The sequence below is a fragment of the Dendrobates tinctorius genome, unplaced genomic scaffold, assembly GCF_039654945.1.
Source record: "Dendrobates tinctorius isolate UK_male_01 unplaced genomic scaffold, ASM3965494v1 ptg000250l, whole genome shotgun sequence".
Classification (NCBI taxonomy): Eukaryota; Metazoa; Chordata; class Amphibia; order Anura; family Dendrobatidae; genus Dendrobates; species Dendrobates tinctorius.
Window position 1 is genome coordinate 19,926,213 of NW_027361917.1, and position 128,255 is coordinate 20,054,467.

The 128,255-nt window shown below is 45.2% G+C and overlaps 1 protein-coding gene across 2 annotated transcripts; it reads left to right on the plus strand.

Annotated features, from left to right (window-relative positions):
• The first annotated feature begins 30,336 nt into the window (after positions 1-30,336).
• FBXO30 (F-box protein 30) lies at positions 30,337-108,647 on the plus strand. 2 transcript variants are annotated; one of them, XM_073557507.1, is made up of 4 exons: positions 30,337-30,595; positions 75,912-76,005; positions 99,315-101,298; positions 105,001-108,647. In XM_073557507.1, exons 3-4 carry the CDS (start codon positions 99,328-99,330, stop codon positions 105,202-105,204), a joined length of 2,175 nt encoding a protein of 724 aa, XP_073413608.1. In that variant the 5' UTR covers positions 30,337-30,595; positions 75,912-76,005; positions 99,315-99,327; the 3' UTR covers positions 105,205-108,647. The 2 variants fall into 2 exon arrangements, with proteins under 2 accessions (XP_073413608.1, XP_073413607.1); XM_073557506.1 differs by lacking the exon at positions 75,912-76,005 and having other exon boundaries at positions 30,338-30,595.
• Positions 108,648-128,255: the final 19,608 nt, after the last annotated feature.

Below are 128,255 nucleotides of genomic sequence, written 5' to 3' on the forward strand. Positions count from 1 at the left end.
AGAAGCTGTGTTTGCCGTGCTGTCATACATATGACAGCGTGTCAATCACTGTATTGTCGGACCCCCCCACTGAAGTGAATGGGGTTCGGGTCCAGTCTGCTGGGTGGCAGGCTGTATGGATGCATCATGCAGCCATGTAGCCTGCCATCTAGATGTAGCGGAGCTGACTGTGAGGTCATATCCTGCTGTCCTTGACTTTTCTGCAGCAAATACGCTGCAAAAAAGTCAACCTGCATATTTGCAGCGTTTTTTCACAATCCATTCAAGTCAGTGGGTGAAAAACGCTGAAAAAACGCTGAAAGAAGTGACATGTTCTATGTAAAAAAAAAATGCTGCAAAGCAAAAACCCCTAATGACAAAAGAAACAATGTGTGTGCATGAGATTTCTGAAATCTCATAGGCTTTGCTGGTACTGTAAAAGGCAGCTGAAAATTAGCATAAAAAAACTCCCAGTGTGAACATACCCTAAGAGAGTCGCTGGCAGGCTCCTCTTGCAGCAGCATATCTCTCTACTTAGCAAATGGAGTAGTAGTTGAAATTGCAAAGGCTGATATTTTGCTACTCTGACATAGTTTGTAGGGCCAGAGTCGTGGGATCCCAGACATATTAGACTGATGACCAATCCCACCAATATCTGCAGGCTTGGCCAACTTTTATCTAATGTGTATAGAGGCTTTTAGATTCAAGCTACAAATGCAGCATTATTAACCCCTTAATGCAAAATGATGTATATGTGCATTGTCATTGTAATCGTAATAGCTCAGGAGCTGTGCCTGTGTGATCTTGATGGAGCCAGGTTGTAACTGATAGTTCGGATAATGCTGCAACAATTAGGAAGGGAGATAACACTTTAGATGCTACAGTCAATAACAAATGCAGCATCTAGGCAGTTAGTCCAAGACCCTCTCTTCAACTCAGTTACTTTTCCTGCTTGATGTAATTGAGGGGTTTCAGTGTGTTGATACTGGAGTTCATTACCTAACAATGGCCACAAAGTCTTCCATCTTAATACATCTAATAAGCTCTGCCTAAGCTTCTTTAGCTAATGAAGCAAGTCAATATCACGTTGTGATGGTCTTCAGTAAGGAAGGGGGGCCTCAAACTGTCACTGGACCTTGGACCCTAACTATCCCTGTCCCGGAGTACTCTTGAAAGTAGAGAGGCCCGAGTCTTCGACCCTACTGTACTCCTATTAAACGCAGATCTGTCTCTGCCCTCACCACATGGGGCATGGGACATAAATGTAAGGTAAACAAGACATCAAGACAAATCAGGGATAAAAGAAAACCTCTATCATAAAAAAGTACTAACCAACAATAGGGAGGAGGATAGGGACAGGGAGAAATAAACTAAATAGGAACAGCAACCAGGAGATAAGCACACATGTACTACAGGAAACCACAGAACACTACTGCAACAACTCTACTCCAACCACTTAGCTTTAGCACACAGCACAGGAAGACAAATCTTTCACCAGCAGGGACAAGAAGGTCTGAGTAGTTTTTATAGGAAGAGGTAATGACCAGATCAGAAGTAGGTGAAAGACCTGCAATTTATTACCCAACGTGACCGTCTAACTCCCGGTCTTCCAGGGGTGCGTGACACCCACGTGACAGCCAGTCAGCCAGGCTTTAACACTTACTGACATACGGAATATGTTATATATAAGATAAGATCAAAGTTGAAGTGGGGAAGCGGAGACAGCAAGAGGGGCAAAGTTCATGCAATAGACCAGAATTTTGAGCTGCTGAACAAACACTTTAAAGGGTCATACTCATTTGTGTATAAATCAGACGAGTACAGTCCAATAAAAAATCGGCTTTCACTCTGACTAATGGTATTCACTGATGTAGTGCTCATCTGTGATTTTTTTTATCAGCTGGAATCTGGATGTGAAAAAAAATCGCAGCATGCTGCAAGTGGCTGCAAATATCGGACAAGACTCACAAATGGGTGTGAGAAAAAAGTCCTGTCCCGATTTTTATGGATGCATTACCATTCTGTAGCATAGTACACTGTAAATTATTGTAGAATAATAGCTGCAGAGTAAAAAAAACGCATTGCATACGCATGTCATACGGATGCTATATGAGAAAAATCACACTGTACTTGCATGACACTCATTCTACTTTTCAGGAACAACATCAGAGCAATTTTTTTGCGCTGATGAGTGTGAGCCCTAACAAAAAGATGCTTGAATGAAAAAAAGGTGTTGAGATCTCTCACCATGATTCCAGTAACAAATCTTTGCTTTTTCCTTACAGCTCGGAGAAAACTCATTCCAGTAGAGACAATGATCCTGGTCTGTGTTCTGACAGTGGTGTTCGTGATCATCGGTGTATTCGGCAAGCTCATAGTCAATTCTCGGAGATCATATCCTGCCATGCAAGCCCAGTTAACTCTTGCCAATATTCTCCATTCAGAGGTGGCATCCTGATGGATATATGTATTTATGTGTATATAGGACGGCGAATACAGTAGTCAGTGACAAAGTCAAGAATAAAGTGGATGGATAATGCCCGAACTGTTGAATGATGTATATTTTTATATTTTTAATACATGAAAGAGCAATACATATTTCTTATATGATGTGATTGTTTACTTACATTTCTTAATATTTTGTGGACCTTCAAATTTAGAAAATTAAAATATGCAAAAGTATATTCTGTGTACCAGTCAACGAATACCAGTGTTTGCTTGATTCAAGAATGTCTCAATGGATAGGTTATAAATCACTGATTAATATTATATCCACACACATGCCTCTTATTTTTTTGGATTGCCGTGATAAGGTCAGAATAGCTATAAGTAATGACGAGGTGGTGCACAGTCACTCATTTTACTAAGAACACCAATACAGAACTGAAGATAATGTAAATAAAAGCATCTGTTAGACCTGATGTGACTGGTATACTTATTTTGCAAGTTCATACCAGAATGTTTTTTTGAAAGTTTAAAAGGAACCTGTCACTTGATTGACGCAGACTGAACTATGGGCTGCATGAATCAGAGCCTGGCTGTACTATTGTCAGCAGGTATGCAGTGTTACAGAGAAAAAATATTTTGGAAAGCCAGCTGGGAACTGTAGAGAGATATCTGAGTAGTCCGACATTGTCACCAGCCAACTTCTGTGGCTCCAGTGGTACACACCTAGGAGACCTGTCAATCTACTGCAGTGTGGCGGGGAGAACCTGGTCTCCTCCTATACTTTAGTCTCCTGCCAGATTTTCACACTATATGTTTGAAATGCTGCAGCGTGTCAGAGAAAGATAAATCTGGCCACAATTACATCGTCCGGGCAGCATGAGTATAGTGACAAGTTCCATTTAAACACAATCTCACCAATCTAGACTGATTGACAAGGTCCTCTGTGTCCTCCCTCTCTTCCGCTGATCATGCTGCTCTAAATACAACCTGAAGTCATGAGCTCTCTAACTCTTTAGCAGGATTCATCAAATGCTCTTTTTATTATAAGGATTATTTAGCCATTTTGACATTTTGGCTACTCAAAGATTTTTGTATGTGATATCTGGTGAAAATCTTTTTAGAAGGGGATTTTTCAAGTTTCTGAAAAAATTCTGCCCAATTGTGTGAAATGTGATGAAATAAAAGAACGTGGAGATGTCCAGTCTCAGGAGAAAAGTGTGTAGTTACTCTGTGTGACTGCAGACAGCCACATCGGGATAGTGTGTGGTCACATGATGCCACTTATAGCATCTTCATGCCAGTTTCTTCCACATCGGTGGAAATGGGCAGAGCTGGAGTGAAACCGGAGCATGGCATGGGAGTACCATTCGCTGGACTGGAGCAGAATTTGTGGTGAGGCGCATACGAAGCTCCAGTGTTTGCTTCTTCATGAATCAGGAGCGTCTGACTACAACACTGGTCTTGATAAATCAGGCCCCATGTCTTTTTTCTATAGTTATTGTAAGTCTTTCAGTAATAACTATACTTTTTTTAATAAATCATCAGTACAATTGAAGAATAAGAAACTTTGTAATATATTAGAGAAAAATGCTTCTTTCCCCATCTATCAAACGCTTTTTTGTCTCTCGCACTAATCAATCACTCAAAAAATGCTCAAATCTGTCTACAAATCTGTCTTCCTTGAGAGATGAAATTACAACTGCAAGTCTGCAGCAATTTACAGTACTAAATTCCGGTCACAGGTTGCGGGAAAAAATCTGCATGATAGTGAAAGCATGGTGTGGATTTGAAATCTGAGTCATTATTATGTGGCTTTTCATTGCAGTTTTCTATTCAATGTTTAGTAAATGACGTAGGGTAAAATCCTCAACGAAATCTGCAATGAAATCCACAAGAAGCACAGGCACATACTGTTTGCGGATCTGTTTTCGATTTATAACCAAATCTGCAGCAGAAATTTTCTGCAACATGTGAACATTGCCTTAAAACTATGGCAAGGGGAGGAGGAAGAAGCTGGAGGGAACCATAAGGAGAAAGGCACAAGCAGAATCTGCAGAGGCTTCTATCGCAAAGGAAAATTGATAAAAATGTGGGATACAAGACTTTTAACCTCTAGCCGACATCTGCCATGTATGGTGGGTATAAGGAGCGAGTTCAGAAGCTGAGCCTGCACCATACCCAGCAAATGTATTATACAGCAGCCATGTCTGTGACTACAAAGATCAGAGCTAAACTCAGATCTCTGTTGTTAACCTCTGTCTGAGAGCAGTTTGTGAATCCGGGGATGTCAAAGCAATCACGGGATGTCAATGGGTCACTGTGTCATTCTGCTGCAGGCCCCGGTACCTGCCATGTTGGTACTCCTGTGAAGCTTAGCCATAAGCAGGTCATCATAAGAGGCGATGAATTTAGTTGTATGCTACAATACTAAGGTATTGCAATATTTAGAACATTTGATTACCAATGCCGCCAAGGCTTTCCAAGGCAAAGTTGCTTTAGGGAAAAACCGGCATTTTTTTCCTGAAGTGCTTGGCTGGCGGCTTTCCTACAGTTTTTTCAGCTGCCAGCACCTGTTCCCTATACTATAGCAATAAAGAGCATGCAGCTTCCAAATCAAGAACCCGGAAGAATGAAGATGTTAATTCTTGTATCCGCTTCACAGTTACCAAACCTTGAAGAAGTTAAAAGAAGTAACATAAGACTGCTATGGGGCTTATTGTGCAATGTGAGTTGGCAGGGAGGGTCAGTAGTGGGATGGATATATAGGGCAGAACTGTGGTGGGATGGTCATTCCTTACCTTGCAGACGTCCGGAATCGTCCCGCCCTCCCGCCCTAATTTTAGGATCTTCTGGAGATCGACATGGTGAAGAGAAGAAGAGATTTGACGTTGTCGCAGCAGTCGGCGGAAAGGAGGGGGGTATTTGAAGTCGGTGGATTGCACAAAGAGCGGGGGGGTGAACCCAGTGCAGGAGCAGGTTACCCCTGGTGGTGCAATGGTATACTTGGTTAAGGTGGGTCCCAGCTGTGCTGGGTCACAGCGGGACATGTTAACGTGGGACCCTGCTGTGCTCGGTCACAGCGGGGCATGTTAACGTGGGTCCCTGCTGGGCTGGGTCCCAGCAGGACATTGGTTGGGCAACACTCGGCTGGGTGTCCTCGAGCCGGTGTGGTGCGGCTGAGGGCACGTGGTGGAGCTGGTGTTGCAATCATGTACAATGGACTCTTCATTTACCCCCCCTCCTTTTGCTGGTGGTTATGTTTATGGAATATTTCTACGTTTATGGATAAAATGTTATTGCTTGTTTGGTGTTAATAAACGGGGCTGCTGTGGCCTTTTACATCCAATGTCACGCAGTCGTGTCTTATTTAAGTTAAGAAGGGGTAAGTGTGGGTTTTGGGAGGTGTCATTACAGTGAAGCCGTCAGTCAGACTTTCCTAAGTCAAGAGCATGCAGCTTCCAAATCAAGAACCCGGAAGAATGAAGATGTTAATTCTTGTATCCGCTTCACAGTTACCAAACCTTGAAGAAGTTAAAAGAAGTAACATAAGACTGAACATTTGAAAAGTAATGTTGTATTTACATTGCTGTGCATCATGTTCATTTTTTGCTTTTTTAGGCTGATTCCATTCGAAATTTGCCTGACAAGAATGTTGTATGCACATGCGCGTCTGCTAAAAAATAGATAAATGCCTGAAAAATCGCTGAAAGAACACTTAGGCCGGCATCACACTAGATAGGAATACGGACGAGTGAGAGGCGTTAAAAAAACGCATTGCATACGGACCAATGATTCTCTATGGGGCAGCTCCCATCAGCCGTATTTTTCTCGCGTATTTTCTACGGTCTGTGCCAATCGCAGCATGCTGCGATTGTCAGCGTATTACGACCGTAGTATGCCAATGCAAGTCAATGGTTGCGCAAAAAAAAAGCATTCCACACGGACCACCCGTGTGACTTGCGAGAAATACGCAAGACTTCTCCTGGTGACAGGAAATGGGCCAATCCATCATCAGGGAGCTTAGACATGCAAATTAGCTTAAAAAGCGCTCCAGACACCCAGGAAGTACGCCTCCACGGAGTACAGCATCATGGCACCCTACCAGAATCTGAATGTGGAGCTGCTAATTGTACTTGTGCAGGATCGCCCGGAATTATGGGACCAACGGGATGCACATTATGCCGACCGGGCAAGAAAGGAGGCTGCATGGAGGTGCATATGTCGCAAAATGTTCCCTGATTTTGGTGATCGGCCACGTGAGGAGCAGCAGCACATAAGTACGTGCACATAAATTATGTATGTCAAATTACCTGCCATCAAATTATTTTACAAGTAGGCCCCCCACATCCTGTGCTTCTGATATTGGGCTCTTGTGGCTTGTAAATTATTTTTGGACCCAATGTTTGACCCTGAGAGAATGTTACCCTGTCCCAAGCTCCTCATAATGCCTAGCAAAAACAGTTTAAAGAGTTGCTAATTGCAACATGAGCTACTGTGACCCTATGCATCTGGCCTGGTAGCACCAATGCTATATGCCACCCTGGGTAGAACTCACACCCTAGTAGGCCACATGACTTTGATACTAGTTCAAAAACTTGTTTTAGGCAAATTGTAATTTTTCATTCTTTTATGTCACATTGCAGTCGAAGATGCGATGAGACGCTGGCGCAGCATCCGTGACCAGTATCGCCGTGAGCGCCAGCAGCGGGCAAGAAGTGGTTCTGTGGCCCACACAAAGCGGAAATATGTTTATTTCGACCGCCTCTAGTTCCTCGCTCCAATTATGGATCTCAGACCGTAAGTCTACCAAAAACACCACATGACACAAATGATTTATAGGGCTCGATCAAAAATTTCCTTTTTCTACATTTTATATTTAATCACAGAACCCAGTTTAACATCACTGAAAGGGAGACAAGGGTCTGATTCAGAGGCCATCATCGATCCTGTAGGTGGAGGGGTTGAGGTGTCTGGCACATCTTGTGACCTTCCAAGGAGCCAGGCCCAAGTGACTTCTCCTGCTCGACCTGATGCTGCCCTAGAACATGGCCCGCCACCAAAAACACCACCACCAGGAACAGAGCCACTATAAGGACCGTCAGCTGCATCACCACCCGACATCCAGGATGAACAGGGCAACAGCAGCAACCCAACTGTTCGGCTAGAGGGCTCCCCCCAGCCTGCTGTGCCATCCAGGCGACATAGACGAAGGCGCCATATCTCTGCCACTGATACCAGGACCAATGTGGATACAGGGGACCAGAATTCTCTTACCAGAGTTGCCACTGATGATGGGGAGGAGGAGTACTCATGCAGCCTTGCCCATTATCTTCGTTCCCTTCCCCGTGAGGTGCGGCTACGTGTGCGAGGATCCATTCAGAACCTAATTGACGCAAGCACACCCCCCAATACCCCATATGAGGTGTTTGAGTTTCTGAAGAGGTGGCAGCTGTCACCCAGGAATCTCATGCGTCTTAACCTACACCTCCAAGAGCTTGCTCAATCAGGCTCTGAGGATCCTCCTACACGTGGGCCTACACCTCACACCCTTCCCCCCCTACCCAACATTGGCAACATCATTCCCAAATGTCAGGGTATAACCCAGCACACCAATATGGCCACTTGTTCCCAGCCAATGTTGGAGGCTGGTCTCAATCTGGTTGGGGACGACATGGCCATTTTGGTGGTTTAGACTCACCGCCCTACCAGCCCCAACAGGAGAGTCGTCTCCAATATCATAGTGCCCAGTATCCACCTCAAGCCCATGAGCCGGCCCACTACCTCCATCATGGGCAAGAGTATGCCCCCACACAGGCCGAGGGCCATGTTGGCCAAACTAGCCATCAGGCAGCACAGGCTGGGCTGCCGCCTTCTCCCCCCCAACATACTACAATTTATAAGTTTGTGTGTTTTTTTGTGGTTAATGCGGTATTGTAACATTTTAACAATTTTGTTTGGTTCTAAGGTCAATTATGGCCATTTTGCTAAATAACATATGGCTTCACAAGGCCTTTTAAAAAAGGATACATAAAAAGTTTTAACTTTCAATTGTTGTTGTCTTTATCAATGATGCACTTACATCACGACATGCTGCCATATGCTTACACATTGATTTAGAAACAGAGAAAAGACATAAGGGGTTGTAATATATATAGTTTCCCAAAGGCCAAAAAGAAAAATTTACAACATAGACACAGCATGCTCTTGCCAAGAAGTTTCCCCCTCAGGTGACATAAAGTAATTTGTGAAAATATCACGCACTTTGAGCCCAGAGAGCGGTCTACGTTGAGGGTTGATAGGTGTTCTCGCCCTACGTACATTGTCTGACCCACGCACAACACCAGCAGAGGAGGAACAATCATGTCTCCTGGTGAAGTTATGGCGAACGCCACATGCTTTATTTACTTGCTAAATGGGAAACTGCTGGGTGTGATGGTTCCCAAGGGTGAACCCACTGGACCGTGGCAAGCGAACCTCCCCTGGGCGAGCGGGCCAGGTGGACCACCCCTATACAGGGAGCGTTAGGGACAGGCCCAGGGGAAACTACTCACCACGGCAGCTGGTACCCGAGGAGGCCGGAGGCACGACAAGAGAACTAGCAGGCAGGCAGGTAGGTGAAGGAGCTGGACCGGCACCGGTAGGACTGGAGCTCAGGAACGGAGGCTGGCGGATACTGGCAGATAAGGCAGGAACGGTGAAACACGGGTCAGACGAAGACACAGGCTGGAAGCGGACACGAGATGGCGGGAACTGGGGAAACACAAGGACCAGGTTAAACAAGGAGCACGGGAAACGACAGGCAGGCTGGGAGCCAGAGTCACAGAGAGACACAAGTGACGATCAGGCAGTGATTCCGAGGAAGAGGCTGCCTCTTATGGAGACCAGAGTTCCGGGTCCGGTCAGCAGGGTCAGGAAGGGGGGTAGAAGGATTGGCTTGGCCTGTACTGAGAACTGAGGCGCAAGGCGCGCATGCGCCGCGGGTAGACCACCGGGACAGAGCGCGGACCCGAAGGCAGGAGTGCAGGCGAGTGCGCGCCCGCTGCAGGGGCGCGCCGAAGGCGGTGGGCGCTCCCGGAGGCCACGGGCGACGCTGAGCCCGACAGGGAGGCGACAGCAGGAGCCGCGCATGAGGCGGGAGCGGCGAGCGTGGAGCCGGCGGGGCCGGGGAAGGCGGTAAACGTGACAGTACCCCCCTTTTTACGCCCCCTCTTCCAAGGCCGGAAATAAACTTAGCTAACATCTGGGGGGCTCGGATGTTCTCCCGGGGTTCCCAGGATCTCTCCTCTGGGCCAAAACCTTTCCAGTCAATTAAAAAAAGGTTTTACCTCTAGATCTCTTCATAGCAAGAATTTCTTTGACCTCAAAGACATCCTGTGCGGACACGGGTGCGGGAGTACTGCCAGTGGAAGCATGGAACTGGTTGAGTATGACCGGTTTCAAGAGGGAAACATGAAATGAATTTGGGATCCGTAGAGAAGCGGGGAGTCTTAGCTTGTAGGCAACGTCATTGATACAAGGTAAGACCTCAAAGGGTCCGATGTAGCGAGGGCCTAGTTTATAGGAGGGAATCTTGAGACGAACAAATTTTGAGGATAGCCAAACTTTATACCCAGGGCGGTACAACGGAGCATCCAGGCTCGCTTAAGTGAGGTTTTGGTCTCCTGCCAGACCCTGGAGAACTCCTCGGTCAGAAGATCGGCCGCCGGCACACCCGAGGTCGGGAGTACCGGCAGAGGTATACCAGGATGTTGACCGTAGACAGTAAAGAAAGGCGACTTAGCGGAGGATTCACTGGTATGGTTATTGTAAGCGAATTCGGCCCAAGGGAGCAAGCTGGACCAGTTGTTCTGGTGGGCGTTGGAAAAATGTCGGAGATATGTTACGAGGATCTGGTTCGTGCGTTCCGCTTGACCGTTGGATTGAGGGTGATAAGCGGAGGAAAAGTCCAATGTTACTTCCATTAGCTTGCATAGGGCCCTCCAGAAACGCGAGGTAAACTGAACCCCTCTGTCCAAGACAATGTGCTTGGGGAAGCCATGAATCCGGAAGACATGAGATATAAAAATTCTCGCTAGGTCAGGAGCGGAAGGTTTGCCGGGCAGAGGGATGAAGTGGGCCATCTTGGAGAAGCGGTCCACGACCACCAGAATGACCGTGTGACCTGAGGACCGAGGTAGATCCGTAATAAAATCCATCGCGATATGCTGCCAGGGAGCCGAGGGAACCGGAAGTGGGTGCAGAAAACCGGAGGGTGGCTGTCGTGGGACCTTGTTCTTGGCACACGAAGGGCAGGAGAGGATGAAACTTCGGACATCCTGAGACAAAGAAGGCCACCAATAAAAGCGAGAGATGAGGAAGAGTGTTTTCTTGAGGCCGGCATGACCTGCTAACTTGGTAGCATGACCTCAATGTAGAACTCGCCTCCTGTCATCATCTGGGACAAAAGTCTTGCCGGGGGGCAGGGAAGTCAGGTTAACCGGTGCGACTACGATGAGCTTGTTTGGCTCCACAATGTGCGAAGGCTCCTCCTCGTTGTCGGTGACTAGGAAGGATCGGGATAGGGCATCCGCTTTGAGATTCTTATCACCTGGACGGAAATGAAGCTCAAAATCGAACCGGTTAAAGAATAATGACCATCGAGCCTGCCGAGGATTAAGCCTTTGTGCTGATTGAATGTAGGCTAGATTCTTGTGGTCGGTGTAGATCTGGAGTGGGTGTACAGCTCCCTCCAGAAGATACCGCCATTCCTCCAAGGCTAGCTTAATGGCAAGCAGCTCTCTGTCCCCGATGGTATAGTTTCTCTCCGAAGGGGAGAAAGTCTTGGAGAAAAAGCCGCAGGTAACCAAGCGACCAGAAGGAGATCTCTGAGAGAGAACCGCACCGGCTCCGGTGGCAGAAGCGTCTACTTCTAGGGTGAATGGTTTGTTAGTCTCTGGACGGTGTAGCACCGGGGCTGTGGCAAAGCCTTGTCTCAAGGTTCGGAAGGCGTTCTCGGCCTCAGGAGGCCAGTGGTGAGGATCGGCTCCCTTTCGGATCAGAGCAGAGATGGGAGCGGTCAGAGAGGAAAAGTGCGGAATAAACTGCCGGTAATAGTTGGCGAATCCCAGGAACCGCTGGATTGCCTTAATTCCTAGAGGACGTGGCCAGTTGAGTACAGCAGACACTTTTCCCGGATCCATGCGCAAGCCGAAATCGGAAATGATGTAACCCAAGAACGGCAGAGACGACTGTTCGAAGGCGCATTTCTCCAGCTTGGCGTAGAGGCGATGTGTTCTCAAAGGGAGTAAAACTTGACGCACGTCTTTTCGGTGTGAGGACAAATCCAGGGAGAACACCAGAATGTCGTCCAAGTACACCAGAGCGGATCCGGACCAGATTGTAGGCCCCTCGGAGGTCTAATTTTGTGAAGATCCGCGCACCCCGTAGACGGTCAAATAGCTCCGGGATGAGGGGAAGAGGGTATTTGTTCTTGATGGTGATATCGTTGAGCCCTCTATAATCAATACAGGGACGCAGGGACCCATCCTTCTTCTTGACAAAAAAGAACCCAGCTCCTGCAGGTGAGGAAGACTTGCGAATAAAGCATTTGGCCAAGTTTTCCTGTACGTATTCGGACATAGCCTGGGTCTCGGAGGGAGACAGCAGGTAGATCCGACCATGGGGCGGCGTAGAACCGGGAAGCAGATCGATGGGGCAGTCATATGGATGATGCAGGGGCAAGGACTCTGCTTCCTTCTTGTCAAAGACGTCCAAAAAGGCCCTGTAGACGGAGGGCAACTCGGTTGATACCAACGTTGAACGTGGGCATTTCGGCGACTGTACAGGAAGTAAACACTTGTCTTGACAACGTTGACCCCACCGTAGAACGTCACCAGAGTGCCAATCCAGGATAGGCTCGTGGATCCTTTGCCAGGGGAGTCCCAGGAGGATGGCATGGGACAAAGAAGGCAGCACGTAGAATACTATCTTCTCCCGGTGTAAAGCTCCGACCTGAAGCTCCACCTCTTCGGTAACCTGAGTAACGGACTCCCGCAGGGGTTGACCGTCGACCGAAGCAATCTGCCGAGGGGTCTCCAGGGATCTGACAGGAATTCCAAGTCTCTTAACCGCCTCAATTTGAACGAAGTTACCAGCCGCCCCAGAATCTATATAGGCCCATTCAGAAAAACGTTTAGGGCCCAGATGCAAAAGGACAGATAGAGTCAAGGGTAGAGAGGAGTCAAAATTACCTAGGAAGACCTCTCTTACCTGTCCTAGGCGGAGGCGTTTCCCGGGCGAGTGGGGCAGGCGCGAAGAAAGTGAGACGCACTCCCACAGTAGAAACAGAGCCCCTGTTCAACCCTCTCTCTCCGACGCTCCTCCACCGGTTTGAGGCGGTCCACCTGCCTGGGTTCCGGTAGCGGGAGCGTGGACGCTGGTGTTGAGCGGACTCGAAGTGGACTCTGAGCGTCCGGAAGAGCGCGAGGGGGTCTCCTGTCCCTAGCGAGCTCTCGGGAACGTTCTTGAAAGCGGAGGTCGATGCGGGTAGCCAAAGAGATTAAATCCTCCAAGGAGGTGGGGGTATCACGACCCGCCAATTCGTCCTTGATTCGCCCCGAAAGACCCCGAACAAAAGGCTCCCACCAAGGCCTCATTGTTCCAACCCAACTCTGAGGACAGGGTGCGAAACCGAATGGCGTACTGACCTACTGAGAGCGAGCCCTGATGGAGATTGAACAACGCTTCGGTGGTGGAGGCAAGGCGGCCGGGTTCATCAAACACCTTACGAAAGGTGTCTAGGAAAAAGGAGAGTTGGGTAACCAGGGGGTCGTCTCGTTCCCAGAGGGGGTTAACCCAGGCTAGGGCCTCTCCTTCTAGGTGGGACACGATAAAGGCCACCTTGGCACGGTCGGTGGGGTATTGTTGCGACAGCAACTCAAAATGTAGCTGGCATTGATTTAAAAACCCTCTACACGTCTTGGGGTCGCCACTATATCGCGGGGGTTTAGCCAAACGCGGGGATGGAGGCGGCACCGCAGGCTGTACCGGAGCTGCAGTCGCGGTCTGGAGGGCCAGCAAGCGGTTGTCCACCGAGGCCATGTAGTTCAGGATATGAGCCTGAGTGTCGCGCTGCTGGGCAAGCTCCTGCTGGAGACCGGCGATCTGGGTGGCATTCACTGGATCCGAGGCCTGTAATGACGAGAGGCGAGACTCCATGGACTTGAGGAATGACATGATCCTCACCTGGTTTTCCCGCAGAAACAGAAGTTCCTTTTGGGTCGGGGTCGGAGTACCAGCGGGGTCCATGGCCTGATCGTTCTGTGATGGTTCCCAAGGGTGAACCCACTGGACCGTGGCAAGCGAACCTCCCCTGGGCGAGCGGGCCAGGTGGACCACCCCCTATACAGGGAGCGTTAGGGACAGGCCCAGGGGAAACTACTCACCACGGCAGCTGGTACCCGAGGAGGCCGGAGGCACGACAAGAGAACTAGCAGGTAGGAGCTGGACCGGCACCGGTAGGACTGGAGCTCAGGAACGGAGGCTGGCGGATACTGGCAGATAAGGCAGGAACGGTGAAACACGGGTCAGACGAAGACACAGGCTGGAAGCGGACACGAGATGGCGGGAACTGGGGAAACACAAGGACCAGGTTAAACAAGGAGCACGGGAAACGACAGGCAGGCTGGGAGCCAGAGTCACAGAGAGACACAAGTGACGATCAGGCAGTGATTCCGAGGAAGAGGCTGCCTCTTATGGAGACCAGAGTTCCGGGTCCGGTCAGCAGGGTCAGGAAGGCGGGTAGAAGGATTGGCTTGGCCTGTACTGAGAACTGAGGCGCAAGGCGCGCATGCGCCGCGGGTAGACCACCGGGACAGAGCGCGGACCCGAAGGCAGGAGTGCAGGCGAGCGCCCGCCCGCTGCAGGGGCGTGCCGAAGGCGGCGGGCGCTCCCGGAGGCCACGGGCGACGCTGAGCCCGACAGGGAGGTGACAGCAGGAGCCGCGCATGAGGCGGGAGCGGCGAGCGTGGAGCCGGCGGGGCCAGGGAAGGCGGTAAGCGTGACACTGGGGAAATCAGACATGGAAAAAGACTTAGGCATCTTAGTCAATAAGAAGCTAAATTGGAGTGCCCAGTGTCAGGCAGCTGCCACCAAAGCAAATAGGGTCATGGGATGCATTACAAGAGGTCTGGGGACACGAGATGAAAACATAATTCTCCCTCTGTACAAATCACTTGTCAGACCACACTTGGAGTATTGTGTGCAATTTTGGATGCCGGTGCTCAAGAAAGACATTACTGAACTTGAAAAGGTTCAAAGGCGGGCTACTAAAATGATAAATGGAGTTGGTTCACTACAATACCCAGAAAGGTTATCAAAATTAGGTCTATTTACTCTAGAAAAGAGAAGACTTAGGGGAGACTTAATATATATGTACAAGTACAGTGGGGAAAAAAAGTATTTAGTCAGTCAGCAATAGTGCAAGTTCCACCACTTAAAAAGATGAGAGGCGTCTGTAATTTACATCATAGGTAGACCTCAACTATGGGAGACAAACTGAGAAAAAAAAATCCAGAAAATCACATTGTCTGTTTTTTTTTCATTTTATTTGCATATTATGGTGGAAAATAAGTATTTGGTCAGAAACAAAATTTCATCTCAATACTTTGTGATATATCCTTTGTTGGCAATGACAGAGGTCAAACGTTTTCTGTAAGTCTTCACAAGGTTGCCACACACTGTTGTTGGTATGTTGGCCCATTCCTCCATGCAGATCTCCTCTAGAGCAGTGATGTTTTTGGCTTTTTGCCTGGCAACACGGACTTTCAACTCCCTCCAAAGGTTTTCTATAGGGTTGAGATCTGGAGACTGGCTAGGCCACTCCAGGACCTTGAAATGCTTCTTACGAAGCCACTCCTTCGTTGCTCTGGCGGTGTGCTTTGGATCATTGTCATGTTGAAAGACCCAGCCACGTTTCATCTTCAATGCCCTTGCTGATGGAAGGAGGTTTGCACTCAAAATCTCACGATACATGGCCCCATTCATTCTTTCATGTACCCGGATCAGTCGTCCTGGCCCCTTTGCAGAGAAACAGCCCCAAAGCATGATGTTTCCACCACCATGCTTTACAGTAGGTATGGTGTTTGATGGATGCAACTCAGTATTCTTTTTCCTCCAAACACGACAAGTTGTGTTTCTACCAAACAGTTCCAGTTTGGTTTCATCAGACCATAGGACTTTCTCCCAAAACTTCTCTGGATCATCCAAATGCTCTCTAGCAAACTTCAGACGGGCCCAGACATGTACAGGCTTAAGCAGTGGGACACGTCTGGCACTGCAGGATCTGAGTCCATGGTGGCGTAGTGTGTTACTTATGGTAGGCCTTGTTACATTGGTCCCAGCTCTCTGCAGTTCATTCACTAGGTCCCCCCGCGTGGTTCTGGGATTTTTGCTCACCGTTCTTGTGATCATTCTGACCCCACGGGGTGGGATTTTGCGTGGAGCACCAGATTGAGGGAGATTATCAGTGGTCTTGTATGTCTTCCATTTTCTAATTATTGCTCCCACAGTTGATTTCTTCACACCAAGCTGGTTGGCTATTGCAGATTCAGTCTTCCCAGCCTGGTGCAGGGCTACAATTTTGTTTCTGGTGTCCTTTGACAGCTCTTTGGTCTTCACCATAGTGGAGTTTGGAGTCAGACTGTTTGAGGGTGTGCACAGGTGTCTTTTTATACTGATAACAAGTTTAAACAGGTGCCACTACTAATGAGTGGAGGAAAGAGGAGACTCTTAAAGAAGAAGTTACAGGTCTGTGAGAGCCAGAAATCTTGATTGCTTGTTTCTGACCAAATACTTATTTTCCACCATAATATGCAAATAAAATGAAAAAAAAACAGACAATGTGATTTTCTGGATTTTTTTTTCTCAGTTTGTCTCCCATAGTTGAGGTCTACCTATGATGTAAATTACAGACGCCTCTCATCTTTTTAAGTGGTGGAACTTGCACTATTGCTGACTGACTAAATACTTTTTTGCCCCACTGTATATCATAGGGCAATACAGAGATCTCTCCAATGAACTGTTTGTACCAAGGACTGTGACAAGAACAAGGGGGCATTCTCTTCGTTTGGAGGAAAGACAATTTCTGCACCAGCATAGAAGAGGGTTCTTCACGGTAAGAGCATTGAGGCTCTGGAATTCTCTTCCTGAGGAAGTGGTGATGGCCAACTCACTGAATGAATTTAAGAAAGGAATGGATGCTTTTCTTGTGAGTAACAGTATAGAAGGTTACGAATAACATAATATTATAGGTAGATGGTTGACCCAGCTTAGGGGAAGGAATTTTTTTCCTTATGGAGAAAATTGGCTTCTACTCTGTGGGTTTTTTGCCTTCCCCAGGATCAACAATGCGGAACAGCTGCACTAAAAATAGGCTGAACTAGATGGACATAAGGTCTTCCTTCAGCCTTCAAAACTATGTTACTGTGTTACTTTATTTACATTTTGTTCACTCAGCTGAATGGCAGACTGTAGGACCCGCCATTTGGCCCAATGAATGCCAAAGGAACATTCCACCAGTCGCCGAGCACGTGATAGGCGCAAGTTACAAATTCAGCGCCGGTGGTCCAGGTTGCGCTGGGGATATGGCCTCATGACATTGCGCGTTAACTGAAACGCCTCATCTGCCACAAGGACATAAGGGACTGATTCTTGAGTGGATCCTGGTAGCTGGCGTGGTGGTGGTAGATCCAACTGGTTGGTGCGTAGCCGCCGACCCATAATGGAAGTATTGAAGACTCTAGAGTCTCCAGTCCTTCCATAGGCCCCAATGTCAACAATTATAAACTTGTATTGAGGGTTGGCCAGAGCCAACAATACAACAGAAAAGTATTGTTTATAATTGAAGAATTGTGAGCCAGAGTTCGGCAGCTTACGCACCCGGATATGTTTGCCATCAAGGGCCCCAATACAATTAGGAAACTGGCATTCCTCCTCAAAGTCCCTTGATATCCTCAACCAGTCTTCCATCCTGGGCTGGGGCATGACGAGTTGATGTAGTCTTGACAATATTTGACTACATGTTGACCTGACTATGCCAGAAATGGTAGATCTTCCAATGAGAAACTCATGGTGGAGGGCGGCATAAGGCAGGCCAGTGGACAGGAAGCTGAAGAACAACAGAAATGGAACATTTTAGAATGCACAAATTAACAAAACACCAGGTACATACATACCAAACTTGTTAGTGATTCATATCTACTAACACACATATATTTGGTCACACAATCACTACGTGATATTCAGTACATATTACACATAACATTCTGGTCTGTAAGTTTATATATATCTGGAATAAGATGAGGGCATTAAACTTAGGACAAAATAAAAAACATACTTTGGGCAACACATCATAAACATAGAGAATGTGGTTGTGTAGTACATACCGTAATGTGAGTAGAAGTCGCTCCTCTGCAGATATAGCTTTGCGCATCCTTGTGTCCTGAAAGGTTATCCCAGGATCCCAGGGCGCACTGTCTCCAAGAGTAGATCAAATGTTGCAAGGCTCATGCGACAGTATTTTTAAAATTTTTCCGGATGATTCCGCAGAGAAGAATAGAGGGGCTGAAAATGACCTCTTGTCAGTCGTTGCCTCAAAAGTGGATGGACCCATATGCGTCTCCTCCTCCTCGGATCCACAATCACTGAGTATGGCTGGCCAAAGCGCCTGGACAAAACCCAGTTGAAGAGAACACGGTCAGTTGGGGTGAGCTGAAGTGTGTCAGACTTGTTTGCTAACAACCAGCAAGACACCAACACAAGCACAGCACCAAAATGGGCAGATTGGAGGCTGCCACCTGATGTTGAGGCAATAAATAGGGTTGGTGCTGAAGATTTAAATTATGTGCAGGCCTCAAAACCGTTAAATGTCCATTTTGCAAGGTTGCGAGAAAAAAACGGTATATGGATCACATACGGATTACATACGGATGCTTACATGAGAAAAATATGCGGCCACACCCTGACAACGGATGACATACGGAGCGCTATTTAGGGACCATTTATGCGTATTACGGACGTAAAATATGGTCCGTATTTTTCCACCTTGTGTGTGACTCCAGCCTTAAAAGATTCCTTTTTTTTTTTTTTAAACAGCGACTTGCTGTTCATACATTCAGTTTTTTGATCATTTTTTATTAGCATCGGATTTTCAAAAATGTTAAGTGTGTAAAAGAAGTTTCCTGACCAGTCTCAAGGCATTATATGCTCCATACTTTCCAATAGAAGACAATGGGAAGGTTACAAAAATATAACAAAGCGTTTTTTCAGAAATGTTTGCCTCATAAAACATGACCCACAAAAAAGAAAATCTCCTACATAAAAAGCGGTTAAGAAATGCTTAAAGGGAACCTGTCACCAGGTTTGGCTGATACGAGTTACGGCCATTACCTTTCAGGGCTTATAAACAGCATTCTATAATTCTATAGATTCTATAATGCTGTAGATAAGCCCCCGGTCCGACCTGAAAGATAAGAAAAATAAGTTTTATTATACTCACCCTGGGGGCGGTCCGGTCCGATGGGTGTCGCAGGTCCAAGTCCGGCGCCTCCCATCTTCTTGCGATGCCGTCCTCCCGCTTGCTTCATAGCTCCCCGGCATCGCGCTCCTGCGCAGGCGTACTTCTCTGCACTGTTGAGGGCAGAGCAAAGTACTGCAGTGCGCAGGCGCCGGGAAAGGTCAGAGAGACCCAGCGCCTGTGCACTGCAGTACTCTGGTCTGCCCTCAACAGGGCAGAGAAGTACGACTGCGCAGGAGCGTGATGCCAGGGAAACATGAAGCAAGCAGGAGGGCGGCGGCGCAAGAAGATGGGAGGTGCCGGACCCGGACCTGCAAAACCCCTTTCCGGGCCACCCTGCAGGTGAGTATAATAAAAGCCATTTTTCAGGTCGTATCGGGGGCTTATCTCCAGCATTATGGAATGCTGCAGATAATCCCTGAAAGGCAATGGCCGCATCTTATATCAGCCAAACCTGGTGACAGGTTCCCTTTAAAAAATGTTCACAGAAAATGCATCAAGAAAATGTTAACAAAAAACAAACATTTCTGTTGAAAAAACAAAAAAAAATATCGACTGTAAAATGCCACACAGAAGAAGCATTTGCTGAAGCATTTTCTGCTTGAAAAATTCATTGTTTTTGACCGCCTCAGAATAACCCCTCTGTGTGCACATACCATAATCTGGCGGCTATGTAAACACCTTGAACTCTTTGTTAGGCCTCATTCACATATCCGTTTTTCCAGTACGTGTGGCATTTGTTTCTTTTCATGGAAACCGCACATACTCGATATATATGGTGCTATCGACTTGTCCATGTTTTAACATAGACCATGGGTCGGCGCAAAACACATAGAGCCATGTCTGTTTTATCCAGCAGCTCGAACGATGAGGGCCAATAAAAGTCTATGGGTCTGTGAAACACACGTAGAGCACACGGATGGCATCTGTGTGCTGTGCGTGTTTAACACTACAAGGTTAGAAGCTTTGTCATTTCTTTCTTTCTGTAACCATATCGGAAAAACTGTGATGACATGCTGGTGGTAAAAGCGGAAGCATGGGTGACACACTGATAGAAAACACTGATGGCACCAGTATTAGTTTTCCACGTACATTTATATACACGGATGGGTGAAGGTGGACTTTGGGAAGGTGCCGAAGGCCGTAGATTTTCTCATCTGAGAGAATAGGCTCGTCTAGGCCACATTCGGTATTTGGTGAGTTTTTTACCTCAGTATTTGTAAGCCAAAACCAGGAGTGGGACAATCAGAGGAAAAGTCTAATACAAACACGTCACCATTTCTGTATTTTTCACCCACTCCTGGTTTTGGCTTACATATACTGAGGTAAAATACTGACCGAATATTGATAGTGTGGCAATATGGCCTTATGAAAATGACACTCTGATCAAGCTCTCATCAGAGTTGGATCACAGTGTGCTCCAATTTTCTTGGCTGAGAAGAAGATGGAGAACAAAATTTCTCCATCTTCTCCATTCTGTCAGTCTGTCAAAATCGGACTACACTCAGATGTCATCCGAGTGCAATCCGATGGTTTCCACAAACTCATTGACTTGCATGGCCAATCTGAACACTTCATCAAACTTGGGCATGAATAACATTGTTCTGGGTGTGACCTGATGTTTTATCAGATTGCACTTGGACCGATAATATGGCCGTCTGCATCGGTCCTTATGTTCAGTCACATAGATGGCTATGCCTGCTTCTTTTTCCTTTTATTCCAATATATGATCTTCAATAACTGGCCATCCACTTGCTACCCTATGTTACCCATCTTTCAACTGGTGTCATTTTCTTGTAAGAAGAAGAGATGGAACCCCTGAAGAGCCCCTGCATTATGTGGCATTAATGAGGAAAGACTACCATCTGCTGGCCGGACGAACCATGCGGAATCAACCGACACCAGAAGAGCTGCAGAGAGAACAAGTTCATGTGCGAGACCTGGTCAGGTGCCTTGTATGATGGAGTTCCCAGATATAAAAGTTCAGCATGTCATACCGCTGAGGGATTTGGTGACAAGCAGAGAGCGATGCAGACATGTGCCAGAGATGACACTGAGCCCAGTGTGACAGGCCTCAGCAGGGAGCGTGAGCCAGCAAGGTGCTGGCCGCCATCAGACGATGTCCAGTGAATTCCAAAGAAGACCCGACTACACCGGTTAAGACCCGAAGACACGACCTGCACCTGTCAACACCAAGAGCCCAGACTACACGGGTCAAGGTCAGAACCTTTGCCTTATGCCGGTCAAGATCTGGAGCCGAGATGATGCCAGTCGAGAGTCGGGACACGACACTGTCTTCCTAGGAGACACCCGCCGTTGGACAAGCACCGACGATCCGCAAGGAGACGTTGATCAGAGGAGGACACCTGCGGTTACAGAAGTACAACACGAGTGAGATGGGCCGTCATTTCCAGCCATAACGTACGTGCTGGTGGGTCGCCCTCCCAGGGCTGTGGGATACTCGGCACCAGGCCGGTATCGGCGGGATGTGTCACAGCAGCGGTGACCCGGTCCATGGCCCTGGGCGCCCAAGTAATAGCGGAATTGCAATGGTGGAATATGATGGATTAAATGAATAGTTCGTGACACCACCTGTGGTGTTCGGCAAGTGAGGTGTTAGGCCAACGCTGCATGCAGATCCTCTGGGACTGATGGTGTGTTGCAGCCAAGATGGTGAAGCTCCCCACAAGTGGAGCTGTAGTCCCAGGGCAGTGTAGATGTAGGGGTAGAGGAGAGACGCAGGCAGTGTAGAAGCTGGTACCCAGATGTAGCGGTGCTGGGTGCGTTGGCGCAAGAATGAATGGAGGACACCAGGGCTTGTAGTTCCAAAGCGTTACTCACAGTCTGTAGTACACACAGGTGCCTGCCTCCATGCTGTGTCCTCCGGGTCAGGGACTCAGTCAACCTCCAGGCAAGATAGGATGCTCCCTTCCATCACTCCGCCAACATGTGCCTTTCTGAACGTCTCCTCTATAGCGCCTTTAAGTGAAGTACTCCTAGTACTGAGTTACACTGGAGTTCCTCCTGACAGATGTTCCCAAGAACTCTACTTGTACGGCAGACAGCTGTAGGCTGCTTCGGGGACTCCTTTCTCCTAAGTCCCAGCTCACTATCAATGTTGCTGTTGCGCCCAAGATGGGAGTAGTGCATTTACAGCCCACTACTCCACCAGTGTGCAGAACCATTAGTGTCCATACAACCTCGAGGACCGGGCCCCGACCTTGCGCTTAGAACTTCTAGGCAGGGTTCTTCCTCTAACCCACGTCCTCTGTTCCCTTTTACTCCTACGTTCCGTACTCATCTTTCCTTCTTATGGAAGATCAGGTTTCTGTTCAATGTCTTTCTCCTTCTTTCCTTTCCCGTGCCAGCAGACCCAGGTCACTGAGATCTGCTGCAGCACCTCCTTCCTCCATCCCTCTCCCAGGGATCTTCTCTCCTCCCAACTCGCTGACTGACTGACTGAAATTCTAAACCTTCCCACTCTTTTATGTACTCTAACTCCACCCGCCTCCCAGCACGTCTCGTGTTCCAAGCAGGGAACCACCAAAGGTGCTCTGCTACACTCCAAGCAGGGAGCCGCAATGTGGCTTTGCTGAACTACTATGTTGTGTGGGATGCGAGTGTTGAAGCGTGGTTAGGAGCCTCCAACCTACCTGGATGGTGGGGCACCACACCTCAGGAGGAGGTGCAGTACCTCTGTGGCGACTGAGCTTCAGGGGCACCACATACCCCCCATTAAACACAGCACGTCCGCGGGCTGCAAGGCAAACAAAGTTGACAACACAGGAACATACAAATTTTTGTAATGCTGAATAAACATTTCTTATACTAAACTTCCCAATGTGGGAGCACTCACTCTTGAACGTTGCAAACAATTCTTAGTTAACTATCTAAAATCTTAAGTCAAAAGTGCAATTTTCAATACAATATGTAATTCAAAGTGCTATTGTCTGTTACTCACTATCACTTCAGTATTCTTCATCAACACATTTCTTTCCATCTTTAGTGCACATTTTCTACTTTCTTTTAACTCTGAGTGACAACCGTGGTGCCTGGTTCATCACCTACATTTCCAATTCTTTATTCTTTATTCAAATCCCTCATCTCTCTGTCAAAACATTCCTAATGCTATATAAAACCCATTTCCTAGTTACCAATACTCTCATAAGACACATCATTATCAAATACTTCACATTAAAACTTTCAACAATTCTTGTAAACGCTGGACACCTCTCCCAGCCGGGATTTCTTGCAGTGTCCTTTGATTGGAATCATACTCCAGATGAGGTAGACCATATCTTCAAAAAGTGTCTTTGTAAAACCAAGAGAGGGCACCTAAAGAGGTGCAACTATTTACAATTGCAGTTCTGGACCATTCGGCGTTCATGATCTCTATAGTTCAAGTATAAAGGTTGCCAACAAAACTGGGCAACTCTGGAAAAACTAAAACTAAAACATAATAGAAAAACAAAGCACAACTGTGCAAATAAACCCTCATGGGTAACGAGATTTACTAATGGTTGTTGTTTCCTCCTGGGGTTTCTGGACTGGAACCGCTACCAGATGAAATGCTCTGGGTGTCTACATCTTGTTGCTGGTTGCTTACAAATTGCAGGTATTCCCTCTCTTCAGGGATGAGATTGACAGCTGCTTGTGCGGATACTGTGGTAGCCGATGAGTCTGCTACTTGGGGTTCTGCAGGGGTTGCAGCCGGTATCTCTGCTGTCAGCAATTCGGCCAGAGCTGTAGCGGGTACCGATAGGTGTTGTTCTGTGATTGCAGGTGGTACCACAGCGAGTGATACTACAGCCGGTTGTTGCGGGTATGAGGCAATTCAGGTGCCACCACATGATGTCGGCGCGATCACTAGACCGTTTCTGTCTGTGGGTGCAACTCCTAATACCAGGATCATGGTAGGGGCGGTTATCATACCTGCTACCTCCCGGTGATGTTCCGGCTCCTGCGGAGGCACTGGAGGGCGAAGTATGGCGGCCGCAACCCCCGGGGTTGTCTGTCGTACGGCCGTTAGCTGCATCCGTCCTGGCTCAGGACCAGGAAAGGCCGGTAGGAGCCTGCGCGGCCACGCCAGCTTCGGGCTGGGACTCCGCTCCTGTCCCACAGTCTCCGGGACTCTCATGTATCTTCTCCTGGCAGGCCGCATCCAGTGACAGCACCGGCCTGAAGACAGCGGCGGGCGCTGTAAAGGGTGTCGAAGCGGCTGTATGCTCCGCGAGCGCTGCCTGGGGGAGAGTTGCTTCTCCCGCCATTTTCTTCTGGCCTCCGCGCTCCTTCCATAATGGCGTTCTGCCATTCTTCTTCCTGTCTCGGCCCCTTTCCCACCACTGGCTTCTGTCCCTCCTTCTTGGGGCGGCGTCTTCTTCCAGCGCCTCCTTACCAAGCCAGTATATGAACCCCTCGGGGGGTGGGCCATGTTGCGGTCACATAGTAATTCAGGCAGGGGAGGCCCAAGACTGTTCGCGGTCTTTTCCTAGGACCTCCCATATCGTAACGCCCTTCTTCTCCGCGCCAGCGGCCATTTTTAATGTTCATTTTACAGTCTATTAAATTGGGTCTTCTGCACATTCTCAAAAGTTTTAAGTCCAACAAATCTTAGGCACACAGATCCCGATGGCATCGGGTCTCGTCATCCTGTTCGTGACGCCAAGTTGTGTCGCCCTCCCAGGGCTGTGGAGTACTCCGTACCGGGCCGGTGTCGGCGGGATGTGTCACAGCAGCGGTGACCCGGTCCGTGGCCCTGGGCGCCCAATTAATGGGAGAAATTGAATGGTAGAATGTAGTGAATGGAATAGTTTGTGACACCACCTGTGGTGTTCGGCAAGTGAGATGTTAGGCAGACACTGCATGCAGATCCTCTGGGGCTGGTGGTGTGTTGCAGCCAAGATCGTGAAGCTCTCCACAGGTGGAGCTGTAGCCCCAGGAAAGTGTAGATGTAGGGGAAGAGAAGAGGCACAAGCAGTGTAGAAGCTGGTACACAGATGTAGCGGTGCTGGGTGCATTGGCGCAAGAATGAATGAAGGACACCAGGGCTTGTAGTTCCGAAGCTTTACTCACAGTCTGTAGTACACACAGGTGCCTGCCTCCGTGCCATGTCCTCCGGGTCAGGGACTCAGTCAACCTCCAGGCAAGATGGAATGCTCCCTTCCAACGCTCTGCCAACATGTACCTTTCTGAACGTCTCTCATGATCACTGTGTGTCTGGTCGCAGATGTTACCGCAAGGCGGAACCATAACACACGTGACCCTGGATACACCGCCTCCAGTGGGGCGCATTTAAATAATAAAACGTGCAGGTGGATACGCCGCCTCCACCTGGCGAATTTAGGTATTACACGTTATACATATACATTTCTGGAAACACCGCCTCCAGTACGGCGAATTTAAATAATAAGGGGGGAACCTGGGAAACTTTAACAATGGTGGGCCCTGCGATAGGGAATGGGGACATGGAGACCTCCTAAGCTCCCCATTCCCTATCGCAGGGCCCACCATTGTTAAAGTTTCCCAGGTTCCCCCCTTATTATTTAAATTCGCCGTACTGGAGGCGGTGTTTCCAGAAATGTATATGTATAACGTGTAACACCTAAATTCGCCAGGTGGAGGCGGCGTATCCACCTGCACGTTTTATTATTTAAATGCGCCCCACTGGAGGCGGTGTATCCAGGGTCACGTGTGTTATGGGTCCGCCTTGCGGTAACATCTGCGACCAGACACACAGTGATCATGACATTATCACCAGCCCACCTTTGAACTTAACCAAAGTAAAAAAAGTTCACTTTGAGCTTTTAATACCGCCAGATCCAACACTGGATCATGACAGTCTCCTCTTATAGCGCCTTTAAGTGTGAAGATCTCCTAGTACTGAGTTACACTGGAGTTCCTCCTGACAGATGTTCCCAAGAACTCTACTTGTACGGCAGACAGCTGTAGCCTGCTTCGGGGACTCCTCACTCCTGAGTCCCGGCTCACTATCCAAGTTGCTGTTGTGCCCCAAGTCTTAGATGGGAGTAGTGCATTTACAGCCCACTACTCCACCGGTGTCTGCTGCCGGACCATTAGCATCCATACAACCTCGGGGACCGGGCCCCGGCCTTGCGCTTAGAACTTCTAGGCAGGGTTCTCTCCTAACCCACGTCCTCTGTTCCCTTTTACTCCTTCATTCCGTACTAATCTCTCTCTCTTATGGAAGATCAGGTTTCAGTTGAATGTCTTTCTCCTTCTTTCCTTTCCCGTGCCAGCAGACCCAGGTCACTGAGGTCTGCTGCAGCACCTCCTTCCTCCATCCCTCTCTCAGGGATCTTCTTTCCTCACTCCTCTCTGAGTGGCTTCCTCTCCCAGACTGACCTACTGACTGACTGAAATTCTAAACCTTCCCGCTCTTTTACGCGTATGTATTCTCAACTCCACCCGCCTCCCAGCACGTTTAGTGTTCCAAGCAGGGAGCCACCAAAGGTGCTCTGCTACACTCCAAGCAGGGAGCCGCAATGTGGCTTTGCTGAACTACTGTGTTGTGTGGGGTGCGAGTGTTGGAGCGTGGTCAGGAACCTCCAACTTACCTGGATGGTGGGGCACCACACCTCAGGAGGAGGTGCAGTACCTCTGTGGTGACTGAGCCTCAGGGGCGCCACACCTGCGCCGGAGCCATTTCAGGACGGGAGAAGAGGACGTCATCGCATGAATAAGGGAGGCGTCGGACCGGACCGCAACACCCATCGGACCGGACCGCCCACCTCGGTGAGTATAATCTAACGTATTTTTCTTCTCTTTCAGGTTACATCGGGGGCTTATCTAGAGCATTACAGAATGCTGTAGATAAGCACCCGATGTCTATGCCGGCAGCTAATAGGGCAAAAAAAGGGTGACAGATTCCCTTTAAAATGTACTTTGTTCCTGGGAAAAACTCTTTAATATCCAGTGTCACTTCATGTGGTAACAACTCTGGAATGCTTCAAAGTATCCCAGTGATTCTGAGACTATTTTTTCTTGACACATTGTACTTTGTGTTAGTGATGAATTTCGGTCGATATACTTTGCGTATATTTGTGAAAACATTCCAATTTTGGTTGAAAATTTTGAAAAATTTGCAATTTTCAAATCTTTATATACTTAAACCAGTTAGTCATGCTGTATAAAGTAATTAAAAAATAACATTTCCCATATTTCTACTTTACATCTGCATCATTTTTCAAATATTTTATTTTGTTAGGATGTTAATGGGGTTAAAACTTTAGCAGCAATTTCTCATTTTTTTCAATAAATTTAAAAACCTGTTTCTTTAGGGACCTATTCAGATTTAAATGGACTTTAAGTGGCCTATATATTGGAAACTCCCAAAAAGTGATGACATTTTAAAAACAGCACCCCTAAAAAACTGCTGTCATAATGCATAGTCGAATGCAAAAAAATATAAACTGCCGTTTTGAAATGGCGATCAGGATTAAGGCCCCTTAATAGCCACCATTTTATTGGCAGTTTTTAAAGGGTTAAAAGAACATCAAACAAAATTTACAGATCAGCAGTTGTTTAATGCCACAAGAAAATAATAATTAAAGAGATTTGCCACTTCTAGGACTACCCCTTCTTGAGCTAAATGATTGGTGCAGATAAAATAATAAAGCTTATACTCAACTTCCTGTGCCAGCGCCATTCCAGCTGTGTCACTAGCCGTGTTCCCAGGGCTCTTGTGTGGCTGTTATGTCATGTCATGTGAGCTCGAGGCCCAATCATTGGTGGTGTCACTGTCTCCGTCTTCGTACGAATTGAACCTGAAGAGGAAGTCCGGGCTGCAGCTGCTCTCTCACTTCCTCTGCATGTTCAATTCTTACGAAGGTGGAGACAGTGACGCCACCAATGATTGGGCGCAGGCGTCACGTCACGTCTGATAACAACTGCGCATGCCTACATCGCTGGAACGGCGCCGGCATGGGAGGCGAGTATAAGCTTTTTATTTTATCGGGGCTAAGTGTGGGATATGTGAAGGAGGCGTTATCCAAGTAGTGGACAACTTCTATGATGCTGGCTCAAATAAAGAGATAACTTGCAAATTAAAGGGAACCTGTCATGTGTGAAAACGGAATTAACCTGCACATATTGAGTTAATATTCAGGTTAATAGCATTCTAAAACTGGGGTCACACTTGTGAGAAACTCGCACGAGTCTCGCGTCTCAATACCCAGCACTGCCGCCGTCACTCGGACCGGAGCGCTCAGCTGCATAGAAATACATGCACACTCCGATCCCGCGTGCTGGCGTCAGAGACGCGAGACTCGTGCGAGTTTCTCGCAAGTCTGACCCCAACCTAAAACTGTGCAGCTGCTGCACTGAGAGGCCGGCTACTGGGAGGAAATTAAGAGCAGTACATAGTGAGCAGCGGCTGTCACCATGCCCCGCCACTGACAGCTGGCTCGTGATTGATGCTCTGTCCGATACCACATTCATCTGCAATTGCACAAGGTTCTGAAGAGCTTTGAATGAAGTCAGAGAACATACACACCAAAAACCCCACAGATTTTCAGGACATCACATCCACTTTGCTTTGACAGTAGTGATCTGTTGCGGCTCGAACGGCAGCGAGACATGCAGCCGCGGGGACTCAAGCATATTTTTCAAGAGGGCCGAGGACACTCTATTAGCACTCGAGCATGGTTGGATAACGCTCGTTCATCACTATTAGACAATTACATGCTGATTTTTTCACGTTAAAAAACGCAGCATTTACACTGTGTGAACATGGCCTTACCGACAAGGTTTGCAAAATAGCTCTTAAAAAAATTTCAACTCGTCTCACAGAAAAATAGGAAAACTTTGTAAAGCTTATGTACAAGTGAAATAGTTCTGACCTCTACAGTTATGGATGACTGAACAAAATATAAATGTTCAAAGGTCCCAAGAGTCCTGTGTACAGCGGACAGTCTGGGATTGGGGTCTGCGCCCTGCAGTCTTGGGGGTCCACGCCCTGCAGTCTTGGGGGGCTGTGCTCTGCAGTCTCGGGGGTCCGCACCCTGCAGTCTCGGGAGCCCGCACCCTGCAGTCTCGGGGGTCCGCACCCTGCAGTCTCGGGAGCCCTCGCCCTGCAGTCTCGGGGGTCCGTGCCCTGCAGTCTCGGGGGGTCCGCGCCCTGCAGTCTCGGGGGTCCGCACCCTGCAGTCTCCGGAGCCCGTGCCCTGCAGTCTCGGGGGTCCGCACCCTGCAGTCTCGGGAGCCCACGCCCTGCAGTCTCGGGGGTCCGTGCCCTGCAGTCTCAGGGGGTCCGCGCCCTGTAGTCTCGGGGGTCCACGCCCAGCAATCTCAGGGGTCCGCCCCCTGCAGTCTCGGGGGTCCACGCCCTGCAGTCTCGGTGGTCCACGCCCTGCAATCTAAGGGGTCCGCGTCCTGTAGTCTCGGGGGACCGCGCCCAGCAATCTTGGGAATCCACCCCCTGCAGTCTCGGGAGCCCGTGCCCTGCAGTCTTGGGGGTCCGCACCCTGCAGTCTCGGGAGCCCACGCCCTGCAGTCTCGGGGGTCCGTGCCCTGCAGTCTCGGGGGGTCCGCGCCCTGTAGTCTCGGGGGTCCACGCTCAGCAATCTCAGGGGTCCGCCCCCTGCAGTCTCGGGGGTCCACGCCCTGCAGTCTCGGTGGTCCACGCCCTGCAATCTAAGGGGTCCGCGTCCTGTAGTCTCGGGGGACCGCGCCCAGCAATCTTGGGAATCCACCCCCTGCAGTCTCGGGAGCCCGTGCCCTGCAGTCTTGGGGGTCCGCACCCTGCAGTCTCGGGAGCCCACGCCCTGCAGTCTCGGGGGTCCGTGCCCTGCAGTCTCGGGGGGTCCGCGCCCTGTAGTCTCGGGGGTCCACGCCCAGCAATCTCAGGGGTCCGCCCCCTGCAGTCTCGGGGGTCCACGCCCTGCAGTCTCGGTGGTCCACGCCCTGCAATCTAAGGGGTCCGCGTCCTGTAGTCTCGGGGGACCGCGCCCAGCAATCTTGGGAATCCACCCCCTGCAGTCTCGGGAGTCCGTACCCTGCTGTCTCGGGGGTCTGCTTTAAATCCCTCATTACCGCCCCCTCTAACATCTGGCAGGGTAGACATGGTAAATGGCTGAGTTGTGGCTAAGGGTGAAACCAAAATATTGAAAAATGCCACCATCTCTATCCTATGAAGGTTGGAAAGTGAGAGCTCAGATTTTACATTAGAGCCCAGGAGCTTCAAATTCCATGAAAGTCCCACTGTCACCTGAGCCTCACCATCAAAAGGTCTGACTCTGAGGTGAGTGGGGTGAACGAGTGATTCCCCTCATACTCCTTCCCTCCAACAAAATGGCTACCAGCGCTCACAGAGCGACCACTAGTGGCGCCCTGGTGACGTCACCGCCGGGAGGCGGGAGTGGGAGGGTGTTTGGTGACGCAGGTGATGACGACATAGCGACGGGAAGGACGGCGGAGAAACAGAGCAGGCAGGCGAGTGCGTGCTGGGGCTCAGCAGATGCAGCGGAGCGGTGACCGGGCAACTCAGGCTTAAAAGGAAGTGGAGAGGCGGCGGCTTGTGGCAGTGAGGAGGCCACGGCCAGACCGGAGGAGGCCGCAGCGGCTGTGTCCAGCTCGTGTATCCTGCACAGGCGGGACGAGGTGAGAACTCTAGGCCCCTTGTACCTCAGCAGCCTGGCGTAGTGTGGTGTGCTCTGTGAGGGGTACACTGGGCTGTGTGTGTCGTGACATAACTTACTACGATATGAGGGGATATCTGACGTCATTGGGACAACTTAGCAAAGAAGCCTGTGCCCTCCTTGTCGCCTGCACCTGTGTGCTGCTCCCTGTGGGTTCCTGTTGGTTCGTGTGGGCTGCACAATGGGGTCCTCGTCAGTGGGTCTATGTGGCCTTGCACCTTGGGGTCCTGTGTGGGCTGAGCCGTGGGGGTCCCCGTTGGCTGGTCCCGTGTGTGTGGGGGTCCCCGTTGGCTGGTCGCCTGTGTTTGTGTGTGGGGGGTCCCCGTTGGCTGGTCCCGTGTGTGTGTGGGGGGTCCCCGTTGGCTGGTCCCGTGTGTGTGTGGGGGGTCCCCGTTGGCTGGTCCCGTGTGTGTGTGGGGGGTCCCCGTTGGCTGGTCCCGTGTGTGTGTGGGGGGTCCCCGTTGGCTGGTCCCGTGTGTGTGTGGGGGGTCCCCGTTGGCTGGTCCCCTGTGTGTGTGTGTGTGGGGGGTCCCCGTTGGCTGGTCCCCTGTGTGTGTGTGTGTGGGGGTCCCCGTTGGCTGGTCCCCTGTGTGTGTGTGTGTGGGGGTCCCCGTTGGCTGGTCCCCTGTGTGTGTGTGTGGGGGTCCCCGTTGGCTGGTCCCCTGTGTGTGTGTGTGGGGGTCCCCGTTGGCTGGTCCCCTGAGTGTGTGTGTGGGGGTCCCCGTTGGCTGGTCCCCTGTGTGTGTGTGTGGGGGTCCCCGTTGGCTGGTCCCCTGTGTGTGTGTGTGGGGGTCCCCGTTGGCTGGTCCCCTGTGTGTGTGTGTGGGGGTCCCCGTTGGCTGGTCCCCTGTGTGTGTGTGTGGGGGTCCCCGTTGGCTGGTCCCCTGTGTGTGTGTGTGGGGGTCCCCGTTGGCTGGTCCCCTGTGTGTGTGTGTGGGGGTCCCCGTTGGCTGGTCCCCTGTGTGTGTGTGTGTGTGGGGGTCCCCGTTGGCTGGTCCCCTGTGTGTGTGTGTGTGTGGGGGTCCCCGTTGGCTGGTCCCCTGTGTGTGTGTGTGTGTGGGGGTCCCCGTTGGCTGGTCCCCTGTGTGTGTGTGTGTGTGGGGGTCCCCGTTGGCTGGTCCCCTGTGTGTGTGTGTGTGGGGGTCCCCGTTGGCTGGTCCCCTGTGTGTGTGTGTGGGGGTCCCCGTTGGCTGGTCCCCTGTGTGTGTGTGTGGGGGTCCCCGTTGGCTGGTCCCCTGTGTGTGTGTGTGGGGGTCCCCGTTGGCTGGTCCCCTGTGTGTGTGTGTGTGGGGGTCCCCGTTGGCTGGTCCCCTGTGTGTGTGTGTGTGGGGGTCCCCGTTGGCTGGTCCCCTGTGTGTGTGTGTGTGGGGGTCCCCGTTGGCTGGTCCCCTGTGTGTGTGTGTGGGGGTCCCCGTTGGCTGGTCCCCTGTGTGTGTGTGTGTGGGGGTCCCCGTTGGCTGGTCCCCTGTGTGTGTGTGTGTGGGGGTCCCCGTTGGCTGGTCCCCTGTGTGTGTGTGTGTGTGTGTGGGGGTCCCCGTTGGCTGGTCCCCTGTGTGTGTGTGTGTGTGTGGGGGTCCCCGTTGGCTGGTCCCCTGTGTGTGTGTGTGTGTGTGGGGGTCCCCGTTGGCTGGTCCCCTGTGTGTGTGTGTGTGTGTGTGTGGGGGTCCCCGTTGGCTGGTCCCCTGTGTGTGTGTGTGGGGGTCCCCGTTGGCTGGTCCCCTGTGTGTGTGTGTGGGGGTCCCCGTTGGCTGGTCCCCTGTGTGTGTGTGTGTGTGGGGGTCCCCGTTGGCTGGTCCCCTGTGTGTGTGTGTGTGTGGGGGTCCCCGTTGGCTGGTCCCCTGTGTGTGTGTGTGTGTGGGGGTCCCCGTTGGCTGGTCCCCTGTGTGTGTGTGTGTGTGTGTGGGGGTCCCCGTTGGCTGGTCCCCTGTGTGTGTGTGTGTGTGGGGGTCCCCGTTGGCTGGTCCCGTGTGTGTGTGTGTGTGGGGGTCCCCGTTGGCTGGTCCCCTGTGTGTGTGTGTGTGTGTGGGGGTCCCCGTTGGCTGGTCCCCTGTGTGTGTGTGTGTGTGGGGGGGGGGTCCCCGTTGGCTGGTCCCCTGTGTGTGTGTGTGGGGGTCCCCGTTGGCTGGTCCCCTGTGTGTGTGTGTGTGTGTGGGGGTCCCCGTTGGCTGGTCCCCTGTGTGTGTGTGGGGGTCCCCGTTGGCTGGTCCCGTGTGTGTGGGGGTCCCCGTTGGCTGGTCCCGTGTGTGGGGGTCCCCGTTGGCTGGTCCCGTGTGTGTGTGTGTGTGGGTCCCCGTCGAATTTGTGTGGTTATATAACGCTGGCCGGTGTGTGGTTATCCCTATGGTGAGTTTATTGTGGGGGTCTTCAGTTGCCCAGTCCTGTCACTCATACCTAGAGCTGACTATTCCTGTGATGGCTTCAACAAGTTCTGCGCTTATGTGTTGGAAAATAGCTTGTATACCAACTCCCTAATGATAAGGGGGCTCCAGGAACAATGCAGATGTTGTTTCCCAGGTGATGCGCCTGGTTGTGGGGGCTCGGCCAGCTCCTACATCTCAGGATATCCCAGGGTATTTCTCAGTGTGCTCTGCACACCTCCACTGTCTGTGCGCTCCTGACTGGGCCCCACAGCACGGTCTGCCGGCATTTTGCAATGTCATTCTCCGTGCACATGTGTGACCTGACAGCCCTCCAGATAGCTCCGTCTGTATGGAGGAGCCCCGGTGTTGGGGCCTGTCATCTGTGAGGCTTCTTGTAGTGTCACAGTTGTTGTCTGTAGTCATAAGGTTTTCCTGCATTTACCACATGGAGTAAAACGTTGCACAACATTTATCATGTAACGTTTGTGTACACTGAGCCTAAAGCCATAGACATAAGGTAGTGGTCAGTGATTACCCCATTCCCTCCTTGGTGGTCGTGTGTTCTTATAGTACGAGTGTATTTTTATTTCATTAGGGAGAAGGGGACACAAAGTACCATGCTTCTAAAAATCCATCCTGATTAATTTGCCCAACTCGAGCCATATTAAATAGATATTTTCCCTTTAAAGCATTACTTCCATAGCAGGATACCTCTGTAATATGCTGCTGGACAGAACATCATTTGGCGGTGCATGAAATCCAGAGCCACAGGTGTCTCCATGTATCCCTGAATGTACACCTGTACATGAGGCTTAAGACTAAAGAGATGAGACAATTCCTTGTATAAATAAGATTTGTTAGTGATTGTCTGGGCATGTAATATTGATGCCGTATCCCAAGGAAAAATATTCAGAATTGAGAGTCCTCAGTGGTTGATACCTTGTAATGGCTAACTGAAAAGATGGTAACATTGCAAGCTTTCCAGACTACTCAGGTCTCTTCATCAGGCTAGACTAATACAACATCTGAAGAATCACATATTTATACACAATACAGCACAGATACCGCAATAGAGTTCTGCTTCACGTCACTTGTCTTATCTATTGCGTTAAGCTCCAATACTGTTCGGATGTAAGCTGTATATATGGTGCTGAACAGCATGGGGCCATTAACGTTTACAAGCGACCACTGCTGGAGCATAAAGGCTGATCAGTATGGTGTCGGACCCCACTAATCTATTACTAATGAGTTGACCTACAACATATCCATATCAGATGCCTCCATAGAAGGTTATGTCCACAGTGACTCCGGATGGATCATTCTGGATTAGTAGTGTTTCTGTTATCCCTACAGTGTTGCTCTTGTGATGATACAAGATGTCTTAATATACCGTATTGTATTGTCACAGGGGTCCCATCTGCAAGTATCTGTGCCGATCTCAGCGGCTCTGCTGTCAGGCTGAGTTTGGCACAAAATAGTATTTGTAATATCTGTTCATGACCAGTGTATGAAGCGGGCGGGTCAAAATGGCATATGCAGACACTAAGAAGGAGGCTGGCCACCGAAATGAGCTAATCAGCCCCCTTCACAGCTCTGATGAGGTGCAGACACTGGAAACTCTGCTGTGTCAAGCATCGGCCAGAAGTGCAGCGGGCTGATATCTAGAGATCAGGGCAAGTTTCTCAACTCGTGTGTTTTACCGCATTGTATAATTTTTTGTTTTGAACAAACTCTAAGCGAAGTTTTGCTAGTAGACTGCTGGGATAGTTTTTTTCATTCGGGTCACTAAAACATTGTTTTGGAACAGTTTTTTTTTTTTTCTCCCATTGGTACACACTTTCCATCTGCCCGCTGCCAGAGCTGGTAACAGTGGATTGGTGGAGGTGTTGTATCCCCAATGCTCTGATGTTGAGGACCTATCCAATCACTATCAATGAAGGAAACGCCTTTTAAAGGTGTTGTCCAGTCTTAAACTATAAGTCAGCAGTCACTCTGTGTGACTGTAGACTTTAGATTTCCCCCAGCGCAGGCACTGTGCGCTGCGAGGATTTGTCTGTTTCTGAGCCAGGAATGGTGGTGATGTATGCAAAGTGCACTATCCTGTGCGGAAGTGGTGGAATTCAGATCAAATCCCTTGCTTATATTGTAACAATTGGTGACTGGACTGCCTTGCGGTTTACGGAGGTTGATGTATAGAATGAGAGCCCATCATTACATACAGCTACCTTATGGATGTATTCCATCACTGACCATGGTCTATAAGATCAGCATGAATATACTGAAGCGTGATGGAGACAGGCTTGGTCCATGCTTGTAAGTAGTATAAATTATAGCAGTCTAGTGTCTATTATAGGGCAATTAGCAAGGCAGAGGATGCAGACGCCCTCCTTCCCTGCATGAATCACAGAAGGAACATTCTTATCGTTGCCTTGTATTTGCTCTGTTCTAACTTTGAGTGAGCGCTAATGATGTACAAGGCCCAATCCGCCAATAACAAATACAGGGTGACACATGCCATTCAGGGCCTTGCCCAGGATAGATTAATTGGATTTTCATCTGCTACTGTTTCATTTGCATTTCTGGGAAGTTGCTTCTCATCTGACTAGATGGGCTCCTCACTAGATGCTAAAGGGTATATGCCTAAAACCAGACCTGGGCATACTACGGTCTGCAGCCCCTTGGCTTTCACTTTCTGAGCTGTTTGCAGGGGACAATTGGCTCTTTCCATAAGCTGTTCCAAACACATATGTAGGTCTCCTCGAAGTCATTGCTGCTCATGTAGCATTTATATAATTCAAGGCCGAGGCTGCTGTCTGCATGACATGAACACTTGGCTAAAGGAACTAGATTCTAGAATAGTTTTTTCTTTTATTAATGGGTATCTGTTATCAAAACCATGCTGCCCTCCCAGAGAGTGGCCAAGGATAGACATGACAATACTAATCAGGTACTCTGTGGTTCAAAGTTATGCAAACCTTCAGACCGATTTTAATTTTTTGGTTGTTTGCTTTTTATAAAAAAAGTTAAAGCACCGCTCCCACTCTTTTTATATATTTTCGTCAGCGTATCACTAATTTTAAATTCCCTTTGCCTAGTATTACAGTTACCAGCTGCTGTCTTCTGTCCTCTACCTCTCTGGGCGTCTTCTGCAGTTTGTGACCTGCTGGAACTCTCCAGTGTTTTCGAGCAGCTGGAGGTCACTTCCTAATGTAAGTCTGTGAGCCAGAACTCTGCTCTCATACACTTGCACTGAGAGCTTGTGACTGTCACCTCTGTCTTCCTGTCAGACAGGAGCTGCAGGACCTTGCGGTGCTGGGAAGAGCAGAGGTTGACAGCTTGTAAGTATATTACTGAGGGAAGGTAACTTGGATTATTGATACAACTCCATTGATGAAATGAAAGGTAAACCTGTGGAGTGTTGCTTTTAGGGTATGTGCACACGATCAGAAATTTCAAGAAATCCCATGTACACTATGCGTCAATGGACGTCCACAGCTCATCTGCGGAGACTGACATGCGGCGTGTCTTTTCCGATCGCAGCATTTCAATTTCTCTTGCGGAGACACCAGCCTCCGCAAGAGAAATTGCATCTATATAATTTATTGAACCCGCACAGTTCAGTGAACACATGCGGATTCACCTGCTTTCAATAGACTGCAGTGCTTTGAACAAAGTGAACATGCGCTGTGTTCAAAGCTCTGTTACTTCCCTATTGTGTGCACTCGGCCTTAAAAAAACTTTCTAAATCAGTGGTCCCCAACCTTTTTTTTCACCAGGGACCGGCTCCCAGCAAGACCATTCTTCCATGGCCCAGCAGGGTGGGGGGAGGGGTGTGTGTGTGTGTGTGTGTGTGTGTGTGTGTGTGTGTGTGTGTGTGTGTGTGTGTGTGATAAATAAATATATATATATATATATATATATATGATATACAAATATACATACACACAGACACACATACACGGATACAAACAAAAATACACACGATATACAGATGCATAATAATAATAATAATAAATTTTATTTTTATAGCGCCGACATATTCCGCAGCACTTTACATTTCAGCATACATACACACACACACACACACACACACACACACACACACACACATACACAGATACAAACATACAGACACACACACGGATACAAACAAACATGCACACATACAAACGTACACATACACAGAGACACAGATACAAACATAGACCAAACCAAAGAATACCGAAGAGGACCCGTGGACAAGAGAAAACCAAGCAAAATATAATCTTCAATAGATACCTTTATTAGTATTAAATCAGTGGTGGTATAAAATACCATAAAATTAATATAAAAAACACTAAGCACAAGTGGGACAATTTTACACAATAGTAAGAGATTGTTACTTGGACCAATTATATGGTATTTGCATATGCATTCTTACAAGAATATATATTTTAATATTCCTAAAAAATAATATAATAAAGAATTCCTTTTAATAAAATTGTATAATACTGTGAAGGAATTTTTTGTTTCTAAAAATAATACAGTGAAAAATTATAACAAATAATAGTCTCATGAACAGTGAAATTGTGCAACGTTAATCAGCTTCTGAAAACACTGCTTGCTAAAGTGCAGTGTGCTAGTGCAAAAAAGGGGGGATTGCAATACATTGCTGTGCAAAACTAAACCATGGCACAATGTGTGAACTGCCGTGCACTAATATGGAGTTTAGATGAAACCACTGCTTGCTAAAGTGCAGTGTGCAAAAAGGGCTTCACTACATTGCTGTGCAAACAAAACGCTAGGAATAAAATAAATGCTTGAATAAGAATGCCAAAAATTGAATAATATACCTTTATGGTCCAGCGCGTCCCACAATAGTGCTCCCCGACGCATGTTTTGGAGTTAATCCTGATGAAGGATTAACTCCGAAGCCTGCGTCGGGGAGTACTATTGTACTCTTGTACACATAATCTCTTACTATTGTGTAAAATTGTCCCACTTGTGCTTAGTGTTTTTTATATTAATTTTATGGTATTTTATACCACCAATGATTTAATACTAATAAAGGTATCTATTGAAGATTATATTTTGCTTGGTTTTCTCTTGTCCACGGGTCCTCTTCGGTATTCTTTGGTTTGGTCTTTGTAACTAGTGGGTTCACCACTTACCTTCATTGAACACTGGTGGTAGTATATACAAACAATATAACACTTATTACTATGACTATTATTTAGATAATTTTTAGATAAATAATCTATACATCTATATCCAGTGTTCGTGTGTCTTTTCTCACAGATACAAACATGCATACACAGACACACATACATACAGACACACATACACAGATACAAACATACACAATGATGGATACAAACATACACACACATACACAGATACAAACAAACATACATACACAGATACCAACAAATACAGATACAAACATATACACAGACACATGCACACATACAAATAAACATACACACAGATAAATACAAACATACACACATACTCAGATATATACACAGATACAAACATACATACACAGATATATATGTTTATTTGTATGCACACACGCAGACACACATACACAGATACATGCATACACACACACAGACACATACATGCATACATACACACACACAGATACAAACAAGCACACAGACACACATACACAGATACAAACATACATACAGACACATATGCACACACATACATATACACAGATACATACATACATACACACACCGACATACAAACACACGCACACACATACAAAAATACCTCTCTTAAGTCCCTTGCTTCAGTCGGGCCACGGCTGCAGTGTTACAATGGCCACGGGCGGGCCACGGGCTTGCTCCCTGCCCACAGACAGAGCTGACACATAACAATGTCAGCGTGTTCCCGCCTGCAGCCACATATGCGTTGCAGTGTTCACATGTGATGAGCACTGCATGCCTCTATGCGCCCCGGTGACAATGAACAGCCAGGTCAGGCATCTGCAGTGTGCTCTGAGCCGCCACAGACCACACTGTCGGTGTTTACTGCTGGTCTGCAGCAGCTCCGCGGACCTGCAAAAGAACCCCAACGGCCCGGTCCTGGGCCGCGGACCAGTGGTTGGGGACCCCTTGTCTAAATGGTGTGTTTATGTATATAATTAATAAAGTGAGTACAACCCTCACTTTTTTTAATAAATGTTTTATATTTTTTCATGGTAGACCACTGATTATATTCTGCGGGGCTTTTTTTTTTTTTTTCAAACTGTTTAATGCCGTGGTAGAAGCTATTACATTTATGGTATAAATGGACATACAGATTTAAAAATGAATTAAAAACGTCCCTATTTTTTTTTCCTTTGGGATTAGCATAAAGTCTGAAGCTTTAGAGCTAGCTGGAAAGAGGTGGTTGCACACATTTGCAGTGGAGAAAGTATCTCTGAGAGGGCAAAGTAAACTTCTATAGGCAAAGTGGAAAGCATATGGAGAGGAAATGAATACAGTATAGGAGCTGTACTGACTTACGAAAGCAAATGTGTTATGATTCGGTCACCGAGGAGGATTACCGGGAAATTAGCTAAGCAACCAGGAAACCAGAAAGGTTGGTAACTGAGTGGATTGCAGACCCCTAAACCTAACAACACCACTCGCATTAGCCGTGGGACGTGCCTACGATGCCCTCGGCACAGCCAAAGAGTTAACTAAGCCTAAAGCAAGACAGGGGAAAACTAAACTGCCCCGGAGTAGTACCCCAAAGGAATATATAGCCCCCAAACATATATTGTCGGTGAGACGAGGCACAAATGCAGGCAGAAAATAGAGTGAGCAAATGATGGGGCCCAAACTGTGTAGATAGGACAGAAAAGATACTGTCTGCAATCACGCAAAAACCCTAAAAAATCCAACACTTCTGATATACAAAAACACTGAGGCAACACAACCTCTCCCCCACTAGATCAGCATTCTGGTGTGAACTGGAAGCAAAGCAAAAGTTACTAATATCACAGGGAATTAGCAATACTGAACAGAATGACATGAGCGGGGTCCAGCACAAATCCCAGCAGGGAATAATGCTGAACCTGCACAGCAAAGCAGAAAGCGGAGAAAGGCAAAAAATTATATCAAATGCAAAAGATTCCAGCAAACAAATAACTTATCTGAATGATGCAAGACCAAGGAGGGGAAAAAGCAGACTTCACAATGCACAGGAAGAGAAACCAAATCACCAGCAGCAACTGAAGGAAGCTTGCTCACTTAAATCCTCCCAGTCAGTAACCCCTGACTTCGAATCATCGTCTTCAGGTGATAGACTTCCATCAACACGACCAGCTCCACAACCTGCAGCAACCACCAGAGGGAGCCTTGACTCAGAAGTCAGATCAAGAGAGTTCACAACACAAGTGGTTACATGCAGACATCCCATACAGCCTGAAACACAAAAAGAAAGCACAGAATAACAAATGTGCAAAAATACCCTGCAGTAAAAAATGACAGTAATCAGCTAGTGCTGGTAAAAAGATTACTACAAATACAGGGTATTTAGTCGATACTTTTTTTTGCAAAAAAGTGTATACCAAGGCACTCCACCTCGTCAAGGTAACCCTTAATGGAGTAGTCCCTATCTAATGTATTTAAAATCTGAACATATGAACAGTGTCTAAATGAACAGGATTAAGACAGGCACAAAAAGAAAGCACAGAATAACAAATGTGCAAAAATACCCTGCAGTAAAAAATATGACAGTAATCAGCAAGTGCTGGTAAAAAGATGACAACAAATACCTCACCCCTCTCGTGTGACATGCACATAAAGAGCCGTGTTACACCACGTGCCCATACTAGGAAGCGCCTGTCTTAATCCTGTTCATTTAGACACTGTTCATATGTTCAGGTTTTAAATACATTAGATAGGGACTGATCCATTAAGGGTTACCTTGACGAGGTGGAGTGGCTTGGTATACGTTTTTTTTGCAAAAAAAAGTGTATCGACTAAATACCCTGTATTTGTTGTCCTCTTTTTACCAGCACTGCTGATTAGTCATTTTTTACTGCAGGATATTTTTGCACATTTGTTATTCTGTGCTTTCTTTTTGTGTTTCAGTCAGTGGGTGGTGTGAACACTGTCCGACCGACTTGTTCACATTTGTGCATGTCACATGTGTTTTTTATACCATACAGCCTGCATTAGGCCGGTTTCACATTAGCGCTTTTTAAGCGCACGCACGGCCGGGGGTAGCTCCGCCCCCGAGCCGGCTCTCTGCCCGGCGTGCCCGCCCCTTGCTTATAGCGCCGCCTCCTAGCGGACAGCGGCGCCTGCGATCGGCGCACCCCATCTTTAGCAATCGAACTTTTCGGATTTTGGCGCGCACGGCGCACCGTCAGAAGTGCGCAGCGCAGGTCAAAGCGCAACTAGCGCACGGCCTGCGCACGATCTGCGCACCCTATGCTAAAGATGGGGTGTGCCGATCGCAGGCGCCGCTGTCCGCTAGGAGGCGGCGCTATAAGCAAGGGGCGGGCACGCCGGGCAGAGAGCCGGCTCGTGGGCGGAGCAACCCCCGGCCGTGCGTGCGCTTAAAAAGCGCTAATGTGAAACCGGCCTTACTGGGAGAGACACTCCTACAAGAGAAAAATCTGAAGTTTGAATCAGGCTTTAACTACTTGTAAGGGGTTTGAAAATAACTTCAGGGAAGAAGATTGCAGAATCAAACTTTGTCTTCATCTTTTTTATGAGTGCTTGCACTTTATATTGTGATTATTTATGGTCATTGTGCATGTTGGTTTTATTCTAAGTTTTTATAGTATACCATTTTTAAAAGTTATAGTTTATAATTCTTACTGCTCCTTGCTGGTTAGTGATACATATATTCTTTTTTAAAAAAAAGTCTGCTATGGGTATGTTGAAGGAGGGATAGAAAAGTAATGGTCCATTAGAGGGGGAGGAAAATACAAAAGTGCAAAGATTGGCTGCTGCAGCAAGGATTTATAGTGGTATACCTATAGGCACATTTATGGCATGGGGGTTTCTCTAATATAACTGCATCTACCTGAAGAATGGGTGCTGTCAGAATACCTACTCATTGATATGGGAGTGCTGAGCCCCTTCTCCACTGTCACTAGTGCATATTAGGGTACCGTTATCGAGATGGATTCAGATCATATGGATCAATAGAGTATCCTGTTGACGTGCCATAAATTTACTATATGGAAATTCTCATTTAAGAATAAAGCATGAGATGGTGGGTTCCTTCTGGATCACTATGATTGACTCGGGTCTATCCTGTCAATGTACCGTAAGTCTCCTGTTCCCCTTTTTTGCCACTTGTTTTAGTGGAATCGCCTCCTAAAATCTGAGAAGAAATGCGGGATTGTTATAATCTAACAGATTACTGTTTATACAACACGCTCTGAAAAATTCCATTGTGATGGCCATGAAAATAAAATCCTTTTACTAATAAGAATACTAATAAGGATAAGCTGCTGGTTTCGTGAATAGCCTTTTATTTTACAAGTAGATGAGATTAGTTGGTGGTAGAAAATTAAATTGCATAAACAAGCTAAATATTCACCGCTACCCTTCTGTACAATAGCTGGAACTGCTGGTGAGGCTCAGCTTGATGGCAGATCATTGGGACCGGGCTGCAACCTCTGGGACTCGCTGATCATAAGAAGAAAGGGAGCGCAGTACTGGTAAAACCACCTAGAGGTTTTTTTTTTTTTGGCTACATTCCCACACTGAGTTTTTGGTGTGTGTTTTTTTTTTTTTTTTTTTTTTTTTTTTTTTTTTAATCATGCTTTTGAAGAAATGCAGGTAACCAACTTAACATGTTGGGTGCTGAAAATCTGCAACATTAAAAACTCAATGGGAACGTAGCCTTATAAGACGAGAAAACCCCCTTTAATTCGAAATGCAGTTTTCCTGCTCTTCTCTCCTCATATATAACTGATCTACCTTACAGTGAATTTAATTTACATATATGTGCATATGAAATTAATAAAAGTTGGGCAGCACGGTGGCTCAGTGGTTAGCACTGCAGCCTTGCAGGGCTGGAGTACTGGGTTCGAATCCCACTAAGGACAACATCTGCAAGGAGTTTGTATGTCCTCCCCGTGCTCGCGTGGGTTTCCTCCGGGTACTCCGGTTTCCTCCCACTCTCCAAAGACATACTGATAGGGAATTTAGATTGTGAGCCCCATCGGGGACAGTGATGATGATGTGCGCAGACTGTAAAGCGCTGCAGAAAATGTTAGCGCTATATAAAAATAAAGATTATTATTCCACGTTTTCACACAGGTATGACACTTTTATTAATTTAGACTCTAAATCCCCTGCATCAAGAATAGAATTAAATTGTATCGTTAATGTCACACAACCTGTAGAAAAGCATGGGCTTTCTGTCCTCATCGGCAGTACACCATTATATAAATTTTTGCTTTCTTGGCCTTTTTTCAGAGAATATGAATAACGCCAAAACTTTTTTCTCCTCTCTTGGATAGTGGTTGGGTGAAGCCATTTGTTGTCAAACTACTGTTTTTCTTTTTTTTTTTTTTTTTTTTTTTTTTTATCGACAATCAAAGACCTCCAAATGACCCTGGTGATTTTGTCCTGATAACATGCACAGAAGTTGACACAAGTGCGTTTGGCTACTAAAGGTAACCTCCTCACCGGTAAGGCCTGTTTCACACTTCCGTTTTTTCAAATCCGTCAAAATCCGTTGGTTTCCGTAAAAAAACGGATCCGCCACTTTTTTGCAGGATCCGTTTTTTTTGTCCCATAGACTTCCATTAGTGGTTACCGCGGATCCGTCAAAAAAACGGATCCGTTTTTTTAAAAACGGATCCGTTTGCATCAGTTTCCGTCAAAAAAACGGAAACGGATCCGTTTGGTGGACACAAAAATGGAAGTGTGAAACAGGCCTTACCTGTTTGCTTGTAATGTGTGTGCATAAAAGCTGAGTGAGTTTCTGGGATCCAGAGAGACTCTTGCATCTTTCTTCTAGCCACTGACCTTTTTGGATTGTGAGTCATGGGGAAAGCAAAAGAATTATCAACGGATCTACGGGAAAAGGTAGTTGAACTGTATGAAACAGGAAAGGGATACAAAACGATATCCTAGGAATTGAAAATGCCAGTCAGCAGTATTCAAACTGTGATTAACAAATGAAAAATCAGGGGTTCTATAAGAACACAACCACGGTCAGGTAGACCAACAAGAATTTTGTCCACAACTGCCAGGAAAACTGTTTGGGATGCAAAGAAAGACCCACAAATAACATCAGTTGAAATACTGGACTCTCTGAAAACTAGCAGTGTGGCTGTTTCAAGATGCACAATAAGGAGGCACTTGAAGCGAAGTGGGCTGCATGGTCGAGTCGCCAGAACAAAGCCATTGCTGCGCAAATGCTACAAAGTATCTCGCCTACAATGTGTATACAGGAAACGTTTGACCTCTGTCATTGCCAACAAAGGATATATAACAAAAATATTGAGATGGACTTTTGTTAATGACCAAATACTTATTTTCCACCATACTTTGCAAAATAAATCTTGCCAAATCAGACAAGGTGATTTTCTGGATTAGTTATCTCATTTTGACTCTTAGTTGTGGTCTACCTATGATGTCAGTTACAGGCCTCTCATCTTTTTAAGTGGGAGAACTTGCACAATTGGTGGCTAACTAGATACTTTTTTTTTCCCCACTGTATATGTGTGTGTGTGTGTGTGTGTGTGTGTGTGTGTGTGTGTAATATATATATATATATATATATATATATATATATATATAATTTTTTTTTTTTTTTTTTTTCCATTTCATGTGAGTGGTCAATTTCTATTTATCTGCATCCTGCTAACACTCTAGGTGCTGGAGCTTCCTTTCTCTTACATCCCTGCATGAATTTTGCCGATTTCCTTTACAAAACCTAGCTTTAGTTGCTCATCCCTCCTCAACAAGTGGAAGTTGCTGTCAGACTGAATTTTATGAAGGATCTCACTAGTAAAAGGGATTTTCTTATTATAGCAGGACAGGCTCCTGACACATGAGTGATTTTTGCTGGCAGAAGTCATGTCAGGTTGCACATTTTCCTTGGAACAGTTTTAGAAGGTTATGCCCTCTAGTGCAGCGGGGTTGGTGCAGTGCAACAGATAGGCAGGGACCACAGAAAGTTCAATATAAACAGTCTTTATTTTCAGACTCCCGTACAGGAGTGATATCCTCCGGATTGCAGACGGGTTTCCAAAAATTTAGTCTTAACAGAACCCATTGCCTTGGACAATGGCACCAGCCGTGTCTCTTTGGTGCTTCAGCTGCCTTGAGTTGCCTGGCTCTGTGTTAGCTCCACAAAGACCTGGGTTGCACACAGGGCTGTGGAGTCTGAGTCGTGGAGTCGGAGTTAGTTTTGGTCGGAGTCGGTAGAAATGTTCCGACTCCAGCTTTAAAAAAAAATTTTTTATTAATATTTCATAATTGAACTTTCATATGAATTTTATAAATGTTACTCAAATATATATGTTCTATCAAACTATGAACAACAGTGATGAGCAGTTCTGCTGGAGATAGAGACATTTCTTACTTCTTGTGTGTCACTGTTCTCCACTGCCCTTATCTAATCTTATACTTGGTTAACCTCATGCTGCCCCAACCCCCCTACTTACAATGTATGAAACTGAAAGTGAAAATGTGTTGCAAATTCTTCGTAGTAAAGCTCCTCCTCTAGACTAGATCATACTAGGTGTGCGTCTTCCAAGCATCTCACAGCTGCCTGCTACTCAGAAGAGGAAGACTGTAAGAAGTATTATCCTTTCAACAAACTTTGCATCAGTTAACTGTGAGTACATGAGGAATAATAACAGTATTACTGACCACTATATCAGTTGTACGACCTGGCAATAATTTTGTACAATTGTTTTTCCTAAAAACAATTGTCATTTGGATTGTGAATGCAGAATTAAAAACCTGAGTGTCAAAGAAGCATCATATTAAATCAGCTGTATTTGAACATTTCACCATCACTCAAGATAGAAAACATTATGTCTGTCAGTGTATGACAAATGATCCAGACGAAAACAAATGCTGTGAAGCCAAGATGAGTGCATATTCAGGCAAAGATAAAAATGCTCCTACCAGAGCTTCTAATCTAAAGAGACATTTACAGCGCTTTCATCCAGAAGTACTGAAAGCAGTGGATGAGAAAGACTGCATCCAAACCAATGAACCAGTGCCCAGCTCTTCCAGCCAAACAAAGGAGCAGAGAACTTTGCAGCCATCAGTTGCAAGATATTTTGTTAGTGACAAAGTTACTGTGACAATGACAGTAGATACATTTAAAAAACAGATCATAGAGCTTGTTGTAAAGGATAGTGTGCCTATTTCATTATTTTCACGACCAGCTTTTATGTGTCTGAATGGGGAAATGGCCCGCAAGCATGGTGTTTCTCTGGAGAGAGAGAGTATTAGAAAATTAGTAATCGAAGAAGCTTTTAAACAAAAGGAAGAACTTAAAAAAACTCTCAAGGGACGCTTTCTGTTTCTTAAAATGGATGCCTGCACACGTCACAGAGTGAACTATTTTGCCATCAATGTCCGATTTGTTTGTGACAAAAATGAAATAGTTACCAAGACATTGGCAGTAAAAGACACCAAAGCTCATCACACCAGTGAGTTTCTCCCGGTCTTGGTGGAAAAGGTTCTGCAAGACTATGAACTTAAAAAAGAGCAAGTTCTTTCTGTCGTAACTGACAATGCTTCAAATATGAGAAGTACTATTAAGCTAATGAATGAGAGTAATGATGGTGACGAGCAGCTAGAAGAACATTCTGGGTCCACAGACACAGAAATGTTTGAAATAGAGGAACACAGTATTGTAACTGAGGAGCAAACTGAAGTTGCTTCAGATGAACAGCAACATGATAGTTTAGATCTTGTTGAAACTGTGTCAATATGTTCTTTCATTCATCACATGCGCTGTGTTGTGCATACGCTACAGCTGGCTATAAGAGACAGTCTGCAAGAAGGACATGCTGCTGCACTGATTGGCAAGGTGAGAAAATTGGCTACTGTTGCCAGAACCCCTAAAGTTGACTCAATTTTGAAGAGACGTGCTGGAAAAGGGGCAATTATTGATCAAGCCACACGATGGGGCAGTACTTGCTTAATGATTCAGCGCTTGGTTGAACTGAAAACCTTTCTTGTAGACATGGCTAACCCTCAACTGACGCTAAATGAAAGTCAGTGGAATCAGGTGACTGAGCTGGAAAAATTGCTAGAGCACCCATTTACAGTGACTAAAAAATTACAAGCAGAGGACTTAACTCCAGGTATTTTCTTAAAGGAGTGGAAGAACCTGATGTTTCGCCTGTCCCAAAGAGGAGGGTTAATTGCAAGTGGCATTGCTACATCAATGAAGCGGCGAGAGGAGCTGCTATTACAAAATTACATTCTTTTGACAGCTGTTTATGTAGACCCAATGCATTGGATTCTTCTAGATGATCAACAGCTAAGTAAAGGAAAAGAAGCTCTGTTTGAAATAGCAGTAAAGGATGAAAGGGTTGCAGAACAGTCAGGAGGAACAAGAAGAATTTGGTCGTCCTGCCACATCTTCACCCTCATCAAATGATGAAGAATTTAATTTCGAAAAATATTTGGATCACAAGGACCGTGCAAAGCATTCCCGCATAGAAGAAGAGTCATCCCCATCAAGGAACACAGCCAGTACATTTCAGCAGAATTTTTCATGTGCACTAAAAGAAATTGAGAAATTTGACCGTTCATCAAAAATAACAGTGCAACAAGCGATTCCTCTGTATCCTGACATTGTCAGAGATGTTGCCCGAGTTTTCTTCTTAACTGCATAAAAGTGTTTATTGCATATTTACTTACAGTTTAGAAAAGTTTATAAAAGTTATTTGCTATATTCTAATTGTATTCTAATAAATGTAGTTTTTGCTTTAAGTGGTCTGATTACTTATATGATGGGGAGAAACTGAATAAGCACGATGTTTAATATTTTACAACAGTAAATTTGTTGTTATGAATTGGCCATTTATGAAGGAGTCGGAGCCTGATAAAATCCAGAAGTCGGAGTCGCAACTGTGGCTTACCGACTCCACAGCCCTGGTTTAACAGAGCCTCCTGCTCTGCAGCTTGCAAATTCCAAAACTGACAGACTTCAAATGAAATCGTGGCCGTAGAGCGACTTCCAAAACCTGAAGTGGAGACATGGATTCGCCCACTACAAAACCTACAGATCCCTCTAAAAATAAAAGCCCTTGACAGGTTTTCCTAAAAATCTGACTGGGTGACTACTTGGACCCAATCCACTTTCTTTTATTTTGCCTTCTGATTCACAGGCATTCTGCTGTGAACACAGGGCGCTCCAGTGTGTTTAATTAGTCTCCGTCCGCATCCTGCGGGCACATATCAACCCTTGCATATGGTCTGCCTCACACCTCCCACCAATTATATTTGTGTCCTAACAACAAGGCATATGGAACAGGGTTCCCTTTTTATAAAACCAGCCCTTTTTAAAAGGTCAAATGTGGTGACTGATTCCCATCTAAATTATTAATATAGCCATACAGGCTATAGACTGCTGAGAGTAGCCCTCCCTGTGTGTCTTATATCAGCTGTGGTGTTGCTGAGAAATCATCTTTTATCTTTTTTATTAAATTTTTCTCTTTGTTTCATTGCAGCAGTTTGGTACATTCAAAAAGTTCATTTTTTTTCTCATTAATGTACTCTGCACCCCATCTTGACTATAAAAAAGTAGAAATTTTTGCAAATTTATTAAAGAAAAACTGATATCACATGGTCATAAGTATTCAGACCCTTTGCTCAGTATTGAGTAGAAGCACCCTTTTGAGCTAGTACAGCCATGAGCTTCTTGGTATTGATGCAACAAGTTTTTCACACCTGAATTCGGGGATCTTCTGCCATTTGTCCTTGCAAATCCTCTCCAGTTCCGTCAGGCTGGATTTTGAACGTTGGTGGACAGCCATTTTCAGGTCTCCAGAGATTCTCAATTGGTTCAGGTCAGGGCTCTGCCTGGGCCAGTCAAGAATGGTCACAGTTGTTCTGAAGCCACTCCTTTGTTTAGCTGTGTGCTTAGTGTCATTGTCTTGTTAGAAGATAAACCTTCAGCCAAGTCTGAGGTCCAGAACAATCTGGAAGAGGTTTTCATCCATGATATCTCTGTAGTTGGCCGCATTCATGTTTCCTTCAATTGCAACCAGTCGTCCTGTCCCTGCAGCTGAAAACACCCCCATAGAATGCTACCCACCACCATGTTTCACTGTTGGGATTGTATTGGGCAGGTGATGAGCAGTGCCTGGTTTTCTCCACACATACCGCTTAGCATTATCACCAAAAAGTTCTATCTTCATCTCATTAGACCAGAGAATCCTATTTCTCATAGTCTGGAAGTCGTGTGTGTGTGTGTGTGTGTGTGTGTGTGTGTGTGTGTGTGTGTGTGTGTGTGTGTGTGTGTGTGGTGGTTTTTTTTTTTTTTTTTTCAAACTCTAGGCGGGCTTTCATATGTCCTGCACTGAGAGGAGAGGCTTCCGTCCGGCCACTCTGCCATAAAGGCCCGACTGGCGTAAGGCTGCAGTGATAGTTGACTATGTGGAACTTTCTCCCATCTCCCTACTGCATTTGTGAAACTCGGCCACAGTGATTTTGGGGGTTCTTCTTTACCTCTCTCACCAAGGCACTTCTCCCACAATTGCACAGTTTGGCTGGACTGCCAAGTCTAGTTAGACTTCTGGTGGTCCCAAACTCCTTCCATGTAAGGATTATGGAGACCACTGTGCTCTTAGGAACCTTGAGTACTGCAGAAATTCTTCTGTAACCATGGCCAGATGTGTGCCTTGCCACAATTCTGTCTCTGAGCTCCTTGGCCAGTTCCTTTGACCTCATGATTCTCATTTGGTCTGACATGCACTGTGAGCTGTGAGGCCTTATATAGATAGGACATGATTTGTAAAGGCACACACCTATCAGTTTAATTAAACACAGCTGGACTCCAATGAAGGACTAGAACCATCTCAAGGAGGATCACAAGGAAATGGACAGCATGTGACTTAAATATGATTGTCTGAGCAAAGGGTCTGAATACTTATGACCATGTGATATTTCATTTTCTTCTTTTTTTTATAAATTTGCAAAAACTTCTACTTTTTTTTTTTTTTTCAGTCAAGATGGGGTGCAGTGTATATTAATAAGAAAAAAAATGAACTTTTTGAATTTACCAAATGGCTGCAATGAAACAGAGTGAAAAATTTAAAGGGGTCTGAATACTTTCCGTACCCCAGCTGTAAGTCCAACCCGGATGAGGAACAATCAAAGGAAAGGTGATAGAAACACGTCACCACTTATGTATTTCTCATCCACTTCTGACTTTGACTTCCAAATACCGAGGTAAATTACTAAACTTGTGAACATGGCCTTAAGGGTTCACTGACATCTCTGTTTAAACTCGGTGAGTGCAATGTAAGAAGATCTCGTATTGCACTCGCTACAATTTTAGTCATGAGACAGAGTTCTCAGCTGCTAGTTTTTCCTCCCTTGGAATTGAGGTGAGAGAAAATTTGCAACATGCTGCGTATGGCCACGTGAAACAGCTGAGACTAGTCACTGAAAGTCAGTGGGTGCGAGACTTTTATGCACCAGTCTCATAGGGAACCTGACATCTCATCCATGGCTGTGGAGTCGGTAAATCAACCCTCCGATCCCAAATCCTCAATTTCCCTGACTCTGACTCCACAGCACTGCTTCACTACTGAGCATGGACATAAGCACAGATTCATCTCAGCTAAAAGCTGAGATCAGGAATAGAACAGACCTTTATAGTACATTTTATAACTTTCCCAAATTATGAAAGATTTTACAGCACATCCTGCATTGTACTACTGTACCCAATATATTATGTTTTAGTAGTTGGTCCATTTTATTCAGACTCTACCAAAATGGACTTTGTGACTCCACAGCCCTGATTTCATCAGCCAAGTACAGTAAATTCACTGTGTGCATAGAATAAATGTATAGATGAAATAAAAGAAGAAAACATCAAGGTCACCCCTTGCTAATAACCAGTAAAGGCTAAGTAAACAGCTGTGAGCTGATATGAGTAGCCTGGAAAGCTCCATGTGTATTACCCCTTTCCCACACTATAAACATCAGTCCCCAGCTGTCTGCTTTCCCTCAGCTGGTTAAGAAAAAATATGGGGTCCCTATGCAATTTTTTTCTTCGGTTTATTACATGTACAGTAAGCTACACGCACACTGCACTAATTATATATTTCAGTAACCTGTCTATCTGTATATAAGACAGCTTTGTTAGAAAATTAGCTTTAAATAACAATTACTGTATGTAAAAGCTGACGTCAAAAATGCATTGCATATACATGTCATGTGGATGCTACGTGAGGAAAAAAACGCATGAGACTCTAACTTTTCTGGCTGTGGATCACTTGTACTTTATATAGTCAGATGTGAGCGTACCCTATGGGTATGTGTACACGTTGCAGATTGGCCTGCGGAATTCTCCGCACAGAATTTGCATCTCTTGGCAGGAAACACAGGCCAAAATGCTTGCGGAATTGATGCAGATTTGTTGTGGATTGTCATGCGTTTTTTGATGTGTGGATTTGCCTTACTCAATGTGTAGTCAATGGGCGCAGAAATGCTGTGTTTCCACGAGGGCTGTGGAGTCTTGAGTTGACGTCGGTATAAAGTGGACCGACTCCCGATTCCTAAAACATAAACTGTGTTCCAAATTATTATGCAAAAAGAGTTTCGGAGTGATAAGGTTAGAATTTTTTTGTTTGTCATTTTAAACTCATTGATGGTGATGTGTGTCAGGGCTCTTTATATCACTGAAAGCAATTGCAGATACCTATGCAAATTAGTTCGGCAGGTGTCCAAATAAAGGCAAGACTACTTAAGAAGGCTGTTCCACATTATTAAGCAGCCTACATTTTTTGCCAAAATGGGAAAGAAAAAGGATGTGTCGGCTGCTGAGAAGGAACAAATTGTGGAGTATTTAGGTCCAGGCATGACTACAATCAACATTGCCAAGACACTTCGTGATCATCGCACAATCAAGAAGTATGTAGCTGATTCCCAGCACACACATGTGCGTGCTGATAAGGAAAAATTGAGGACTCTTTCCAACAGGCAATTGCGTCAGGTTAAAAGAGCAGCTGCAAAAATGCTTTGTCATAGCAGCAGACAAGTTTTTGAAGCTGCTGGTGCCTCCAACGTCCCCCGAACAACAAGATGCAGGGTCCTTCAGAGGTTTGCAGCTGTGCGTAAGCCATCCTGTCGACCACCTCTATCCACTGCACACAAGCAGAAACTGCTCTAGTGGGCCAAACGATACATGAAGACTGACTTCCAAACTATTTTGTTCACTGACGAGTGCCGTGCAACGCTCGATGGTCCGGATGGATGGAGTGGAGGATGGCTGGTTGATGGACACCCCATGAAAACACTGCTAAGGCGCCAACAAGGAGGAGGTGGAGTAATGTTTTGGGCTGGAATCATGGGGAGAGAGATTGTCAGCCCCTTTAGGATCCCTGAAGGGGTAAAGATGAACTCAATAATCTATGTGGAGTTTCTAAAACAGCACTTCCTGCCATGGTTCAAGAGGAAGAACCGTGCTTTCCGCAGCAAGATCATTTTCATGCATGATAATGCACCGTCTCATGCTGCAAATAACACATCTGCATCTCTGGCTGATATGGGCATAAAAGAGGACAAACTTATGGTGTGGCCACCATCTTCCCCTCAACCCCATTGAGAACCTCTAGAGCATCATCAAAAGGAGTGTCTATGATGGCGGGAGGCAGTTCACATCTAAGCAACAGCTCTGGGAGGGTATTCTGTCCACATGCAAAACAATTGAAGCACAAACCATCCAAAAACTGACAAATTCAATGGACGAGAGAGTTCAGAAGCTTCTTTCGAACAAGGGGTCCTATGTGCAAATGTAACATCACCTAGAATAAAGTTTTGACTTGAAAACTGTTTGATTTCATTTTGTAATAAGCTGATAATGCTTATTTCACAATTGACCATTTTTTTGTTCAAAATAAAAATAAAAAGGTTAAACTCTGCTGTGCTTAATAATTTGGAACATGCATTTTGAGTGTTTCTTATTTTTAAAAATATACTGTTTTCATAGGCAGTTTGTTCAAAAACATTCCAATTATACTAGAATAGTAGATGACTGGAAAATAACAATGACTGCAATTCATATAGCTAATTTAGAGAAAATATGAAGAATTTTTTTGCATAATTTGGAACAGTGTATAATTGGGTACAGTAGTTCAATGCAGAATGTGCTGAATATTTTTTCATAGGAATTTGGGAAAGTTATGAAATGTCCTATAAATGACTGTTCTATTTCTGATCTAAGGCTATATTCACACAGCGTTTTTCCTGTGTTTTTTGAGGATGCGTTTTTCAGTTGCAAAAGCAGATCAGCTTTTTAAAAAAACTGCATCACCTGAAAGGTTTTTGAGCTCATAGATAATGTTTTCAATAGCAGATTAGAAATCTGCTCTATCTATATATCCATTCATCCATATCTGTCTATCTATATCTTATCTGTACCAAAAAGAATGAAAGCCGGATAGCACACAGACTAACACTGCTTTTTTTTTTTTTTTTTTTTTTTTTTTTTTTTTTTTTTTTTTAGCACCAGTCAGGTACACCTCATAGCTGCCCAAAAGGACGCCCAGGACAGGCATTGCTCCTCTTCAGTAACACATCAACATCAATTGAGAGTTGGAATAAATAGACTGCATTCATCACCACATCTTCTTAAGGTGCAGGCTTTATTTTCAAGTGTAGGGGTGTAAAGTATGAGGTTCTGCAGCAGCTGAGGTATGCAATATGAAATTCTGCGGAACAATATGAGGTTCTGCCCCCCCCCCCCCCCAGGTTTGATCCTGGCTACAACCATAGTGTGAATGTAGCCTGAGGATCTGGGCTTTATCTTAGCCGAGATAAGTCATTGTGTGTGTGTGTGTGTGTGTGTGTGTATATGTACAGTGCCTACAAGTAGTATTCAACCCCCTGCAGGTTTGATAAGATGCAAATAAGTTAGAGCCTTCAAACTTCACACAAGAGCAGGATTTATTAACAGATGCATAAATCTTACAAACCAAAAAGTTATGTTGCGCAGTTAAATTTTAATAAATTTTAAACATACAAGTGTGGGTCAATTATTATTCAACCCCTAGGTTTAATATTTTGTGGAATAACCCTTGTTTGCAATTACAGCTAATAATTGTCTTTTATAAGACCTGATCAGGCCGGCACAGGTCTCTGGAGTTATCTTGGCCCACTCCTCCATGCAGATCTTCTCCAAGTTGTCTAGGTTCTTTGGGTGTCTCATGTGGACTTTAATCTTGAGCTCCTTCCACAAGTTTTCAATTGGGTTAAGGTCAGGAGACTGACTAGGCCACTCCAACACCTTGATTTTTTTGCCTCTTGAACCAGGCCTTGGTTTTCTTGGCTGTGTGCTTTGGGTCGTTGTCTTGTTGGAAGATGAAATGACGACCCATCTTAAGATCCTTGATGGAGGAGCCGAGGTTTTTGGCCAAAATCTCCAGGTAGGCCGTGCTATCCATCTTCCCATGGATGCGGACCAGATGGCCAGGCCCCTTGGCTGAGAAACAGCCCCACAGCATGATGCTGCCACCACCATGCTTGACTGTAGGGATGGTATTCTTGGGGTCGTATGCAGTGCCATCCAGTCTCCAAACGTCACGTGTGTGGTTGGCACCAAAGATCTCGATCTTGGTCTCATCAGACCAGAGAACCTTGAACCAGTCTGTCTCAGAGTCCTCCAAGTGATCATGAGCAAACTGTAGACGAGCCTTGACATGACGCTTTGAAAGTAAAGGTACCTTACGGGCTCGTCTGGAACGGAGACCATTGCGATGGAGTACGTTACTTATGGTATTGACTGAAACCAATGTCCCCACTGCCATGAGATCTTCCCGGAGCTCCTTCCTTGTTGTCCTTGGGTTAGCCTTGACTCTTCGGACAAGCCTGGCCTCGGCACGGGCGGAAACTTTCAAAGGCTGTCCAGGCCGTGGAAGGCTAACAGTAGTTCCATAAGCCTTCCACTTCCGGATGATGCTCCCAACAGTGGAGACAGGTAGGCCCAACTCCTTGGAAAGGGTTTTGTACCCCTTGCCAGCCTTGTGACCCTCCACGATCTTGTCTCTGATGGCCTTGGAATGCTCCTTTTGTCTTTCCCATGTTGACCATGTATGAGTGCTGTTCACAAGTTTGGGGAGGGTCTTAAATAGTCAGAAAAGGCTGGAAAAAGAGATAATTAATCCAAACATGTGAAGCTCATTGTTCTTTGTGCCTGAAATACTTACTACTTTAGGGGAACAAAACAGAATTCTGGTGGTTTGAAGGGTTGAATAATAAATGACCCTCTGAATAAACTTTTCACAATTTAAAAAAAAATTAAACATAGAAATAACATTCTTTTTTGCTGCAGTGCATTTCACACTTCCAGGCTGATCTACAGTCCAAATGTCACAATGCCAAGTTAATTCCGAATGTGTAAATCTGCAGGGGGTTGAATACTACTTGTAGGCACTGTGTGTGTGTATGTATGTATGTGCGTGTATATATATATATATATATATATATATATATATACACACACACACACACACACACACCGTATGTACTCGTGCAGAAGCCGAGATTTTCAGCACATTTTTTTTGGGCTGAAAGTCCCCCTCTCGGCTTATACACGAGTCATATACCGGGGGGGATCGGCAGGGGAGGGGGAGCGGGGGGTGTCAGATCATACTCACCCTTCTCTGCCGCTCCCCTGCTTGTTCCATGTTGTCGGAGCTGCTCTCTTCCTGCTTCAGCTGTCAAATGGTACCCGCTCATTAAATATGCGCATATTTAATGAGCGGGTATCACGTGACCGCTGAACCAGGAAGAGAGCAGCGCCGACAACATGGAACAACAAGCAGGGGAGCTGCAGAGACAAGCGCCAGGACCCGGTGAGTATGAACGTGGGGGGGGGGGGGGGGCATAGTCACCTGTCCCTGCGCTCTGCTGTCTTGCGTCCTCTGCAGTGACATTCAGGTCAGAGGGCGCTGTCGCGCTCTCTGCCTGCACAGTCACTGCAGAGCGCAACGCTGATGAGCAGGGGGCAGCGACTGAGGTGAGTATACAGGTTTTTGTTTTTTTTTTTTGTTTTTTTTGTAAGGGAGGCAGCAGCAGCATGCTGGGGCCACTCACTGTGCATCATAACTGGGGCCACTCACTGTGCATCATAACTGGGGCCACACACTGCAGATAACTGAGGCCACTCACTGTGCACCCTTATACACGAGTCAATAAGTTTTCCCAGTTTTTTTGTGGCAAAAATAGGGGGGTCGGCTTATACTCGGATCGACTTATACTCGAGTATATACGGTGTGTATGTGTATGTGTGTGTGTGTATGTATGTGTGTATATATATATATATATATATATATATATATATATATATATATATATATATATATATATTAATCTCTCAGGTGTGCCCTGTCAGGTTTGATAAGTGGGATTTCTTGCCTTATAAATGAGGTTGGGACCATCAGTTGTGTTGTGCAGAAGTCTGGTGGATACACAGGTGATAGTCCTACTGAATAGACTGTTAGAATTTGTATTATGGCAAGAAAAAAGCAACTGAGTAAAGAAAAACGACTGGCCATTATTACTTTAAGAAATGAAAGTCAGTCCGAAAAATTGGGAAACTTTGAAAGTGTCCCCAAGTGCATTGGCAAAAACCATCAAGCGCTACAAAGAAACTGGCTGACATGAGGACCGCCCCAGGAAAGGAAGACCAAGAGTCACCTCTGCTGCGGAGGATAAGATCATCCGAGTCACCAGCCTCTGAAATCACAGGTTAAAAAAAAAAACAGTGCACATATTTGGTATCGCCACGTCCGTAACAACCCGCCCTATAAAACTGTCCCATTAGTTAACCCCCTTAGCGAACCCCTTAAAAAATAAAAATAAAGCAAAAAATGATTTATTTTCATACCGCCGAACAAAAAGTGCAATAACGCGCAATCAAAAAGACGCATATAAATATCCATGGTACCGCTGAAAACGTCATCTTGTCCCGCAAAAAACGAGCCACCATACAGCATCATCATCGAAAAACTAAAAAAGTTATAGCTCGCAGAATAAAGCGATGCAAGAATAATAATTTTTTATATAAAATTGTTTTTATGCATAAAAGCACCAAAACCTAAAAAAACTACATAAATTAGGTATCGCTGTAACCGTATTGACCCGAAGAATAAAACCGCCTTATCAATTTTACCGCACGCGGAACGGTGTAAACGCACCCCCCCAAAAAGAAATTCTTGAAATGCTGGTTTTTGTTCATTCTGAGTCTCAAAAATCGGAATAAAATGCGATCAAAAAATGTCACGTGCCCAAAAATGGTACCAATAAAAACATCATCTCGTCCCGCAAAAAATAAGACCTCACATGACTCTGGGTCAAAATACGGAAAAATTATAGGTCTCAAAATGTGGTGATGCAAAAACTATTTTTGCAATAAAAAGCGTCTTTGAGCATGCGACAGCTGCCAAAAATAAAAACCCGCCATAAATAGTAAATCAAACCCCCCCGTTATCACCCAGGAGTAAGGGAAAAATAATGAAATTAAAAAAAAAATGTATTTCCATTTTCCACCTAGGGTTAGGGTTGGAGTCAGAATTGGGGGGGTTTCCACTGTTTAGGCACATCAGGGGCTCTCCAAACGCGACATGGTGTCCGATCTCAATTCCAGCCAATTCTGCATTGAAAAAGTCAAATGGTGCTCCTTCCCTTCCAAGCTCTGCCATGCGCCCAAACAGTGTTTTACCCCCACATGTAGGGTATCAGCCCACTCAGGACAAATTGCAAAACAATTTTTGGGGTCCAATTTCTCCTGTTACCCTTAGGAAAGTAAAAAATTGGGGGCAAAAATATCATTTTTGTGGAAAAAAATGATTTTTTTATTTTCACGCCCGGACGTTATAAACTTCTGTGAAGCACTTGGGGGTTCAAAGTGCTCACCACACAACTAGATAAGTTCCGTAGGGGGGGGGTCTAAATTCCAAAATGGGGTCACTTGTGGGGAGTTTCAACAATTAAGGCACATCTGAGGCTCTCCAAACGCGACATGACACCCGCAAACCATTCCATCAAAGTCTGATTTCCAAAACGTCGCTACTTCCCTTCCGAGCCCCGACATGTCCCCATACAGTAGTTTTCTCCCACATATGGGGTATCGGCGTACTCAGAACAAATTGGACAACAACTGTTGGGGTCCAACTTCTCCTGTTCCTCTTGGAGAAAATAAAAAAATAGGGGACTAAAAGATCATGTTTGTGGAAAAAATGATTTTTTTATTTTCATGCCTGGGCGTTATAAACTTCTGTGAAGCCCTTGGGGGTTCAAAGTTCTCACCACACATCTAGATAAGTTCCTTGGGGGGGGGTCTAGTTTCCAAAAAATTCCTGTGAAGCACCTGAAGGGTTAATTAACTTCTTGAATGTGGTTTTGAGCACCTTGAGGGGTGCAGTTTTTAGAATGGTGTCACTTAGAGTGGTCTATATGATAGAAAATACCCAAAGTGACTTCAAATGTGATGTGGTCCCTAAAAATAAAATGGTGTTGTAAAAATGAGAAATCGCTGGTCAACTTTTAACCCTTATAACTTCCTAACAAAAAAAATTTTTCGTTCCAAAATTGTGCTGATGTAAAGTAAACGTGGGAAATGTAATTTATTAAGTTTTTTTTTGTGTGCCATATCTCTGTGATTTAAGGGCATAAAAATTAAAAGTTGGAAAACTGCGAAATTTTCGCCAAGTTTCCGTTTTTTTCACAAACGCAAGTTATTTGAATGAAATGTTACCACTATCATGAAGTACAATATGTCACGAGAAAACAATGTCAGAATCACCGGGATCCATGGAAACGTTTCAGAGTTATTACTTCATAAAGGGACAGTGGTCAGAATTGTAAAAATTGGCCCGGTCATGAACTTGCAAACCACCTTTGGGGGTAAAGGGGTTAAACCAGACAAATCGTTTAGTTTTTGTGAATGACCTATTATTGTATCCTCCTTTTGTTTTGTGGCATTTAAGAATAGGGGGAGCGTCAATATAAACTATAATGATCTATAATTACTCTGTTGTGCAGGCAGCGCATGGTTCACGGCTACCGTCTTTCACATGAAGCTGTTCGCTATGTTTAGATACAATAAAGCAGAAAAGTAACAAAAATAAAACTTTTATTTTTAGAAAATGGTGCGCACAATAACCCGCCTTGTGAAATCAGACACGCAAGTCTATCTATTCTTTGTCCATGAGACACCATGAAAACGTTTTTTCTAGGTTGGCATTACGTAAGGCCTGTATGGGGGTTTAATCTACAGGCTTAGAGGCTACACACTGCCAGACCCCTTGTATAATTTTTCTAGCACAGGGAAGAAAATAAAGCTTTGCGGTGAATGTGCCTCATGTAAGCCATGAGTCACTTGGACCCACAGCTGCCACCCTCACTAGAATAATGGTGCTCTGAAGTCTTGTGTTTCTCCTTACTGAGGCCGGAGACTGGCTGACGTGTCTTAGCAACTCCATTTAGAAACTAACAAAGCTTTTAGGCACGTTCTCTCTAAGGCTGGGGTCACACTGCGTTATGGCATTCCTTTAGACGAATTGTGTCACACCGCAGCATAATGCGGTGTAACGCAGTCCGTTAACGCTGCCATTCCCTCCCGTTATCGAGCGCAACGCTTGCCATAAAGCGGCATGCGCTAGCGATGTGCCGTCATTCTGTGGCCAGTTAGCTATTAAACCCGTTCTATGCCTGGATGACGAGTATTTTTATTGGTAGATGGTCTCCCATCCTGGTATGTGCTGCATCCCTATCCTGGTATGTATGGCACCCCTCATCCCTATCCTGGTATGTATGGTACCCCCTCATCACTATCCTGGTATGTATGGTACCCTCTCATCCCTATCCTGGTATGCATGGTACTCCCTCATCCCTCAATCCTGGCATGCATGGTACCCTCACCCCTCAATCGTGGTATTCATGGTTCCCTCACCCCCCCCCCCCCCCCAATCCTGGTATGCATGGTACCCCCCTCATCCCTCAATCCTGGCATGCATGGCTCCCTCACCCCCCAATCGTGGTATTCATGGTTCCCTTACCCCCCTCCCAATCCTGGTATGCATGGCACCCCCTCATCCCTCAATCCTGGCATGCATGGTTTCCTCACCCCCCCCCCCAATCCTGGTATGCATGGCACCACCTCATCCCTCAATCCTGGCATGCATGGCTCCCTCACCCCCCTCCAATCGTGGTATTCATGGTTCCCTCACCCCCCTCCAATCCTGGTATGCATGGTCCTCTCACCCTGGTATGCATGGTCCCCTAAACCCCCAATCCTGAAATGCATGGTCCCCTCACACCTTATCTGGTATTCTTGCTACACCTCACCCCCTATCTTTATATATGATCCCCCTCACCCCTATTAAACTGCACACATACAAAAAAAACCCAAAACATTTATACTCTTCTTTCTTCCCTGTGCTCCAGTGCTATCCCGTTCTGCCGGAGGCCAGGGTAGGAGTGCGGCGCAGGCGTACACGCATGCCCATACTCCGCTGTCCGGCGCCATATTGCTGAAGACACATTGCAAATGTGTCTTCAGTAAAATGGCGCCGGATAGCACTATGCGAATGCGCGATTCAGACACCGCACTCCTGCCCCGATCTCTGGCGAAAAGAGAGGCGCCGTGGCAACCCTCCTCCCGGTCAGGTAAGTATGGCGCCGGAGATCGCGGTATGCATTTGGTTTCTACGCGTACCTCGATCTCCGACGCCATACACACTACTCTTACCTGTAACCGCTGGATGCCTCCTTCTGTCTGGAGCCAGATTGTGCAGTAATGCTATAGGATAAAATATACAATTTGGGGTATGTTCACACATTTCCTTTTTGCTGCGAAAATGGATGACCTGAAACAGAACTGTCCTTTTTACATTAAATTAACCCCTTCCTGACATCCGACGTACTATCCCATGGACGGGATAGTACGTCTACCGCGATCAGCGGCGCCCACTTGGTGAGCGCCGCTGATCGCGGCCGGGTGTCAGTTGATTATCACAGCTGACACCCGGCACAATGTGTCAGGGGCGGTCACGGACCGCCCCCGACACGTTAACCCCTTGCACACCGCGATCAAACATGATCACGGTGTACCGGGGGTTAAAGGGAAGCATCGGCAGGGAGGGGGCTCCCTCCATGCTTCCCTGAGCCCCCCACGGCAGCGCAATGTGCAGCGCTGCTGCGGGGGGCTCCTTTCCTGCAGGCCCCCCGAATCCAAGATGGCGACGGGGGCCTTCGGGGGCTTGCAGGAAGCTGGCTTCCTCAGTGCCTGCAAAGCGCAAGCATGAGGAAGCCTTCTGCACTGCCTGTGACAGATCGCTGATCTGTCACAGTGATCTGTGATGTGACAGATCAGCGATCTGTCACAGGACAGTGATGTCCTACCTGGGACTATTTAATAAAGTTAAAAAAAAATAAAAAAGTGTTAAAATAATTTTAAAAAAAATCACCAAATAAATTAGAAAAAAAAAAAATATTCCCCCAAATAAATCCATTTTTTGGAAATAAAAAAAAAATAAAAGTACACATATTAGGTATTGCCGCGTCCGTAACGACCCGCCCTATAAAACTGTCCCATTAGTTAACCCCTTTAGCGAACCCCTTAAAAAATAAATATAAAAAACGAAGCAAAAAATGATTTATCATACCGCCAAACAAAAAGTGTAATAGCGCGCGATCAAAAAGACGCATAGAAATATCCATGGTACCGCTGAAAACGTCATCTTGTCCCGCAAAAAACGAGCTGCCACACAGCATCATCAGCAAAAAAATAAAAAAGTTATAGTTCGCAGAATAAAGCGATGCAAAAATAATTATTTTTTATATAAAATAGTTTTCATTGCATGAGGCCATGTGCACACGATGCAGATTTGCAGCGTTTCCGCAGCGGATTTTACCGCTCAGAAACGTTGCATATCCGCATTGTGATGTACAGTACCTTTAAAATGAATGAAAAAAAAAAACCGCTGTGCAGACGCTGCGGATTTTTCCGTGCGGTTTTCCTGCGGTACAAAATCCGCAGCATGTTGCTTCTTTTGTGCGGTTTTCTATCTCCCCTGTTACCAAATCCGCAGGGGGAAGACCGCAATGGAAAACCGCACAAAATCCGCATGAAAACCGCGTGAAAAATGGAAGAAATCCGCAGGAAAAATGCAGGTCATTTGACCTGCGGTTTTCTTCCATTCTGCACGGAAAAATCCGCAGGGCTCAAAACTCCGTCTGCACTCAGCCTTAAACCGACAAAACAGAAAAAAACGACCTAAATGAGGTATCGCTGTAACCGTACTGACCCGAAGAATAAAACCGCTTTATCAATTTTACCGCACGCGGAACGGTGTAAACGCACCCCCCCCAAAAGAAATTCATGAAACGCTGGTTTTTGTTCATTCTGCATCCCAAAAATCGGAGTAAAAAGCGATCAAAAAATGTCACGTGCCCGAAAATGGTACCATTAAAAACGTCAACTCGTCCCGCAAAAAATAAGACCTCACATGACTCGGTGGGTCAAAATACGGAAAAATTATAGCTCTCAATATGTGGTGATGCAAAAACTATTTTTACAATAAAAAGCATCTTTTAGCGTGCGACAGCTGCCAAATATAAAAACCGCCATAAATAGTAAATCAAACCCCCCAACCCCCCCCCCCCGCCGTTATCACCCCCTTCGTTAGGGAAAAATAATAAAATAAAAAAAATGTATTTATTTCCATTTTTCCGTTAGGGTTAGGACTAGGTTTAGGGTTAGGGCTGAGATTAGGGTTAGGGGAGTGTTGGGGTTAGGGTTGGAGTTAGAATTGGGGGTTTCCACTGTTTGGGCACATCAGGTGCTCTCCAAATGCAACATGGCGTCTGATCTCAATTCCAGCCAATTCTGCGTTCAAAAAGTCAAATGGTGCTCCTTCCCTTCCAAGCTCTGCCATGCGCCCAAACAGTGTTTTACCCCCACATGTAGGGTATCAGCCTACTCAGGACAAATTGCAAAACAATTTTTGGGGTCCAATTTCTCCTGTTACCCTTAGGAAAGTAAAAAATTGGGGGCAAAAATATCATTTTTGTGGAAAAAAAAGATTATTTTCACGTCCGAGCGTTATAAACTTCTGTGAAGCACTTGGGGGTTCAAAGTGCTCACCACACATCTAGATAAGTTCCGTGGGGTGTCTAGTGTCCAAAATGGGGTCACTTGTGGGGAGTTTCAATAGTTTAGGTACATCAGGGGCTCTCCAAACGAACATGACACCCGCAGACCATTCCATCAAAGTCTGCATTCCAAAACGTCACTTGCTCCCTTCCGAGCCCCGACGTGTGTCCATACAGTAGTTTTCTCCCACATATGGGGTGTCAGCGTACTCATGACAAATTGCACAATAACTTTTGCAGTCCAATTTCTCCTGTTACCCTTGGTAAAATAAAAAAAATTGAACCTGAATTATTTTTTTTGTGAAAAAAAAAATAATGTTCATTTTTTTTTTAAATATTCAAAAAAATTCCTGTGACGCACCTAAAGGGTTAATAAACTTCTTGAATGTGGTTTTGAGCACCTTAAGGGGTGCAGTTTTTAGAATGGTGTCACTTTTGGGTATTTTCTATCATATAGACCCCTCAAAGTGGCTTCAAATGTGATGTGGTCCTAAAAATAAAATGGTGTTTTAAAAATGAGAAATCGCTGGTTAACTTTTAACCCTTATAACTTCCTAACAAAAAAAAAATGTTGGTTCCAAAATTGTGCTGATGTAAAGTAAACATGTGGGAAATGTTAGTTATCAAGTTTTTTGTGTGCCGTATCTCTGTGATTTAAGGGCATAAAAATTCAAAGTTGGAAAATTGCGAAATTTTCGCCAAATTTCCGTTTTTCTCACAAACGCAAGTTATTTGAATGAAATTTTACCACCAACATGAAGTACAATATGTCACGAGAAAACAATGTCAGAATCACCAGGATCCATGGAAGCGTTCCAGAGTTATGACCTCATAAAGGGACAGTGGTCAGAATTGTAAAAATTGGCCCGGTCATGAACGTGCCAACCACCCTTGGGGGTGAAGGGGTTAATGTACAAGCGTGGCCCTAATTTTTCTTCTTTACAGATGGTTTGGGAAGCGAGTCTTCTAGGCATATAAGGAGCAAGAGGATGTAATATGTGCTATTAATGCTGTAAGGGAATGGTTCTGCATCTACATAAACCATACTTCTATTAAAGATATGTCTCCTTTTCCAATTTCTGAGCCAGGTTTTTATATCCGGTGATGTAAGACATCTGCCCAACAGTTTAGCAGCATATTCTCTCCACACCCTAGGGCAAGTGTGGCTGCAGCTGTCCTAGGCACAAATGGCATGGGGACTGATAAATGGGGAAGAATACTCAGATGTGTCCGTAAATCATCACCCGTTCTGGCTTGTGCATACCTCCCTGCCACATCATATGCTGTACTGTACTAATCCTTACAGCAGACACTGCTCAGTCCCTCGCAGAATTCTCTTCTGGTACATAATTATCTTCTACATTTCACCTCTCCTTTTTATAGCCTGGTGAACTTAGAGAATCTGTCCCTGACATTACAATCTACGCAACATTGCAATATATTGTCCCACTGTCTAGTGCCTTGTTGTCAGGAAGTGTTACATGGAGTGAAGGAGGCTTGTCTGTCTTCTAGGGCTGATGATAATATTAGCAAATGTGTCCAATTAGAAATGTTGTATAGTTTTCTGTTTCAATATTCAGGATTGAGAGTCCTCAGTAGTTGATACCTTTTAATGGCTAACTGAAAAGATGGTAACACATTGCAAGCTTTCGAGACTACTCAGGTCTCTTCATCAGGCTAGACTAATACAAAATCTGAAGTCACATATTTATGCACAATACAGCCTAGAAAAAATGCAATAGATAAGACAAGTGACGTGAAGCAGAACTATCAATATGGGAGAGGGAGAAACATAAATATAAACATTGGACCAGTTCATAGATAAGGAGTCTGCCTGACCAGTCCATAAGAGCTGGCGATGACCTGATACCAGAGACTCCAAGAATAGGGACATTCTACATGCTTCCCAAAATCCACAAATCTGGAAATCCAGGAAGACCAATTATTTCATGTGTGGGCACCCTCACTGAGCAGGTATCTGGATGGGTAGAGGGTATTCTTAAACCACTGGTGAAGGATACATCCAGCTACATTCAGGACACAACTGACCTATTGAATAAACTAGCAGCAATAGGTCCTCTACCAGAAGGAACCATCCTGGCCACCATGGATGTGGAATCTTTGTACTCTAATATCCCACACCAAGATGGTTTACATGCCTGCAAATTCTTCATGGAAAACACAGGGACTGATGCTGATGCTGTGGTGAAACTTATAAAATTCATCCTCACCCACAATTACTTTGAATTTGACAACAGGATCTATCTACAGGAGACTGGCACAGCTATGGGAAGTAAAATGGCTCCACAGTATGCAAATCTTTTCATGGCCAAGCTTGAAAGCGATTTTTTGTCCTCATGCCCCATCAGGCCCCTGGCCTACTACCGCTTCATTGATGATATTTTAATCATCTGGACGGAGTCTGAGCAACAGCTAAAGACGTTCCACGAACAGTTTAATCAATTTCATCCCACCATCAATTTAACACTCAACTACTCCAGTACCGAGATTAATTTTTTGGACACCATCATTAAGCTAAAAAACAATGAAATAGAGACATCCCTGTATCAGAAGCCAATCGACCGTCCAACATACCTTAAATGGGACAGTTTCCATCCAAAACACATAAAGAACTCTATCTATAGCCAAGCCATCAGATACAATCGTATATGTTCCACCCCCATGGATAGAGACAAACACCTTGGTCGCCTCAAAAAGACCTTTTTGAATCAGGGTTACCATCCAAGAACAATTGAAAACCAAATTACAAGAGCCACCAGATTGTCAAGGAATCACCTGCTACATTACAAAGCTAAAGAAGAAAATAACCGAGTGCCTCTAGTAGTCACCTACAACCCAAATCTGGAGGTGCTAAGGGGAGCTGCACGGAAATTACAACCTTTACTACAAAAAGATGCCCGATTAAAATCCATTTTTCCAGACCCCCCACTTCTGTGTTTTAGGCAGCCCCCAAATTTAAGAAGCATCATTGTCAGAAGCTCCCTGTCCTCTCCAACAGCTGGAGGAACCTTTCCTTGCAACCAGAAAAAATGTAAAACCTGTCCATTTATAATGACAACGGACAAGATAAAGATCCCCAATTCACATCAGGACTACAAGATCCCAGGTACTTTCACCTGCATTACATCTAATGTGGTGTACTTAATTATTTGTACTAAATGTCCAACTGGGGGTCTGTATGTAGGGGAGACAGGGCAAACGCTTAGAACAAGGATGAATGCTCATCGTCACACAATAAGAGAAAAAAGAATGGATCTACCTGTGGCAAAACATTTCTGTATCCCTGATCACAGCAGCATGGATATGAAATTACTGGTATTGAAAGGTAACTTCACATCTCAGAGAGAGAGACGAGTTTGGGAGTACAAATTTATGACGAACTTTGACACTCTCAGTGCTGGAATGAATGTGTCGCATGGATTTATGTCTTTTTACATCAATTAAGGAATTTCCTTTTAAAACCTTGCGGGGCAACACAGAACTAGACCCCAATCAGAGGACCATAAAACATCCAGACTCCTTATCTATGAACTGGTCCAATGTTTATATTTATGTTTCTCCCTCTCCCATATTGATAGTTCTGCTTCACGTCACTTGTCTTATCTATTGCATTTTTTCTAGGCTGTATTGTGCATAAATATGTGACTTCAGATTTTGTATTAGTCTAGCCTGATGAAGAGACCTGAGTAGTCTCGAAAGCTTGCAATGTGTTACCATCTTTTCAGTTAGCCATTAAAAGGTATCAACTACTGAGGACTCTCAATCCTGAATATTTTTCTATCCACTGGCTAACACGGTACAAAGATATACATCTTTCCTGTTTCAATATGTGTCTTTCCTCATGTGCAGGCATTGCAGGACCTTGGGTGTCCATGGTCAGTTAGCTGGTTGCTAGTGGTTGTTGTTACCATGGATACCTAAGGTGCTTCAATGCCAGCACATGGGGAATCAGAAAAAATGTACTACATGTCTAATTGGAGGTATTTGCTATTATTACCCCTACTACATATTGGGATAGGATCTTGGAGATGGGAATACCCCTTTAAATCTCAATTAGAATGGAGTGGCAGTGCGTCTGACCGACGGCTGCTGAGCTCTATTTTTGGCATTTTCCAGTAACCCCTTAGCCTGACAGTCACTCCATTCTTGCCCCTCCACTCTAACAGGGATAAATGCCCTGTTCTGCTGATTGGTGGAGTCTGACCGTTGGGTGCTGCATCGGTCTATAATATTACTTATCTTGCATTATTATGCAGAATATATGCTGTATATAGATCAGCACTCCTTGGTTAATCACTGGATTGCATCCTGGTATTTCTGCAATACAGGTACTGTGGCTAAAGCTGCATGGAACTTCTTGATTTCTAAAGCCTAGAGGTGACATCCATCAGTTACATACTGCTCATGATCATATTTGGAGGTCAAGGCTGTTAATGAGTTAGTTTTGTAAGGAGCCCCGTTTTGACTATTTGTTTTTAATTGTAATAGGATGGGTGACAAATACAGATCCATGAGGGTCCTCCACCCCCATTGATCAGCCTTTTCCAGCTCTGACTATGTCTGGTTTTAAACAGAACTAGAACACCACAGCTCCGCACACTGTCTAGTGGCCACTCCCAGGTACTGCAACTTGGCTCCTATTCACACAAACAAATGTATGAGAAAATGTTCACAATTGGTTATCCTCAATATCATTAACAAAAAAGAAAGAAGCCTACATAGCCAAGGTAGATATAATGCATTGGTCCTTTACATACTCTAGCATTTTGTAGATTAACTTTATTTCTCTACACGTTATGGCAGCCCATCATCCTCCCCTGTTGCCCTCTCAAGCAGAATTATTGAAGGGTACTTGGTGGAAAATAGCAGTCTGTTAAATTGCATTAAATGTAATCTGTTGGCACCACCATGTCACTCTTGTCAGCAGCGCTGAGCAGATGTCAATCATGTCCATGGGGTAACAGTAGGTGGCAAATGATGGGAAGGATCAGAGCACTAGTCCAACCTCCGGGAACATGCAACCTAATTTAGATAAAGATTCAGCATTGATTATCTTCAAACTTTTCTTTAGCCTCACTATCCTGCAACAAAAGGCCCCCATTCACACAAGTCTGCCAATCCTTCCCAAAACAGCAAGCTTACTGAATTAACTCTATGGGACTGTTAAGGTACTGTCACACTTAGCGATGTACCAGCGATCCCAACCAGCGATATGACGCGGTCAGGATCGCTGGTGCATCTCTAAGTGGTCGCTAGTGAGCTGCCACACAGGCAGATCTCACCAGCGACATCGCAGGGGTCGGGGGTCGCTACTTACCTGTCACACTAGGCGATCCTGACGTCCTCCCGCCCGGCTCCACGCTAGTCTCTCCACAGGAAGCGCCGCAGGAAGTGGACGGCGAGAAGCGGTCCTGAACGTTCTCGCGCGATCAGCGGGAGAGCGGGTCGTAGGTAAGTATCAGACACAGCGATATCGCTAGCAATATCGCTATAACGTCACAAGTTATAGCGATATTGCTAGCGATATCGCTTAGTGTGACAGTACCTTTAGAGAGCCTGTCAGGCGATTCCTGCTGCCCGAACAGCATAACTCTTGCATTTTTCTCTGAAATGCTGCTGCACAGTGGAAAAAGTTTGCAAGTACAGCTTTAACCCCTTAGCGACAGAGCCAGTTTGCAGCTTAATGACCAGGCCAATTTTTACAATTCTGACCACTGTCACTTGATGAGGTTATAACTCTGGGACGCTTTAATGGATCCTGCTGATTCTGAGATTGTTTTTTTTCGTGTCATATTGTTATCCCGCTGATTCTGAGATTGTTTTTTCGTGTCATATTGTACTTCATGTTAGTGGTAAAATTTCTTCGATAAGTCTTGTGTTATTTATGAAAAAAACGGAAATATGGCAAATTTTGAAAATGTTGCAATTTTAAAACTTTAAATTTTTATGCCCTTAAATAAGAGATGTCACAAAAATTTCTTAACATTTCCCACATGTCTACTTTACATCACCATAATTTTTGAAGCAAAATTTTTTTTTTTGTTGGGAAGTTATAAGGGTTAAAAGTTGACCAGCAATTTCTCATTTTTACAACACAATTTACAAAACCACTTTTTTTTGGGACCACATCATATTTAAAGTCATTTTGAGGGGTGTACATGACAGAGAAAATACCCAAAAGTGGCACCATTCTAAAAACTAGACCACTCAAGGTGCTCAAAACCACATTCAAGAAGTTTATTAACCCTTTAAGTGCTTCACAGGAACTAAAGCAATGTGGAAGGAAAAAATTAACATTTAACTTTTTTTTGCAAAAATGTACTTCAGAACCAATTTATTTTTTATTTTCACAAGTGTTAAGATAAAATCAACCACAAAATTTGTTGTACAATTTTTCCTGAATACGCTATATGTGGGGGTAAACCACTTTTTCAGCACACGGCAGAGCTCGCAAGGGATAGAGCGCCGTTTGACTTTTTCAACGCAGAATTGGCTGGAATTGAGATCGGATGCCATGTTGCGTTCGGAGAGCCCTTAATGTGCCTAAACAGTAGAAACCTCCAACAAGTGACCCCCATTTTGGAGACTAGACCCATTAAGGAACTTATCTAGATGCGTGGTGAGCACTTTGAGCCTTCAAGTGCTTCACAGAAGTTTATAACGTAGAGCCGTGAAAATAAGAAATCTATTTTTTTTCCACAAAAATGATCTTTTCGCCCCCAAATTTTTATCTTTACAAGGGTAACAGGAGAAATCATACCCCCACAGTTATTGTGCGATTTGTCCTGAGTATGCTGATACCCCTTATGTGGGGGGGAACCACTGTTTGGGCGCATGGGAGAGCTTGGAAGGGAAGGAGTGGAATGCAGACTTTGATGGAATGGTCTGCGGGCGTCATGTTGCGTTTGCAGAGCCCCTGATGGGCCTAAACAGTGGAAACCCCCCACAAGTGACCCCATTTTGGAAATTAGACCCCCTTAGGAACTTATCTAGATGTGTGGTGAGCACTTTGAACCCCCAAGCGCGTCACAGAAGTTTATAAACGCAGAGCCGTGAAAATAGTCTTTTTTATTTCCACAAGTGATTTTTTTTTTTTTTTTTTTTTTTTAGACCCAATTTTTAGACCCCCAAAGTTGGTAAATAGTGGAAACCCCTCAATTCTTGCTCCAACCCTAACCCCAACACACCCCTAACCTTAATCCCAACCCTAATCCTAATTCTAACCCTAATCCTAGTTCGCCCTAACCCTAACCCTATCCCTAACCCTAATGGAAAACTGAAAAAAAAATATTTTCTTTATTTCGTTATGTTGGCCTAACTAGGGGGGTGATAAACGGGGGGATAATGTACTATTTTGTTTATTTTATTCACGATGATAGTTCATCATCGTGATCAAAATGAATGAATGGAATCTGCCAGCCGGAGCCTGCAGATTCCCGGCGGGCGCACTGCGCATGCGACCGCTATTTTCTCCGGATCCAAGATGGCGGCACCTACCGGAGGACGTCGACTGGACGCAGGACCACCGGGAGGGGACAGATGACCACGGAGAGGTACCGGGGGGGATCGGGGACCCTCTTTCTCTCTCCCTCTCTCCTCTGATGTGCGATCACATCAGAGGAAAGAGAAATTTAATGCACAATCGCGGCTTTTTTTTTTTTGTGGTCGCCGTTATAGGGTTAATAACAGCGATTGCAAAAGCGGGGTCGGTAAAAACCGACTGATTCATGTTCTCTGGGGTTTCGGCTACCCCCGGCAGCCGAGACCCCGTAGAAAATACGACACTGGGGGGGCGCTATTCACTTTCTCCCCAGCGCCGTGAATTAGCGGCTCTGTGGTTTTAGTACAGCTAAACATCGCCGTTAAATGGCGTATCGGCGGTCGCTAAGGGGTTAAAGGGAACTTGTTACCCCCCCAGGGCATTTTTAAGTAAAAGAGCTACCTTCAGCAGCACTAAGGCAGTGCGCGCTGCCTCGGAACTGACATCAGGCTATCTATCGTGCCTGCGTGTTGCGGAGGCCCCAGATCTCGCTCCTCAACACGCAGGAGTGATAGCCTGATGCCAGTTCCCGGGCAGCGCGTACTGCGCATGTCTGAGAACTGCTGGCACGGCGCAGGCACTGGCATGTAACCGCAACATAGGAGGAAGCATTACAAGAAAAGTGTATGCAGAAGCCAAAGGGATCACCACCAATTCTTATAATAAAAAAAAAATTATTCAATTTCATCAAACGCTACATACAAACACATAATTAGGAACCATTAAAACATTAAAAAGTCTGTGCGAAGGCAGACATGAGACAAAAATAAGAAAGATTGGGTCATAATTATATGCAGTACAATACTCAAGGTTCCATATCCCCAGACAATAAGCATGCTGAAAAAGTGCAAATGCTTTCTAACTGATATAGTCCCAGTAAATAGAGATATATAGATATACACTGCCTACAAGTAGTATTCAACCCCATGCAGATTTAGCAGGTTTGATAAGATGCAAATAAGTTAGAGTCTGCAAACTTCACACAAGAGCAGGATTTATTAACAGATGCATAAATCTTACAAACCAAAAAGTTATGTTGCTCAGTTAAATTTTAATAAATTTTAAACATACAAGTGTGGGTCAATTATTATTCAACCCCTAGGTTTAATATTTTGTGGAATAACCCTTGTTTGCAATTACAGCTAATAATCGTCTTTTATAAGACCTGATCAGGCCGGCACAGGTCTCTGGAGTTATCTTGGCCCACTCCTCCATGCAGATCTTCTCCAAGTTATCTAGGTTCTTTGGGTGTCTCATGTGGACTTTAATCTTGAGCTCCTTCCACAAGTTTTCAATTGGGTTAAGGTCAGGAGACTGACTAGGCCACTCCAACACCTTGATTTTTTGCCTCTTGAACCAGGCCTTGGTTTTCTTGGCTGTGTGCTTTGGGTCGTTGTCTTGTTGAAAGATGAAATGACGACCCATCTTAAGATCCTTGATGGAGGAGCGGAGGTTCTTGGCCAAAATCTCCAGGTAGGCCGTGCTATCCATCTTCCCATGGATGCGGACTAGATGGCCAGGCCCCTTGCCTGAGAAACAGCCCCACAGCATGATGCTGCCACCACCATGCTTGACTGTAGGGATGATATTCTTGGGGTCGTATGCAGTGCCATCCAGTCTCCAAACGTCACGTGTGTGGTTGGCACCAAAGATCTCGATCTTGGTCTCATCAGACCAGAGAACCTTGAACCAGTCTGTCTCAGAGTCCTCCAAGTGATCATGAGCAAACTGTAGACGAGCCTTGACATGACGCTTTGAAAGTAAAGGTACCTTACGGGCTCGTCTGGAACGGAGACCATTGCGATGGAGTACGTTACTTATGGTATTGACTGAAACCAATGTCCCCACTGCCATGAGATCTTCCCGGAGCTCCTTCCTTGTTGTCCTTGGGTTAGCCTTGACTCTTCGGACAAGCCTGGCCTCGGCACGGGAGGAAACTTTCAAAGGCTGTCCAGGCCGTGGAAGGCTAACAGTAGTTCCATAAGCCTTCCACTTCCGGATGATGCTCCCAACAGTGCAGACAGGTAGGCCCAACTCCTTGGAAAGGGTTTTGTACCCCTTGCCAGCCTTGTGACCCTCCACGATCTTGTCTCTGATGGCCTTGGAATGCTCCTTTGTCTTTCCCATGTTGACCATGTATGAGTGCTGTTCACAAGTTTGGGGAGGGTCTTAAATAGTCAGAAAAGGCTGGAAAAAGATAATTAATCCAAACATGTGAAGCTCATTGTTCTTTGTGCCTGAAATACTTCTTAATACTTTAGGGGAACAAAACAGAATTCTGGTGGTTTGAGGGGTTGAATAATAAATGACCCTCTGAATAAACTTTTCACAATTTAAAAAAAAAATTAAACAAAGAAATAACATTCTTTTTTGCTGCAGTGCATTTCACACTTCCAGGCTGATCTACAGTCCAAATGTCACAATGCCAAGTTAATTCCGAATGTGTAAACCTGCTAAATCTGCAGGGGGTTGAATACTACTTTTAGGCACTGTATATGCTAAATTTCAAATGATGCCTATATGCATGCTGTTTACGGGATACAAAACATACTAAAGGCATGCTTACACAGAAAAACATCATAATAAACTGTGTTCCAAGTTATTATGCAAAAAGAGTTTAGGAGTGATAAGGTTAGAATTTTTTTGTGTCATTTAAACTCATTGATGGTGATGTGTGTCAGGGCTCTTTTTCACTGAAAGCAATTGCAGATACCTGTGCAAATTAGTTTGGCAGGTGTGTCCAAATAAAGGCAAGACTACTTAAGAAGACTGTTCCACATTATTAAGCAGCCTACATTTTTTGCCAAAATGGAAAAGAAAAAGGATGTGTCGGCTGCTGAGAAGCAACAAATTGTGGAGTATTTAGGTCAAGGCATGACTACAATCAACATTGCCATGACACTTCATCGTGATCATCGCACAATCAAGAAGTATGTAGCGGATTCCTAGCACACACGTGTGCGTGCTGATAAGGAAAAACTGAGGACTCTTTCCAACAGACAATTGCGTCAGGTTAAAAGAGCAGCTGCAAAAATGCCTTGTTATAGCAGCAGACAAGTTTTTGACGCTGCTGGTGCCTCCAACGTCCCCCCGAACAACAAGATGCAGGGTCCTTCAGAGGTTTGCAGCTGTGCGTAAGCCATCCTGTCGACCACCTCTATCCACTGCACACAAGCAGAAACTGCTCCAGTGGGCCAAACGATACATGAAGACTGACTTCCAAACTGTTTTTTTTTCACCGATGAGTGCCGCGCAACGCTCGATGGTCCAGATGGATGGAGTAGAGGATGGCTGGTTGATGGACACCCCATGAACACACGGCTAAGGCGCCAACAAGGAGGAGGTGGAGTAATGTTTTGGGCTGGAATCATGGGGCGAGAGATTGTCAGCCCCTTTAGGATCCCTGAAGGGGTAAAGATGAACTCAATAATCTATGTGGAGTTTCTAAAACAGCACTTCCTGCCATGGTTCAAGAGGAAGAACCGTGCTTTCCGCAGCAAGATCATTTTCATGCATGATAATGCACCGTCTCATGCTGCAAATAACACATCTGCATCTCTGGCTGCTATGGGCATAAAAGAGGACCAACTTATGGTGTGGCCACCATCTTCCCCTGACCTCAACCCCATTGAGAACCTCTGGCGCATCGTCAAAAGGAGTGTCTATGATGGCAGGAGGCAGTTCACATCTAAGCAACAGCTCTGGGAGGGTATTCTGTCCACATGCAAAACAATTGAAGCACAAACCATCCAAAAACTGACAAATTCAATGGACGAGAGAGTTCAGAAGCTTCTTTCGAACAAGGGGTCCTATGTGCAAATGTAACATCACCTAGAATAAAGTTTTGACTTGAAAACTGTTTGATTTCATTTTGTAATAAGCTGATAATGCTTATAATTTCACAATTGACCATTTTTTTGTTAAAAATAAAAAGGTTGAAAACTCTGCTGTGCATAATAATTTGGAACATGCATTTTGAGTGTTTCTTATTTTTAAAAATATACTGTTTTCATAGGCAGTTTGTTCAAAAACATTGCAATTATACTAGAATATTAGATGACTGGAAAATAACAATGACTGCAATTCATATAGGTAATTTAGAGGAAATATGAGGAAATATTTTTTGCATAATAATTTGGAACACAGTATATAATATTAGTAGTGCTCCAAGTTATACTGTCATACATCATGGGACATTCAGATTGCTACAGCCAAAATTAATTCAAAAAGCAAATAGAGCATATTAACAACAAGGAGGCCCTGGAGGCATAGACAGATTCTCTCCTACCCCCCCCAACCATGATACCAAACAGACCCCTAGTGGAAGCACGCAGCCAGGTATAGTGGGACCAAAGACCCACGCGTATCTACAGATGTGTCTTTCTCAAGGTCAGTGTATTGCTGTAGTGTGACAGCGCCTGATATATATATTTTGAAAATAATTAGCAAGTCTTACCAGCTGAGCGACGGCTGAGAGAGAGTTCAACTCTTAATGAGACGGCGTCCTGTCTAAGCTATTGTGTAGGCGCTGAATGACATAAACGGAAGTACTACTAATATTATATTATGTTTTTCTGTGTAAGCATGCCTTTAGTATGTTTTGTATCCCTATGATAGGGCACATTTGTAAACAGCATGCATATAGGCATCATTTGAAATTTGGCAATATATATCTCTATTTACTGGGACTATATCAGTTAGAAAGCATTTGCACTTTTTCAGCACGCTTATTGTCTGGGGATATGGAACCTTGAGTATTTGTACTGCATATAATTATGACCCAATCTTTCTTGTTTTTGTCTCATGTCTGCCTTCGCACAGACTTTTTAATTGTTCTTAATTATGTGTTTGTATGTAGTGTTTGCTGAAATTGAATAAATTAATTTTTTTTTTTTTTTGTATTATAAGCATTGGTGGTGATTCCTTTGGCTTCTGCATACTTTTTCTTGGATTGCTTCTGTATAGTTTTGTATGCATTAGGAGATCCCATATACTGTTATTTTAGATGGTGCCCTTTTTCCCCTTAATTTGTTAACACAGGAGGTGGCGGCGCACAGACGCAAGAGGGGGAAGATGGATGACTAGGAGGTGGCTGATATAGGGGGAGACACCATACCTCTGGGACTCCATACAGGTATGGGGAGCAAGTTATAAAAGTCAATATTTCAGTGTTACTAGGGATCAGAAACAGAAGAGCCACCTTCACAGAATGCAGCCTTAGTGCTGCTGAAGGAGGCTCTTTTAAGGCCCCGTTACACATAACGATGTCCCAGCGATCCCACCAACGATCCGACATGGATGGGATCGCTGGGACATTGTTGGGCTGATCGCTGGTGAGCTGTCACATAGACAGCCCCTCCAGTGATTAGGACCAGCGAGCAAGCTGGTTTCCAATGTAAACAGCGGGTATTTAAGAGCCGCGCGGCTCTTAGATACCCGCTGTTTACATTGGAAACCAGCGTCGCTGGTCTCTCGCTGCCCAGCGGGAGACCAACGATCAAAAAACTGCCCAGGACGATGGAGCGCGATCAGTGATACCCGGCGTGGAGCCAGTCGCTGATCCATGTCACACACAGTGATGTCGCTGGCTAGATCGCTGTGGCATCACAAGATCAGCGATCTCGCTGGCGATATCGTGGTGTGTGATGGGGCCTTTACTTAAAAGCGCCCTGGGGGGGTGACAAGTTCCCTTTAAAAAGAATTTGGGAATGGTAAGTGGAATCCTGCTTCTAGATTGACAGGTCTCTCTACCTGTTTGTAAATGTACAGAGACCTGTCATTCTAGCTTAACCCAGGGAGGGACCAGCCCAGATGACTGGCTTCCCATTTCTCTTCTCCTTTCAAATCAGTGTAGCAGCGTTAGATGAAAATATAGGAGCCTGCAATGATTGATTCTGACCCAGATTCATGTGACTTTTGTTTGGAAAGGAATCTCCTTTCAAGAGAATCTGTCACCATATTTGACCTATCTAAACTATTACTATGGGCATACAGGTTATAGACTGCTGAAAAGAGTGATTCCTATATGTCTCATGTAAGGTGCCTTGTTGTGGATAAATCACCTTATCACTTTATATTTAATGACCTCTTCCAGGCTCTGGGGAGGATGGTGCCTGGAAGATAACTTTGCCTCCAGAGCTTATTTTACATGAAGGGGCAGTTACCAGTGTGATGGCTGATCTCCTGATCTCACAGCAGAGCTGTGTGTAATTATACCTGACACATCTGCAGGTTCCTTTCAGCTTCCATCTCACAGGCAAACAGGGCTGCAATATTGTTACAATACAGCAGACCTCCAAAAATGTTTGCCAGAAGAAAATTAAATTTTCCCTGTTCTGTGTTACTTGTTAGTTACTTGTCTCACTGGTAACTCCCCCCTTTTATTTATAATATTCTCTCCAGACAGTTCAGGGGCGGACACAGACTGTAGTGGGCCCCTGTGCAATAAATTTTTTGGGCCTCCCCCCGTCCTTCATAGGGCAACAAAGTTATGTAAACATATATGTAATATATAGGCACCCCCGTTGCCCTTTGTTTCATAATGCTCTCCCCATATGCGGTCTACTTTTGGCATAGTGCTTCTCGCTCCTTGTGGCCCCCCAGTTTATGTTGCTTCTCCCCCTATGTGGGCCGCCCGATTCATGTTTCTTTGCCCCCCCATGAGCCGTCCCATTCATGAGTAGCCAAGCATCTCCCCCAGGGGGGCCCCCCCATTCCTTCGCAGTCATGCTTCTCCCCAGGGGCCCCCCATTCATAAGCAGCCATGCTTCTCCCCAGGGGCCCCCCATTCATGAGCAGCCAAGGCCATGCTTCCCTTCTCCCCAGGGCAGGGGCCCCCAATTCATGAGCAGCCAGGCCATCATGTTTCAGTTCTCCCCCAAAATCATGCCTGCTATGTTCAGTTCTCCCCCCACCCCAGGAGCCCCCCAAAATCATGCCTGTGCCTCAGTCCCAGTCCCACAGTCCTGCTCAGCTCTGGTAGTACTCTTACCTGGAGCAGGCAGGGCAGGCCAGACCAAGAGGATCCATCCATTCCACACTGTCCAGTGTCCGCACACCGTACATTCCTGAACTGCTGCAGCATATGGGCAGGGCATAAACAAATTAGAATGAAATGCATTGTATCAAAAGCATTTAGGATCCCCATAGCAGCATATTGCAATGGGACCTAGGATAAATCATATAGGAACACCCATAGCATACTGTATAACAGAAGAAACAGAGTGTAAATCCATGATAGATAAAATTACAAAATTTTACTCAATACAAATAACATCACATGATCATATAAATATATAGTTACAAAGTAAATGGACAAGAGGGGGAGAAAGGACAAGCAACTGAATGTATAACCAGGCCTGACAAAAAATATATGTATATACCGAGGTGGGGGAGTGGCAATAAAAGTTGATTCAAGTAGTAATCCTAATGGTGCGTGTTCCAGGATCCTGCATAGAGAGACTATGGGTAAGTGTGTTTTTTCATCATTACTGCATTTTAATATTTTGGTTGCGCTGTCAGTGGTCTTTCTAGCCACTGTGATTTGATTAGAAGTGTTACTAATGGCTTTAGTGGTCTTTGGTCTTTTTCCTTAATTATATTTACACCTTACCATCATTTTGGGTGAACGATTTACTGTTTACATCTTGCTATCATTGCCTTCTCTGCGGCAATCATTATGAATACTACTTGAATCAACTTTTATTGCCACTCCCCCCACCTCGGTATATACATATATTTTTGTCAGGCCTGGTTATGCATTCAGTTGCTTGTCCTTTTTCCCCTTTTGTCCATTTACTTTGTAACTATATATTTATATGATCATGTGATGTTATTTGTATTGAATAAAATTTTGTGATTTTTATCTATCATGGATGTACACTGTTTCTTCTGTTATACAGCATATGGGCAAGGGCAGGGCTGCCACAAGGAATTTCGGGGCCCCATACTGGGAAAATTTTCGGGGCCCCCGTAAACTCCGCCCAGGCTCCATCCCAGCCCCCTCTCCACCCTTCAAACTGTCCACAGTCCCACCGCCCTCTCTTGGAAAACTCCACTTCTCACCAATCACACATTAACAGTTCCCATCACCAGATCACACACATAGCCGGCAGATTTTATTTTTTTGCTAAATTATTTTTTAAGCCGCCATCACAACACTGTAGACACTTTTGGCCAAGCTCTACTCTATTGTAACCTATTAAATATTTGTTAAAATATGCAGTACAATTTAGGTACATTTGTATTTATTTTTCCATTTTTAAAATGACCATTAATATCACATACAATGGAAAAATACCACCGCACCATGACCAGACACAATATTACCACCACATAGTGACCTATAATTAATACCACATACAAGGAACAAATACCACTGCACTATGACCAGACCACATATTACCTCCACAAAGTGACCAAATGGCACAAGGGACAAATACCGCAACACCATGTCCAGACCACATATTACCACCTCATAGTGACTGAATACTACAATACTGATCAGTAATAAAAAAAAAAAAAAAAAAAAAAAAAAAAAAAAATACTATCGCCATAAGTGCCATTATACACATGAGATCTGTATTTACTATCCAGTGTCTGTGTACTGGTAATACAGTGATTAATGACATTATACACAGGTGCTCTGTATATAACGTACAGGTAATACAGTGATCACTGGTGACATTATACACAGGACCTCTGTATATAGTATACAGTGTATAGTGTCAGTGTATAGGTAACACACTAACTCACCAGTGATGTCTATAGGTGAAGTCCTTCATCCTTTTCATTTTTCATCCAGCACAGATCGCCATCACGTCTTCCAGCCAGGGCTTATCTCTGCAGGAAATAACAGTTATCTAGAGCTCCAATTGCAGAACACATTACTTATTTTTTTCCCAACCTCTACATTACATCACATGAAGGAAAAAAGACAACATAGTATCACTCTACACAGTAACAGGACTGCCCCCCCCCCCCCCATTTAAAACAGTATACTCAAAAACTAAAATACATTACTGCAGTAATAATATCCTTTAATTAGCCTCTATGGTAATAATATCCCCCATCCTGGCCCCCGTGTGTCTCATTCCTGGCTTCAGCCATATGTTCTCCCATCCCACCCTCATGAGTATCCATTGTGCCCCATATGATCTCCCCATCTGTCTCCATCGTATCCTTCCTGCCCCATGATCCTGCCCCATCTGTCTCCAATCCTGCCCCATGTCTCCATTTTGCCCTGTTTCCAATCATGCCACTTGTCTTTCATCCTGCCCCCTTTTTCTCCAGTCATGCCCCCTGTGTCTGCAATCATGCCCCCTGTATCTCCCATCCTGCCCCCAATGTCTCCAATCCTGCCAGTCTCCATCTTGCCTCCCCCTGTCTCCAATCTGCCCTGGCACGATGGAGACACATGGTCCATGTGTCTCCATCCTGCGGGGAAACATAATTAAAAAAAAAACAAAAAAACTTCTTACCTGGCCGCGCTCCTGCTGGAAGATGCAGCTCCTGTGTGAGCTGAAGGACCTGTGGTGAGGTCATCGTCATGTGATCAGGGGGCGGAGCTGATCAATGCTGAAGGCCTGTGATAAGCTCCGCCCCCTGATCACATGACAACGTCACCACCGGTCCTCCAATGCTTCCGCGCTGCTCTCCTCTCCTCCTGCGCTCCACATGGCTAATTTGAAAATTGAATAATTAGCCATGCGGTGCTGGAGGCCCCCCCCCCGGGGCCCCCGTTCAATGAACTGGCTGCACGGGCGGTAGGTCCGCCCCTGAGGAAGTTGCCTTCCAGGCAGCGCATCCCCATAGCCTGGAAGACTTCATTTACATGAAGTAATAAAGCCTCTTATCAACGTCAAGGCATCTGATAGGAGACATACAGGTAGGAATTTTCAGCTGTTAATCACCTGTATGCCCATATTAGAAATGTAGGTGGTTCAAATGTGGCGAGATTCCCTTTAAAGTACAATAACATTGTGGCACTTCTATATGTAGACTGGCACTGCAGAGTCCTCTCTCAACTAGATCTGTCACTGCCTGACTCGGTGTTTTCTTTATAGAAGGCTATGACTGCATAGTGCTAATCTAAGTTTGTCTTGTAAAATTTCTTTTCTTACTGGCCATGTTTATCGCGGTTTGTAATGCTGCTGGTCCGCTGCCCAGAATTGAATGTGCAGGAAATCTTCATGCTTTCCTTTTAAGGCCTGACAGAAGACAATGTTATTAATTTGGTATACTTTGTGCATGTAACTAGTACATACATGGCTGTCTGGAATGACTTGTCTTGTTTATGTTGATGGTATGATTAAGGGGGCTTTCTACTTCTAGAAAAGTGAACCCCAGAAGATTCCAGTAATATAACAAAGCCAAATAGTACCCTTTCCACCCTCCCTGCTCTTGTCTGTGTCTTGGCTGTAGTGGTAACATCATTTCAACAGCTTCCATCACAACTACATCCAATCACTAAGCTCAATGGCTCATGCTATCTACATTGGCAAGACTGCTGAGCTCTGTGCTTGGTGGCATCGGTGATGTGAGCCATTGGCGTAACCTCATTGCCACAGCCAAAACGCAGAGAGCATAGCAATTGTGGGAGGAGTACCGTACTATCTGGCCTTATTTTATGTTATAGAAATTTCTGGTCCAATCTTCTAAAAGTAGAAAACCCTTTTAAATATCTTGCCAGACATGTAGACTTCTCAGTAAAGGTGATTAGTTAGGCAAACTGCCTACTTGATTTTGGCCTCCTTTTACCTAGATGCCTGGTTGTAGTGCGCAACAAAACAGAATTTGGCTTGATTGACCATTTGGCTGCATCCAGCCCATGAGTAGTAACAATTTTTTTTTTTTTTTTTTTTCCTGTCTTAGCTTTTTAATACAGTGTTGTATATAGAGTGAAACCATACCTGTTGTCTAAGGGTATGTTTCCACGCTGCGTAGTAGCAGCGCTTAGGACGCAGCGGAAAGCCCGCTCCGCCCAAAGCGCTGTCCCCTTTTTTTACGCGCGGTGATAATGCATGTGTTCATTGTCAAGTGTCTGATATATTTTTTTAAAAATAAATACAAAACATATCCATGATCATAAATTATGTGCCAGGAAAAAAGTCTCAATCGCTGGACTTTGTTGAAGTGTTCCAGAGTTATCCCCACATAGTCACATTGGTCAAAATTTAAAAAATTGGCCCCGTCACTAAGGGGTTAATATCAAAAAGGGCGCAACAGGTTGCCTTTAGTCAGGAGTATTCATTAAAAGGCACCCCTGTCGGTGGCAACTTCCCATGTAGTCTCTCGTTGTGCAAAATGGAGATCCAGTTGTGACGTCACAATTCTACAATGGTCAACAAGGTCCATGGACATACCACAATCCATTACTGTGTGCAAACTATCTTCCAAGTGAAAGAAAGCGGTCTCTCCCATTGAAGGTAGTTACCCTAAAAGTCTTAGTTGCACTCTTAAACAACCTTTGCCACATTACTTTGGATCATTGACCAAATTAAAATCTTTTCTAAAGTCTGACTTTTAATTCTTCAAAAGGAAAATGGTTGTCCTGTGAAAAGAAGTTATCGCCTATCCCCAGAATAGCTGTTAACTTGTTGATCGGTGGATTTGCACCAATCTGCAGGTCCGAGTGCTTTTATTTGCTTTACAAAATGGAATTGATGACCAACTGCCAGTCGAGTCAGTCTCTCTGGGGCCGCTGGAAAAAGCTGCCTCTGGGAATGAATGGAGCAGCAGGCGAGCATGTGCACTGTGCTGCTCCATTCTAACTAGCAGGTGATCTCTTATCTCCATTGCTGCTGGCCCTAGTGGCCAGACCCCCACTGATCAACAAGCTGTCACTTATTCTGTGAACATCCCCTTCCATAGGCCTGTTTCACACTTCAGTTTTTTTGTCAGTTAAAATCCGCCAAAATGGCGGAAAGCGGATCCGTTGCTAACCGATTGTGAACGGATGCCACCGGACTGTTTTTTTTACGGATCCGATGAATGAAGAATTTCCCTCCGTGCTTCCCTGAGCCCCCCACGGCAGCGCAATGTGCAGCGCTGCTACGGGGGGCTCCTTTCCTGCAGGCCCCCGAATCCAAGATGGCGACGGGGGCCTTCGGGGGCCTGCAGAAGCTGGCTTCCTCAGTGCCTGCAGAGCGCAGGCAGGAGGAAGCTTTCTGAAGTGCCTGTGACAGATTGCTGATCTGTCACAGTGATCTGTGATGTGACAGATCAGCGATCTGTCACAGGACAGTGATGTCCCACCTGGGATTATTTAATAAAGTAAAGAAGAAAATAAAAAAAAATGTTAAAATAAATTTAAAAAAATCGCCAAATAAATTAGAAAAAAAAAATATATATTCCCCCAAATAAATCCATTTTTTAGAAATAAAAAAAAACAATAAAAGTACACATTAGGTATTGCCGCGTCCGTAACGACCCGCCCTATAAAACTGTCCCATTAGTTAACCCCTTTAGCGAACCCCATAAAAAACGAAGCAAAAAATGATTTATCATACCACCAAACAAAAAGTGTAATAACGCCCGATCAAAAAGACGCATATAAATATCCATTGTACCGCTGAAAACGTCATCTAGTCCCGCAAAAAACGAGCCGCCACACAGCATCATCAGCGAAAAAATAGTTATAGCTCTAAGAATAAAGCGATGCAAAATAATTGTTTTTTCTATAAAATAGTTTTCATTGCATAAAACCGACAAAACATAAAAAAACGACCTAAATGATGTATCGCTGTAACCGTACTGACCCGAAGAATAAAACCGCATTATCAATTTTACCGCACGCGGAACGGTGTAAACGCACCCCCCCAAAAGAAATTCATGAAACGCTGGTTTTTGTTCATTCTGCGTCCCAAAAATCGGAATAAAAAGTGATTAAAAAAAAAGGTCACGTGCCCGAAAATGGTACCAATAAAAACGTCAACTCGTCCCGCAAAAAATAAGACCTCACATGACTCGGTGGGTCAAAATACGGAAAAATTATAGCTCTCAATATGTGGTGATGCAAAAACTATTTTTACAATAAAAAGCGTCTTTTAGCGTGTGACAGCTGCCAAACATAAAAACTGCCATAAATAGTAAATCAAACCCCCCGTTATCACCCCCTTAGTTAGGGAAAAATAATAAAATAAAAAGTATTTATTTCCATTTTTCCATTAGGGCTAGGGTTAGGGCTGAGATTAGGGTTAGGGGTGTGTTGGGGTTCGGGTTGGAGTTAGAATTGGGGGTTTCCACTGTTTGGGCACATCAGGGGCTCTCCAAATGCAACATGGCGTCTGATCTCAATTCCAGCCAATTCTGAGTTGAAAAAGTCAAATGGTGCTCCTTCCCTTCCAAGCTCTGCCATGCTCCCAAACAGTGTTTTACCCCCACATGTAGGGTATCAGCCTACTCAGGACAAATTGCAAAACAATTTTTGGGTCCAATTTCTCCTGTTACCCTTAGGAAAATAAAAAATTGGGGGCAAAAATATCATTTTTGTGGAAAAAAATGATTTTTTTTATTTTCACGTCCGAGCGTTATAAACTTCTGTGAAGCACTTGGGGGTTCAAAGTGCTCACCACACATCTAGATAAGTTCCGTGGGTGGCCTAGTGGCAAAAATGGGGTCACTTGTGGGGAATTTCAATAGTTTAGGTACATCAGGGGCTCTCAAAACGCACATGACACCCGCAGACCATTCCATCAAAGTCTGCATTCCAAAATGTCACTGCTTCCCTTCCGAGCCCCGACGTGTGTCCATACAATAGTTTTCTCCCACATATGGGGTGTCAGCGTACTCAGGACAAATTGGACAACAACTTTTGGGGTTCAATTTCTCCTGTTACCCTTGGGAAAATAAAAAAATTGGGGACTAATTGATCATGTTTGTGGAAAAAATACGAATTTTTTTTATTTTCACACCCGGGCGTTATAAACTTCTCTGAAGCACTGGGGGGTTCAAAGTGCTCACCATACATCTAGATAAGTTCCTTGGGGGGTCTAGTTTACAAAATGGTGTCATTTGTGGGGGTTTTCACTGTTTAGGTACATCAGGGGTTTTCCAATCACGACATGGTGTCCGATCTCAATTCCAGCCAAAAACGTCAAATGGCGCTGCTTCCCTTCCGAGCTCTGCCATGCGCCCAAATAGTGGTTTACCCCCACATGTGGGGTATCGGCGTACTCAGGACAAATTGCACAATAACTTTTAGGGTCCTGTTACCCTTGGAAAAATAAGAATTGAGGGTGAAAAAAATCATTTTTGTGGAAAAAATATGATTTTTTAATTGTACGGCTTTATGTTATAAACTTCTGTAAAGCCCTTGTGGGTTCAAAGTTCTCACCACATATCTAGATAAGTTCCTTGGGGGGTCTAGTTTCCAAAATGGGGTCACTTGTAGGGGGTTTCCACTGTTTAGGTACATCAGGGACTCTCCAAACGTTACATGGCGTCCTATCTGAATTCCAGCCAATTTTGCATTGAAAAAGTCAAACGGCGCTCCTTCCATTCTGAGCTCTGCCATGCGCCGAAACAGTCGTCCCCCCGTCCTCCCCCCCCCCCCCCCACATATCAGGTATCAGCGTACTCAGGACAAATTGCACAATAACTTTTGCAGTCCAATTTCTCCTGTTACCCTTGGTAAAATAAAAAAAATTGAACCTGAAGTAGTTTTTTTGTGAAAAAAAGTTAGATGTTCACTTTTTTTTTTTAAATATTCAAAAAAAAATCCTGTGATGCACCTAAAGGGTTAATAAACTTCTTGAATGTGGTTTTGAGCACCTTAAGGGGTGCAGTTTTTAGAATGGTGTCACTTTTGGGTATTTTCTATCATATAGACCCCTCAAAGTGACCCCAAATGTGATGTGGTCCTAAAAATAAAATGGTGTTGTAAAAATGAGAAATCACTGGTCTACTTTTAACCCTTATAACTTCCTAACAAACAAAAATGTTGGTTCCAAAATTGTGCTGATGTCAAGTAAACATGTGGGAAATGTTTTATCAAGTTTTTTGTGTGCTGTATCTCTGTGATTTAAGGGCATAAAAATTCAAAGTTGGAAAATTGTGAAATTTTCACAATTTTTCGCCAAATTTCCATTTTTCCCACAAATAAACGCAAGTTATTTGAATGAAATTTTACCACTAACATGAAGTACAATATGTCACGAGAAAACAATGTCAGAATCACCGGGATCCATGGAAGCGTTCCAGAGTTACGACCTCATAAAGGTACAGTGGTCAGAATTGTAAAAATTGGCCCGGTCATGAACGTGCAAACCACCCTTGGGGGTGAAGGGGTTAAAGGAACTGCTGCCCAAGAGAGAATTTTTTTCTGTCCGCCAGAAATGATTTCAGGGTTACATTTCCGGCTGACTTCATTCCTCCGGCAATGCGCACTATAAAAATGCGGATCCTGCAGCAAAAAAAAAACGTTGCATGGTCCGTCCAGGCATCTCGGCGGACGCAAAAAAATTGACGGATCCGCAAAAAAACGGATGGCCATCCGTCAAGATCCGCCGCTAATGCAAATCAATGGGGAAAAAAACGGATCCGACAAAAAAATGGCGGATCCGTTTTTTTCCAAAAACGGCGGATTTTGACTGATGGTCAAAAACGGAAGTGTGAAACAGTCCATACGGATATGCAATTATGTATAAGAAGCAAATAACATTGATGCAATAAAGAGAGAGCATGTATTTACAGAAGGTACAATTGAAAGGGAACACTTGTAGTGGGAAACTGGAACACCGGATCACTCCATCGTCAGCTCCTCTGTCTCCATGCACAATGGCTACTGCACAGAGTGCTCACAATGCTCGCCCATAGTCCGCACTCTCTGGAGCTGCTTTTGCAGGAATGCACACAATAAGGCTGCCGCTATAACCATGTAGAAATAGAAAAAAAATGTACAATACGAAAAAGGAATCAATTTCATGATATTGTTGCTCAGTAAATATCTAAAAATAGATGCCCGATGAGCAGGCACACAAATTTAAATAGTCATTTTGTTAAATGCATAGCTTTGCTACATGTTTATTCTGTTTTCATTGTTAATGCAGGCCAGATCCATACTGAAATAGGAGATTAATGATGGTGTGTCCTCAAATACACTCTTGAGGTCTTGTCCTGACAACTCTCAAGGAGCCCAATACATGGAGCCAAAAGTGTTCTGGAGTAGATGAGCCTCATCAGCTGTGTGCTCTGGGGGGGGGGGGGGGCGCGTTGGGTTTGTAACTTAGATATTTAGGCCATGTGCACACACTGCACTACAGCGCTGGAATATGATTAGTAATGTCTTTATCAGACCCTGTATGTAAGGAGATATTCTTCTCCCCAGGAAGCATTGCCTCTATCTACCAGGTCTGATGCAGCATGCCTCAATACCTCTGCCTCCAGGTGAAATAGGAGACATGCAGAAATACAATATTGGCCCTACTATGGCTCTATGCAACCTGTGATTTTAACCCATTCATGAGGAAAAACAAAAGTGTGTGTTTTTTTTTTTTTTTTTTAATTTTTTTTTTGTTTTTTTTTCATTCTACGTACTGCACAAAGTGTTAACTTTTCATCTGGTGTTTGATTATAGTGATAACAAATTTCTATAACTAATGATTTAAACTACCATATTTTTTACGTTTCGCCATCAAGTTGGCTGTAATTTTGTTAGTTTCCGTACATTATGATATTCACAGGACATGAAGGTGTTATTTTGAATGGGAGCCTGTTGTCAAGAGAACCTCTTGATGCCCCTTAACTAATACAGGATAGTATAGAATACACTCCAATAATATAAGACCTACAGGGGTTGGACAAAATAATGGAAACACCTAACGTTTTGGCATCATAATCTTCGAATATGTTATAAACATGCAAACCGTGACATATGGTAATGTTTTGTAGTTGATTATTTGTGTTATGTGATGTGTATGTAAATTAACTGTTTTGCAGAATTATAAGAACATTGATGAAAACCTGATACCAATGGCACACCTCTCTGATTTTCAAAGAGGCCACTTTGTTGGTGCTCGTATGGCAGGCGCTAGTGTAACAAAGTGCCCGAATGCTTGACTTGTCAAGAGGTACTGTCTTCAAAGTAATGACTGCGTTTGAAAGAGAAGGCAAAACGTCCACCGCAAAGCACAGGTCCGGCCGAAAGTCGAAGTTGACTGAGAGAGACTGTCGGACTCTTAAGCGAATTGTGAGAGAGGATCGCAAGACCACGGCTCCGAAAATCACTGCTGAGCTCAATTAACACCTACAGAACCCAGTTTCCACGAAAACTGTTCGTCGGGAACTGCACAAATCTGGATTCTACGGAAGAACTGTAATTCGAAAACCACTGCTCTCAATGTCAAATGTTTCCAAGCGTTTAGAGTGGTGTAGAAACCTCCAGAATTGGTCCCTCGGGCATGTGATATTCTCAGACGAATCATCGTTTATCCTATTTCCGACCTCCGGCCGAGTGTACGTTTGGAGACAGCCGAAAGAAGCATTCCATCCAGACTGCCTTCTCTCAACCGTAAAACATGGCGGAGGTTCTGTGTTGATCTTGGGTGCTATTTCATGGAGATCCGCCGGGCCACTGATATCCCTTCATGGAAGAACATCCGCCATTATTTAGGCATTTCGGGCGACCAAGTGCATCCTATGGTTCAAGCACTGTTCCTGAAAGATGGCGTTCCCCTCTGGGATGATAATGCACCAATTCATACAGCTAGAATCGTTAAAGCATGGCACGAGGAACATTATAATGAAGTTGAGCATCTCATCTGGCCCCCACAATCCCCAGACCTCAACATTATTGAGCATTTATGTCCGATTTTAGAGATTCAAGTTTGACGTCGATTTCCGCCGCCATCGTCGCTCAAAGAACTGGAGGGTGTTTTAACTGAAGAATGGGCTACAATTCCTTTGGAAACAATTCACACCTTGTATGAATCCATACCTTGGAGAATTGAGGCTGTAATTGCCGCAAAAGGTGGGCCTACACCATATTAAATTAACTATTGTTGATGTTTCCAGGTGTTGCCATTATTTTGTCCAACCCCTGTACATATGTCACAGACTGGAGTACTTCATGTGGCTACAGTCCGGATGCAAAACTTCATTAATATAACTGATGACAATGAGAACAAAGAATATAAAGGTTTGTCAGAGATTCAAGAGAAATTGCAACTTGTGTTAGGAGGGGTCATCTAAAATGAGATTCGGTTCATGTAATATAAACAATCAAGGTCACAGATAATGTGATCTTCTGGATTTCTGATTGTGTGACCATACTTTTTTTTTTTTTTTTTTCTTCATAGGTCGGCAGTAGTGAGACTTTAATAATGTATGGTTCTGTCATCAGCATTGTATCAAGGAAAGCTTCTTTCCCAACCACTAAAAGGAAGGTGCCATAAAACAAAAAAAAAAAAAAATTGAAAAAATGTCAAGTATTGATGTTTTAACACTTTTAAGAATATTTAAGTAAAATCTGAAAAATTATTTAAACAGGTTTGGCATTTTCACTTTTAAACAATAGTGGGAGCAGGTGCAGAAAAATTTGCCATGAAATCCTAGTGTACTACTAGCTCACATTACATTTGCAGTAAATGTGGGAGGGATCTGCTCACATGTATGATATGTCACCCCTTCTGTGTGTTTGCAAAAAGTTAAAGGATGAAGCTTAGGATCAGAGTGCAGAGCCATTTTGTTGATGATTGCAAAATGATACTGGCTGGTAGACAGTCAACGAGGATAGCCGGCAGCATCTATTTTGTCGGTGCGGCTCCTTGTATCATAAGGTGGGACTAGATACCTGAAGTGTATCACGTGTGCGATTTATATGCTTGGGATAACATGCTCTAGGATAAAATACACTTTGCCCTGTATTTAATCACGATTGGATTAGATGCCCACTATATGATGTATGTAATATGTGACCTTGCTCTGTCCACTTGTATGGGCCTAGTAGTTTAATGTGTGCCCCTGCTCTGTCCACTATATTGCTACTCCCGTAGAAAGAGGGAGTGCGGTCACACATTACTCCACTTCTCACTGCTCTATAGATGTCCTATAGATATATAATTTCATATAACACCAACATATTCCCCTCCGGTTTACAATTCAGCAGTTCATATACAACAGTCATAAGTAACAAAGATAATACAATAGTTAAAGCAAAGATAATGACGGCTCTGCTCATAAGTGCTTACAATCTACAATGAGGTGGGGGAGACACAAAGCATCGGGGCTTATTTACAATGATGGTCCAGCCATCTTAAGGAAATGAGGGATAGATAAAGGCTGCATGAGCTGGCCACCAGCCAATATTTAGGGTGCAATGGAGTATGATGGAGAACTATGTTCAGAGAAGTAGAGAAAAGACTGTATATGTAAGGACTTCAATTAGGGAACGTGATGGGCTGCCCTAAAACGATGCGTTTTTAGGGAGTGCCTAAAACTTTATAAGTTGTGGTTCGTCCTAATTTCTTTGGGCAGAGCATTTCAGAAGATTGGTGCCACTCTGGAGAAGTCTTGGAGCCGGGAGTGGGAGGTACGGATTAGTGTTGTGGTTTGTTGAGTCGCTTGCGAAGTATAACGATTGGGTAGGCTATTAAACAGAAATGAGGGAAGAGACGTAGCAGGGTGTCACAATGTGGAAAGCTTTGTGGGTGAGGACAAGCAGTTTAAATTGGATCCTATAATGTATTAGCAGCCTTGGTAATGACTGGCGAAGAGTGGATGTGTCCGAGTACCAATTAGCCAGATTGATGACCCTGGATGCATTAAGGATGGACTGGAGAGGGGGATGCCAACTAATAGAGAATTACAGTAGTCAAGGTGGGAGTGGATTAAGGCAAAAGTGAGCGATTTTGTTTCCACGCTGAGAAAGGGGCGAATTCTGGAGATGTTCTTTATGTGCAAGTGGCAAGAGTGGACAAGATTGACACCAATCTTTCCTTCACCTCCTGTATACGAACATAACACCCAGACTGCGAGCCTGCTGCCTAAGTGTTATTGTGGTGCCACACACGGAGAGGGAGATGTCAGATTTAAGGAGGTGAGTAGATGCCGGGAACAGAAGAAGTTCAGTTTTGGAAAAGTTGAGTTTCAGATGGCGTGTACATGATGTTGGAAACTGCTGCCAGTCAATGGTGTTCTGTAGTACATCAGGGGTAAGGTCAGGGGATAATGTGTATAGTTGTGTGTCATTATAAAGATGGTACTGAAAGCCAAATTTTCTGATGGTCTGTTCAATTGGGGCCATGTAGTGAGAGAAGTGAAGAGGGCTAAGGACTGAAGTGGAGTCAGCAAATGATACACTGAAGGAGCAGTCAGAAAGATAGGAAGAGAACCAGGAGATGGCAGTGTTCTTTTTGCCTATTGATTGGGGGATAGAGAGTAGGAGGTGGTGGTCAAGAATGAGCAGATAGTGGTCACCGTTACATTTTGCTGTCAAAGGGTCATTTGTCACTTTGAGTGCAGTTTCTGTGGAATGTAGTAGGCAAAAGGCAGACTGTGATGGATCTAGGAGAGAGTGAGTGAACAGGTAATGGGTGAGGTGACAGAAGACCAGGCGCTCCAAGAGTTTAGTGATGAAAGGGAGATTTGAGACTGGCCTGTAGTTATTTGTGCAGAAACTTCTGTGACGGGGTCAAATGTGGGGAGGGATGGGGGTCTTGGCACTTGGTGGTTGGGAGCTGATTTCTAGGTAGGAGATTGAACACAGTCGGCAAATACCATATCAAAGGTGTTACCGACTTTGTGTGTCTCAGAGGTTGAGAGCTGTGAGAAGCCAAGAGAGAAGTGGTTAGAGATAGAAGCTGGGATGCAGATGGGGAGGTAGGGTTGTTTATGGGGATGTTTAAGTCCCCCAGGATACGGGTTGGTAATTCGGAGGACAGCCAGGCAGAAAAATGGTCAAGGAACTGGGTGGTTGAGCTTGGGGGACGGTATATGACCGCTACTCTGAGGGAGAGGGGATGGAAGAGCCTTATTGTGTGGACCTCAAAAGAAGGGAAACGGATTGATAGAAATGGGGGGGATGACCTGGAACATGCATTGTGGCAACAGGAGTATGCCAACTCCAACACGAAGTCTGTTTGCGGGTCTCTGGAAAGGGAAAAATTTAAGCCACCGTGAGAAATAGCAGCTGGGGAGACAGTGTCAGAATCATGAATCCAGGTTTCAGTGAGGGGCAAAAGATTAAGAAAGTTGTGTAGGAAAGGAAGCTTGTTGCATATAAACTGTGGATTCCAGAGTGCACAATTAAAAGAAGTAGGATGGCATACAACTAATGTTAATAAAGTTAGTAAGGTTTCGATGTGAGGTAGGGGAGGGGTTGAAGTTGTCGTAGGGTGGACCGGGTTGGGAGAGTGATCCTCTGACATTTTAAGTAGCATTAATAGGAGAGTAAATAGTTCTTGGATTTGTGGCATGGTTTATAGTGCAATATCTTTGGGCAAGATAGACTGAGATTTTTCAGGAGAGTGAAAAGTGCATGGGAGCTGTACATGCGAGAGGAAAGGAGAAAGGGGCTGATGTGGATGAGTGGTGATGGAGGGGGCATGGGTGGTGAATGTGGATAGCAAAAGCACACAGGAAGATAGACTTCGAAATAACGCTCATGGTTAAAAGGGAGTGCAATGTTTGGGTTACCTGTCTAATGCCCTGACTAAATGTCATTGAATGAACTGCCGCTTCTGGATACTTGGCTGCAAGGATACTTTGCTTAAGAGGTCAAGTGTATAAAGTCCACACACTTGCACACCATAGGATGCTTCTAGATTTATAGGCTGACTAGAGTCAAGTGAGTGGGATTGTGGGAGCTGGTTTAGGGTAAATGAACAACTGGTCATCACAGCATTGGGTGGATAGATGATCAAAGAGCCTGGCCTAACACTATACCTGACTACATCTACGTATAATAAACTCGCAACCATTATTAACTTTCTTGTGGCACTAAAGGGTGTTTAGCCTTGTTTACCCTAACAAATCTGCAAGGAGTTTGTATGCTCTCCCCATGTTTGCATGGGTTTCCTCCGAGTACTCCAGTTTCCTCCCCCACTATAAAAGACATAGTGATAGGGAATTTAGACTGAGCCCCATCGGGGACAGCGATGATAATGTGTGCCAACTGTAAAGCGCTGCGCAATGTTAGTGCTATGTAAAAAATTAATACTGTATATACTCGTGTATAAGCCGACCCCTGTATAAGCCGAAACCTCTAATTTTGCCACAAAAAACTGGGAAAACTTATTGACTCACATATAAGCCTAGGGTGGAAAATACAGCAGCTACTGGTAAATTTCAAAAATAAAAATAGATACCAATACAAATAAAATTAATTGAGACATCAGTAGGTTAAATGTCTTGAATATCCATATTGAATCAGGAGCCCCATATAATGCTCCATACAGTTCATGATGACCCCATAAGATGCTCCATACAAAATACACCCCATATAATGCTGCACAAAGGTTAATAATGCCCATATAAGATGCTCCATATAATGCTCCATAAAGGTTATGGCCCCAATAAGATGCTCCATGGATATGCCCCAATAAGATGCTCCATGGATATGCCCCAATAAGATGCTCCATGGATATGCCCCCATAAGATGCTCCATGGATATGCCCCCATAAGATGCTGCATAGATTATGCCCCCATAAGATGCTCCATAGATTATGCCCCCTGTGATGTAGTGACCCCTGTGACATTAGGGGGGTGCTGTATGGGCTTCCCGGGACATGCATGCAGGCGTTTCCTTTATTGTGATGGGGAAATGGTGAGCGGCAGGGTTGTGAATGGCCGATATGTATCACAAGGGTGGGTGCCTTGTGATGGAAGCTGGAACATGTGTTGATCAGCAGAGGTACTGCTGAGGGTTTTCTGCAGTGTAATAGGGAGAGCTTCCAGGTGGATGGTGAGATGGGTGGGACCAGTCACCTACAAACCCACCCAGGGAGATGTGTCTGAATTCTTAAAGTATGTGTGTGTATGGTTGGGTGTCTGAAAGGACCTGCGATGAGGTCATAGCCATGTGATCTGGTGGGCGTGGCTATGGACCATATAAGGTGACCAGGGTAGGTCAAATGGGGGAGAGTGTGTACCTGAATGGTTCAGGGTGGAAGGTCCTGGAGGGTCTAGGTGTTGGAAGGTGTGCTGCCTTCCTGAATAGCACCTGTTGAGGCCAGTGTGTTGGGAGTCCCTGTGAGTAGGGACGGATCCCTGAATAGCACCCGGTGAAGCGTGAGTGTTGGACGGTCTTAGGAGAGGACGGACATCCTGAATAGCACCTGCTGAGGCCCTCGACCTGGTGAGGTCAGTGTGTTGGGAGACCTAAGGAGTAGGGTCGGATCCCTGAACAGCACCCGGACAGGCCATGTGTGTTTGCAGAGTCAGTGATGGCACTGCATTGGGGGAGCTACTGTCCGTCTGTGGATCTGGACTGTCAGGTGGCCTGGTGGGCAAGACGTTATCCTTGACAGTGATCCCAGTTCGGCAGCTTCCCTGGGAGAGAGGACTGACAAGGCGTCGGCATCTGGAGCCGGAGCTCCTGCGAGGTAACCACGGACATGAGGATATGACTGTTGGTGCCTGTTGTGTTCTATGAACATTAATGAACTGTATGGCGTGCGGTCGCCCACGGTAACTGGACAGTGAGGAGGTCCAGCGTGTTTAGGCGCTGCAAGGAAAAGCCATATGTTGAAATGTTATGAACTATGTGTAAGCCTGTGAAGTATAACATGGCTTACGGTGCGGTTATTATGATGCCATAATAAACTGCATTGGACTGTTTTAAGTGAAAAGTGTTCCTGTGTGACGTGAATGCGCTGCCAAGTGAGTGTCCCCCAATACACTCAGTGAGCGCTACCTTACACCCCATATGCTGTTCCATAGAATATGCCCCCATATGCTGCCCCCACAAGATGCTCCATATATTATGACCACATATGCTGCTGCAAAAAAAGCCATACTCTCCTCTCCTGCTCAGGACCCGGCACCTGAGATATTCACCGCTGTCTGCCGCTTTGTGTCAGTGACTGTTCAGCCAGCAGAGGGCGCAGCGCGCACTAACCATGTCACCGCGCTCCCTGCTGCCTAAATGTCACTGACCGGACTCAGCAGAGCAGACAGCGGTGAGCAGCGATGGACCAGTGACAGGTGAATATACTTACCCCTCCTGGTGCGGTCTCTGCAGCCCCGCTTCTCCACGGTCTCCCTTCCTGCCTTCAGTGGTCACGTGATGCCGCTCATTACACTCATGAATATGTGCATATTCATGAGTTTAATGAGCGGTACCACGTGACCGCTGAAGGCAGGAAGGGAGACCTTGGAGAAGCAGGGGGCTGCAGAGACCGCGCCACGGGGGGTAAGTATGATCTCTGACACCCCCACTCCCCCACCGACCCCCAGGTATGACTCGTGTATAAGCCTAGAGGGGGACTTTCAGCCCAAAAAAATGGGCTGAAAATCTCGGCTTATACACGAGTATATACGGTATTATTACCGTAATAAATTTAAAAAAAAAAACTGGGGTCCCCTTTAGTTCTGTTAACTAGCTAAGGTAAAGCAGACAGTTGAAGACTTACATTATCAGGCTAGGAAGGTCCATGGTTATTGACCCCTTCCCAGACTAAAAATGCAAGCCTGCAGCCGTCCCAGAATTGGCACATTACATTAGATGTGTCAAATCTTCAGAGAACAAAGCTCCATAGGCTGTAGCAGCAGCCACTCCGGGTCCGTCTGAGCGCCACGAGACCCGTGAGCGGTGATGTCATCAAGGTTGCAGAGTCCTCTGTATAGGTGCCCCACAGTATAATGGGGCCCATATGTTCAATGCATAGAAAACAAACACTTCTATTCACCTTTCCTTCACTCCTATGCAGCGTGTCATGTTCGTTTTATTCTGTGGGTTGTTGTAAGAATGATTGTGCCAAATTTCTATCCTTTTTTTTTTTGTTACTACTTTTTCGCAATGAAAAGTCTTGTCCAGGGAACCTGCCAGGTTGTACATGAAGTCTGATCTGGGCAGCATGGTATGGAGAAGGAGCTGAGCAGAATGACCAGAATGGTGACCAGTCTGCAAACCATGTCCTATGAGGAAAGGTTGCAGGATTTGGGAATGTTTAGCTTGCAGAAGAGAAGACTAAGAGGAGACTTAATAGCTGTCTACAAATATCTCAAGGGCTGTCACATTGTAGAAGGATCATCTTTATTCTCATTTGCACAAGGAAAGACTAGAAGCAATGGGATGAAACTGAACGAGAGGAGACACAGATTAGATATTAGAAAAAACTTTTTGACAGAGTGATCAATGAATGGAACAGGCGGCCACGAGAAGTGGTGAGTTCTCCTTCAGTGGAAGTCTTCAAACAGAGGCTGGACAGACATCTGTCTGGGATGATTTAGCGAATCCTGCTTTGAGCAGGGGGTTGGACCAGATGACCTAGGAGGTCCCTTCCAACTCTACGATTCTATGATTCTATATAGGTTTGTTGGAAAAGGTTCAGTGTAAGTCTAGGGCAGAGAAGATGTTGCGGCCAAAGTTCACTAGGTGTCGTTGCTACTTCACAGAACAATACCCTGAAGGGTACTGTGATCTCAACAAGAAAGTTGCATAAAAAGTTAAAGCACAACAGATATTATGATTGTGTTTTTTTTTTTCTTTTTTTTTGTAGCTTGCTGGATACAATCACAGTACCCTCAAGTCACAATATGACTTCATTCACTTTTCTTTCATTGCAGTATAGCGACATCCAGTAACCTTTGTGTTGAGGCCAAAGTTGCACAAGCATACAGCGAAGACTGTATGCATACCAGTACAGGGGGCGGACCTGTTCAGCCACTGACAAACACCAGGGATTTCAACGTTTTACAGAAACTATTTCAACAAAAGTTTTACAGAAACTAGTCTCCCAAAAATGTATATCAATTTAATCATCAGCTACTCCTGCTTTGTACCAGTCTGCCTGCAGATCAATCAGCATAACATGTTCACTTTTTTAAATTTAAGTTTTTTTTGTTTTGTGTATTGAGACACTTGAGTCTCTGTCTCTCTCACACTCTCTTTTGCGCGCTCTCTCTCTCGTCACCTACGAAAAGCAAAGTTAAGCAACTTTCTAAAGAGACTTCATTACAGCACACAGTTAACCTTCAGGTAGATAAACACATTTTGTACTGTGCCTGCCCTCATTCATTATAAAGATGAGATGTCCACTTCTTATCTTTATAACCCTTGTAATTCACGTGACAGGAGCTACTGCTCCCCCCTTCCGTCTGGGACATTACATCACATATCGGTGTGCAGCTCCCCCTCTGTAAGGAACCAACTGTTTCCTGATAATAGCAGGGTGCTCGGCCTGCTCCCGGCTATTCCTAGCTGCCCATCCCCTGATATCTCTGAGTCCAAGAACAGGGGGTGTGCTCCCTTCTAGTAGTGGTGATGTCAACTAGAAGATGGATGGATATTTTATAAGCCCATATACTATATAATTGTCTAATTCTGTCTGTCTGTAATGGAAATCCCACCTCGCTGATTGGTCGCTGCCTAACTGCCACGACCTATCAGCGACAGTTGCTTAGTTGTCGTGGCAACACGGCCGCATTGCTTATTGTACAGGCACATTACAGCCGTTAAAGGCATCACTGCTGCGTTGCTCATTACACAGGCACAGTCCTGTACATATTCTGGAGTACAATACATTAGGTAACAGCAGAAAAGTGACTGCAGCTCTGGGTGTAACTGGATTACAATACATTAGGTAAGATCTGAACAGTGACTGCAGCTCTGGCTGTAACAGGAGTATAATACATTAGGTAAGAGCAGAACAGTGACTGCAGCTCTGGGATTAACGGGAGTACAATACATTAGATAACAGCAGAACAGTGACAGCAGCTCTTGGGTGTAACAGGAGTATAATACACTAGATGGTGGCCCGAATCTATTGCATCGGGTATTCTAGAGTCTCTGTTTAAAATAAAAAATAGTTATATACTCACCTTCCAACGACCCCCGGACTCTGTCCCTCCTCTCACCACGCTTCCGGTCCCAGTAATGCTTAGCGATAAGGGCCAGAGATGACGTCACTCTCGCGAGAGCGCGACGTCATCAGCGGTGTTTCGCGCTAAGCATTACTGGGACCGGAAGATGCCGGGAGCGTGGTGAGAGGAGAGAAAGAGTCCGGAGGCCGTCGGGAGGTGAGTATATCACTATTTTTTATTTTAACAGACTCTAGAATACCCGATGCGATCGAATCGGGCCACCATCTAGTGTACCATATGTTTAGTGCACAGTATAAGGCACAGAACATAGGGACCTGGGGAGTTTATACTGTGTCTGACAGATGCTTCAGCTCTACCTCTACTCCCTGTATGACACATGGCAGGTTACATTATGCACTGTCATGGGATGTACAGCAGAGGATCACAGCGAGTTTTTGCATCTTCTTGTTGACTTGACTACTACTAGAAGAGCGCATGCCCCCTGTTCTTGTACTAAATAGAAACATATATCTTCGGGTGGGCAGCTAGGAACAGACTGGATCAGGCCAAGCCCTCTGCTATGATCCGTGAACTGGCTGTTCCTGAGCTGAAAAGTTGCCTAATCGCGGTATAAACAGCAGGCACAAGTCATGAGGTGTGTCGGGCAGATGTCCTATTAGCCTTTTGAATTGTTGGTGTAGGAAATTCCCTTTATAGCCCTCTGCTCAGCTGGCCGTTTTATAAAATGTGATTCTTTTCGTGGAAACGGTTTATTGAGCATAGACATCTCTGGAAATGTTATTTATAGTCTCTACAACCAGACTGTTCTGGATCATCTTTCTTAGAAAACATCGTTACAAAAGGGTCTGTAATGCGATGTAGAAGGCCAACATTACGCTGCCTAGTGGGGTGCACATCACTTGTGTATATGCAGTGCTCACCTATATTTCAGCATGGCGTTCTTACGACAATAGTATAGATTTTAGTATGTTATTGGCTTTAACCAGCCTTTTAATTGATGGAAAATTTGAACAGGTGATCCAACATCCACACAAGTATAGGAATGCTAAAATGTCACTTTATTTGGGCACTTAAAATAAATATATAAAATCCACTAGATCAGGCGCACTATATCCAATGCCTCTTAACCCCCTTTTATGTTCACTGCCTGTGATACTTTGGGTATAAAAAAAAAAAAAATTAGTTTTCTCTTAAGTGACATCAGCTATACGATTAGATATAACTGTATGAATGCTGGAGTCCCACAATAGGATCCTCACCATTATCTGGAATGGAGGTCCTGGAGCTGAATGAAGCTGTGGATGAGCATAAGCACTGCTACTCAGTCTATTGAGCTTTTCTCAGCTGACTTTGTCCTCACTCTTACACCTTTTATATGCAGCAATAGTTTGTAATTAGAAATGAGTTTGTGTAGATTGTGTGAAATAAAAATAATGAATTTATTTTTTATTTTATTTTCAGACGTGGCCTCATCATGGATGAAGAACCTCATCATTCACATTGTGCTTGTTGTGTCAGTCGACGATGCATGATAAGACCAGAGACTGGAATCTCCTGTGATCTGATTGGCTGTCCACACGTTTGTGGTGCAGTCTTTCATTCATGCAAAGCCGATGAACATCGAATGTTGTGTCCCCTCGAAAGAGTACCTTGCCTAAACAGTGGTTTTGGATGTCCTTTCTTCATGACTCGAAATAAACTAGCTGATCATTTGCAAATCTGCCCTGCCAGTGTAGTTTGTTGTACTATGGAATGGAATAGGTGGCCAGTGAGCTACGCAGACAGAAAATCCTATGAAAACTTGAGCAGAGATGTTGATGAAGTAGAGCAGCTAGATATGGCTCTAGCATTGCAAGATCAAAGAATGCTATTGGAGTCTCTCAAAGTGGCCACCATGATGTCTAAAACCACTGAAAAACTTGACGCTCCTGAACAAATATCTGTCCAAATGGAAGAGGACAAGGTGATTACAAATGGTGTATCTGGTGATGAAGATTCCTACAGTGCACTTTATCAAGCAACCATTGAGACAACTAAAAGTTTAGCTGCTGCTCTTGATATCTTAAATAACGCCACCAGAGACATTGCAATACTTAATGGAAGACTACGAGACGCTAGTTGTGCAATGAACAAAAATTTCCAGCTCACGGAGCACAATAATTTACATGATGGCCTGAAAGATAATGAATTTGAGGATGAAGAAAGTCTTGGGGCTGCTGGTGGAATGGCTTGCAGTTCATTGAAGCAAAGGTATCAGAACGGTTCGAGTGACTTCTATCCAGGAACCAATGGTAGCTATGTGGTGGAAAGTGACAATGAGAACGTGAGCCAAGTATCTGTTTTGTGCAATGGTTTTCACGATGAAAGTACCCTTGCTGCTCAGGAAAAAGAAAATAAGTTTGCTATGGGACCTAATGAAAATGGTGCAGGCATCACTTTAGAAAAACTCGACGGCCAATGTAGCGCCTTGTCTTCTGCAGAACAAATCTCCTCTCTTCCATGTATAAATGGTTCTGATGAGCAAATATCTGAAAAAAAGGATGAACAAGGATTACGAAATGTTGCAGTCTTTGGAAGACGTCCTTTCTTGGTTGATACTTATTGGTTTAAAGCTAGAACCGAGAATAAAGCAGTGGACACTTCGGACTTGGAAGTTCCTGAAGACCCGATGGGACTCAATGGTATCGACTTAATTACAGCAGCTTTGCTATTTTGCTTGGGGGACTCACCAGGAGGTAGAGGGATTTCAGATAGTCGGAATGTTGATGGTTATCATGTTGACTTTGGAACACAAACCTTTTCTTTTCCATCTGCAATATTGGCTACAAATACCATGGTTGGGGAGATAGCATCAGCTTCTGCCTGTGATCATGCCAATCCCCAGCTTTCCAATCCTAGTCCCTTTCAGACTCTTGGTCTGGATTTAGTTCTTGAATGTGTTGCGCGATACCAAACTAAACAGAGGTCTATGTTTACATTTGTATGTGGCCAGTTGTTCAGAAGAGATGAGTTTTCTTCTCACTTTAAGAATGTTCATGGTGATATTCACGCAGGTCTAAATGGCTGGATGGAACAGAGATGTCCATTAGCATATTATGGATGTACTTATTCCCAGCGTAGGTTTTGTCCTTCAACACAAGGATCAAAAATTATTCATGATAGACACTTGAAATCATTTGGGGTTCAACCTCATTTACCCAGTGACTTTGAATCTACAAAGACTTCTTCATCAGGACCACCAGTTGATCATTTTAGTAGTTTGCCTTATGAGGTTTTGCAGCACATTGCAGGATTTCTTGATGGTTTTTCTATGTGCCAACTTTCAAGAGTGTCTAGACTGATGAGGGATGTATGTGCCAGTTTATTACAAGCCCGTGGAATGGTGGTTTTGCTGTGGGAAAAGAGACAGTATCCGCATGGAAATTCCTGGCAGATCAAAGAAAAGGTTGGTGTTATGATTTCTCAAAAAAAAAAAATATATATATCCCAAACTCATCGATTCAATGAAGCAATGCCAGAGTGTAAATTTAACAATCATTTAATAGTTGTACACTTTGATAGACCTACACAAAAAAGATGAAATGGTCACTTTTTCATGATCATATAGAAGTCTTAAAGAGAATCTGTCATCAGGATTTCACACCCACCAACTACCTAATCTAGTAATACCTTTACATGGCTAGTCTGTTCCATTGAAAGCATTATAATTAATATGCAAATGTGGGTGTAGATCTGACCTTGATCACTCCAGCTCTATTCCCAGCCCATCACTGCTGCCTCCTGCTTGACTGACCACTCCTTTGCCTGAAGTGACACAGCATATTTGCTGTGTGTTGTGCAGGGAAAAAAAAAAAACGCGTGCTGGACAGGGAATAGAGCTGGGTTGACAAGAGGCTTCAGGTCTACATCCTCATTTGCATGTGAAACCAAATGCTGATTTCTCAGTAACTAAGGCTAGTTTCACACTAGCGTTTGAGCGCAGCGACGGCCTGCGCACGGCCGCCGCTAAGCCCCGCCCCTGCCGTGCCCCCCAGCCGGTAGCTCCGCCCACCGGCGCATGACGCTGCATGCTCCCTGCGTCCCCTATCTTTATCACAGGGGGCGCAGGCCGTGCGCAGTATGCGTTTGGCGGCGCATGCGCCTTTTTGACGGTGCGCCAACGCAACCAAACTGCAGCAGGTTGCGTTTGCCGCAGGTCGGCGCACCGTCAAAAGGACGCATGCGCCGCCAAACGCATACTGCGCACGGCCTGCGCCCCCTGTGATAAAGATAGGGGATGCAGCGTCATGCGCCGGTGGGCGGGGGTGCGGCAGGGGGCGGGGCTTAGCGGCGGCCGTGCGCAGGCCGTCGCTGCGCTCATAAACGCTAGTGTGAAACTAGCCTAAAGGCCCTGTCTCATAGTGGGATCGCTGATGCGTCACCAATTTTGTGACGCAACAGCCATCTCGCCAGCAATCTCGCTACATGTGACACATAGCGGCGACCGGCCCCCCTGCTGGATAAAGCTGATCATGCTCGAATGTCCTGGGCCATTTTTTTAATCGTCGGCATCCCGCTGGCCAGCGTGCATCGCTTTATTTGACACCGAGTGACCTCGGTGGCGACGCAGAACTCAGACGCAGGCTGGAATCATTCAGAATAGCTGCTGTGTGACAACGCACCAGCGATCCTTACCAGGTCGTATCGTCGGGATCGCTGGTGCGTCGCTATGTGAAACGGGACCCTAAGGAATGGACTGGCCATGTAAAGGTATTGCTGGGCTTGCCTTTCAAAAATCAAGATAAAGGTTATAGTTGCTACAAATGGTGTTAGTCCTCATGTACACACAACAACCTTTTCTGAATTTACAGCTATGCCCTTTTAAAAGGGTTTTCCTGTCAGATGAGTATGTTGAACCATGACTGTGTGATGAGCAGACTGGCACTATTTGTGGGTGGGTGGTCACGAGGCTATGCAGCTTACATAATTGCGGTCATGTGCCAACTAGACTTTCAGTCACAGGAGTCTCTTTGGCTTGTGACTGCAAGTATGCAAATCGCATAGTGACTGCAGACTTTTTTTGTTTCTCAGCCTGGATTTCCTGATCCTCAATGGCAAATTTGCATGATTTTGTGTAAGTTTTCTGCTTTGGATCAGATTTGACTAAATCTGTTATCTAACCCCCTGCTAGTCTCTGGCTATCTTGACCCATATGATTTGATGTGGATTTGCTCCTGCTGACGTCCGTGGATTCTTTGAGTTGATGTAGAACGTGTCTGCAGGATTCTAGTTTCTATGGATAACAGATACCACTAAAGGTTTGGGTGGGGGGGGGGGGGGGAGTAAACCACCACCATTGGAGTATTATCCAGAGATATCAAACTTTATTTGAACATATGTTAAAAAAGATAAAAGCCTGCTGATGCCAGATTACATGGGCCAAGGTTACCATGAAGTGCAAACTAGCTTAGATCGAATGCTCAACAAGCAACTATGATTATAGCAATCAATCGATGTAGGCAGTACAAAGAGAAAAATATGAAAATGGATCTCATGAATAGAACTACTAATCGCACAAAACATGATGGTGCAAATAATTATGCTATAAATACCATCATGTTTTGAGCGATTAGTTATTATATTGATATAATATTTTCATATTTTTCTTTGTACTGCCTACATTGATTGCTATATCTGGTAATTGTAGTTGCTTGTTGAGCATTTGATCTAAGCTAGTTTACACTTCATGGTAACCTTGGCCCCTGTAATCTGACATCTAGCAGATTTTTATCTAGTTTTTAACATATGTTCAAATAAAGTTTGATATCTCTGGATTATGCTCCAATAGTGGTGGTTTATCTCCCCCACCTTTAGTGTTATCTATATAGTACAGTTCTCTTGTCCTTTAACTACCATAACTAAATTCTTGTTTGGGCGTTTTTGTCTATGGATAACAGCCTGCAGCACTCATTAGCTACTTCATATACCCCATGTTAGTGTTTCTTGCCGATACTTGTGATGGCCTCTTCTGACAGGCAGCAAAATGAGGCACATTATTTGGTTACTTCTAATCTCAGACAGGAAACGCTTTGATGAAAAACAAAAACCCTTTAGCTTTTATATGATCTGCCTCTTATACCCATGAGAACCTAACTGGTCATGTAACTGACTTTCTTTAAAATGGCGGAATGTTTTACTTATGCTTCTGCCTTCTCGCCTGACTTTGCTTGTCCTCAGCGTGGTCCTGTGTGTATGATCTGGCTGGTAGATTTGGAATGATGGTCTTAGCCAGTCAACATGTTATAACACCTAACCAAAATTAGCCATGAAAGCAGCTGTTGCTGTGTGGATATATGGTCCCTGTAGTGGCTGCTGACAGAAATGGGTGGTGACACAGTTTCACGTGTGCTGATGGGAGTCCTAGCATAGGGGCTGCTCTAACAATCCACTCTAAAAAATAGACTAGTAATGCTGCACACTGGTCTTCTAGGATGACTGTAATGGCCAACTGCTAACTGTTACATGGGTAGCGCTGCTAATGCTGGTGGGTGTTTTTTTTTGTTTTATTTTGCATTTTTTCCCCTTCAACTTGTCTGAATCACCGTGTTCAAGGACCATCAAGACCTAAAGCGTTCTTTTTCTACAGTTGACTTGGCTGCACAAGGGCTCTCTTTATACAGTTATTGCTGACAGTGTTGGCATCCTTGAAAATGTCCCAGAAAATGAAGTACTATATTTCTCCCAGAAAATTATTGTAATTACACATGTTTTATTATACATGTATCCATTTCCTGTGTGTGTATTGGAGCTAAAGAAAAGAGGCAAAAAAGCAAATTTGACACACAACCCCAAATATTGGCCTGACAAAATTGTAGTAAACCTTTTTGTTACAAGCATGCGATGCTCGTTCAAACTCGCCTGTGGCAAGTAACAGGTGTGGTCAATATGAAAATCGCATCTGAATCCAGATAAAAAGGGGAGAAATTGAGTGTGTCTGTCCTATTAATCATGGGGAAAAGGAGAAAGGGAATTGTCTGAGGGCTTGAGAACCAAAACTGTAAAAAAAAACAACAATCCACTGGTAGACAGATGTGTTGACTAGATTGCCAAACTGGAGCCCCATGTAAGGGAAAACCTGGCTGGACTCTAATGCTGCTCTGTTTTTCAGGTCTGGCGGTTCAGCACTGCGTTCTGCACAGTAAAGGAGTGGAAGTTTGCGGATATTGTCAGCATGGCTGACCATTTGAAGAAATGCAGCTACAATACAGTGGAGAAGAGAGAGGAGGCTGTCCCTCTGCCTTGTATGTGTGTGACTCGGGAACTGACAAAAGATGGCCGCTCACTACGCTCGGTCTTGAAACCTGTCCTCTAGGAGGAGGAGAGCGGCCGCCCTACAGCACCAACACTCTAGCACCGGTTTTAAACGCAATCCGATCTCCTTTGACACTTTAATATTAAACTAAGATGCCACTATCACTGTATATAACTGGTTTTGGAAGTGATGTTTATTTTTTTATAAATCTATTAAAAGAAATACTTTCGATGGAAGTGGTAAAAAAAAAAAATGCCTTAAAGTTTGTGGGACTTTGGACTTTTCCTGATGTATAAATGACAAGAACTTTTTTGTGGATCTCAGTCATGGTATCCTGAGCACTTAACAATACTAACATTTTTTTTTTCCTTTTGTCCTGACCAAAAAACAGAATGTACATGTATTTCACGTCAGTATAGTGTTGGTCAGCCGGCAGTAACAGAGCAGACACATCTCCCTGAGCGTTTGTTCTAAACTTCCCCTCTTGTTGTAGATTGGCGATAATTCAGTATTGTATGCGGGATCCCTTCTCCGCAGATCTCATAGTGCCATTGACCCTGTAGTTTCCTTCACACTATCAGGAAGGGATTCTGTGTTAGCACTTTATCTCAAGGTTCTGGACGCTTGCAGATTGGGATCAAGTACAGCCTCTCGTGGTGCAGCAGATGGGGGTAAAGAGGACCTTGATCTGTGTCCTTGGAGAATGGTTTCTGCATGTTTGGTCTTCTCAGTTGCACTCACTAACTTATTTATCTACAGTGGAATCCACTCAAGACTTGGGATGTTCGGCATAGAGCACACGCGCGCACCTACCATTTTAACATATAGCTTCTTTTACATTTTTAACGTGTTTCTGTTTTAATGAATGATATTTAAGACTAAGAATATGAGATGGACTTTTTAAGCCTTTTTTTTTTTTTTCTTGTTTTGGTTTTACTTATCTTTGTGAGATGAGAGCAATCCATTTTCATTTGTGCATTTGGTATACAGATTTTTATTTCTAAGCAAGTCTTCCATAACTGAGCTCAACTCCAGTGCCTTCTGGGCAAAAAGTACTCTCTTCTCCCCTTCCCCCTTCTCCTTGTTAGTTATGGGTATAACACAGACTCCTAAATGTGCTGTGGACATGGGTGCAGGAGGCTTGTACGGAGCGCACATGGACATTTGTATGCACCAAAGCTGCTTGTGTGGCTTCCTAGTTAGCAGTATTGGCCAAATGATCAGAAGATTGTGTTGTAGTTGAAACCGTGGTTTAGGTAAAATTGTAACATTCATCATTCTTCCAGTTGTTCGTTCTGTGTAACTGCTCCAAAAAAGTGATATAGACGTCCTGGGGAAATGGGGATAATAATTTGAAGGCTCATGCATTTGGGCTACAAATTTATGAAATTTAAATGTACATTGCTTGATGAAGAATGAGGTAACTGAGGCTCTGTGAGTGAGTGAGCTTCTGTAGCTTAGACTTTATAACTTTTTTTTTTTTTTTTTTTTTTTTCCTGTTACTCTGACTTTTCATTATGGTCTACATCAGTTGTGCCAAACTTTGATGTGATTATAAATCGGCTGATAGGAACGCCTGAAAAAGACTGAAGTCGCAATATATCATCAGAATTGGCTCCCTAATAGATTCTCAGATAGGTTCTTCTACAACCCAGGAAACAAACTTTTAAAATCCTAACTCTCCAATTTTTTTTTTTTTTTTTTTTTTATACCAAACAAAAATATATTCAGCCAACAATACTCTTAAAACAAATTGCCTCAAAGATGTCTATATCCTTTAAAGGCCGCCATATATGTTTAATACAGATACCTTATTAATTAGACTTGTATGGAATAGTAATGTTCACTTTTTTAAAAGCTGTGCTGATTACTTAAAGGGTTGGCCCTGTCTAAAATAACAAGTCTACATCACTGACTGCAGACTTGTGAATTCTCGCAGCCCGTGCACTGCACACTGAGGATTCTCCAGTGTCAGCCCCAGGAAGGGCAGTCCCTTCACCACTAGGTTGCTATATGCATACTCCCAGCCACATTCTGACTAGACTGTTTGTGTCCTATCGCAATACACGGAAACTGTCTAGTCTGATTCTGGCCAGGCTTATATACATATCACATACTTTGAGTGAAGTTGACTGCCGTTCGCGGTGCTGATAATGAAGAATTCTCAAAGCGTGCAGGATTCACAAGTCTGCAGTCATACTGTGACTGGAGGCTTGTCGTTTTTAGACCGGACAACCCTTTTTAATATATCTTTAGCAGCCAGCACTCTTATTTCCGTAATACAGAACTTGCAACCCACCGCATAGACATATGGAATATGCCTGACTGCAATCATCACTTACTGCATACTGTTTATACACTAGATTGCTCCATAAGCAAAACTGTCTGCAATGAATGTCTATGCTCCCTCTAGTGGTGGCTGCGGAGAGGGAAAAGTAACATTCTGGCTGTCTATGCTGGGTATTTAGAGTTCAGTATCTGGGGGAAACTGCCCGCTGACAAGTCAAGTCGAGAAGCGAACGACTCTAGAATATTGGACTGTATTTTTAAAGACCCATTACATTGTACTGTTCCACCTGGAGACATGTCCTACATTGACTTGTCGGAGGGGTGTGTCCTGGTACTGTGAGCACTGATTGGTCAGGCTGTGCAGGGACATGCCTCCATCTGGTAACACTCCGCTGTGAATGTGTTCCTACATTTCTAGGCGGAATAACCAAGTAACGGCACAAGTGAGGAAAAAATGCACCAGGATTATTGGCTCATCGGGAATAGAAGTATCTACCAAACCAGACCTGTTGGTTGGTGACTGACCCTCCTTTAGGGTTTTCACTGTGACATGAGACCACTGTAAACTCTGTCCTTTTCAGTGTTGTTTTGGTTTTTTTTTTTCTCTCCGGTAGAGCACTTTGCATTTGCATCTAAGGATGACTCAAGTTCTCAGCAAAGAATGAACGGTCTCTTGAACTTCATCACCTAAATGTATGAAATATGCTTTTATGCATTGCCATATACACCATGTGAAAAAATGTGCTTTATGCTTTTCAGAAATAGGAGGCCATGAACAAATTGTTAACTCTGCAAATTAACCTTTTTCTAATAAGTGATTGGAGCAGAGGATCCTATTGTACACGTTCCAGGTTCATCTGACGCTCCAGTTTAGAGCTAACCAGTGAAACAATCTCCTTGTTACATGTCTGCAATCTTCATAATTGTCACTAAGACTACAACAAGGAGAATGAAAGCCTTACTAATCCCTCGTTATGTGTGGTCCTGTTATCAGATTGTTCTGATCACTCACAGTATACAGATCTGACTAATGGATTGCGGTACAGTATTCCTAGACTTGCATGGTGCCTAGATTACCAATCACATAATGCCCCCCCAATCTCTCCTAAATTACAATCTGATCATTAAAATTTGTTGTTACTTCTCGTTGTGTTTAAATGCTTTATTTTCCGTTATGAAATATTTTGGTGTATAATAAAAGCTAATAAAACCTGTTACTTGTTTGTGTTCACATTTTCTTCTAGTGGTCCTTTTGCGGACAGCGTCGATATTAGTTTATGGAGATTATACCAGATTTAGTGACCATGATTTATATTTCATAGTGATTGCTATGAATCACAATGTTATTTGTAATGTTTTTTGGCCCTTTTTTTTTCCGAACAGCATCACATAGAAGAATATTTGTCTTCTGGCTCAGAGAAGACAAGACTGTGGTAATATATTCATATTTATACATGAATACTTAAATGGGTTGTCCAGGTTGATCACGAAAGTCTGTGGTCACTCTGTGAATGCAGACTTGTGAATCCTTACATCACTCGCTGTGGAGATTATCCAGTGCCTGTGTGAAACCAAGCAGGCATGTGACCACCAGTATTTGATCTGCGTACTTCTGGCCACAATCCGACTAGATGTGTGCAGCTTCGCTCATTAAAGAGGCTACAAACGTCTAGTTGGAAAGGGGCAGTGCGTATGCATATTGCATGCTTGTGGTCACATGATTTCTCGGTCTCACCACAGGCACTGGAGAATCTCCACAGTGAGCGATGTAAGGATTCCGAAGTGGGCAGTCAACGACTTCAGACTTTCGTGATAAACCTGGACAACCCCTGATCTGTCAGCTTGGCTGTATTCCGCCTACTTGAGCATTGCACAGATGGAGAAATTTGGGATGCATTGCTTCTTATGATTAGTCTGATTAATTTCTGCCAGGTTTCTGGAGTACGTTCACACACCGCTTTTTCACACCATTTTTAGTTCGCATGAAATCCCTAAAACCATGTTCCCACGTAACAGCATGGCTATTGCATATTGTTGTTTTTGCAGAAAATCTACTTTAGCTGTCCAAAGTGGATGTGATTTCATGAAAACCCATGCAATTGTGTGTATAAAGATGCTTTTAAACTGCAGTTTGTGGTGCGTACTTTTTTTTTTTTTTTTTTTTTTTTTTAATTTTCTGTAGGCTTTTGGGGAACTTCAAACACAACTGCATTTTTTTTTTTTTTTTTTTTTTTTTGCAAATATGAATCAGGTGTTTTTTGTTCTTTTTTAAACTGATTCTATTGCGTGTTATGGTGCAGACACTTGCAAAAAAAAAAACATTTTCGCTACATGGGCGGAAGGCTAGGTTCAGTTAATAGTAGTTTTTGGAGTGATCCTCTAAGTTTTTTGAGAACTGTTTCTATTGATTTCTATGGGAAATCCTCTTAGAGGTTTTTTTGTGTGTATATGTATACAGTTGTGCTCAAATGTTTACACTCCCCAGCATAATTTTTGATTTCTTGGCCTTTTTTTCATAGAATATGAATGATAACATCAAAAGGATTTCTCCTCTCATGGTTACTGGTTGGGTGAAGCCATTTATTGTCTTAATTTCTCTTTTTAAATCATAATGACAACTCAAAATTTCCAAATGACCCTGCTCAAAAGTTTCCATACCACATTTCTTAATACCGTGTATTGCCCTCTCTAACATCAATGACAGCTTGAAGTCTTTTGTCGTAGTTGTGGATGAGGTTCTTTATTTTCTCAGATGATAAAGCTGCCCACTCTTGGCAAAAAGCCTCCAGTTCCTGTAAATTCCTTGGCTGTCTAGCATGAACTGTGTCCTTGATCTCTCCAGATTGACCTAAATATCATTGAGCCAGGAGACTGAGATGGCCACTCCAGAACCTTACTTTGTTCTGCTGTAACCAATGACAGGTTGACTTGGCCTTGTGTTTTGGATCGTTGCATTTTGGAACGTCCAAATACGTCCCATGCTTCTGGGCTGATGATTGCAAATTTGCCTCCAGTATTTGCTGATAACATGTTGCATTCATCTTTCCTTCAACTTTGAACAAGTTTCCTGTGCCTTTTGTAGTTAACACCTCCTCAAAGCATCAGCGATCCACCTCCGTGCTTCACAGTAGTGCTTCACAGTTCCTTTCTTCATAGGCCTTGTTGACCTCTCTCCAAATGTAACGTTTACAGTTGTGGCCAAAAAGTTCAATTTTGGTCTCATCACTCCAAATTACCTTGTTCCAGAAGTTTTCAGGCTTGTCTCTGTGCTGTTTTGGGTATTGTAGGCAAGATACTTAGTGGCATTTGCACAGTAATGGCTTTCTTCTGGTAACTTGACCTATCAGCCCATTTTTCTTCAAATACCTCCTTATTGTGCATCTTGAAACAACCACACCGCTAGATTTCAGAGAGTCCAGTATTTCAGCCGATGTTTGTGGGTTTTTTCTTTGCATCCCAAAAGATTTTCCTGGCAGTTGTGGACAAAAAAATTTTTTGGTCTACTGTACCTGACCGTGGTTTTGTTTTTATGGAGCCCCTGATTTTCCATTTGTTAATAGCAGTTTGAACGCTGCTAACTGGCATTATCAATTCATTGGATATCTTTTTGTATCCTTTTCCTGTTTTATACAGTTTAACTACCCTTTTCCGTAGATCCGTTGACATTTCTTTTGCTTTCCTCATGACTCAATCCAGAAATGAGTGGCTGGATGAAAGATGCAAGAGTCTGCCTGGATCCCAGAAACTCAGCTTTTATGTACTCACACTAATTACGAGCAAACAGGTCACAGGTGAGGATGTTACCTTTAGTAGCCATTCAAACCCATTTGTGTCAACTTCTGGGCATGTTATCAGGCCAAAATCTCCAGGGTATGTAAACTTTTTGATCACTATCATTTAGATATTTTGGGTTGTCATTATGATATAAAAAGAGAAAACAGTAGTATGACAATAAATGGCTTCACCCAACCACTAACCATGAGTGGAGAAAAAGTTTTGGTGTTCTCATTCATGTTCTCCGAAAAAAGGCCAAGAAAGCAAAAATTTTGCCGGGGTATGTAAACTTTTGGGCACAACTGTGTATCTGTCATGTCGGACGCTAATCACACCACAGCGTCCGGCAGGCAGCGGTAGTTCCATCTCTGTCCACTATAGCCTCAGTGGCGCCGGCTTGACTTTACTCAGGTTATTGGGGGTTAATCTAGCTGGAAATCAGTTGGGATGTTTGGTCTCGCCCACGGTATTTAAATAGTTGTGCTGGCCTATGGGCGTCGCCGATTATAGCTTGTGTTTTATGCCAAGTGGTTCCGGTCTGGAGAGGAGGTGTTGGAGAGAGAAATTCGTAGCTGGTGGCGTATGATCCGTTGTTACCTTTTTGCCTTCCTATATTTTTGTTTTGTTTTGCCCTGTTCACATTACGGTATTGTCCTGTGTGTATGCGGCGCGGTTCGGTTTAAGTTCTCCCTGTCATTACTGTGTGGGCTTTGGTGGTTTGACGACTCACTGGGTGGAGGGTTCAGCTTAGGGCTGAGCAGGAGATAAGGAAAGGTTGGAGGCGCAGGCATTTGCACCATTAGCAAAAACCCTGGGTTGAGGGTCAGACAGGGTTTTCCCTAGTTGGAGGGACTCCGGGTATTTCAGCCTTCTTTAGACCTAAGCCCCGCGTAACATTATAATCGGCCTACAATATTTTGGTAGTCCATGGATTCCATGACTTCCATAAACCGCCAGTTGGCGGCGCTGTCCTTACAGGTCACCGAGTTGAAGGGGGCAGTTCAGCAGCAGGGCCTGGTTGTAGCTAATGTGCAAGCGGCTTCAGCAGGTGCAGAGCCGAAGATTCCGCTGCCTGAACGATTTGCTGGGGAACGCAGCAAATTTGTCATCTTTTGGGAGGCTTGGAAGTTATACTTTCGCATGCGCCCTGTCTCCTCAGGTAATGAGGCGCAGCGGGTGGGTCTGGTGTTATCCTTACTGAGTGGGGACCCCCAAGCATGGGCGTTTTCCTTACCAGCTGACTCTATGTTTCATTCGGTTGAGAATGAGCCCGAGTGCTGAAAAAACATTTATGATGATCCCGACAGATTGGCTCTAGCAGAATCTAAAATCTGCGCCCTCCGTCAGGGGGAACGTATGGCGGAAGACTATTGTTCAGAATTTCGCCGTTGGGCAGTAGACACACAGTGGAACGACCCAGCGCTGCAGAGTCAGTTTATTCATGGGGTTTCAGGAAGAGTTAAACAGGCCCTCCTGATGTATGAGACTCCTGCATCGTTAGAGTCTGCCATGAGTTTGGTTATTCGTATTGATCGCCGTTTGCGTCTGGGGGCGCAGGAGACGCTGCCCCTGGGGGAAAGCAGGGGTGCAAGTGTGGTTGCTGCAGGTGAGCCCACGGAACCTATGCAAATCGCTGGGGTATCACATGTTAAGCGTCGCGTTCCTGAGTTCAGGAAACAAGGAGCATGTTTTTACTGTGGTAAAAGAGATCATTATGTAAATGCTTGTCCTGTGCTACCTAAGAAAGTCGCACCGGCGGAAAACTGGTAAGCTCAGAGGGTATGGAGGAGGCTCAACCGAGCGTATGCATATCCTCCATGATGGTATCTCAATGTATGCTCCCTGCCAGGGTTATTATTGCGGGCAGAGAGCTACCAATATCAGTGTTTGTGGATAGCGTTTCCACCACCAATCTCATGGATGAGGAGTTTGCACGCACGGCCGGTTTTAAGATCGAAAAACTCCCTCATCCTATATGCGTGGTTACCATTAATGCCGTTCCCTCCCACAGGGGGAGATTACTGAGTTTGTAGCTGAGGTTAAACGCCACATTGGGGTCCTACATTCTGAGTGGGTTACATGTAGGGTACTCAATCTCCCAGCACAAATGGTCCTGGGTTTCCCCTGGTTGTCCAAGCACAACCCGGTGATTGACTGGAGAACCCAGGACATAGTCCAGTGGAGTGGTTTCTGGCAGGAAAATTGCATAGCCACATGTGTGTCTGCCGTGAAGTCCAGCCTTCCGGAGGCATTGCTGGATTTTGCAGACGTATTCTCTGAGAGGGGTTGCTCAGAACTACCTCCACATCGAACCTATGACTGTGTGACCTATGACTCCTCTTAGAGGAGCATTGCGGCTTTAAGTCTCCTCACCTCGACATGCTTAGCATGTCATTCTCCGCAAGGAGAAATGATACTTCTTGGATATCGGTCAGACTCCTCTCTCACAGCCAAGCCAGATCTCACACTTTGCACTGATGAGGGGCAGTACCCCCAAACACAGTGTGCAAATGGAGATTCTGGCTTGGCTTTTATCCTAAGTCATGTAAGAAGGCTCGTTAAAGGGTCAACATTGACTTTTAGGATTGCTACCTCCAATATGTGGCACTAGAGTTCTAGTCCTCTTCCTCTCTGAAGAGACAATTTGCATAATTAGCATAAATGATGTATTCGCTCATGTGCTGGGGAAATTTGTGATCGTGCACCTGGATGATATCCTCATTTATTCGAGCGACCGGGACACTCATTTAGAGCATGTCAGGCAGGTGTTACAGTTGCTCCGTGAGAATAAGCTCTATGCTAAGCTTGAAAAATGCGTATTTTTTGTTCAGGAGTTGCCTTTTTTGGGATATATTATGTCCGCCGCAGGGTTTAAAATGGACGCCGCGAAGGTGCAAGCGGTGCTGCGATGGGAACGGTCTGATAATCTAAAAGCGCTCCAGCGGTTCCTTGGGTTTGCCAACTATTATAGGAAGTTTATTAAGAATTTTTCTACTATAGCCAAACCGCTCACGGACATGACAAGAAAAGGTACCAATCTCGCTATCTGGTCTGAGGTGGTGGTGCGTGCATTTGAGCTTCTGAAAAACCGTTTTGCTTCAGCCCCCATTCTGGTGCAACCGGACGTATCTAAACCTTTTACTGTGGAAGTCGATGCGTCTGAGGTGGGAGTGGGGGCAGTACTGTCACAGGGCTCGTCCTTGAGCAATATGCGTCCATGCGCCTACTTCTCCAAGAAGCTGTCGCCTGCCGAACGGAATTACGATATCGGCAACAGGGAGTTGTTGGCCATCAAATTGGCTTTTGAGGAATGGCGACACTTCTTGGAGGGGGTGGTCCACCAGGTCACAGTCATCACCGACCATAAAAACCTGCTCTATCTGGAGTCGGCCAAGCGTCTGTCTCCCAGGCAGGCTCGCTGGGCATTGTTTTTTACTCGATTTAACTTTCTGGTGACTTACCGTCCTGGGGCTAAAAACACCAAGGCGGATGCCTTGTCCAGGTGTTTTCCGGGGGGAGAACCTCGGGAAGATCCGGTACCTATCCTCCAGGAAGGTGTAGTGGTTTTGGCTCTCACGACTGAGGTAGAGGCGGAGATTGCCGAGGCCCAGGAGGAGGTACTGCCAGGACTTCCCGCGAACAAGTCATTTGTACCTCTCCATCTTCATCTTAAGGTGTTGGGGGAACACCACGACTCTGACCTGGCTGGTCATCCAGGAGTTAGGGGCACCTTGGAGCTGGTATCGCGCTGCTTCTGGTGGCCAAAGATCCGGCAGGATGTGGTCTTGTACATGGCAGCTTGCATCACGTGCGCCAGGGCCAAGTCGCCCAGATCCCGTCCTGCTGGCACTCTACAGCCTCTGGGGGTACCTAGTAGGCCATGGACAGAAATCTCCATGGACTTTATCACGGACTTGCCTGCCTCGGCGGGGAACACGGTCATCCTGGTGGTGGTTGATCGATTTTCAAAGATGGCGCATTTTGTGTCGTTGCCTTCCTTGCCCAACGCGAAGACGTTGGCTCAGGTTTTTGTGCAGGAGGTGGTCAGACTACATGGAGTTCCGTCGGACATAGTGTCTGATAGGGGTACCCAGTTTGTGGCGAAATTTTGGAAAGCTTTTTGCTCACGATTTGGGGATCAAGTTGTCTCATTCGTCGGCGTTTCATCCGCAGTCAAATAGTCAAACTGAGCGCATGAACCAAAATCTGGAGCAGTATTTGCGATGTTTTGTGTCTGACAACCAAGAGGAGTGGTCGACATTCCTTCCCTTGGCCGAGTTCGCGTTAAATAATCACCGCCAAGAATCATTGGGAGAGTCTCCGTTCTTTTGTGTTTACGGGCAACATCCTCAATTTTGTACCTTGCGTCAGGGTGGCTCTGGGGGCGTCCCGGAGGAGGACCAGCTAGGAGTTCAACTATCATCGGTCTGGAGGAGTGTGAAACAGCGATTGCTGAGCATGAGTGCAAGGTACAAACGAGTGGCTGACGCTAGACGCGTGCCAGGTCCGGACCTGTGTGTGGGTGATTGGGTGTGGTTAGCTACTAAAAACATAAAACTCAAAATTCCATCATTGAAATTGGGTCCAAGGTTTATTGGCCCTTTTAAGATTGCTGCCATCATTAACCCGGTTGCTTATCGGTTGGAACTTCCTGCGGTATACAAGATACACAACGTGTTTCACAGGGCTTTATTGAAAAAGGTGGTAGGCTCTGTGGACATGACGCCGATGCCACCTCCAGTCATGGTGGATGGCGATTTAGAGTTTGAAGTCTCCAAGGTGGTGGACTCTCGAGTACTGCGCCGTACTCTTCAGTATTTGGTACACTGGCGAGGGTATGGTCCGGAGGAGAGGTCTTGGGTACCAGCCACGGACATACATGCGGATCGGCTGGTCAGTTCGTTTCACTGCCATCATCCGGACAAGCCGAGTCTTATGAGTTTTGAGGGCCCTGGGGTCCCTCGTAGAAGATGGGGTACTGTCATCTCGGACGCTATTCACACCACAGTGTCCGGCAGGCATCGGTAGTTCCATCTCCGTCCACTATAGCCTCAGTGGCGCCGGCTTGATTTTACTCAGGTTATTGGGGGTTAATCTAGCTGCAAATCAGTTGGGATATTTGGTCTCGCCCACGGTATTTAAATAGTCGTGCTGGCCTATGGGCGTCGCCGATTATAGCTTGTGTTTTATGCCAAGTGGTTCCGGTCTGGAGAGGAGGTGTTGGAGAGAGAAATTCGTAGCTGGTGGAGTATGATCCGTTGTTACCTTTTCGCCTTCCTATATTTGTGTTTTGTTTTGCCCTGTTCACATTACGGTATTGTCCTGTGTGTATGCGGCGCGGTTCGGTTTAAGTTCTCCCTGTCTGTCATTACTGTGTGGGCTTTGGTGGTTTGACGACTCACTGGGTGGAGGGTTCAGCTTAGGGCTGAGCAGGAGATAAGGAAAGGTTGGAGGCTCAGGCATTTGCATCATTAGCAAAAACCCTGGGTTGAGGGTCAGACAGTGTTTTCCCTAGTTGGAGGGACTCCGCAGGGGCCCCGGGTATTTCAGCCGCCTTTTGACCTAAGCCCCGCGTAACAGTATCTTGTGGTGTAGTGACCACTGTGTCCACTAGGGGGCGCTGTGTGGGTGTCCCAGGATGGGCATACAGGCATATCCAGTGTGGTAATAGGAGTAGGATGTTAAATGCCCATTATGTATCCCAAGGTGGGTGGCTTTGGGATGAAGGCTTGATTGTGTTGATCAGCAGAGGTATTGCTGATGTTCTGTCACAGTGTGTCAGGGAAGCCTTCAGGTTGGTGAGATGGGAGGGACCAGCCACCTACAAACCCAACCAGGGGCGTGTGTCTAACACCCATAGTAAAGCCTGTGTGTGTATGGTTGTAGGACCTGCGATGAGGTCACAGCCATGTGATCCAATGGGCGTGACTACGGACCATATAAGGTGACCAGGGTAGGTCACATGAGAAAATGCCTGGACCCGATTGGTCTGTATGGAAGGTCTCGTGAGGCCGACGTGCTGGAAGATGTGGCTGTTTTCCTGATGGCACGTGTGGACGCTGTGTGTAATGGCGACGTGTGTCTAACAGTTCCTGGAGGGAACGGACGTCTGCAGTGTGAAGCAGCTAAGAGGTAACCCGGACATGGGGAGAGTAACTGAGAGACTGTATAGCCTGTTGGCTGGATAAAGCACAGCCTACGTGACCAGAGGACTAAGGGGAGCAGAGCTCCACTATGAAGATACCCTGTTGTCTGCTATAAGACTGTTGCATGCTAATTTTGGTTTATGCTGATGAATAAACCGCATGGACTATTGATGTTTTATGAAAAACCCGTGCCGGACCTGGTTATTTGGCTGCACAGCAAATATCCCCAACCTGAATAACAAGCACTACCTTACAATTGGAGAATGTGAAGGGCACTGTTGTAGCCTTGTTGCTAGGGGCAACGGACGAGGTCTGCAAAACTCTGTTGCTAAGGGAAAAGGTTCCAAAAGCACATGTTGCAGCTCTGGCAACTCTGAGCCAGGAGGGTGGACGGTCTTGAACATCGTGTGTTATGCTGACTGGGGTCAGTAAAAGAGATTTATAGGACACCTCTGCGGTAGAGGGGTCAGAGAACCTGAGTGGCCGGCAGGTGACGGTCGTGAAAATCATGTGGTATGCTGACCGGGGTCAGAGAAAGAGACTGTGGATAAACTGTGGGATACCTCTGAGGTGAAGAGGTTCGGGAACCTGTGTGGCCGTCACCAACAGGTAACAGACAGGAGCCTGTGTTGTACTGACCGGTGTCAGTGAGAGACTGTGGACCTGCTGAGGCCGGTGTATTGGGAAACCCTGGGAGGAGGGTCAGATCCCTGAAGAGCACTCGGTGAGGCCTGTGTGTTGGATGGTCTCAGGAGGAGACGGACGTCCTGAATAGCACACAGTGAGGCCATGTGGTTTTTATTTTCTTCCTCAAGTCAGCTTGCGGTGGCTCAGTGGGGTCAAGGTCATGAAGGTGACAAGCGGCTTGCTGTAACTCGGCGGGGTTACGAAGGTGACAAGCGGCTTGCTGTAACTCGGCGGGGGTACGAAGGTGACACCAGCAGGTGTTTGTGAGCGGCAGCCGGAGGTGTCGGTGATTGGTGACAGCAGGAGCTGTGGCGGTGACAGCAGGAGCTGTGGCAGTGCCAGCAAGTACTGGTGTGGTATCGGGCTTAAAGGGCCAGTACAAGCCCAAGAGACAAACTGTTTTGTGTGAACTTTGGTCTAAGGAGGCCTGCAGAAAGGGACATTGAGAAATCCCGGAAGGGGGCGGTGGCCCAAATTGGGGTGGTAACCCGAAAGGGGGCGGTGGCCCAAATTGGGGTGGTGACCCGAATCAGGTGGTAACCCAAAAAGGGGTAGTCCAGAAAAGGGCGGCGGAGTTCTCAGAAGGGGCAGCTCTGGTTACCTCAGTGGACATGTCTGGGGAACAGCAGTGTTTGTATGACTTTTTCAGAGTGCGGGACATTCTTTCCGGATAATGACTGGCCGCAGGGGTGTACCGTGATGCCGCACCGGGAAGGAGTCTCTGGACGGTTGGACTCAGTCAAGTGACTCTGACAGGAACTCCTCTCATTTTCTATCTGACCGAGAGAAAGGTCCAGGTTCGCTGCAAACATGGGGTCACTGTGGACTCTACAGTGGACAGAGTAATGTTTGAGGGGTCCAAAAGCGTTAAGTGCCAAGGTGGCGGTATACCACCAAACTTGGTGTATGCCTTTGAGAGGGGCCAGGACTTTGTCTTGTTTGATGTGTGGCAGGGGCATGGAGACCTTTCTACTGATGGGCTAGCAGACATTGAGACGGTGACGCCTCCTGAAGTGGACAGGTCAGATGTAGAGGTGACCGGAAGAAGGGGTGCGTCTGCCCAACTTACGGACCTGATGTCTCGTGACAGGACTGATGTTGACCTGAGTGTTAGACCTGAGTGATAAGACAACTGGAGTAGACACACGGTTAGACAGTAACTGGAGGGTTCACTCGTCTGATGGGGGTGACTGTGGCTCTAAGAGAGGGAGCACAGAATAGATGAGCTGGAGAAGGAGGTCTCTGAGCTCAAAGGTCAACTATCAATGTGGCAAAGTCTGGACAACACCCTAATGGAGGATGTGAAAGTACTCAAAGAAACTGTCAGAGGTCTTCTGCGGGAGAAGCAGTTGGATGAAGACTTACAGCAGCCGGGTCCGAGTGATGACAAGACGGGACTACCAGTACCCATCTTGGCAAGGGGTCTCGAAGTGATAAAATCTCCTGAAGATTTGGAGCGAAAAGCTGATCAAGATATTCCTCTGGTCGGGACAACTGTAGTGAGGGAAGTGTCTGTGGTAAACACAGAGCCTTCTGTCCAGGAAGAGAGCAAGACCACGACCTTCAAGTCTGTGATTGACGTTCCCGAAGACTTGCAAGAAGCCTGTACCGATGAAGGTGTGCATGAGGCTTTTAAAAAGGCGGTCAAAGCATGTAAGGTGCACTGGGCACCTGAGACTCGGCAGTTGGTGGATATATCAACTAGGGAAGACACAGCAAAGCGGGTAGCTGTCCTGAAAAATATGCATCTGCAATGTCTCCACGCTAAGCAGTTGTTCAGGCGGAGTAATATGAAAGCTGCCCGACATCTAGAGCTGGCAAGGGACGCTATGAATCGGCTGGGCCTGGAGGAAGATGTAATCCCAGTACCCAAAGATCTGGTCGGGAAAGTCGTTGGAAGGCTCGGGAAGGTAATGCAAAACCTTGTGGATATCTCCGGTGTGGCGAGGGTGAGGATCCCTCCGGGTGAAGACCAGGTATCTGGTGAAGAGGACATGATTCCCGTTATTGTGGTTGACTCCATGGAGAGACTGAGGAACTTTAGGATGCTCTTGGAGTATCGGGTGAGGTACCTGCAAGAGATTGAGCAGTTGAGGCTGGACCGACTGCGGATCAATAAAGAGGTGCGGAACATCAGATGGCGGCCGCCTTCAACCCTAGATGTAAGGACCCGAAGGGTTCCTCTAAGTAGTGACATGGCAGGTGACCGAAGACACTCAGCAAGGCAAGGACATCAAAAATCTGCAAGTGGCAGTTTGACTGCCAGTACGAGGCTGAGAAACCTTAACTCGGGTGCGATACTCAATGGGTCAGACTCAGGCCGAATAGTTGGCGCAGCTGTAAGGGAGACTTCTGACTGTACCTACCGGGAGAGCCAGCCCGTGAGAGAAAGGTCTGGTGAAAGAGCACCCTGCAGAAAGGGAGACTAAAGAGTGGTCACTCTCTGACGGACTTTGACTCTAAGGCCAAAGCCCAAGGCCGAGATACTGACCGCTGGGGGCGGGGGAGGCCTAACGTAAATATGATGCGGGATGATGGCTAAAACAGACGGAGACTGTCCTCTAGACTTGTAGGGCAAGGTGACATGGGTCCCTGGTCTCGAGATCCCTGGGTGATGTCGTGTGTTCAACCCCACAAGTTTGAACAGGGGGAGGTATGTGGTGTAGTGACCACTGTGTCCACTAGGGGGCGCTGTGTGGGTGTCCCAGGATGGGCGTACAGGCATATCCAGTGTGGTAATAGGAGTAGGATGCTAAATGACCGTTATGTATCCCAAGGTGGGTGGCCTTGGGATGAAGGCTTGATTGTGTTGATCAGCAGAGGTATTGCTGATGTTATGTTACAGTGTGTCAGGGAAGCCTTCAGGTGGTTGGTGAGATGGGTGGGACCAGCCACCTACAAACCCACCCAGGGGCGTGTCTAACGCCCGTAGTAAAGCCTATGTGTGTATGGTTGTAGGACTTGCGATGAGGTCATAGCCATGTGATCTGGTGGGCGTGGCTACAGACCATATAAGGTGACCACGGTAGGTCACATGAGAAAATGCCTGGACCCGATTGGTCCGTATGGAAGGTCTCGTGAGGCAGACGTGCTGGAAGATGTGGCTGCCTTCCTGATAGCACTTGTGGATGCTGTGTGTAATGGCGACGTGTGTCTAGCAGTTCCTGGAGGGAACGGACGTCTGCAGTGTGAAGCAGCTAAGAGGTAACCCGGACACGGGGAGAGTAAAGGCCCTTTTACATTTAGCGATGCACCAGCGATCCAACCAGCGATCCGACCCGGTCAGGATCGCTGGTGCATCGCTAAATGATCGCTAGTGAGCTTTCATACAGAAAGATCTCACAGCGATGCAGCAGCGACGCAGCGCACGATACTTACCATTCACACACAGCGAACCTGCGTCCTCCCGCCCGCCTCCACGCGTCGCTGGACGTCACAGCAGGAAGCAGACGACAAGAAATGGAGCCGGACATTCTCGCGCGATCAGCGATGAGCAGCGGGGGAGCCGGTCGCTGGTAAGTATCACACGTAGCGATATCGCTAGCAATATCGCTATAACGTCACAAAACCAGTGACGTTTTAGCGATATTGCTAGCGATATTGCTTAGTGTAAAACCCCCTTTACTGAGAGACTGTATAGCCTGTTGGCTGGATAAAGCACAGCCTGCGTGACCAGAGGGCTAAGGGGAGCAGAGCTTCACTATGAAGATACCCTGTTGTCTGCTCTAAGACTATTGCATGCTGATTTTGGTTTATGCTGATGAATAAACCGAATGGACTGTTGATGTTTTATGAAAAACCCGTGCCGGACCTGGTTATTTGGCTGCACAGCGAGTATCCCCAACCTGAATAACAAGCTCTACCTTACAATATGTATATGGATAATTTATGGGGGGGTGGGAGAAGTGAAAGACACTTAATTGAAGTGGAACCTGAATGAAACCTCTTGAAACTAGGCACTACCAAATGAAAAGGCAGCAACAAAAATGTTTTGAAACAGCCTTGAGAAACTTGCCAAAAAAGGAGCATTTCCCAAAGTGGTTTTCTCTTGAAAAAGTAGTGGATTTTGAATGCCTCAAAAATTGTCTGTACAGTATGTTGGGCTTTTTGTGTCAGACATTGTGGGCTGGATAACTTTTGCAGGTTGGTTTAATTACAAATTATAAACAGTTTCTTTTACAGGCTTTTTTTTATTCCCTGCAGATTGAACTTTTACTGTGTGGTTATTAATCAGCTGGGCGAGAAAAATGGATAGGTGAGGTTTTTTTTTTAAATTCTATGTGGAGAGAAAAACATTTCTGTACTTTTTCCTTCCTGACAGTATGTAAAAAATGGACCGCACTCGGCTGTCATCTGAATGTGGTCAGATTTATTTTTTTTCTCTTCCATCTACACCCCCTACTCCTTCCCAATGGACCCACAGACTCGTACTGATGACTTTTAATCTGACCCTTGGATCAAAATTGGACAGGTCTCCACAACTTGCCGCGGAATGCTTGGTCCTCTCAAAATCACGGACATGCGAATGGGTTTTGATGATCACCAGTACGAGTGCTATCCTTGAAAACCACTGGTGGCATCAGATTGTTTCAGTAAAGGGCTCATTAAAATGTCAAATTTTCACATACGACTGCTATCTGTGGTTTTTACGTATAGCAGTTGCTCAGTACTGTGATAGTTTATGGCCCCATTCACGTGTCCATGATTAGCTGGTAACAGAAGTGTCAAAATGCAGCGTTCAAGAGACCAGCACTGCCCACTGGTAGTGACATCACTGGTCTCCTGCGTGCCAGGTAGTCTGACACAACTCTGTTGCCGGCTGATTATTAGTGATCTGAGCCAGCAATAGCGCAAACGTCACTATGCAGATGGCACATCTCACAGAGAGAGACCCAGGAGGGATGAGCACTGCCCCTGAAACAAGCGTCACTACTTTGCGGACGCCCTGAGTATCCCAGCATGCACTGGGGACTCTCAAGTCCCCAGTGCATGCTGGGATACTCAGGGCGTCCGCAAAGTAGTGACGCTTGTTTCAGGGGCAGTGCTCATGCCTCCTGGGTGGGACGAATCGTCATCAGGAAGTAGGAAAATAATTAGAATACAGTAGGGAATATTTAATACAACTATATTAGAAAATGGCTTAAATTTTGGTGCTAAATATGAGGATTTACAAAGAAAATTAGTTTGAATTCTAACCACCCCTTTAAGCATTATACTTTCTCCAGAATGTGGATTAGTCCAAAACATAGCACTGGCAACATATTTGGCACTGTAAGGGGGAAAAAACACCCAGGAAAAATAACATCTACTCTTTTGTAGCCACTTCTGATAACATAACACCCAATTTACACAATAATAATAAATGTGAGTGTGACTGCGCCCTTATTATATCGGCCGCCTTCAAGGGCCCAGCAATTGTACTCAAAATAGTATAAGATGGAGGCTGCTGGACATAATATGGAGTTCTTTATAGGGTTCAGATTTTGCCGGCAGCCGCTCTGATAGTAAGTGCACCTTGTTCTCTAGCAAAATCCTTACCCAAGAGGTTCTTGACGCCCCTCCACGGTCAAATACTTTGGACTTAAAGGGAACGATGTCGGAACATTCATGCTTTTCTAACAGCAGGTGGTACTATTAAGCAACAGGTGCACATAATCCGTTATCTATGGAATGTGTATATTAGGAAATTGACCTGCCGGTCAAGCGGAGTGGCTCACCTCTCTGAACCCCGCTTTATTGCTGCCATGCTTGGGCCAGCATAAATGTGATGGCAGGCTCACTGTAAGAGATCCCTTCCAATTACTAATCCAAGCTGAAACCAGTGTTCGTGGAGAAAAGTGTGTGTACTATGTGTGTATTCTGCAGGGGATATATGTACCTAAATACTTGTTTTTGTTTGTTTTTTTATTTTGTTTTGGGTTTTTTTTGCTTCGATTCAGTTACTCTTTAATTTCATAACTGAACATTTTTTAATCCATAAGCAATTACAGAAATGTATAAAAAAGAGCCATTCACTTCATTATATGGTCTCCCATTATACGATGGCAGCTACTTTTTCGTTCTATTGTCCCATCCTTCATCAGTCCCAGACAGATATATGCATATTTCCTTATTGATAGAGAAATGTCATCCTGAATTATAATCTCCGCTTTGTAGCAATGTGTAGAATGTCATGACCTTTACAAATGTAATAAGTCTGAAAGGCCTCTCCAGGCAAATGAGAAAATGGCGCACAAATTAGATCTTGGATCTGCAATAACATAGGACTGGGCAGCTGTTCCACTGAAAACTCTTTATTAAGAGGAAATATGGAGAAGATAACAAGTGGCAGTGAAAGTTAATGTTGTTATATTAAGAGAATGCAATCTTTTCTGTAAATGCACTTGTAATAAATCATTAAAATGGTAAATTTGCTAAAGGCTTTTTCTTGAGCAATGACACCATTCTTGTGCATTGGCCGTGTCTTGTATTACATGTCACAGCTAGAGATGATCGTATGTCTATATTTCAAATTTATCAGCGTCATTTAATTTTCCCAATTTTTTTTTTTTTTTTTATAATTGAGAAGCCTTTAACTGAGCTACGAAGAGGTGTATATAAAACCTGGAAGTCATACAGTGGTCTTTGTGCAATGTTTTTTTTGAGCTCCTGTTAAAGAGGACCTGTCGGCAGTGTCTTTGAGCCTTAAAGAAGTTGTCCACTAATGTTACATTGGTGCCCTAGCCACAGGATAGGACATAAATGTTTCATAGGTCATGGTCCGGCACTCTGCACCCCCGCCGATCAGCTGTTATCGGTGGCTGCCACCGTCCGGAAGTGCTTGCGGAGCTTGGCCGCTGCGGGGTAGTACACATCTGACTCCTATACAATTCAATAGGATGTAGATGTGCAGTAACAAGCCCAGGCCACCACAAGTAGACGGCCAAGCTCCGCAAGTACTTCCTGCTGCCACCGGCACTGATAACGGCTGATTGGCGGGTGTCCCAAGTGCCGAACACTGGCTGACCAGACGTTGATGCCCTATCCCAAGGATAGGGCATCAATGTAAAAGTGGTGGGAAACCTCCTTAACTAATGGTATAAATGCAAAGCTCCCCTAATGCTTATTACATTAATACCGTTCTAGTAGAATGTTGTTGGGGCATTAGTGAAAAATCTGTTTTTGAAGACATATTCTCGAGTGCATCGGGCAGGCACTTCCTTCACCAGCTCTGCTGTACTTGGTGCCTCCCATCGGTCGTTGATTGACAGGTCACACTTCCTTCAGTGAGTGGTCTCCCCTGCGCAGGTGGTCTTGCCTGGGCTAATTGCAATGATGTCACCTGCACAGTGAGATCCTATTGATGTAGCAGTGACATCAGGGGCTCACTACGCAGACATTGCCCCATCTGATTAAACTAACGCTGGCAATGACTGCACCTGCACGTGGGAGACTGGCACTAAGGGAAGAGTGAGTTGTCCATCAATACCCAGAGGAATGGTGCCACTGCAGGAGGGCAGTACACCCGTGTTTTTTATTATATATGATGTCCAATATCCATTGCATCTACTTGATAATGCGCTCCTACCTCGGGCAATCTACAAAAAGAGAAAAAAAAGGCCAGCTCACCTGAAGGCATGTGTAGTGGATAGCCCGGACCACGTGCAGTCTTCACACAGTAACCAAGGAAAAAGAAAAAAGGTCCAGCTTTGCAAATTCAAGTCCAATTTATTGTTAAAAACAAGTCCAAAACAGAGCAAAAAATGGTGTGTTCACATGAGTAACAAGTAGTAGATTACGCGTTTCGAACAATAGCTTGTTCTTTCTCAAAACTTTCTCTGTTTTGGACTTGTTTTTAACAATAAATTGGACTTGAATTTGCAAAGCTGGACCTTTTTTCTTTTTCCTCGGGCAATCTACGCCCGCTGAGCTCAGTGATTGGATGCAGCGTTATCCAACTGATGTCACTGTTGGATCCGATCATCAAAGACTGGAGCAATGGCGAAGAAGCCATGTCCTACCTGAGAACGGTGAGTAAAGCTGTTTCTTATTTTTTACTTGAGTGTATGTGCTAAAATAGTTGCAAAAGAACAACCCCTTTAAGTATGATGTCCATTTACCTCTTTATGTCACCTCATGTGCGTTTTTCTTAGATGTGCACTGATTTATTGTGGCCTAACTTATGTCAAAAACGCACTTTTACGGAGTCCTTTATCTCACAAGTGTCTATGGACACCTCTTTGAAGGCATTTTATGTTGCACGCTTCGGACATATGCTACAAGCGTGTTATGTTAAATATTTTGCAGCAGATATATTAGTTATGTATTTAAAAATGGCGCATGTGCTAAACAGGAGATGAAACTATACCAATCTCAAGCAGTAGGACAGGTGCACCATCTGCTGGTCATGCTGGATATTGCAGTGGTATTGTGCCTTAATTTTGTCTCCACAGGGTTTATTCCTACAGTATATTAATACATTTTATATATTGTACAGTGTAGCCATATTTACTGCATTTTTTTTTTTTTTTTTTGTAAACCGGCACTGACTTTGAGCAAGTGCCTGCATGGCTGTGTATGTGCCTAAGGCTGGAGTCACACTAACCTGCGCAAAATACGCTCCATATTTTACATGCGTAATACAGATCAATGACCACAAAAAGGTGGTCCGTAGGTCATCCGTAAGCAAGGTGAGGTCGCGTATTTTGCGCATGTGTGTCTCCGTATGCAATCCGTATGGCGAGATTTTCTCGCAGCCTTGCAAAATGGACATTTAACGGTTTTGAGGCCTGCAAACTATTTAAATCATTAGCCTGCACCCTATTTAGACACTCAGAAATAGGTGGCTGCCTACATTCTGTACATTTCTCACCTTGCTTTCACGAGGTGTGTTGGTGTTCTTTGTGCAGCATGGCAGAGGGTCTGACATTCAATACAACCGAGCAGGTTCTCTTTACCTGGCTTTTGTCACGGCGCTTTGGCCAACCATATCCTGTGAAAGTGGATCCGCGGAGGAGGAGACGCATGTGGGTACATCCACTTTTGAGGCAACGACTCACAAGAGGGCATTTTCACCGCCTCTATTCGTCTCTGCAGGAGCATCCGGAAAAATTTTACCAGTACTGTCGAATGAGCATTTCCACATTTGATCGCCTCTTGGAGACAGTGCGCCCTGGGATCACATTTCAGGACACTAGGATGCGCCAAGCCATATCTGCAGAGGAGCGACTTCTACTCACAATACGGTATGTACTCCACAACCACATTCTCTATGTTCATAATGTGTGTGTTAATTTATGTTTTTTGGCCTTCTTGGACAATGTTTAATACCCTCATCTTACTCAAAATATGTTTCAACTGACACAGCACAATGTTACATCTAATATGTACTGCATATCACTTAGTCATTGTGCCACCAAATATGTGTGTGTTGTTCTCTCTCATTTCCTACCAAGTTTGGTTGGCATGTAACTGATTTTTTTTTACTTTAGCCATTCTAACCTGGACTATTTCTGATGTTCTACAGCTTCCTGTCCACTGGCCTGTCTTATGCCGCCCTCCACCATGAGTTTCTCATTGGAAAGTCCACCAATTCAGGCATAGTGAGGTCTACATGTACACAAATCTGGACAAGACTCCATCAGGTGGTCCTACCCGAGCCCAGGATGGAAGACTGGTTAAGGATTTCAAGGGACTTTGAGGAGGACTGCCAGTTTCCAAATTGTATTGGGGCCCTGGATGGCAAACATATCAGGGTGCGTAAGCCGCCGAACTCAGGGTCCCAATTCTTCAATTATAAGCAATACTTTTCTGTTGTATTGTTGGCTCTGGTAGACCCTCAATACAAGTTTATAATTGTGGACATTGGGGCCTATGGAAGGACGGGAGACTCTAGAGTCTTCAATACTTCCATAATGGGTCGGCGGCTATGCACCAACCAGTTTGAACTACCACCACCACGCCAGCTACCAGGCTCCCCCGAACAATCAGTCCCTTATGTCCTTGTGGCAGATTAGGCCTTTCAGTTATCACGTAATGTCATGAGGCCATATCCCCGGCGCAACCTTGACCACAGGCGCAGAATTTTGAACTTGCGCCTATCACGTGCTAGGCGACTGGTGGAGTGTTCCTTTGGGATTCTTTGTGCCAAATGGCGGGTACTCCAGTCTGCCATTCAGTTGAGTGAGCAAAATGTGAATGAAGTTGTGAAAGCCTGTGTTGTTCTGCATAACTTCA

Coding starts and splice junctions, on each gene's coding strand:
- FBXO30 (XM_073557507.1), top strand. CDS start 99,328: ATGGATGAAGAACCTCATCATTCACATTGTGCTTGTTGTGTCAGTCGA. Junction 101,299..105,000: donor CCTGGCAGATCAAAGAAAAG/GTTGGTGTTATG, acceptor TCTGTTTTTCAG/GTCTGGCGGTTCAGCACTGC.